This window comes from Leptodactylus fuscus, chromosome 2 (assembly GCF_031893055.1).
Source record: "Leptodactylus fuscus isolate aLepFus1 chromosome 2, aLepFus1.hap2, whole genome shotgun sequence".
NCBI lineage: Eukaryota > Metazoa > Chordata > Amphibia > Anura > Leptodactylidae > Leptodactylus > Leptodactylus fuscus.
The window spans coordinates 240,498,471-240,642,649 of NC_134266.1; the positions used below are offsets into that span (position 1 = coordinate 240,498,471).

Here is a 144,179-nt window from a genome sequence, read left to right on the forward strand (position 1 = left end):
GTTTTTAAATTTATGAATAGTACATCCAACGTACAGTAATCTGCAACTTAAACATTCCCCTATATACACCACATGTTGACTGTTACAATTCATAAACGACTCCATATTATAAATCCTAGTTTGTTCTGAATTATAGAATTCTTTTTTTTTTTTTTTTAATAAATTTACATGCATTGCAACGTGCCTGTCCACAACTATAACAACCTTTTATGGATAACCAAGTATCTGAACTGGGTTTGACTCTTTCATATAAACTGGGAGATATTCTATTGCCAATAGTGCGACCTCTTTTCGCCACAACTTGAATACCATTTTGCAAAATCTGTCTAGTAGCTAAATCCTGATTCAAAATAGGTAAATTACGGTAAATGATATTTTTAATATATTTGAACTGGTTACTGAAAGGGGTAGAAAAAAATCTTATTTTCTTTGATTTTATGATCTTTTTTATCTCTTAATAATTCATTTCTGTACATTGGATCTAATATATGCTAGCCCTATTCAGAGTCCACTCGGGATAACCCCTTTCACGCAACCATTGAACGTTTATCTCCTTTTCAATTTGGTAGAGCTCTGATGTAGAGCAATTGCGTCATGTTCGCATGATCTCTCCTACAGGAATGGATTTTCGGGTATGACCCGGGTGATGGCTGTTAGCCCTTAATAATGTATTACCCCCTGTATCCTTCCATACTTCTTGCTATAGTGAATTCTTGATAGTGATGGTTATGGGTGCTAAGGAGTTTAATGAACCTTAGTGTGGTTAGGGGTAATCTGTGGGTCTCCTTGGCTTATGGGTCAGATGGAAGCTGCAATCTCACTACTGATGTCAGTGTTTATGGGCCCCCTAAGGCTCCTGGGCCCCGGTGTGACTGCACCTCTGCACCCCCTCGAGTTACTTCCCTGAGTATTTCAATGGATGGGTGTTGATTCTAATCATGTGAACAAGGGTCGTTCCAACCCAGAAAATTGTGGTTCATCCGAATAGTGCTCATGGGAAGTAAGTATTGAAACCTTCCCTGAGGAAACCCTTTATGTTGTAATCAGAGATCTAGTTATAGCAGTCACTACGGGTCCCTGGACTCTTCAGGGTCCCCAAAGGTCTCTCACAATAAAATATACCACTATTCTAAATAACACAAGGTAGGTAGGACCCCATTACAGATTTTGCATTGATACCCAGACGCCTCAATTTACATCTCTGCTTGTAATGTTATCCTCAAGTGTCCATTTATTTTCCTATATTTTCAAAAGCAAAAATAATGCTGAGTATGAGAAAAATTAAAACCTCGTTTCTCCTCATTGAAGTCTATGGGGGTTATGTATACATCTAGCTAGAGCAAGAAAAGAGCACATGGTGTGGGCAGTCCAATGGTGGAGTCAAGTCCAGTGATTGTCTAAACCATGCGCCTAGGCAGAGAATTGAATGCTTTGTTGTATAGCTTCTTACCTTCATATTTTCATAGTTGTCACTTATATGGAAAATGACGATTTGCGCAGACATATAGGTTGCCCTAGACTGGAGCGGCTTTACGCGCGCTCCCATTGAAGTAAATGAAAAGTGTTTAGAAGCGCTCGCGTGTACGGCTCAGAATGAGCCGAGCGCTTACGCCGTGTGAAGGGGCTCTCAAACTGAAAAACACCTTAGAGACCAACATCAACAAAAACTATATGAGCATGATAAAAGTTTCTTTATGAACACGGAAAGATTAAAGGAGTTATCTGGGCAAATAATATTGATGACCTACATTTACGATAGATGAGATTGGCAGGGATCTGACCCTAAAGATCCCCACCGATCACCTGTTCTCAGCTGTCCCTATATCCAGAACAGAGGTGGACGCAGATAGCGCTGTTCTCTATGTAGTGGTCATGCTGAGTTACTGCAGCTCAACTTCTGTTCACTTGTATATGAGCTGACCTGCAGCAATGCAGCATGACCACTACACAGAGAACAACGCTTTCTGCTTCCAGCTCTGTTCTCCATATAACAACTGCTGAGAACATCTGATGGACGGTGATTCTGAATGTCCTACCCCTACCAATTTCTGAGATATCCTAAGGAAATGGTTCAGCATTGTTTGCCTGGAAAACCCAACAATACAGAAATAGATAGTTTTGTCTCAGTATATATGGCCAAACAAATTCAAGTACGCTGCATACAGTATTCCTGTTTTCCATTGATCTATTCCACTTGTGCAGCTTTTCCACAGAAGGAAGTTGGCGGAAAGAATTTTAAGCCATAACTAAGAGTTACCTGCTTCAGGCTGGAGCCCCACAACTTTTTTTGTTGCAGATTTTGCTGCGGTTTTCAGCAAAAAGATTGAGACTTTCTCATTTCTGTCTCCATCTTGCCAATTTCTTTAAAAAATGAGCTGTAGTGAGGGCTTCAGGGGCTGGGGTCATTGGCCCTACCAGATTTATTATCATTAAATGGTGTAAATGATGTGGTAAATGGATGCCAGCTATGATCTGAAATATATTTCCCCCACCGAGTGGCCATGTGTCTTATTCATGAGTAATGCCAGTCTTCATAAATGTGCCCCATTGTGTCTGTTTGTCATCTATGATCATATATCAACAAAAAGACTTGCATGATCTCATAAACTTGGACAAGTCTGAGATGCAAATACAGACAGGAATAGGATCTGCTTCATTCTATTTTGCCTATGGCTTTTTATGGCCTGAACATCGTTCCGTAGATGCTATACACATGTATACGGGCCAGTAGAAATGAATGGGTACTATCGGTGTACAATCCAGAGGTGTCCATTGCAGCCTCTCCACTGCGACACTGGAGACTTTGTGTCCATCCAAAAAAAGCAGATTCATATGGATATAATAAAAATAACGTCTCTATTTGGGACCCTGTCTATCAGTCAGAACAGAGAACCTCTAATAAGCAATAGCTGTTGCTCTGAAGGTCCTTACACCATCAATGTATTACATGACTGTCCCACTTATATGAATGTGCAAATCTGTCTCCCAAGATGTAAACAGGGAGACAGTGCTTCCTATAGAGGGCAGCATAACAGAGGCACTGTCTCCCTGTTTACATCTTGGGAGACAGATTTGCATATTCTTCCCATGTTCCCTTGCAGTGGAGCAACTATGTCTGTATAAGTCTCCACACACCTGAGAAGGTGGTCTCTCCCTAAGGATGGACGTTATCCCCATAATCTGGTCTCTCAGCCTCTCACTTCTACCAAATCAGTTCTCTCTAGGCTGCGCTGATGAAGTCCAACCAGACAGAAACGGTGCCGTCCGTAGCTGAGAAATTGATTTGGTTATAACCCCACATTATGCAGTAAAGACTTCTAGGAAAGTCGGGCATGATGTTCAGGGTGCTTCCCATAGAAGGTAGCATAATAGAGGCACGGTCTCCCTGTTTACATCTTGGGAGACAGATTTGCACATTCATATAAGTGGCTGCATGTAATACTACATTTGTCCTGTAGTGGCCACTGTAGGGGAAGTTATCAGCTGATCGCCAGAAGCTTAACCTGTGTCGATCAGCTGATTGCAATGGTGGCTTTCATATTAAAGGGAAAGTCTATGATGATATTTTATAATATGGTGCAAAATTTTACAAATTATTTACAAAGAATGTATTATTATAAAATAATGATTTTGTTTTCTTTTTTTTAGGTTTATTCAATGAATTGTGCTGGTGGTCATTAATGTATCTCTAGGTTTCTCTAGCCATATTCTTTTTTGTCCCACTTGTATAATAAGTTATGATATGTAAATATATCCTATTCTCATAAGAGCCCATATATGCATACATGCCATTGCCAAGCAAATGGGAACAAAAATGACTAAAGTTCCAAAATCTGCAAATATGCTGCAAATATTTGCAAGGAAAATGATTCATACATGAATTAGTCAGAAGTGGAGCAATGTAATATTTATTTTCCTGGAAAGGAAAAAAAAAAGTTGCACTTGGCTAGAAGTCGTGTAACTTCTTAAGTGATTTCAGCAGTGGCTGATTTCTTTGGGGGGTGGGACGTTGTCTCAGGTTGATACTCTGCTCCCCTCCCACAGAATTCCAGCCTGTATATAAACTGTGTTCAGCTCTATCACACTTGGCAGTTCTCCCTTTCCATTTACAGGGAGCATTTGGGGGACTAAACAATGAAGGTTATATTTTTATCAATCTTTGCCATTTTTGTACTGTCTGCATTTGACCGTGCAGATAGTAATGGCTACTATGACAAGATCCTGACACACAGTCGTATAAGGGCCAAAAAACAGGGGTGAGTAGAATGATTTATCCTTATGTGCTAAAACATACAGTACAGGAAGAAACTTTTTTTTTTTCATTTTGTTCCTGGGGAAGCTGTAGAAGAATTGTTAATCCCAGAATAAATTCTTATTATTAGAGAATTCTTAGAAATTGAAAATTTAGGAAACCATTTTTTTTTATTGTGATATTAAATGTATTGCTTAATTTATTAAGTGCATATAATATAAGTGGAAAGATATAAGAAAGAACAGATGGGATAAAGGATAGATAGATAGATAGATAGATAGATAATAGATAGATAGATAGATAGATAGATAGATAGATAGATAGATAATACATGGCTGGATAGATAGGAGATAGCTAGATAGATAATACATGGATGGATGGATGGATAGATAGATAGATAGATAGATAGATAGATAGATAGATAGATAGATAGATAGATAGATAGATAAAACATGGATGGATAGATAGATAGATAGATAATAGATGAATGAATAGATAGATAGATAATAGATGAATGAATAGATAGATAGATAGATAGATAGATAGATAGATAGATAGATAGATAGATAGATAATACATGGATGAATGGATAGATAGATAGATAGATAGATAATAGATGAATAGAAAGAAAGAAAGAAAGAAAGAAAGAAAGAAAGAAAGAAAGAAAGAAAGAAAGAAAGAAAGAAAGAAAGAAAGAAAGAAAGAAAGAAAGAGAAAGAAAGAAAATAGAAGGATGGATAGACAGGAAAAATATAGATGGATGGATAGATAGATAGATAGATAGATAGATAGATAGATAGATAGATAATAGATGGATGAATAGGAAAGAAAGAAAGAAAGAAAGAAAGAAAGAAAGAAAGAAAGAAAGAAAGAAAGAAAGAAAGAAAGAAAGAAAGAAAGAAAGAAAATAGACAGGATAGATAGGCAGGAAAAATATAAATAGACAATAGATGGATGGATGGATGGATGGATGGATAGATAGAATTGCAAAAGAACAGGTAACTTTTTTTAATATGGTCATTGTGCTAAATACCTGGTGTTTGCACCCATGTCTTTTTTAACTTTTCGTTAGGTGCTTTCTTTGGTGTGAAAAGTAGACAGACAGACAGATAGATATATAGAATTAAATTGGAACTTCTAAATTCTTTGAGATTAATATTAAAGTTCTTAAGTTTGTCAAAATTTTTATAAACTTCAACATTTTTTACAGCATTTTTAGGAACTGTTATATTGCATTAAGATTACATTGTATACTGATATAAACGTTATAAAACAATGACATAGCAGAGCTGAGTTTGTTTGCTTTGTGCAGTGTAATACAGTAACTGCACTCTGAGACAATGCTATAGGGTTACCAGCAGTCCTAAGTAAATTCACACTGGGATATGACTCAATCGGTGCCAAATAAGATTATTTTCAGCTGTAAATACTGAATATATCTTTATAAAGTGCCTGCAGAATACGCCCTTCTTGAAAAAGAAAGATCTATGGATTTCTATATGGGGTACGGATGTATGGAAGTAGCTAATAGATGAATTGCGATTCCCATACTACAATGGTGCAGTAAAGTGTTCCATCTGCTGAGCCCCGGTGTGCAGTGTTAGTTTACCACTATTTGGGGCTGGGGTCTTGTTTGCATAGCTGTGCTTGGTCTTCTGCAGACTGGAGATGGGTATTAGTAATACTAATTGCCTTTCATTGTGCTGAGACCCTTGTGAACAAAGAAGCAGCTTTTCACCTTCCAGAGCACATGGCGTTTTTACAAGGCTTGCCTCAGTGGTTATGGATGGGAGACCCCTCTAAAAAAAAAAAAAAAAAAGCTATAAAGCACATAGTAACATGTTCCAGGCACCTGGTGGTGACCGCTGGAAGGTTTACAGGCATAAAGCTTCCTTTGTTTCCTTATTGAAGCCCTGAGATGGGAACGTGTAGAAAGTGACCGTACAGAAATTCTAATCAGACTTCGATATTTTAATTAAATTTTCCCCCCTTTTTTTTCATTTTCAGTCCAAATGTCTGTGCCTTGCAACAAGTTATGGGAACGAAAAAGAAGTATTTCAGTACCTGCAAAAACTGGTACCAAGGCGCCATCTGTGGCAAGAAAGCGTAAGTGTCGTTAAAGTCCGCACAACTTTATAGAATTGATCGGGGTCTGTTCATACGTTGCGATCTCTAAGAGTATAGGAAGATAGAATCAAATAATGGAAAAAGTTCTATGTACCGCTGAGTGACGGTTCTACATCGCAGATTTATATTCCTTCTAAACGGTTTTCTTATAAGATTTATATTTCTGGCTTCGTTTTATAAACAATTTATAGGAAATGAGATTTTATAGTGTAAATGAGAACTTCCAGGCGGGGAATCTGTCTAAACAGTAATGTGCTGGGTAATGGCGAGAAATCATTAGTAACCTAGTATAGAAGTAGATTTAGGTTTACTAATCGTGTATTAAGATACTTCATGTGCCTCAGGTTCCAAGGGTGCAATTCAATCTGCCTTGGTCGGGGTATTATAGATACAGACCTAGATTCAGTACTTGAATCTAGAGCTCATAAGTAGTCATAGAAATACACTGTATCCTCTTTAAGGGATCAGACACTTTGTTAACTTTTCTAGGACAGAATGCGAGTATACATACTTGAATCATGTTACAAGAAAGGAGAATTTTCACCATGGATACAACACATTTGGGAGTTGGATAGTTTGATAAGATACATTTTTAGGGGTCAATGATGATGGTTAAAATTGTGCCAAATTCATCAAAATGGGTACATTTGGTGACACCCACTGGGCACATTTTTCTTCCTTATGCCACCTCATCACTGGCATATATGTACGCCCCTTATATTGTCCCCAAATAACACATCTCTAATAAATACTTGTCGGATATTATGACTTTCCAAACCCCAAAACAGTCTGGGGTCCATTCACATGGTTCGGTTGATGGCACTCTGTATTCTGTATAGAGCCATTTGCAGTAGAGCTCTCCTCCAAAAGGAAGACGACTTTCTCCGTAAAGTCATATCAAGGAGGCTATCACTTAAATTCATGTGCAACTCCTTATATAGCCTTGAACTATGACAGTTTGCTTCCTTCACTGTGCTCTTCAGACTTCTTCCCAGGGAACATTGTTTTAAGGAATATTTACTAGCTGGATCTCTGCATCAAATTACATCATGGACTGTTATTTAAAGATGTTATCCAGGATTAAGATATTGATATATCACTCAATATCAGATTCCTAGGGATCCAACATCCAATACCCTGATGATCAGCTGATCGCCTGAAGCAGACAGCGCCATACTCTGTATAGTGGCCATACCAGACTATTGCAGCTCAGATCCCATTCACTGAATATAGATCTTTCTTTAGCATGGTTGTATTTTCTTTGCTGTCTGGACAGTATAGTCAGTAGATTGTTATTGGCAGATACAGTCGTAAAGGAATAAAAACATTATATGTAGATACAGTTCTATTGGTTTTACGATTATGACTTGGACTTACTACCAATGCTGCTATAATCCAGATTTTCACATACGATTTATTGTTTAAAGAGGTAATCTGGAATAGAAATTTCCTTTAGGAAATTCTAAATTAGAGCAGGGGAGTCAATTATATTATTACTGGAGCAAAAAAAACATCTTTAACCAGGCACCTTGTAATAATGAATTTCTCCAGTGGTGGCGCTGATGAGTCATTAAGTGTTTGTTTCTAGATCCTCTTGTAGATTGTTGGTGAGAACAACCTGTGATAAAGTTTTTGCATAACCATCTTGTATTTTGCACCGAAACGTTCTGCGTTACATTTGTTCCGTGAATTCATAATCTTCCTATCAAAGTATTAAACTGTAGCTAAAGATATGTAGTGATAAAGTGCTAATAAATTACTCTGGAGACTATATGGGATTCCATCATAGCATTATCTTACATTAAGTACGAAGAGAGTAAGAACTCTTGTAGGGTATTTGTAGGATTCTTTCCAAATATCTGTATATCTGGATAAATTCAATTGTCTAAGATGATTTCCAATACCTAGAATAGTTAGTCAGTAGCCCACATAAGAGTAAAGCCGACCAACTATCTTATGTTTATGAGGATATAAAGGGCAATGTGTCTCATTAGGGTGAGATAGTACAGGGATTTATAGGACCTTGCATGGACCATGTATAGATCTATATCGAGCTACCAAATGGTGGCACAAGGAGCAAGTTCTTCTTTCTCACCAATGAAGTCTTTTTTTTTTTTTGCATATTCCTTACCCAGAATTCTTAGCAGGACATGCATGGTCTTATAAGTTCATATATTGCCTCTTCCTATTGTGTTACATTAGCCCTTTGGACCCATATCGAGACCTCTAACACAGCCATGGAGTAGCATGCTCTATAGCTGTCTTTGGATGGGATCCTCTTCTTTTGAATGAGTCATTCTGGCTTGGCCATTATTCCTAGAATATGTCTTTAATCTATAAGGAGCTAGCTTCTAAAATGAGGCGCTTGGAGCAAGTTCCAATTTTTCACCAGTGAGGTCTTATTTGCATATTCCTTACCCAGAATTCTTATGAGGATATGGTAACTCTTCTCCAACCACCAGAGCAGCTCACACCAGTCTCAACATCGAGCACACCTCCGCACTCGACCAAACTGAGCGAGTACTGATAGGGAGTAGTTACGAAGAATAGCACTGAAGGTGTATAACCTCATATTAGCTCTTAGGAAACACATGATATGATTTTGTGTAACCTATGGCTCTCCAGCTGTTGTGAATCTACAACTCCTAACATGCCCTTATGGCCATAGGCTGGGAGTTGTCATCTCACAGCTGGAGAGCCGCACATCGGAGATCACTGGTTCAAGTGATAAATATTTGCACAATTCCAAATATTCCAAAAATTCTTAACTATGTGGAAAAGTTGAATCCACTAGGGGGCATAGTGCTCTCATCATCCCATCATGCATCCCTTATGCTGATTGTGTCAATGTCACAATGTATGTCCTCGTGTCCAGTTTGCATAGATTTTATTTATTTTATATCAAAATTTTGCATTTATGCTTTTGTGAAATTTGGTGAATTTCAACGTCTTGTGAAACTGTTCATGTACAAGCTTAAAGTTATAGTTAGCAATGTAATTTTAGAGTTGGCTTTAGCAACAGAGGACAAGAGTCCCCCTTAAAAAAGCCTTCTATGGAACTGTGAACTGAGATGGTTGTCCCCAAAAATTACATTAGTGCACCCTATTATAAATTTCATAGATCAATGGTCTTAATCTCTTTATCCAAAAACACTTAAAGAAGTTCTCTAAGACTGGATATTGATGGATCATTCTTAGGATAGTCCATTAATATCAGATCAGTGGGTCCAACACTCAACACAATTCATCGACCGCTACATAGTCTTCAAGCTGTGAACGTTTTGCTCCAAACAGCTGATCGGAGGGGGGGGGGGGGGGGTCAGGTGAAATCTGATATCCTAAACAGAGGCCACCAATATCCAGTTTTGGAGAGCCCTTTGAAAATACTTTCTATGCATTATTGTTTTTGTGCATGTTGAATGCAGACTACATACTGTATTTACCCAGATTATACGGGACTCCTACTAGGCCAGTCCTATGGACTTGTGAACAATTATAGTACAGCAATGTTGGCAGCCAAATGACAGTGAGATCCATATAGGGGCCATATATGGTCCAGCTTGGTCTACTTAATCATAGCGTCTAGTTGTAGAGTAGTGGAGGAGGAATTCTCCGTCTACATCCTGGCATTGCTATACGATCCCCTACTAAATCAGCAATGGGAGTACAAGGGAGGCTTATCTCTATGTAGCCTGTGTACATGGAGGGGACATTATTCATTCTATGTCACACTGTAGGAGAAGATAAAGAAGTAGAATATATGTTACCATCTTGGATGAACTTATGATATCAAGTAAAGCTCTTAACCAATGGTCATTCCTCCTGATTCCTCACCCATGATCCTAATACACAAAGGCACACTTGGCGATCACAGGTCTTTATGGCTTTAGAAATTCCTCACATTTGGGGTTGCTCTTTTGCCAGGCAGCACTGGGGTCAGATTCAGATAGGACCAAGGGCAACATCTGCAAAGGCTTTAATGTATCGCTCATGTTGTTCATAGTAGCCCATCAAGTCCAAGTTGATCCAGAAAATGGCAAAAAAAAAAAATACTCATGCCAATTGCCCCATCAGAGGAAAAACTCCTTCCTAACTTGGAATATAACAACTGCACTCAATCCCTCGATTATCACTCTATCCCAAAGATTCTGGCTCCATTAACCGGATCTTATTTTTAACCTTAAAGAAAGTCATCCAGTCCGCCCTTGAACTTGTACAGATTACCAGCCATCCCCATATGGTATCCTCAACACTCCAAAATATTGTATTGGGGTGTAGACCTGTCCATTATAGGTCTAAGATGGGGAAATTGTGAGCACAAAGAGTGGAGTATGGTGACAATCTCTGTAGACCGCTAAAGAATATATTGGTGCCATGTAAATAAGAGGGAATAAATATGTCCTTATGCAGATGTAACATATGAGTTTCTCATTGAAATGAGCGGCATATAAGTATATTGCTGATGTCATTTTTACTTATCTTTGCAGATTTTCTGTATTACATTCATAACTTATTTCTTTCCAAAGTTTGCCTGGCAAGTCAATGGCAGCTCGCAGTGCATCCATGTGTGAGAACATGATTTTAGCTGAAGGAACCATTCATTTGTTACTATTGCTTTGACCTTTGGGGTCATGTCAATCATGTGAACTGGGAATGGACCTGTCAGCAGTCCAGCCTGGTTCCTGTTATCATAGTTATATGGATGGTTAAAGAAACTTCAGACAAAGCAGCTGCCAACTGTACATTGTATTGTGAATGGTCCTGACATGAGCGTGCTATAATGCTGGTTTAATAGTGTAAATATAAGCAAAGGTCAATAAGTCGATGTATTGTTCAGTAATGTATATTTATGGAGGCTTTCAATCATCCAAGTCATGCCATGTGTTACTGCTAAGTTAAGGTGGATCAGTGGTTAAGAAGCCTAGTGACTGAGACACTAGCATTGAAGCCCTGCAGCACTGGGGTCTTGGTTTTCCTATCTATCTATCTATCTATCTATCTATCTATCTATCTATCTCCTATCTATCTATCTCCTATCAAATCTATCTATCTATCTATCTATCTATCTATCTATCTATCTATCGTATATCTATCTCCTATCTATCTATCTATCTATCTATCTATCTATCTATCTCCTATCTATCTATCTATCTATCTATCTATCTATCTATCTATCTGTTTTCAATATAATTGTCCTTGGTATCTCTGCCTGCTATAGGAAAACTAGTTCTTGATCCCTTTGTTGGAATGGGACTGATGGGAATTGTGACCATACAGTATGTCTACACCACCACATTATATGTTGGAGCTATATAAGCAATGAGAAATAATCACATGGCTGGTTAACTATCTTTAAGAATCTTAAAGGGGTTGCCCAGTTCATTTTTATTGCTGACCTATCCTCAGGATAGGTTATCAATAGGCAATCGGTAGGGGTCCGACACCTAGAAGATGTGGCACTCGTGCGATTGTTGTGACTTCCTCACTGTTTTACATCGCACTCCATTTGTTTAATGGTGGTCATGTGATATATTTAGGGCTTCATCTAACTCACTTCTATGGGACAAGACTGTAATTACATCATATGACCACTATGAAACAGAAGGCATGCAATGTTAACAGGTCACAGTGCTCACATGGACTCTGTAGCCTCTTAAAATAGCTGATCAGCAGTGGTTCTGGGAGTCCAACCTGTGGATCTCTTATTGACAACTTATTCTTAGGATAAGTCATCAATGAAAAATGAACTGGGCAATCCAGTTGTTTGCACAACAGTCTGTATATATACTGTATATACTTTATATATATATATATATATATATATATATATATATATATATATATATACTGTAGTTTTATTTCAGTCTCGTGTTAAGTATGATACTTAAACTCTAGATTATTTTACCTGTAGCCATGTGCAATAAATCTTCCATTACGCTATGTAATGTAACCTGACCTCTACAGTGCGTCTGCAAATCTCGTGCAGTTCCTGCTGTAAAATATCCAGAGGGTAGGAAAACCCCTCACCATGAAATCATGATTTGAGATATTTCTTGAAACACTCCATCTGTTTGCTGTTAAAATCACAAGCTCAGACAAATCCTGTCTGCAAATTGTAGTACCCATCACGTATTTCGCTTTCGAAGTAAAAGTGAAGAGATGAAATGACTTTGAAGTGTGAACAATGAGAAGATTATTTCTGTTTATTTCTTGGGGTGGGAGGGATTGTCTGCCTGGCGCCATTAAGATCAATGCATATATGTAGTATTTTACATTACGGGGGTTCAAGTTACATGCCAAATATACAGTATATACAATATACAGACCATATGTTCTGCATAAAAGATAAGACATTATTACAGGGGTTGTTTTCCTGTTAACAAAATAAATCCATTGGATAGAGGATAGGTGTCTTATTACTGGTGTGCTGCTGGGATCCCCTCATGTCATAAGAATGAACCCAATATAACCATAGGGGTCTTAGTGGTTGCAGCTGGGCTCAGAAGCAAGGGGAGCCCACCAGCCTTCACCATACTAAGACCAGGTTCACACTTGTGCCATGCTCTGCGTCATTCGTATCTGCCGTGGGTCCTGAATGATCACTGAAACAGCAGATACCTGCAGAGAACCATGGACCCCATAGACTATACTAAAACCGGTGGAGAGAAGAGTTTTCTGTGCAGAGATTTTTTTCTCCACTGATTTCCACTTTGCACCTGGCCCCATGAGTTTTTATCTACACCCCTGTCCTGTGCCCTCTGTTTGATTGGAGCAATGGTCACACGTGCACACTACTGCTCTATGTAATCTCTATTGGATCCATGTTCAGTACATGGTTATCATTCTTAGCGTGAATGGGGCAACCATCGCTCCATAGCAAGAGGGCTTTTTTTTGTGGTCCGTGGAGATCCCAGTTATAACATGTCACCTACCTAGTTGGTCCGGCCTAAATGAAGGCAGCCATATTACACAGGTTCAGGTTGAACATTAATGATGTCTATGATGTGATAAGTCCCTGCGTCTCAGCAACTCTACTGTCCTGTACTGTAGTCTTGTATTCAGTATAGATGGCGATCTTCGGGGAGGGGTCAAGAATTCCTGGTATTATAGATAATGATGGAGTTCAGGTCTTTGAGTGTTCAGTCTGGATAATACGGCCAACAACTGGTCCACATTTCAAAGAAATGTGAAGCCAGTCTTGTTGTTCTTTATGAATGTGGACTGAATGATCTCAGGCCCAATTCACATCTACGTTCGAGGATTCTGTTCCCCACTCCACATGAAAAATGTGGAGAGAAAAGTCCTGCAAGCATCAGTTTTCTCTCTGCATTTTTCTAGCGGAAACCGAATGGAAACCACACAGACCCCATTTTAGTCTATGGGGTCCATGGGTTTCCTAAGGTAACTGCTTTTCTATGCGGATTAGGTTTACGTTTGGGGGGTCCCCAAGTGGAATGGAAACACATGCGCAGATGTGAATCGGGCCTTAGGACGCTTGTGTTTTATTGAGTTATAATTGATATTTGATTATTTATTTGATATATTCCTTTTGATGGTCGAAAACAATATCATTATTTTCATATGAAGGGTAGGAGGAAACAAAAGATATCTATGTTAGGAGAACGTGCAAACTCCATTCAGATGTTACCCTAGTTAATATCTAACCTTTGACCTCAGTGTCACCTGGTTTTCTAAACACTAATATACCATGCTAAGATATGTGGAAAGGAGCAGTGTGGACCATAACGGGTAGAATATGTTAGTTTTACACGCAATGCATAGAGATGTTATGTGTGATATTATAGCTGACACATATACAGGGACATTTAAAGGTGCAGCATTAAAAGTGAATATGAAAAATAATATTTCACTTATTATGAATCATCAGAATAATTGGTTAAAGGAAAGTTGAAGGTTTAATATGAAAAATTTCCATTGAGCTTAAAAGGGCAGTCACAAAGGTTTAAAAAAAAATAAAAGGTGCACTCTGTATTGATCCCCTATCTCTTACATTATGGTGCTAATCAGTTCTACCTGGACTCTACTTCCTGTTTTTATGTCTACACACAGGAAGTGACTGCTCAGCCAATCAGTAACCACTATGGTGATCTGCCTAAGCCAATGATTGGCTCATGGGCATTTATTGTAGGGCAGGATAAGAATGTAGAGAGCGGCAGGTCCTTGCTGAGACCACCAACCGTCTAATGTGCAGGCCATAGAAGGACTATATACGGATGCAGCTTCCTAATCTTTAGTGCAAAGTACTTTAAATCCAAAACTTACTGGTTCATGTACTGTTGTTAAATCCCATTGGATAAATGCAGCCCTCAGGAATTTTTCCCCTCTTGTTTAGAAAGAAATGTCAAAATTGCATATATATATATGTATATATATATATATATATATATATATATATATATATATATATATATATATGCACATATCTGTAATTTAATCCTACCTGGTTCTCTTATGTTCCACATTTAGACATGCCAGCTTATCAGAAGTGTCTAGGAAATGAATTAGAGATTCTTTAATCCTTTTACAGACTAATAGGTTGTCACCTTTGATCTGCACGTTCAGTTTGTGAGTTTTTGACCTCTTGATTCTAGATGAATACATACATGTAAGAACATGAAAGGCATTTCCCTAGGCTCATATCAATACTAAGATATGTGTAAACTTTCCCTGGGGAAATAAGCATGCTTAAACAAATGTATAACCCTATACAGATCCCCACATATATTTCTCTAAACTCTGTATGGGGGATGGAAACAAATCTGATAAAAAAAAATCTTTGCTAATGAGTAAAGCTGATAAGACCCATAAGAAAAAAAACATTGCTCTCAAGTAGAGATGAGCGAACAGTGTTCTATCGAACACATGTTCGATCGGATATCAGGGTGTTCGCCATGTTCGAATCGAATCGAACACCGCGTGGTAAAGTGCGCCAAAATTCGATTCCCCTCCCACCTTCCCTGGCGCCTTTTTTGCACCAATAACAGCGCAGGGGAGGTGGGACAGGAACTACGACACCGGGGGCATTGAAAAAAATTGGAAAAAGTCATTGGCTGCCGAAATCAGGTGACCTCCATTTTAGACGAATTGTGGATTTCAAATCCGGGTCATATGAGAATGTGAACTTTGTGACTATGAGACAGGGATAGCTGTACAGGCAGGGATAGCTAGGGATAACCTTTATTTAGGGGGGAATGTTATTAAAAATAACTTTTTGGGGCTCTATCGGGTGTGTAATTATGATTTTTGTGAGATAAACTTTTTCCCATAGGGATGCATTGGCCAGCGCTGATTGGCCGAATTCCGTACTCTGGCCAATCAGCGCTGGCCAATGCACTCTATTAGCTTGATGAAACAGAGTGTGCACAAGGGTTCAAGCGCACCCTCGGCTCTGATGTAGCAGAGCCGAGGCTGCACAAGGGTTCAAGCGCACCCTCGGCTCTGATGTAGGAGAGCCGAGGGTGCACTTGAACCCTTGTGCACCCTCGGCTCTGCTACATCAGAGCCGAGGGTGCGCTTGAACCCTTGTGCACACTCTGCTTCATCAAGCTAATAGAATGCATTGGCCAGCGCTGATTTGTCACGGGGTGACTAATGCTATACAGTCTCAGAACACTTCTCACTGACAAGTGTGTGATGTGATAATAGCAGTGGTAAAAGGAAATGTTTCTGTAATGAAAAATTCTATTGTAGTAATTCTTTTTGACCACAAGATGCCGCTGTGTTAGGTAAAGGAAAAACCAGGAAGTGACGAGTTGAGGAAGTGGACTGCTGTAGTGGGGGAGAAGAAGCTGGCTGTGAGCAGTGAGAGATCTGAGGGACAATCCATTGCCATCCGCTGCCCTGCAACGCTTGTTTCAGGCCAGGGCCAGCTCTGGAGAAGCCCGAACCTGTTGCTGGTTCCCATGTCAGGAGAGTTGGAGACGATTGCTGTGCAGACGCCGCGGAGCGGATGACAAGAAGGACCAGCCCTTGTGACACCGTGTTCCAGTTGCCTGGAGGCAAAGAAATTCCTGTTTCCTTCGGAAAGTCCATCTGAGTGTTCGCCCCCTTGCTAACCCGGGTAAGCGGAGCTCCGATTCACCTTTCATAAGGGTGAATAGTGTATACACGCAGTAAATAGTTTTTTTTTTTTTTTTTTTTTTGGCGCCAAAAACCTAGCATAGACTGGTTCCGGCCATTTTGCTTTAAAGCGAGTTCTATCCAAACGGAGATACAGCACGTGTTGTCCTGCTATTCAAAAGAGACACTATATCCTGGATTATAGTACCAGAAGTATGTCATAAGAGGAGTTATTTGTTTCACTAAGACTTGTGCAGCTAAGCACCAACTTCTGATAAAACAAAACCGGTTGCTGAAGTCTTCCCTGCAGGGTTGGGGTAGTGTGTTGAAATGTGGATATTGGGGAGTGGGTAAGTTAAATAGTAAACTGTGATATTGTTAACCCCAGTGTGACACCGCAGGTGATCTTCCTCTGCATACTTACATTGTTTTGTTAGCTTGGTATTAATAGGTAAATTGCAGCTGCTATATATATGTAGCCGCTAGTTAAAGGCATAGTTCACTAGTTCTGACATATTAGGTCACGGTGCAGTGTCACTCAGGGGTCTCAGCCCTCGGCTGAGTGTCTTGTAATTATTGATTTCATCAGGCCTGTTAGCCTGGAGTTCACCCCAAAAGGGTATAGAGTAAAATTTATATTTCTTACTTCGTGTCTGGTGTGGTTGTGCCTGTCCGTGGAACCGCTGTATCCTAAAAGTTCCTGCAAGAGCCCCGGTAGCCAGTCGGCTGCCGTGTCTTTTCCTTCCTCCTCCCCCCTTACATTTTTGGCGTAGTCGGCAGGATACGGTGCCACCATGGACATGGACAACGCATCTGGGGACGCGCCCTTGGTGGACGCGGACCGTGTGCCTAATGGCGGGGTGGCTGTAGGTGCTGTCCTCCCGCCTGTTGCACCTACCCTTGCACCGACAGCCCCAGTCAGGTGTTTACCAGCAGGTGCCATCTTAAACCAACTGACTAAATTTGACGGACATAACATGTTGCTGACCGATTGGACTGAACGACTGAGGAGTGCGATTAAACTGTGTAATCTAGCCCCCGAACTCCAACCGGAGGTAGCGATAAATGCTCTGGAAGGGAATGCCCGACGGACAATCACATTACTGCCAGAGTCCCAGAGGAGTACGGTGACAGACATAGTAAACAGGTTGGAGAAGGTTTACGGGAACCGTGCCCCGTCAGTTGATTTACTTGCCCGGTTTGTTAATCGGAGACAGAGGGAGGGGGAGACCGTCCCTGAGTATGCTAATGAACTACAGGGGTTGTTAGCTGATGTCCGGAGGGCCGAATCCCACGCCCAGCGTGCCCCTGAGGAAGATGACGAGCTGTTGAGGGACTATTTTATTCGGGGATTATGTTTGAGTACGGTGAGGCGGGAACTACAGAACCGCGTGCTGGCGGACAAGACCCTGACCTTTGTCCAGATTCTGGAGGAGACCATCGCCAGGACTCAAATGGAGGAGCCAGAGGTGGGTCAGGTCGCCATGCAGAGAGCTGGAAGGGTGATGACCAATGCTGTAGGGGGTGAGACAGAGGCCCAGATGAGAGAAATGCAGCGTACTATAGATGCGCTAACCCAACAATTGAGCCAGGTGCAGAGTAGGGTACAGACTCCTGCTGCTGGGAACCCGTTACCAACTCCCTCAGACGGGCCCCCATGTCAATGCTCAGCAAGACCCCCCATGTGGCAAACAGAGGAACCACAGGGAAGGCCATCTCCATCACGGCCGTGGTATCGCTCTCCTCCTGACCCCCAACTGCGACAAAGGCCACCACCTCGGGAGTGGGACTATAGCAATGTTCAATGTTGGCAATGTCAAGAGTTCGGGCATATCTCAAGGAACTGCCCAGGACCGAGAAGGGCCAGGCCCAGCAACTCACCGCCGTTAAACGGGAGACCTCCGCGATAAGAGGGCGCACCGCGGGGGTATCAGGGGGCCCAAGTGCTCCAAAAAGCCCACATGATTTGATCGCAAAAAGCCCCGTGCTGGAAGTGAGTTTTGAGGGAAAGAAGGTCCCCTGCCTAGTGGATACGGGTTCTGAAGTAACAACAATGCCCTTAGACTATTTTGAACGGCATCATGGCCACCTTATGCGACCAAACACCGGAATGGTTATCCGACTGAGAGCGGCAGATAATGGAACTATCCCTGTACATGGGGTAGTCTGGATGCGGCTTCGGGCCTGTGGCCAAGAATTAGGAGTCAAGGGAGTTATCCTTGTCAAGTCTACCTACTTGCCGGAGGTCCCGGTGATTCTAGGCATGAATGTGTTGCGAGACCTGAACCACGTGCTTTTCACCAAGAAAGGACCGGAGTACTGGAAGCGGACTACGGCACATAGGCCAACACAGCAAGTTTTCCGGCAAATTGTCCAGACTTGCCGAATCCAGAAGGGACTCCCTGAAAACCACCGGCTGGGGGCGGTGTATACCCCGAATGGTGCGCCCGTAAAAATACCTCCCCGGCAGGAACGGACATTGATGTTGCCTGTGGGGACCAATCTGAATGTGGACAGATTGGATGTCGAGCTGGAACCGGTAGAGCGGTGTGAAGAGATAACTGGTGTGATGTTTGGGCGAGTGGTGGCCACAGTCCGAAACGGGCGAGTGCCGGTGCGGTGCGTGAATCTACAGGATCATGAAGTGACCCTACCAAGGAGAGTCAAGGTCGCCAGAGTCTTCCTACACCAGGGTGAGACAGCCCGGAGAAGACCCTTTACTCTTAGGGAAGAGAGAGGGGACGTTTGGACCTTGGCGGTACAGATGGATCAACCTGAAAAACCCACGCCCGAGTGGAATGGGAGGAAGATCCTGGAAATGATGGGAATAAACCGTCCCTCTTTGAGTCCAGACCAAGTACGGCTAGTGGAAGAGACCCTATGGGAGTTCCAAGCTGCATTTTCTAGGCATGACGAAGACTTTGGCTGTACGTCTGCTATCGAGCACCGAATACCGACCGGGAACACGGCCCCAATCCGTGAAAGGTATCGACAGATCCCACCAAACATGTACCAAGAAGTGAAGGAGATGTTACATCAAATGTTGGATAATGGCGTGGTACAACCAAGTCAGAGTCCGTGGGCTGCCCCGGTGGTGCTGGTCCGAAAAAAAGACGGCACCTTACGCTTCTGTGTCGACTACCGGAAGCTGAACGCAAAGACAGTGAGAGACTCTTATCCCTTGCCGCGGATCGAGGAATCCTTATCCGCATTGGGAAAGGCGAAATACTTCTCATCCCTAGACCTGGCGAGCGGATACTGGCAAGTGCCAATGGCAGCAGAAGACAGACAGAAAACAGCGTTCATCTTGCCGATGGGCTTGTATGAGTTCAGAAGGATGCCCTTTGGATTGTCCAATGCCCCCGGCACGTTCCAAAGACTCATGGAGTATTGTCTTGGTGACCTAAACTTTGAGTCAGTGCTCATCTATCTGGACGATATTGTGGTCTTCGGATCGTCCTTCGAACAACATCTTCAGAGGCTGAGACAAGTCCTGAAGCGCCTGATGGAGCATGGGCTCAAGGTCAAGCCCAAGAAGTGCCAGCTGTTCCAGACACAGATTGAGTACCTGGGGCATATTGTCTCTGCTGAGGGGGTGCAACCGGCAAGCAGCAAGGTGGAAGCGGTACAACGCTGGCCTGTCCCAAGAACCCTCAGGGAACTTCGCGCATTCTTGGGCCTAGCTGGATATTACCGGCGCTTCATAAGAAATTTTTCAAAGAAGGCAGGACCGCTGAACGAATTGCTGAGGGGGACCTCCCGGGGGCCAAAGAACCAGCCCATTCCATGGGGAGAGAAACAACAACAGGCGTTCGAGGAGTTGAAGGAAGCCCTGACGAGTGCACCAATACTCGCCTATGCGCAGTTTGACAAGCCCTTCATGTTATACACAGATGGGAGTCTCCATGGCCTAGGTGCGGTGCTCGCCCAAGAACAAGATGGCCGTGAGAGGGTCATAGCCTATGGAAGCCGGTCCCTGAGGGAGACAGAGAGGAACTTTGACAACTATAGTTCATTCAAGCTGGAACTACTGGCCCTAGTGTGGGCCATGACGGAGAAATTCTCAGAATACTTGACAGGAGCGGAAGTGACTGTCATGACCGACAACAATCCCTTGGCGCACCTAGACAATGCAAAGTTGGGTGCTTTGGAGCAGCGATGGATGGCCAGGTTGTCCAGGTACAAGTACAAGATCAAGTACCGATCCGGTAGAGAAAATGCAAATGCGGATGCCCTGTCTCGAGTGACGCCGGATGACTCCGGACGAGATAAGGATGGAGAGTTGGAAGACTCAGAGGTTCCCCACTTGGGTAGAATACCCTTGTTTGTGATACTGGCACGGACAAGTGGGGTGGTGACAGACCGACCAGTGTTGCTTGGGAAAACCCATGGAGATTGGGTATATGCTCAGAATGATGACGTGACCCTAAGAAAGATCAAGCAGTGGGTGATGGCAAAGGAGTGGCCTACCCCGATGGAGCGCAAACGCTTGCCACCTATGGGGGCAAGAGTAATGCAACAGTGGGATAGACTGAAGTGTGAGAATGGCTTACTGTACCGTAAAGTATATTTAGAGACTGAGTTGGAGGTGAGATGGCAACTAGTAATACCAAGTACCAGTGCCAGGGAAGTTGCCCGTGAGGCTCATGTGAGAGGGGCCCACTTTGGTCCTGATAAAACGTTCAAGTGGCTCCAGCGATTTGTCTATTGTCCTGGTCTTGAGCAGACAGTGCAGGACGTGTGCCAAGCCTGCAGGGCCTGTGAGCTCGCTAAACCCCCAGAACAAAGGGCCCCCACTCAGACGATTAGGACCACTGCGCCGTTGGAGGTGCTGATGATTGATTATGTCCTGATAGGACACTCCAACAGCGGACATCGGTACTGTTTGGTAATGACCGATCACTTTACCAAGTTTGCAGTAGCAGTAGCTACGAAAGATCAGACTGCCGAATCTGCCGCCAGGGCTGTGTGTAAGCACTTCATCCAAGTGTATGGGTGCCCCACTCGTATTCACTCAGATCAGGGGGCATGTTTTCAGGGGCGGCTCATGTCGGAGTTGTATCGGGTGTATGGTATCCACAGATCCCGGACGACTCCTTATCACCCAGAGGGGAATGGGGCCTGTGAGCGATTCAATCGCACCCTCCTTCAGATGTTGCGAACGTTGGAGAAAGATCAAAAAGCTCGGTGGCCAGAGAGCTTAGCTGAGTTGCTCTGGGCCTATAATAATCGGGTCCATAGTACCACCGGCTACACGCCATACCTGATGCTGTTTGGGCATCCCGGACGGGAGATTGAAGAATTGAACTTGACAAATCCTGAGAGAGAGGGCGCTCGCTCGCCCGATGACTGGGTAGAACTACACCGTCGAAAACTGCAGACCATACACCGATTGGTGATTGACAAAACCCGACTGTCCAGTCACCCAGACAAGACCCCGGTTCAACATGAACCCTTCCAACCTGGGGACAGGGTGTTAGTAAGGGCCAAGAGACCCTCGGGAAAGTTGGATGATCGGTGGGAGGCAATGCCATATCGAGTAAAACGAAGGGTCATCCCTGACGGACCAGTGTATGAGATAGAGCCTGAAAGGGGTGAAGGAGTTACCCGGACTCTTCACCGTAATATGCTCAGACCTTGTAATTCAGAGACTCCCACAACGGAGACTGAGGTGCATCGGTTGAATCCGACAGCCCCAACCTTCACACCTGCTGCACAGATTGATCCCGATGAGTGGTGGGATGTACCAGTTCCCATGTCTGAAACGGTTCCAGCCGTGGTGATCTTACCTCCACGGGAGGGGACGACACTAATGGCTGCTCCTGTACAGGAACCTGAGCCGACCTGTGGGAATGAAGTGACTGATGCCCCGACTTTACGCAGAACGCCAAGGTCTAATGCTGGGGTTCCCCCACAGCGATACGCCCAGGATGAGTTTGTCTGGGGAGGTCTGTCGAGGACGCCGACCTCTAGTGGGGTGGTGTGTCACGGGGTGACTAATGCTATACAGTCTCAGAACACTTCTCACTGACAAGTGTGTGATGTGATAATAGCAGTGGTAAAAGGAGATGTTTCTGTAATGAAAAATTCTATTGTAGTAATTCTTTTTGACCACAAGATGCCGCTGTGTTAGGTAAAGGAAAAACCAGGAAGTGACGAGTTGAGGAAGTGGACTGCTGTAGTGGGGGAGAAGAAGCTGGCTGTGAGCAGTGAGAGATCTGAGGGACAATCCATTGCCATCCGCTGCCCTGCAACGCTTGTTTCAGGCCAGGGCCAGCTCTGGAGAAGCCCGAACCTGTTGCTGGTTCCCATGTCAGGAGAGTTGGAGACGATTGCTGTGCAGACGCCGCGGAGCGGATGACAAGAAGGACCAGCCCTTGTGACACCGTGTTCCAGTTGCCTGGAGGCAAAGAAATTCCTGTTTCCTTCGGAAAGTCCATCTGAGTGTTCGCCACCTTGCTAACCCGGGTAAGCGGAGCTCCGATTCACCTTTCATAAGGGTGAATAGTGTATACACGCAGTAAATAGTTTTTTTTTTTTTTTTTTTTTGGCGCCAAAAACCTAGCATAGACTGGTTCCGGCCATTTTGCTTTAAAGCGAGTTCTATCCAAACGGAGATACAGCACGTGTTGTCCTGCTATTCAAAAGAGACACTATATCCTGGATTATAGTACCAGAAGTATGTCATAAGAGGAGTTATTTGTTTCACTAAGACTTGTGCAGCTAAGCACCAACTTCTGATAAAACAAAACCGGTTGCTGAAGTCTTCCCTGCAGGGTTGGGGTAGTGTGTTGAAATGTGGATATTGGGGAGTGGGTAAGTTAAATAGTAAACTGTGATATTGTTAACCCCAGTGTGACACCGCAGGTGATCTTCCTCTGCATACTTACATTGTTTTGTTAGCTTGGTATTAATAGGTAAATTGCAGCTGCTATATATATGTAGCCGCTAGTTAAAGGCATAGTTCACTAGTTCTGACATATTAGGTCACGGTGCAGTGTCACTCAGGGGTCTCAGCCCTCGGCTGAGTGTCTTGTAATTATTGATTTCATCAGGCCTGTTAGCCTGGAGTTCACCCCAAAAGGGTATAGAGTAAAATTTATATTTCTTACTTCGTGTCTGGTGTGGTTGTGCCTGTCCGTGGAACCGCTGTATCCTAAAAGTTCCTGCAAGAGCCCCGGTAGCCAGTCGGCTGCCGTGTCTTTTCCTTCTTCCTCCCCCCTTACAGATTGGCCAATGCATTCTATTAGCCTGATGAAGTAGAGCTGAATGTGTGTGCTAAGCACACACATTCAGCTCTACTTCATCGGGCTAATAGAATGCATTGGCCAGCGCTGATTGGCCAGAGTACGGAATTCGGCCAATCAGCGCTGGCTCTGCTGGAGGAGGCGGAGTCTAAGATCGCTCCACACCAGTCTCCATTCAGGTCCGACCTTAGACTCCGCCTCCTCCAGCAGAGCCAGCGCTGATTGGCCGAATTCCGTACTCTGGCCAATCAGCACTGGCTAATGCATTGTATTGGCATGATGAAGCAGTGCTGAATGTGTGTGCTTAGCACACACATTCAGCTCTACTTCATCGGGCTAATAGAATGCATTGGCCAATCAGCGCTGGCCAATGCATTCTATTAGCGTGAACTGAGATTGCACAGGGGTTCTAGTGCACCCTCGGCTCTGCTACATCAGATTGCTACATCTGATGTAGCAGTGCCGAGTGTGCATCAGATGTGTAGTTGAGCAAAACTGACTCAGCACTGCTAAGTCTCTGCATTCGCATAGGAATGCATAGGCCAGCCTTCGGCCAATCAGCGCTGGCTCTGCGGGAGGAGGCGGAGTCTAAGGTCGGACCTGAATGGAGACTGGTGTGGAGCGATCTTAGACTCCGCCTCCTCCAGCAGAGCCAGCGCTGATTGGTCGAGTTCCGTACTCTGGCCAATCAGCACTGGCCAATGCATTTCTATGGGGAAAAGTTAGCTTGCGAAAATCGCAAACTGACAGGGATTTCCATGAAATAAAGTGACTTTTATGCCCCCAGACATGCTTCCCCTGCTGTCCCAGTGTCATTCCAGGGTGTTGGTATCATTTCCTGGGGTGTCATAGTGGACTTGGTGACCCTCCAGACACGAATTTGGGTTTCCCCCTTAACGAGTTTATGTTCCCCATAGACTATAATGGGGTTCGAAACCCATTCGAACACTCGAACAGTGAGCGGCTGTTCGAATCGAATTTCGAACCTCGAACATTTTAGTGTTCGCTCATCTCTACTCTCAAGCCTTCAGGTTCACATCAAGGTTGATTTAGTGTTCTTATAATGGATGGTTTCCAGTAGAGATGAGCGAACAGTAAAATATTCGATATTAGATATTCGTTTTGAATAGCCCCTCAATATTCGACTATTCGAACAAATATCGGACCCCATTATAGTCTATGGGGAAAAAAGCTTTGTTTCAGGGGAAACCACTCTTCGACTCAGGAGAGTCACTAAGTCCACTATGACACCTCAGCAAATGAGGACAACACCTCTCGAATGCAACTGGGACAGCAGGGGAAGCATGCCTGGGGGCATCTAACACGCCCAAGTCACTGTATTACGCCACTAATAATGCGGGAACTGACTTTTTCCCATAGAAATGCATTGACCAGCGTTGATTGGCCAAATGCCATACAGAGTACAGCATTCAGCCAATCAACGCTGGTTCTGCCGGAGGCTCGGCTGTGAGGAGGCAGTATTATAGTAGTCTTTGAGGATGCAGCAGAACTGGCCGTGCACTGAACTCTGCTACACCTGAGATGTAGCAGTGCTGTGTCAACTCTGCTATACCTGAGATATAGCAACGTAGCAGTCTCATATGAACCGAATCTGAAATCCACTCTTCATATAAAGTGGAGGTCACCTGATTTAGCCAGCCAATTACTTTTTCCGATTTTTTTTCAATGCCTACATTGTCATAGTGCCTGTCCCACCTCCCCTGAACAGTTATTGGTGCAAAAAAAGCGCCAGGGAAGGTTGGAGAGGATACAAATTTTTAATGCGTTTGCCACGTGGTATTCGATTGGAATCGAATATCCCGAGCAGCCTGATATTCAAACGAATACCAATTTGATCGAATGCTGTTCGCTCATCTCTTGTTTCCAGTTTTGTCCTTTAAATCTACAATAGTGCAAAGCTGTCAATAGTGCACATACAGTATAGATACTATGTGACCTATAGGGAAGGGATGTCCGCTCAGGTTGAGGCATCCTCTTACCTATCAACTTGAAAGAGTGAGCCACAGGTACCGGAGCCATTTCCAAGTACCCACATTCATGTACAATACTGTAAAAATGTTTTAGGCAATTATGCAAACATAATCAACATAGAAGTCTTAATAGTATTTTTTTTTTTTCATTTAACAAAGTTAAGTAAATGAATAAAATAGAAATCTAAATCCCATCAATATTTATTGTAAGAATCTTTTGGAGGAGGAGTTCTGGAAGGGATGATACGGCCCCCACAGAGCCCTGATCTCAACATCATCCAGTCTGTCTGGGATTACATGCAGAGAGAGAAGGATTTGACCAAGCCTACATCCACAGAAGATCTTTGCTTAGATCTCCAAGATGTCTGAGGCAACCTCCTTGCTGAATTTCTTTAAAACCTGTCTGCAAGTGTATCTAGATAAAATTGATAGAAGGCAAAGGGTAAAGGTTACACCAAATATTGATGGGGTTTAGATTTCCTTTTGATGATTAGGGTGATATTCTGGACAGTGTTTCCAGATTTCATCACATTACAGTGGTCACCTTATCTTGACATTAACTATAAGCAATATTGAGGGTTCAATTCCCTGCATTGGTGAATGTCTCCTGGGCTGTGTGACAATGTCATGTTAACTTAGGATGTTTTATTGGTTTTGGTTTAGTATGTTTTTGATTTTGGGCTCTATGGGATATCACAAGTTTTTAATTATTCTAAACCTTGAGTCTAGTGATTTTGAATGCATGCCAAAAGCCTCCAATAGTTCTTTAAGGGTATGTTCACACAGAGTTTTTTGTCAGGCAACTTTCTACAGACTCTGTGAACAAGAGTTGGAATGGCTGCAGGGGAGACAGGAATGAGTTCTGCCCCTCACCCACCTACTAAAGTAATGAATGGCCCTCCGGAGGATCGTGGTGTATACACTGTCTACCAATAAGTATTTGGACACCCATGCAAATGGATATCGCAATGTACGTCACATCTTCTGCCGTTAAATAAGAAACAGTATTGGTATTAGTTGCATCCAAGATGCCACGAAGTGCAGAGTTGTCCAATTACGAGAAAGGAGTGATTGTGGGGTACCACAGAAATGGTCGTTCCTTAAGGGACATAGCAAGTGAACTAAATTACCCAAAATCGACAGTGGCCTATGTGATTACGAAGTGGAAGGTGAATGGTGATTGTCAGAATGTACCCCGAGTCGGCAGACCCCCAAAACTGGGAGATAGAGACCGACGGGTGCTGGCCAGAGAAACCGCACCCAACCGATGGATCACATACCAGGAGTTTCACCAGGCATCCGGGAGTATTTGTCGATCAATCCCATCCGTAAGGAAGCATCTGCTAGTTCTACCTACTATTGAATATGAAGAAATGTTGTTTTTCTATTCTACCCCAGGCGTCCAAATACTTATTGGTAGACAGTGTATTATCAATAAAACCTGAGAAGGCACTAATAAGCTTTATGACTCCCCAAATCTCTAGCAGTCACCTTTTAGTCCGTAAGATACAGTAAATTATTCAGCAAAATTACTGATAAATTTCTATAAGTAAAGACAGCCCATGTACAATGTCATAGTCTTAGTTGCATGACTCAAGAATTCTACCGAAGAAAGAATAATATCATGCCCCTCACCCTTTGGCCCAACATTGGACACAGCATTGCGTATGTTTTTGCATAGATTGTTCCCTTTAATTTATAGCAGAGATGAAATCAGACAACAAAGATATTATCTCACAAAAATTGTGCTTACAGTATTTGGCTGGTTTCCAGATTCTGATTATATATCCTGGTCGGTTTGTTGACCCATCATGGTATTACTGTGTCTCCTTTTTAAGACTTGAAGTGAGAAAGAAAATCTATTCAGCTATAATGTTGCCACTTATTTTCCTGGAATACTAAAGCACGTTATTATGGTCTCAGAAAAAAATCCTCAGCAAATTTGAGTTTTTCCAGACCTGAATTTTGAAAACTTTCCAAAACAATTATCCACATCCACTTACTAGACTGCAATACATCTATGTAAGAATAAAACATGTGTTCGTTCTCTCTTAGGATGAGTTCACATATGTGCAAGGAGGATGTGAATGTAGCCTTACCCAGTTTTATACTAAATACGATATCATGCCTATAGATATCATAAGGATATAAAGGCTTTCATTTTATATAGAAAGTAATCGCAACAGTTTCTTCCATCTTTACCAGAATGTGGAAGGGGGCCGCTTATTGTCACAAGGACTCATGATGATTTAGCTATCAAGTCATAGACACAAGGTTGGACTGGTCCATTGGAGGACAAGAGGTTCCTCTGGGGAGGGGCAGGTTCTGACATAAAAATAAAGCATGGCAGAAACAGGCTCATAAGTTTCAACCTCAAGCGCAAATCCCATATAGATGCTTTTGGGATTTATTACCCATATTTATAGATTATTTCATATCCTCGTAGGGGCGTAACTTGAGGGGGTGCAGAAGGTGCAGTTGCACCAGGGTCCAGGAATCTTAAGGGGGCCCATAAGCACTGATCAGATTGCTGTAGCTGATCAGATTTGAGAATGTTACACGTCACAATTTTAGTGATATGAATAACTTCAGACTTTGGTTATAACTATCCCAGAAAAGAGGTGGAAAGATGATCGATTATTCCCGATTCCAGATTCATAGAGGGATACTATAGCCATCCTTCCCTAAATTCCATCTGATCTCTTTCAACATCAGCTAAGACCAACTTAAAGGGGTTGTCCAGGAAAAATTGATGTTTCTAATGTAATCTGTATTGCGAAGGTGTGACATCCCATGCCTAGATGGTTTGGATCAGAAGACAGGTAAGTATGATGCGGCAAAGGGGAGGTTGAGTTAGTTAGGAAGGGCTAGTAGTGGGGAGTCTGGCTAGGGAAACAGAGAGGGGGAGGGAGGGAGAGAAGGAGGGGGAGGGAGATCATGTGAGTCAGGTCTGAGTGAAGCCCAAGGCACCATGGTAGTTGTAGGAAAACACAAACCAGGAATATGCCTATGTAAACAAATGTAGAAGATGCCAGGAGCTCCCAGAGCAGGGGTGTAACTTGAGGGGGTGCAGAGCGTGCAGTTGCTGTAGGGATGAAGTAGGAGGCCCCGGACAAAAGATTGCACCGGGGGCACAAAAGACTTTAGTTACACCACTGTATCCTAGTGATAAGACCAGTAAATTGACACCATTTACAATTTCATAAATTGTAAATCTATGTAGAAATGTTCATCTGAGCGAGATGAAGAGACAAAGAGCGGACCACCTAGCTGTATATAGTCCATGGGAGGTCCGGAATTAACTTGTTATTTATAAGATCTCTTTCTAAGCTCATGGCTCAACATATAAATTTACTTAAATCCAATGAATCAGCAATGTTCAGCGGAAGGGTGTAGCTGGGGAGGGGGCGATCTGGGCATGTGCTAATAGCCATTTTGCACAGGTCATGGTACATACATTAGACACAGGAGTGAAGGCAATGAATCTTTGTTCTTAGTGACGGAGATCTTGGCTCCAGCTCTGGCACACAGCATGTACCGCTTATAATTTGTAGACTAGTTAGTTTTCCCATGCCAACATATTAGTCTAAGCAGAGAGGATGTATGTCTGTAGGCTGTTCTTGCTTTCCTGTCTTTATACTATGGTAAATCCTCACTTCCATGTGTCTGCGTTACATCTTGGCTTGGACTTTTGCCGAGCTTTGTAGTAATTAATGGTTTCCAGTAGTGGATTACATTAATCTGAGATTAAAAAGAAATTAAGATCATTTGTAGAAAGGAGAAAGGAACTTGGAGGAAGACGACATGTCAAATGTAAAGATGAAGAGCATTGTGTTAAAGAGTTAGCAAAATCTCCATTTATATCTGAGCATGAAACCATGCGATAAAGGCAGGAGTTTACAGAAACTCACTATAAGCGCTTTTCAGTGGTCATTGGGGTGTAGATAAGAGTTTGAGAGGTACAGTAAGAGTCACCTCTGACGCTGGTGCCATGAAAGGTTCTCCATTACTGATCTCTAAACCTGTGAATAAGTGTCTGATCACTGGAGCTTAACTACTGGAGCCAAGTGTCAACAATACCATTAGAAGGTAGTAGATGCATACATGCATGGTTATTACAGATTTTGCATTAGAACCTGATTAATTTAATGGCATTTTCCAAGCAAAAATGTTAAATGAGCTACATATCAGTGGCGGTCTGACGTCTGACAACCCACCGATCAGTAATGGTGGTGCTGTTAATACACAGTGCACAAAGGTGCAAGCATACAGCGCCATCCTCTGTGTAGTGGCAGATTGTGATTACTGCAGCACAGCTCATATTCTTTTTAATTTGACTGCTCCATACACTGCCTAGTGGCATATTGTGATTACTATGCACAGCTTCTATTCTTTTGAATTTGACTGCTCCATATACTGCCTAGTGGCTGTGCTGTGCTATTACAGCTCAGCTCTAATTTATTGGAATGAGAGCTAAGTTTCCATAGCACAGCCGGGACATTACTCAGTGTCCAAACCAATCTGCTTTTAGCTCTGTACCCTGGGCGGAGCACCTTTGATCAATGGGGATCCAGTGTGTCAGACCCCAACCAGACTCAAAGCAACGACCTATGCTAAAGAAAGATGGTTCATATATCTATATCTATATATATATATATATAGATTTTTTTTTTTTTTTTGAGCCAAGTGGAACAGTAAGGAAAGTCACAACTATATTTGTGTTTCCCAAGGGTGTAATCCAAAGAATTTATAAGAAGGATATGACGCAGCATAGACAGAGCTAGTAGCAGAGGTGGAGCTAGCATTGCAAGCAGTAGTAGCAGATAGAGGGCTTGGTCAGCACCCTGCCTTGTCCTGGCTCTACTATTAATATTATTATTAGTAGTGGTAGTATTATTATTTATTATTATTATTATTATTATTATTATTATTATTTATATAGCACCATTAATTCTATTGGTGCTGTACATTATTAGATTAATTCTATTGGTGTGGTACATTGTTATATTAATTCCATGATGCTGTACATTATTAGATTAATTCTATTGGTGCTGTACATTATTATATTCCATGGTGCTGTACATTATTATATTAATCCTATTGGTGCTGTACATTATTATATGAATTCCATTGTGCTATACATTATTATATTAATTCCATGGTGCTGTACATTAATATATTAATGCCATGGTGCTATACATAATTATATTAATGCCATGGTGCTGTACATTATTATATTAATTCCATAGTGCTGTACATTATTATATTAATTCCATGGTGCTGTATGCTATTATATTAATTCCATGGTGCTGTATATTATTAGATTAATTCCATAGTGCTGTACAATATTAGATTAATTCCATGGTGCTGCACATTATTATATTAATGCCATGGTGCTGTACATTATTATATTAATTCCATGGTGCTGTACATTATATTAATTCCATGGTGCTGTACATTTGAGGACTTACCCATGGTACACAAACTATACAAAAAAAATACAATACTAACAATGATCGACTGGCACAGTGGGATGGAGGGCCCTGTCCATAAGGGCTTACAGGCTATAAGATTGTAATATACCTCTGATCTGAGAGTAGAGCATAATAGTATGCATACACCCCAGACCCAAATTCCTCTATTATACAAATAATCTCTTGTGCGAATAATCTTCTACTGTTAAAATATGTTATAACTGTATCGGGTTACACAAAGGCACATTACACAATGAACACCACTATCATCTAAGACTTTCAGTGTCAAAGATCCCATTTCTGGCTTTTCATATTGTTCCGTGATATAAAAGGTTACTTTCTACAGACTGTTTTAATCTGCAGGAAAGTTTGCTTTATTTGGCCTGTTGCCATACTAATTGATGTAGTGCAGATGTAACAGTGGTGATATAGATTCCTCATGGCTGCTATGGGAGGTTATATAAGGTCTTCATTACATGGGCATGTTGTACACATGATCCGGGAACATACAGTACACCAGCAACAAGTACAAGCATTTGTATACAGTCCAACAAATATACTGTACAGTACAAAGAATTATCAGTATTACTATCCATTCCCACGATCCGAGCTGATTGTCGATTCACTAGAGGATACCTCTGCAGAATAATAGCGCAAATGGATTTTTTTATGTAAAGATAAAAGAACAATCTCAAAAATGTTACATCAAAGTATGAAAATACCATATGGTTATCATATATATAAGAATTGTCAGTTCAGTGATTTTCATGCTGTAACTTCAGTGGTGTTGTGGTATTACATGGCGTTCAGATGATTGACTATTCTTTAACAAAAAACAGTAGGCAGCACAAAAATTGTTAAAAATATTCAATACATTTTTTACTTAGTATTTTTATCCATAGGGCAATAGTGGATTCATGATGCAGATAGTAGTAATAGAGCAGATTCTTATTAATATCCTATTGCCATCTTTCACTTTCATACTTGATGTACCGTATCTTAGTTATAGAAGATAATAGAGGACAACTGTTATAAAATACATAGTAGTGGTAGAGTAGATCCTAATTAATATCCTATTGCTATCTTTTGCTTTCATACTTGATGTACCGCATCTTAGTAATAGAAGATAACAGAGGACAACTGTTTAATAAAATACATTTCTAGTAAAGGAATGAAAGTTTGGGTTATGTACAAGCATATACAGTAGGAAATCACATTTGTCCCTTAGCCTATGCGCCACTGTATCATTGTATCTTTTACTGGTCATTCTCTTTAGACAAAATGTCACGAAGTGTCATGTGAAAAAGTTACTTAAAGTTGTCTTACTACAAAGAACCCCTTTCTATATAGGAGCTGCTACAGCCTAGTTTCCTTCCAGGGATTAGAGAGGCCCCAAGAGAATATAATTAATTACCGATCATGGGGCTCAACTATGGTGTGAAAGCCCCATAAAAGTCAGGAATTCCTGCTGGATACAGTATTTCTTTATTAAGTCATTGAATTTAATGTCAGCACCTACTATGTATAGAATGACATACTGTATATATAAAAATTCTTTAGAATAACAATCTCACTGTGTATAAAGGTATGTAGAATACATGTGTATATGGGTCTTATATGCCCTTTCACAATTGTAGAGAATTGCTTGGTTCAATATCATTGGTACAAAAAGTATAATTGACTATGGTAAATATAATATAATATATTAATAAAAAAAACTATAGCCAGGTCATGCTCCTGCACAAGAAGATAACCAGGGTACAATAAGGAAACCATGGCTTAGTTTCTGACAAAGCACTGGACCATGGAAACATAGTAACATAGTAGATCAGGCTGGATGAAGAAACAGGTCCATCAAGTCCAACCTATAACCCTACAGTGTTAATCCAGAGGAAGGCAAAAATGGTATCCCAGTTTTCATGGTCATATCCATTGGCAAAAGACTGTTAAAAAAAATCTATAAAACTCAATTTTTTTTATTATTTATATGTACAAAATGTTTAACTGTAAGGTGGCTCAGTGGTTAGCCTTGCAGTGCTGGAGTCCTGTGTTCGAAACCTGCCTAGGAGTTTATATGCTTTCTCCATGTTTCGTGGGTTTCTTCCCACAGTTCAAAGACATACCTAGAGGGAAAAAAATGTTTAACTGTCTTTAAATATGATTATGTTCATGGGAAAATTCATTTAACTTATATATTTATTCTTCCAAACAGGACTGTCCTCTATGAATGCTGCCCTGGCTACATGAAAATGAATGGTCAGCAAGGGTGTCCTGCAGGTAAGACACATCCTTCTTATCCCCCCTGATATCATGTATCTGGGTAGAACTGGGAGAGACTCATAAATTTAAGTTAGTCCTTGGTCTCGACAAAAATGGTGACTTGGTTGTAATGTGTATGGGGGGTCTTAGGAGAGTTTTTGTGCCCAGTGAATCATCTCTTTATCCATTTTACTTTTTATTTATCGAAAGAAATATTTCCAAGCTTGTACTTCAGCTTTTATAGCTGCCCAGTCGCTATCATTTAAGTCATCATACCCTGAATGATGGAGGTCCTAGAGTTAACATTCGGACAATTCCACGGTGACTCAGTCTTTCCAGCACAGATAATTGTCTACACAATTACTGACTCATTTCTTGTTAAGTCCAATAAATGGGGACTTATGTGATTATTGTCCTTGCTAGCACCTTTTGTTTCCATGATGTGAATTGTTATAAATCAGCCTTGAAGGTAAAAAGATTTACCTTTAACTTAGCAGATGTTCCATAACAATGTTCTGACCTTAGATATTTCACGATTTTAATCATTGCTTGTCAAAATTAGCGTTCACAGAAAGTCTGATTAGAAAAAAATAGGAAGCATTAGCCCTTTTCCCTTTTTTGGGCCATGTTTTGTGGCATAAACTTTGGGATTCTCTCAGTTTTATGACGAATATGGCAAACAAATGTAATTTGACCTTAAATTGTACATGAACCCTTAGGTCTACATAAAGGTTTGCAATAAAAATGTTCAATGAGACTTCATGTTTCAGACAATTAAAGGGGTTTTCCCATCTCAGTGTTTCAGCAGTCTTCCTGCAGTCTATTCTTCTCGCTTCCTATATTTTTTTTCCTCCCTTCCCCCCCTTCCTTGATGAATGGGGCTGTGAAGTCTCACAAAACTTATTTTAGTGTTACCTGTGTGTTTACATAGAGAGGTAAAAGACTTGACTTTATCAGCAAATTGCAATTAGCTGAACTGATTGTCCTGCCGGCAGAGTAGTAAGTGACATCACTTGTGCTATAGGTCCGTGGTTATAGCAACGCTGTGTAAACCAAGAGTAGGAATAAGGTCACATAGCAGGCAAACAAAGCAGCATTTCTAAAGCAATATATTCAGGAAAAGTCTTCAATTTACATAAGGTACCAGTATAGATAGGATCATTGAATTGAGAATACACCTTTAAGTGCTGTTTTAATTTTTGCAACCATATTTTAATAAACCAATACATCTTACTGTATTGTAAATTAAGCTTTTATTCAGATGTATATGTCTCCAGGGCGACAGACTATATATAAGCCCTAAGTAGTCTCCTCCTTCAGTCATACTCTGTTTCTTACTAACGCAAATTGGGTAAGTTAGTAAGATTTAGGAGAATTACAGTGGGATCAGACTACCCAGGATTTATTATAGAGACACATTTGCTTACATAGCATCACAATTTTTATGAGAGCCTGTCAGTCTTTGAGACCTTGATCTGGTTGCAATGTAGTAACCCTTACTAATATGCCATTAAATTGCATGGAAATAAACTTTGATACATTTTTTTCCCTTAAAAAATAGTTGCACCTATTGACAATGTATATGGCACTCTTGGGATTGTGGGAGCCACATCAACACAAGACTACTCTGATCGGTCGGACCTGAGGAAGGAGATAGAAGGAGTTGGCTCCTATACCTTCTTTGCTCCCAGTAATGATGCATGGGACTTGCTGGATCCTGTAAGCAAATTTACTGGTTCTAATAGTGATACAAATAATCGTAAAAAATAATAACAATTACAATTTTTAAAAAATATATATTTTTTACTTTCTTTTTAGGAAATTCGGGCATCACTGCTCAGCAATGTGAATATTGAATTGCTTAATGCTCTGCATTACCACATGCTTGATAAGAGAATGCTGACCAAAGATCTTAAGAATGGACTGACTTTAACCTCCATGTTCAACGATCAACCTCTTCTGATAAACCACTATACTAATGGGGTGAGTGAAACTCTTTCATTCTTGTAGTATGTCAACTGCATTTACAATCTGGTTATAATTTCCACTCTAGATTCCAAGTTCTTATAATATACTAATTATATTTTTTTATTTCTGAATTACCAATATACTGTATATACCAATGTACCACTTTACAATCAGGTGAAAACTCTTTAAATGTTAATTAAAAAAAGACATTAGACTATCCATACATTCTTAAAAAATATTACAGCTTTCACAATAGGTCACTAGAACAATCACAATAGTCTGATGCTTTCTGTTCTCTTAGCTCACTTGTCAGCTTTACCGTATAGATTGAGACAGTATGATAATAGTCATCGCATTGTTATCAGAAAGTTGATGAATTTATTATAGGGTTTTTTTTTTGTATTTTTAGAGTCTTCCATAAGGTAGGCCGGTAACACTATAGATACTGATAGGTTCCCGTATGCGTCTACTCTGTCCCCCCCCCCCCCCCCCCGATTCTAATGGAGGAAAAAGACTCCACAATTTCTGTATGGTATTTCTTTATCCATTGACTCCTAGACATTTCAGTTCCCATAAAGTAAACCATGTTCCATAAAGAAAGTATAGATCTATTATATGGTATTACAATACCAAACAAAATCCACAAGATGTTTCCTTTAAGATCTCTGACCAATTTGAAAGATTTAAGATTTTTTTTTAACCTTTTTGTCTTCTTTTTGTAATTGCAGATCGTAACAGTAAACTGTGCAAGAGTTATCCATGGAAACCAGATTGCCACCAACGGGGTTGTTCATGTGATTGATCGTGTTGTGACAGCTGTGGGAAACACCATTGAGGACTTTGTTGACTCCGAAGATGAATTATCATCTTTTAGAGTAGGTTTCCGAATGTAAATATAGCGCGCTTCATGCTTAACAATCCTTAGGGCTACATCATCCACTTAGGAAATTCTTAAATGTCATTCATTGAGTTTATAGAATTCTGTGTGTGTGAGATTTGTGTGGGTGCTCAAGGTTCAGCTCAAATGCTGCAGTTCTTCATGGCCCATTAAAGAGTATGTCATGGAGTACACAATCTGTCTAGTGTCCGCCATTTTTTATTTTGTTGAATTTGTGGGTAAACAGCAAAGATCTATACAACTTGTATTCACATTTAGCATTTTTTTTTTGTATTTTTTTTCCATCAAAATTAAAATACTATTCCATTTCCTTTTTCAGGCAGCTGCTATTGCTTCCAATGTGCTGGAAAAACTCGGAAAATCTGGACATTATACCCTGTTTGCTCCAACTGATGACGCTTTCAAGAAACTTCCACGAAATGTTCTTGAGAGGATTATGTCTGACAAAAAGGCAGCTGAGGGTATGTTTTAGAAAAGATGTAACCAGGGCTGGTGCCAGTACTAAGAAACCTACACAGGTGCCAAGGCCCAATGGGAATGGCGGCAGGAAAATTGTCCTTGAAGTCAACGATAAAATGGGCCCATTGCAACTACCATCAAAGGAGCAACATACAACTAGTTCTCAATATAGCAAAGAAAATGCTACAAAACTAGACTATTCTCAAGTTAATAATGGAAAATTGTTAATGGCATTGTAAAAGGATAGGTTAGTCAGTAACATATCAGTGGTGGTTCCTTATGGAAATGTAACTTGTCTTATAAAACATCTCAGGATTTCGATGACCCTGTAACATTCTACTTTATGCTGTACACTCAAACAAAAAGCAATACTAGTAGACTTCTATGCAAAATAAGTGATATAGTATATATTATACTGAATTATTTTACATATTTTTCAGCTTTGGTGAACTTCCACATCTTGGACTCTGTCCAGTGTTCTGAGGCCATCATGGGTGGAGCAGTTTTCGATACCCTAGAAGGCAGTCCTCTTCAGATTGGATGTGATGGGGACAGTTTGACTATAAATGGCAAGAAGCTGGTGAACAGGAAGGATATTGTCACAAGCAATGGTGTCATTCACTTGATCGATGATGTTCTGATCCCTGATTCTGGTGAGTATTGAGCTTGTTCTGTAAAATGAAAACAATTGCAGGATTAAAGTCGTCTGGTGTAGAGTTCAGACTAGGCGCATGGACCCCGGAGGATACATCTAATTTATGATGAGACATGATTTGGTGAATTCTCTGCTAGCACAGGGGATGTCAAGGCTTTCATGGAAAACGTCAGTCTTGGTAGATCCCTCCTAGGTTTCATGGTTATTTGTACATATGGCCGTCTTTAAAGGAACAGTAAATCATGCATCCTTTAAAGGGACAGTAAATCATGTGTCAGGCAGAGGAGAAAGCCAGATGCCTTACAACCAGACGGAGGGAGACAAGGCAGATCTCCTTAGACACATATGGGCAGATCTATGAAACTATACATCGTAAACATAGCAAACAATCGCAGTGTAGATTTCATATTGTCAGAGTAGAACACAAAATGAAAGCTGCACTGAGATGGGATAACATAGACAAAACAGATATTTTTTTCCTCTGGACAGTTTCATATATCTATAGCTTCCAATCAGACACAATAGAACCAAGGAAAATGAGGATATGAAGAGCAGAAGAGCTTTTTTCCTTGTGTACACCACAGAGGTGTATACAAGAGAGTGATTTCATGGGTTAAAACTGACCCCTTGCTGAGCTCGGCCCACTGTTACCAAATGCAATATGATTAAAATGAAACAAAAATTAAAAACCGTAAAGAATGGAAGGAACTGACACAATTTGCATTATTTATTTCAGCAAAGCAAGTCCTGGAACTTGCCGGAAGCCAACAGACCACTTTTACTGACCTCATGGCACAAATGGGACTGGCAGCCTCCTTGAGACCAGAGGCCGAATATACTCTCCTGGCTCCTTTAAATGATGCTTTCTCTGGTAAGTATAATACACTGTCAGTCTTTAGTTCCTAAGCTTAGAATGCTGGTGCTACTGACAACTGGAGGTTAAAGGGATCCTCACGTGTGACGCCTTGTTTGCTATTTAAGGTTTTTTAATCCAATCCCAGCCATTTCTGAAGGGCAATATGTTGTATGGTAGTCATTTCTACATAACATATGAAGGTATTATTTATGCATTGTATATGGTAAGGGTATTATTTGAGTAGTAAATGGCTGCATTGTGTAGACTTTGTTTGACAGTGTTATATGGCCAAGAATGCAATACATATATATGTGTAGTGAAGGCAGTGATTCTTCACATTAAGTCAATGTGACCAAATCCAGACCAGGCAGGAACATTGCATCACTGGCTGTTCTTACTTATTGCAAGTAATCTCCCCTTGTAATGAAATATGTCCTGAGAATGTTGTTAATAATTTGCTGGTCACTCAGTTCTTGAGAACATGAACAGTCCATGGGAACATCCAATGATCATGCAAGCTCCAAGCTGGTGGAGTTCCACATTTGCATGACAATGCCGCACATTATGGTTTCATAAAGAGTTTATTTCAAGAACTTTTAGCATATAGAACTAACAGTGTATCAAAGTGCTTTGTAGTCTCCATCATGAGATCCATGAGTGGTGTATAGATGGTCATACACATTAGATTAAGGTCCACAAATGGCAAGACCTCCTAACCTTCTCATGTGTATTTGATATTTGGTTGATGTTCTTTTGGTGTGTGTCAGGAACAAAAAGATTGGGCATTTAGAATATCAATATGCCCTACTCTTTGTCCTCAACGACAATACCGCCAAAGGTATCTAAACTACATTTACCACCACCCATTGAGAAAATATACAGCAAATACAGGCATTCGTATCTATGGAGACATCGAGCTGTTTGGGCTGAATGGGTGTTTGGCCAAAAGCTCTTTTGTCTGTATGACCAGCTTAAGACTTTCCCGCTATAAGATGAATTCCATTCTGGTGTGCCTTTGAGTAAATTTTTTAGGACGTTTCCAAAATGTATGAAGGTTGACCTATGGTTTTATTGTTGCAGATGAAACACTGAGAATGGATCAACGTCTCCTTAAGCTGATTCTGCAGAATCACATTATCAAGCAAAAATTTGTTCTTAATGGCCTTTACAATGGACAAACACTTGAAACCCTTGGAGGAAAGACTCTCAGAGTGTTTGTATACCGCACTGTAAGTAGTTCCTATTATATTACATGATAACCATGACATTAGTGTCTGCTTGTGTGGTTTTACAAATGGGTCTCAAAAGACTTCTTTGACCTTTGCTTCTACCTGTAAGTCATAGATAAATGAGATTTACGTGTTAAGCAATGCATTCTTATGATATTAACATGCTATAATGCATTGGACAGGGGTACAACAGATAAATATGGGGGTGCTATTACAAAACTTTTAATAGGCCCCTGACTATCATGACCACTAATGGGTAATGGGTCTCCTTAGTTATTGGGGGCTGGGCCCCATATCAACTTCTTTATTTGCTGATGTGTTTGTTTTACTGAGGCTCAGGGATGATACTCTGTGCCTTGCTTGGGCCACATTTATAAAAATAATCTAGTAGAAAATAACCCATGTTGACCACAGCCACTAATAAGAAGCCACCATTATTTTTTATAGAGGTGATCTGGGTCACTATGGATGAAATTTTAATGAAAACAAAGGTGGTGACTATATTGGATTATACCAATATAATAAATGCCATCCAACATTCAGGGATGAAGTTTGGTATAGGTTTAGCTTTGAGGCCTAGTGGTGTCAACATACATATTCAGCGACAAGCCCAGTTTTTAAAACTGAAGACCAGTAAAGGTTTCCACTAAATTCATTGTACTATATGAAGCTAAAAATTCTTGTTTTACATAATATCGCCTTATTAACAAATTCCCAAGTATATGTAATGCCGTCATGATTTGTTGAACAATTTTGCATTTTATGTTAACTTTAGGCTGTGTGCATTGAAAACTCTTGCATGCTTCGTGGAAGCAAAGAGGGAAGAAATGGAGCCATTCACACATTCAGGGAAATAATCAAACCCGCCGAGAAGTCATTCTTTGATATCCTCAGCCTTGACAAACGTTTCAGGTAAATTCTATTACAATTTAAAGGGTCTGTTTGAGATTTTTTTTCTTAAAACAATGCCACTATTTCCTATAGGCCATGCCTGGTATTGTAGAATCTTCCCAAATGAGGCTGAAATGCAATAACAATCACACCCTATGTACTAGTGTAGCTTTGTGGCTCTTATTATTGTACGGGAATCCCTAAAAAAATGCATAAAATCTTGGGGAACCCCTAATGTTTTGGAATCAAAGTGGGTAAAGCATGAATAATTCTTGAGCAGTGCTATAATTTGGCTCATATACATTTCTACTACTTGTCAAAACATCTTTGAGCTTGCAAGAATACAGTTGGGGAACCCTTGATCAGGGCTGCAGGAACCTCCTGGAGATATGAACCAGTTGTGATACTCTGCAGCCTCTGTACTGTACACCATTGTATTTATTTAAAGAGCGCCCATCCTCTCTCATGATGTGTCTGTTTAGGGAAATTTTATAATCCCATTAAATAATAAATCTTATCTTAGAGCTCCCTTCTGCATTGTTCCTCTGTTATTAATACTAGAAAATTAATAAATTGACATATGGGTGTTACCAACTTGGGGTGTGTCCCACTGACCACTCAGTACTAAAAGACTTAGACTGTGTAAGGACACCTCTGTTAACACAGAGAATGGTAACACCCAGTTGTCAATTTAGTCATACATTTGTAGAGGGAATAATAGAGTAGTGGAATGGAGAGAAAATATGATTTAGAATTGTTATTTAATGGGAATTAGATAGCTTTACTAACATAGACACGTCAGGAGTAGTGACAGATCCCTTTAAGCCATGTAAAATGCACCCATATGGCTTTCCCCACATTTATCAAGACACTTTAGACACTTTTCAGACACTTTTACGATTTTTATAGGAAATGGGTGATTTAGCGAGGGTGTAAGTGGCCCATGTTGGGGCGCCATGCACATTTGTTATAAAATAAGCCAACTTTGATAACTCCAGCACACTATAACACTAAATCTATGACTGCATTGTCTTACATCTAGACAGTATTAGACTAGTAAATATGCCCCAATGTTTCTGATACCTATTCAGACTACAGTACATTTGGGAAATTTGGACTCCATAATATACGTAAATACTTAAAGCATGTTCAATGAAAGTAAATCCTAAGTGACTCCGGAGCCAGAGCCCGGTCTTCCTGTTACAGTATTTCTTTCAGTTAAATGAAGGTCTAGTATATGAGGTCATGTGCTGGAATAGAAACCATCTCATTTAGATTTGCCGATTGAGCAGTTTTCATTTGTAATTTCAGCGCAGGTTTATGAAATGTTTATTAAACCACAAGCCATCTGGTGAACAGCACCGAGCCATTCCAAAGGCTTACTTCATTTAGGTTTGGCATAGCTGTATTAAAGTCTTAAAGTCTAAAGTCTGTATTAAGTCTTGGTTTGTGGGTTTGTGGCTCGTACAGTAACTTCAACAAGATCTACAGAACTGAAATGCTCATTTTATAAGATAGATATATCTGAGAGATAGATAGATAGAAAGATAGCTATGAAAAGGATAGATATGAGAAATAGATAGATATGAGAGATGGATAGATATGAGCGATAGATATGAGAGAGAGAGAGAGATAGATAGATAGATAGATAGATAGATAGATAGATAGATAGATATTAGATAGATATGAGAGATGGATAGATATTAGATAGATATGTGATGGATAGATGCAAGATAGAGAGATGTGAGAGATAGATAGTGTTACGGTGCTGTGTGTATATACAAAATAATAATAAACACAAACAGAACCGCTAAGTCGCAGAGCACTGCGGCGAGGTCCACAGGCCCAGATGGGCAGCCGTATGTCTTAATTATGCACCACCAGTTGAACTGCACTGGCAGTGATGTAACACAAATGTGAACAGGCAGAAACAGAGTCTCCCCAGTTAAACGACACTGGGGGAGCGTGCTAAAGTATAGTAGTGAGCAAGTGAAGCTTTGACAGGAGCCCCTGCTATACAGCAGGAGAACCAGGCCTTAGCCTGTGCTTCACTCTACTGCAAACCCACAAGGCTGCCAGGAATTAGCTTCACTCCTGGTCAGTCACAAAACAGACTCCTAACCTTCAAGGAGATACGAAGCATTTGAGTTAGGAATGGGTAAACTGGTTTCAAAGGGCAGCTCCAAGGACTTCTAGCTGGATCCCTACTCAGCTCCTAGTTTTGACAGGAACCTGGCCCTAACCTCCTATCTCAACATATGTTAAGCAAAGTGTGAGCACCGGGCGGGCGTCGGCTCACACTTTTTAAAGGCTAATCCCCGCCCAACAGGGGCGGTGGCATAACATCACCGATCATGCTCTGTAAGGCCAAACTGGGACTTAGCCTCAGAGCAGAGCCAAAATGCCTGAGCATCCTCAGTAGGGAGAGAATGGCAGCCTCTGAGCGGCTCCAAAATGCCTGAGCATGCTCAGTGGGCCGAAAACTGGACTTAGACTCCAGACATCCTATTGCACAACGCCGAGGGCGAGGTTCGGATTGGCCCGCAGGTGTGCCGTGATGGAACCCTGCGAGACCCGATCCTAACAGATAGATAGATAGATAGATAGATAGATAGATAGATAGATAGATAGATATTATCAAAGCACCATAGAAAACAAAAAATGGGTGCAAATCCAAAAAGAGGGTGACAATTCCTCCAAATATATATAAAGAAGAACAAATGGCAGCATTTCAACAAATTTTCAAAAACCAGTGGGTTTAATCCAAAGCAGGCTACATTTCAGACCAAAAAACATTACCTGTTATGGATTAAACCCACTAGTGCGAACATTTTTTCATAGATAGATAGATAGATAGATAGATATGCATAAGATTTACAGCAGCAGTTGATGTTGAATTATATAAATCTAGAGACTTCTCTTGGTAAATTTATACCACCTATTAGTTAATTGATCTTGGGTCACAATTTTACCAAAAGTTAGGTATAATTTAGCTCTTTTTGATGCATTTCTCAAACAAGATAAGACAAACCTGCCCCATTTTACTCCAGGGTAAAGTCGTAACCACAAAACTAAATCTATCCCAATGTTTTATGTTTAATAGCATTTTCCTAGACCTGATTCAGCACGCTGATCTGAAGGCGCTTCTGACAGAGGACGGAGCTTGGACTCTCTTTGTTCCCACCAATGATGCCTTCAAGGGACTCAGCAGTGATGATATTGAGATCCTAAAACGTGAGTGTGGTTCAGCCTACGTTTCAATGGTTAAGGAGGTTTATGATATTACTTGGGCATCACAGGTGGAAGGGGGTCATTGGGCCCAATGAAGACCTAAAGATTGAGTATAACTGCAACCTCTTTGATAACTCTTCTTAGAAACTGTTCCTTCATGTTTGTGCTTCCACTTTCAGGTGACAAAGTTGCTCTTCAGAACATCCTTCTTTACCATCTGGCACCCGGAGTATTCATTGGTGGTGGATTCGAGCCTGGTGTGACCAACATTGTGAAATCTCTTCAAGGAAGCAATGTCATGATCAAACTGGTAAGAAGATGCCAATGTTTCTCTTCCATTTTGTGTGTTAATTATTTTATATTGAGAGATAGATAATTAAATCAAAGTTAATAGAATTAAATAAATCATTTCATAATCGTTTCCTGGTAATGCATCTTGCATAAATAATAAACTTCATACATTAGAAGGTAATGATAATCGTCCCTCCGAGGCAATGACTTCATCCAATGTTCTGTTTCTGTAGATTAATGATTCCGTTGCCATCAATGATGTCTTCACTAAAGAAAAAGATTCAATGGCAACCAATGGTGTGTTTCACGTTGTAGATAAGCTGCTGTTCCCTACAGGTAAGAATACTAAAAAATTGCTATCATACATCATAGACCAGAAAATGGTAAACACCCATAAACAGTGGAAAAAATTTAAAGGGAATGTGTCACCAGAAAATGATAAAGTTTTTATGTTAAACATATTTTTTAACTAGTTTTAAAATTTTCCTATAATTCAAGAATACTAAAAATCCTCACATTAACCACTAAGCCAAATATTGTGCTTATGCTTACTGTTTTGTCAGTGATTATTTTTTGCAGCAGTACCTCACTTATCAGCACACTGATGATTACAGCACAACTATCATGTATATGTAGATATGAGGCTCATGGTTGGAACCAGGAACTTACAGGGTATTTTAGGTTTAGTGGCCGCAATTCGTATTGCAGGATCTAGATTTTTTTTTTTAAATATAAAACATAGAAAATATAAAAAAGTGTCAAAAATATGTTTAACATAAAAACTTGATTTAAATAGTAGTGCAAGTAGCATTTATCTATCTGTATTTTTTTGTGCGGAAACTACATGGACCCCATTATAGTCTATGGGGTCTGCGGGTTTCTTTAGGTAACTGCTTTTTCATACAGATTAGGTTTCCATTCTGGGGGTCCAAAAGCGGACTCCCGAAACAGAAACACGAACACAGATGTGAGCTGGGCCTTAGTCCATTCCTGATATTTTGGATGGCAAAAAGTCATGGTGTCCACTTAAAACTTTGTAACATAAAGACTACAGAAAGTACTTCTCAAAGGTACTGACGTTTTTTAGGAATTCTAGGGTACTAAGAGAGAGTCCAAACAGGCGGATTAAACCACCTCTCTGTCTCCATAATAGCTCTTCGTATATGTTGTTGTCGTTGATATTGATGACATGTTAATTATTATTATTTATGTCAATTTTATTCTAATTTTACCCCAATTTGCAAAATTTGATTTCACAATGACTTACTGTAATTTTCTCTTCTTTTAGATGTGCCTGTCGGCAATGAACAACTCCTTGGAGTTCTTAATAAGATCATAAAATATTTCACAATTAAGGTGCGTTACAGTGTTATTAATATTATTATCTATAGAAACACGTGTTTAATTGATCGAGTACATATTGTTCACGGTGCAAACGTTCCATTTCACAAATATTTAGCAGGAAACAATTCTCCCATCAGATAAAAATACTCTACTGTAATGGAAGGGAGTCTTCTTTGGAGAAATTTTGGCTGGACCTGTTGATTTTGGCTGATGACTAGTTAATGTGTTTTTTGACTTCTTGGCAGATGATGTGGGGAAAAAGGATTGGGCATGTTACAGCACTATGCAAAACTTTTAGGCAGGTGTGGGAAAAATGTTGCAAAAATAGAAGTGTTGATAGTTTATTGTTAAAGGGGTTTTCCCATCTCAGTGTTTCAGCAGTTTGCCTGCTGTCTCTTCTTTTCACTTCCTGTATTTCTCTCCCACCTTGCTGAATGGGACACTATGAATTATCACAATATGTATGTAGATCAGATAATATGCCCATGCTTGTAGAGAACGGACTCCGTGTTATCTATGTGTTTACATAGAGAGATAACAGACTCGGCTTTATCAGCAAAGTGCAATTAGCTGAGCTGATTGTCCTGCCGGCAGAGCAGTGTGTGACATCATTTGTTCTATCTCATAGGTCCGGCATTATGGAAACTCTGTGTAAACAATGGGAGGAATAAGTTCACATAGCAGGCAAACAAAGCAGCATTTCTAAAACAATATATTTAGCAAAAGTCTTCAATTTACAAAAGCTACCTTTATAGATAGGATCCTTGAAATGGGAATTCTCCTTTAACAAAATGAAGTGAATGAAAAAGAGAAATCTAAATCCTATCAATATTTGGTGTGACCTTTGTCTTTAAAACAGCATCAGTTCTTCTCGGTACACTTGCAGATAGGTTTTGAAGGAATTCGGCAGGGAGGTTGCTCCAAACATTTTAGAGAACTAAACACTAAATATACTAAGTACTTCTGTGGATGTCGGTTTTCTCAAATCCTTCTGTTTCTTTACGTAATCCTAGACAGACTGGATGATATTGAGATCAGGGCTGTCTCTGGGCCTTATCATCAATTTGAGGATTCATCCAAAGAGCAGTCACATCAAATATTGATATTATTTAGGTTTCTTGATTCACTTAATTTGATTAATTAACAAAAAAAAACAAACCATTAACTCCTCTATTTCTGAAAACATTCTTACTTTGTAGGTTTTTTTTCACACCTGCCTCAAACTTTTGCACAGTACTGGATTGCATGATAAGCTGTTGCCCGGAAATAGCTTATACCCTTCTTTACATTCAGATCATGTGTTGTATGTGTATTTATTTTGGGAGGAAAATCAGTTGACGTATCCAATATGATTGTTCAACATGCTAAGTCTATACTTTCCCTGAAATCTTCTGTGAGGTCCAAATTGGGAGATTTTCATACGCATTGGAAAGTCAGCCAAGTTCAAATTGTCATCCTTTCCACATAGTCGTCTATGGTTTTTATAGTTTGTAGAGTTTTACATAATTTGTATATTACATATTTCACACATAGCTGTCTTCTAAAAAGGTCTTTTTAATATAAGGGAATTTGGCAAATTTCGTAAAATGAATCCTGGCATTGACAATAGGCCCTATTTTGAACTTGGGTCGAGAACAGTAACACATACAATATACTGCCTATATGGTGACCCTTATCCAGTAGAATACAAAGAGCCCTTCTTTATAGAATTGAATTAATGGGATGGCTGGAGTCGTGAATTCTATAGGCTTTTTGTTAATACTGTAAATTCACCAAATTAAGTAAATGGAGATTCACATAAAATATCATAAAAACGATATCACATCATAAACATAGTCAACAAAAGGAGATATTAAAAAAAATGAACCTTACAGTGAAAATATATAGTATCATGTACTGGCGAGACAGAATATTAGCAGTAATATACATTACTGTATGTTTGATACTATCGACTGTAATATTGAAATTTGGATACTGTACATTATACCTAAAAATATTCATTGTACCTAAAGTGACTAACTTATTAGTCAATTTTGTACTTTCAGTTGTATAAGTTGGTTTACTCTAAAAGGGTACAGTACTATATGTATATTCTATATATTCTTCTGTACGGCACCATATTTTGGCACAATTCCATTTCTTAACCCTCTTTTTGGATTTTTTTTTTTTTTTGTCGTGGTATATTTATAATTGTTTAGAATAATCTAATACATTACATTAACCCTATATTTAGTCAACAGAGGTAATACATTGTATATCTTCCTTTAAGATATTAACCTATGTATATCATGTTTGGTTTAGTTTTCCAGAGGATACACATTTAAGGAAATCCCTCTCACCAAATACAGTAAGTAGGGCGATCCTTTCGAATGACTTCATTCATGGCTAAAAAATTTGGGGCAAATTAATTCGCTAATTGAAAAGCAGAATTCATCAAAAGTTCATCTCTCTATTTAGGAACTGTCCTTATTCATTTACTTTTGGAAAAGGACTTACATGGTTTGGCATACACTCGCGCTCTTTGCTTGCTAAATTTTACCGCAATTTTTTTTTTTTAAATCATATTTTCATGTGATATATTTCCAATCTAATGTGGTTTGCTGAATAGTTAAGACTCATGTGGAAACAAAAATGCCTGACTGTAGCATATTCTGGACAGTGTTTAAAAATAGATGTAATTTTAATATGCTGACATTCAGTAATAGGTGAAACCGCTGGACTGTAAAGACCAGAGGATAAACTAAGTAATCTTCTTGTTTTCACTTTGCTACTTCATACATTTCTAAAGTCGAGGGAAAATGTTTAACAAATTCAGAATAAGAAATATAAAAATGAAATTTACCTACATGAATAATTCAAAGTAACAAGAAATGAAATTACAATTATACAAGTACTTTTATCCATTAAAGTTGGAACTTTTTTTATCCACAATTTAGATTTCCAAAATCTTAGATAGTTTAAAAGAAGAGATTGGGAAGTATTTAGGAATCTCTTATACCTCTTCCTTCTGGTCAAACTACCCCTGGGTTTGGCTAAGTAAAAACCCAAAAAAATCTGCAACAAAAATAGCTGTTTCCCCAACGCAGGACCTTAGCCTAATGCAGGACTACAGGTATAGCAGTAAGTTATGTGGCTCACATAACTTACTGCTTGTCATGTCTCATAACTTTGTTGAAAGGTTTATTTGTTTTTAAGGCGAAATTCAAATCTGTGCCAGAGATTTGTGTCTGTTGTAACGTCCCCGAATATCGTTGTAGGAAAAAGTCCTGTACAAAGGAAAGTTTCAGTCTTAAAATGATAGACGCCCCAAAAAAAACAATATAGTTAGTGGGGTCCATTGGGCTCCATGTGTAGTTGTCCACTTCTTCATTGTTTGGGGGTTCCAACGGACCTGAACAACACAGAGCCAGCACTAGTGTGAACTTAGAATAGGTTATTAGATGTTAAAGGTTTATTACATCTGTTAATGTAGACGATACAGTACAATGTAAGGACATTTCAGCAATCCCTTTTTGCATACTCCACTATTCTGTGATCCTTTTTTTTTTATCATAATGGTGAAAAATATAGAGAAATCCCTATGTGTCACGGGATATCAGACGTTCCCCCTTTCTGCTTTTCATAAGCACGACTTTGGCTGGAAGACAACTGGCTGTGGAAGTAGCTGTTCCATCCAGTCAGTCTGCAATAAGCTTCACATTAGCTAAGACCATCCCCGATTTTGAGAAAGTTAAAGGGGTTCTCCTGTTATTTACACCGATCTCTTATCAACAGGACAGTGGATAAGTGTCTGATCACTGGGGGGCCTGATTGTCGGTTCCTCAGTTATAAGGAGGATGGGGGGACTCCTTGCAAATGGAGTGCCAGGCACTTCTATGTAGACTACAGTCCTGGCAGCCCAATAGAAGTGAACTGGCACTACATTCACCATGAGGCCTTAAGGGGACTTTTGGTCTACTGTCTTTATGATAGCTGGAGATTGGTCCCCCCAGTGATCCGAGACCTTGCCTGTTCCTATGGATAAGGAATAAGTGTCCTCCTTGAACTACCTCTTTAACTCCTGTGTTCTTTACAAAATTTCTTAGACTGATTGCTTTAAAAACACAAATAATATCCCACAAATCACCAAACACTTGTGTCATTAATGTCTAGGTTTTAGTGTTCTATTAAGTATAATATAAGAGTAACAGATGTCTGACCTTAACACTAATGTAACCATACACAATCCGCACCAATAGAAAACAGTATTGTCATTTATTTCCCTCTGGATCTTCAGTTAGTCAAAGGAAAACAAAAACTGTTGTCCAAGGGACATGGAAAGGTCATGGATGTTGAAACAAACACCAGGACCTTCTGTTCTGGAGGGCAATTCTGAATCTCTTTGGTATGGACGTCCTTTCTCCTGTGTTCTGTATTCTATCAGTCCTCATTATGTGTCTGAGCTTTTCATTTATTTTTCAATCTTTGTTATAATTAAAAAATTTCTATAATTTTCAAGTGATATTGAAAGGAAAAATAATGTTTGTGTTTTGGGATTTTTTTCAAAGGGATTGTCCAATTTTTTTTGTTCTGACATAAGGATATATACAGGAGTTGCAATAAGACAATTTCAGTATAAACAATTACACCTGGTGCGGGGCCTAAGGTTGTGCCACTTTTTTGTGTTCTTGGAATCCCTGCACCCTCTAAGGTCTTATACGAAGCATAAAACGGACTATTACTTTTTGTTAAAATTCACCATTAGACTCCGCTTTATTACATTGATTTAAGAATAGAAATCACAATCTAACTTGAATTTTCTTAATTTTTTTTTCTTAGTCACAAAAGTTACAACTAAGATAATCAAAGGTAAGTCCCACATCAAATTCCTTATCCCCAATAACACAAATTATTTTAGTTTAGGTCAGATATTTATTTACGTAAAGGGTAAACCTTAAAGGAAACGTGTCGCCAGGAAATCATCTATTGTTTAAATCAAGTTTTTATGTTTAAGAATTTTTGGTGCAGTTGTTTTTAATTCTTCATATTGTTAGTGACATTTAGAAAAATCCTAAAAGCCTTGCAATCCCAACTCTTGCCACTAAGCCTAAATATAAGAACTGCAGGATTTAATTTTTTTTTTTAATAACATGGAAAATTTGAAACCCCCCAAAAAATATATTAAAAAATTAACATAAAATGTGATTAAAAAATAGGTTATTTTTCCCTTTAAAATACAGTTCCAGTCCAATAAAGTTTAGCTCATCTAACGGAGAACAGATATAACATCTCTACAAATCCTCTTACTAATTTTAAGAACTGATAACCTACGGCACAACTTACAGTACAGTTAAGTACATGCCATAATCAACAACTGCTGAAAAAAAAAAAAAAGCTAAAAACATTCATTACCCCAAGAAATGGAGTGACTTGTGATTTTAGGCACAGTGACCTTAGGGGGCATTCACACGGAGTAACGCCGGGCGTATATCACAGCCGTACATACCGGCATTACGGCAGACTGCCGAACACTTTCCATTCACTTTAATGGGAGCGCTCGTAACAGCGGCGTTTACAAGCGCTCCCATTGAAGTGAATGGGAAGTGTTCGGCAATCTGCCGTAACGCCGGCGTGTACGGCTGTGATACACGCCCGGCGTTACTCCGTGTGAATGCCCCTTTATGACTTATTTTTAGGATGTTTTAGGTCCATTCCATGAAATTGAATTAACAATGTATTTATTTTTTTCACATTTACCAGAGCCAGTAACAACAATCACCAAAGTAATCGGTGGTGGAACTGAGACAATTCGCAGAGTTATTCCAGGTATGCAGTACTCTGGTGTAGAGCATGTGATCCTACATACACTTAAGTGTTAGAGTCTTAGTATATAGCACAAGTACCAAGTACATACAGTACACCCAACAGACTCATAGGTGCCCAGTATACTAACAGAGGCCAAAAGAGTATTTTACATCAGGTGATATCTCCTTGGATTTTGGAAGGGAGGGGTGTTTGTTTTTTACTTTTTGGAGCACTTCCACACTCTGTGTTAGGATACGACATAGAATATCCACTTTCCTCTTCATACTCTTGATGCTACAAGTTTTAATGTCCCCTCTCTTGGTATTACCCATTATTGGGATTTTATTCTGGTCATAAGAAGTTGCCCCTATCAATGAAATAGGAGATAATTGGATGATTTGATATTTAGTTGCATTACACCAACCTTATTGATCACAAGGGGATGGGAATCAAGGGAATTTTGCAGTCACAGTCTGAATGGAGCAGTATTCGGCATTGTGTATCCTTCCTCCTTTGATTTCAAAGGACCTCCAGAGATAGCCAAAATGCAGCACTAACAGATTGGATCCCTTTGGCTTATTTCCTGAATAATAATAATAATAATAATAATAATAATAATAATAATAATAATAATGGCCCCTTAAACTTGAGTGTTCAAAGAAAATATGCACATTGGAACTATAGACAATTGAACCATTTGGAACAAACCATTTTTGACCTGTACTTGCCTTCACCTGCAACCGAAACCTTGGGGGTTCATGAACTGCGAACTGTAAATAAAATGAATATACTCTGGGGATGTGTGGAAACATAATACAGTTTTATTCACCCTCTTGTCCTGGGCATCCTCACATCATCTAGCACTCTCTTGGGATCCTCTTCCAGCTTCCTGGCTGATGTCATGCTCTTCAAGGTCACCGTTCGAGCATCCAATGTGATTGCTCTGGCCCAATCACAGTGCCCTTGTGTGACATCACCCAGGAGGTCGAGACGGGCCAGAAGAGGGTTCCAAGGATGAGCCAGACACTGCAAGGATTCCCAGGAGAGATGAGGGACGGTGAATATAACTTTATTTTATGATTCACACTTCCCTGAGATCTCCATTTATTATACTTTGTAGGCTGAGGAGACCCCAGAGTATAATAATTTAATTTCCGATTGTGACAAATTTATTCAACCTAAAATTAATCTTTGGACCATACCATTAAAGCCCAAAATGAAACAAATCTTCAGAGGTTTGCCCATTGTAGCTGGAACTAGCTAATTGTATCCATAAAATAGGATTTTCTTGATCAGTTTTGTAAAAGGACAATGGTCAGGACACAAAGACTCTTTAAAAAAGGATCTGTTAGCTGCAAAGGATTATCTATACAGAACTAGAGTTTGAGGGGGGCCTGAATATCTACATGGCATCCAGCTAAAAAGGACTTTTGGGAGGGGCAGTGTGAACCGCTGCTTATCAGCATCACGTTGCTTGATGTCTACAACACTCTTTTGCTCCTCCTCGCGTCTTTTTCAGCTAAGTGTCGTGAAGAACGTATAGGATCCCCAAACTCTTGTATCTTTAATAGGGGCAGGGGCCATCCCCCATTATGTGGGATCCCTTTAATCATCATATCAAGCAGTTATAACAACAAGCTTTATATCTATTACTTTATGAAAAAAATCAGGTGGACCTCAGGAGCAAGACGGTACATGGGATGCAGATTCAGGTATTTTAATGTTCGATATATCACGGTTTGAGACTCACTGCTTGTTGATCAAGTGTCCATACAACAAACATCCACAACACTGGATGTATTCCTGGACCTCACTATTGTGATCTGAAACTACTGATGCACCGTCACGACCATTCCGCATGCTCTACAACGCAATGATCTGTACCTTCACTATGCTTTACATACTCACTTTATGGATCACTGAAAGTCACGGTTTTATGAACATGCTAGTGTTTGATACTGTATGTTGACTGCTCTTTGCACTGCACCTCTGCTTGGCTTCTATAGTCTCACGCTTTTCCTTTGGTTTGCTCACAATAGCATCCTCACCACCGAGTATGAACTGGGCACTAATGTTATAGTTATTGTGTATGTGAAAATGTGGATGTATAATGAGAAATTTCCAGTTTGCAGGAAAAAACTTCACAGAATCATTGCATCATTATAGAAAAAAAATTTCCTTTAATCTTTTTCGAACTTTATTACGCTAAAAGAAAAAAAATAAGCAAATGTCATTCATAAATTTTAATATGTATTATCATTATTTAAGCCTATTATTTTAGTTAGTACAAGCAGAATACACTGTAGTCTTTGTTGTTGTGGTACTGTGCCTGTACGGGGGTACTAGATGTGACCGCCAGCACAGGTCATTTTAAGATGCAGTGGTATTGTATTGTGGTGACACTGGTGACACTCATTTCAAGAAGTTGCCAAGTGGGTTTATACAGTTTAATCAAAATGTGTCCTCAGAGGCCTAGCAAATAGCCATGGGGCATCATGACAAAACTTGGAATGGGGCCTCACACTGCCATATAATCATAAGCAGCAAGTTCAGGGCTTGAAAAATGCATCATTATTTGTGTTTCCTTTACACACAGATAATGCAAAGTGATTATACACTACTAATAATGCACACAGTGATGTCACAGTACAGAGATAATACACACAGTAATGTCACAGTATAGGGATAATACACACAGTGATGTCACAGTACAGAGATAATACACACAGTAATGTCACAGTATAGGGATAATACACACAGTGATGTCACAGTACAGAGATAATACACACAGTGATGTCACAGTACAGAGATAATACACACAGTGATGTCACAGTACAGGGATAATACACACAATGATGTCAAGTACAGGAATAATACACACAATGATGTCACAGTACAAGGATAATACACACAGTGATGTCACAGTACAGAGATAATACACAGTGATGTCACAGTACAGGGATAATACACACAGTGATGTCACAGTACAGGGATAATACACACAGTGATGTCACAGTACCGGGATAATGCACACAGTGATGTCACAGTACAGGGATAATACACAGTGATGTCACAGTACAGAGATAATACACACAGTGATGTCACAGTACAGGGATAATACACACAGTGATGTCACAGTACAGGGATAATACACACAGTGATATCACAGTACAGGGATAATACACACAGTGATGTCACAGTACAGAGATAATACACACAGTGGTGTCACAGTACAGGGATAATACACACAGTGATGTCACAGTACAGAAATAATACACACAGTGATGTCACAGTACAGGGATAATACACACAGTGATGTCACAGTACAGGAATAATACACACAGTGATGTCACAGTACAGGGATAATACACACAGTGATGTCACAGTACAGGGATAATACACACAGTGATGTCACAGTACAGGAATAATAGATAGTGATGTCACAGTACAGGGATAATACACAGAGTGATGTCACAGTACAGGGATAATACACAGAGTGATGTCACAGTACAGGAATAATAGATAGTGATATCACAGTACAGGGATAATACACAGAGTGATGTCACAGTACAGGGATAATACACAGAGTGATGTCACAGTACAGGGATAATACACACAGTGATGTCACAGTACATGGATAATACACACAGTGATGTCACAGTACAGAGATAATACACAGAGTGATGTCACAGTACATGGATAATACACACAGTGATGTCACAGTACAGGGATAATGTACACAGTGATGTCACAGTACAGGTATAATGCACACAGTGATGTCACAGTACAGAGATAATACATACAGTGATGTCACAGTACAGGGATAATACACACAGTGATGTCACAGTACAGGGATAATGTACACAGTGATGTCACAGTACAGTAATAATACACACAGTGATGTCATAGTACAGGAATAATACACACAGTGATGTCATAGTACAGGAATAATACACACAGTGATGTCATAGTACAGGAATAATACACACAGTGATGTCACAGTACAGGAATAATACACACAGTGATGTCACAGTACAGAGATAATACACACAGTGATGTCACAGTACAGGAATAATACACACAGTGATGTCATAGTACAGGAATAATACACACAGTGATGTGACAGTACAGAGATAATACACACAGTGATGTCACAGTACAGGAATAATACACACAGTGATGTGACAGTACAGAGATAATACACACAGTGATGTCACAGTACAGGGATAATACACACAGTGATGTCACAGTACAGGGATAATGGGGACAGTGATGTCACAGTACAGGGATAATACACACAGTGATGTCATAGTACAGGAATAATACACACAGTGATGTCACAGTACAGGGATAATAAACACAATTATGTCACAGTACAGGAATAATACACACAGTGATGTCATAGTACAGGAATAATACACACACTGATGTCACAGTACAGGGATAATAAACACAATTATGTCACAGTACAGGGATATCACACATTGGGTATAATAAAATAGAGATAATTAACACAGAAAAAGACCACTATGTACCCATCACGGCAAAGCATATGTAGAAAATAATTGCAATAGTGTCACATGGAGGTGTTATCATATTGCAGTGGAAATGGACCCACTTAGTTGTCGGGCCCTATAGCATTTGCTCTGTTTACTGCCCTGATAATGTACTATAAACATCATTTATAGAAAAAAACAATTTTTATCAGGACGAGATGTGGAAAATTTCTGCAAAAGCCAAGTTATTCTGAAAGGTGTCTGTGTCTTTTGGATCTAACTCGACAATCACTTTAAATTGTACAAACCATCCCAAGAAGTGTGAGGTTATTGTTTAGCTTGGAAAAACATAAGCACTGGCATGTGATACAAGCCCAACATGTTCTGACTAATAATGAACTAACAAGGTCATGTAGTCCACAAACCAGAAATTGCTAGTATTTAATAGGTTCGCTGTATCTAAACCTCTACTATAGGCAGCGCTCAAATAACTCAACTTTCTTTTATCATTTTAGAAACATCCATTACTAGAGTGACTAAAGTCATTGAAGGACAACCAGAGGTCAGAGTAATCCCAGGAGGTGAAACCCGAGTGACTAAAATTATCCAAGGAGGTAAGCGAGTGCATATAGAAAACTGAATACCTTTTAAATTCAGTACTCACTCGATGAAGCTAAGGGACGCTATACCTAAAAATAAGATATAATTTAACAAGCCCATGAACAACCTGGTCAAAATTAGTGGACAATAGTGAGGGGTCCCGACTTCCTCCCATTTAGAAATATTGTATCTTTTCATTTAAAAGGGATCTAAGTTGCAGTGACTTGGTACAACCACTAGACATAGAATAGAGCTGTCTGCTTCCTGCTCCATTCTCTGCTTCCTGCTCCATTCTCTGTCTGCTTCCTGCTCCATTTTCTGTCTGCTTCCTACTCCATTTTCTGTCTATCAGACCCCATTATTTGGTATTAATAACCTATCCTTAGATACATCATCAATATTTTTAGCTTAGAAAACTCCTTTAAATACATTCTAAGCTTTGCAGATGAACTGAAGTTAGGCTTAAAAGCCAAATTATATGTTATTTTATTTCCATTATATAGAGTGTACGGTTTAGAGGTTACAACAATGATCTCAATTACTATCTGGCTAGGGGTCATGGCCCTATAGTTTTCTTACAGTCCATATCAAGTCACTTTATACCAATAGGATTGGATATAACAAAATCCAGATGACTTTCTGTAGTCTTATGGCTCTACTGCAGCGCTTCCTTATTTTTGTACAACCAAGTAAATGAAATGAAAATCAAATTTTACCGTATATACTAGAGTATAAGCTGACCTGAATATAAGCTGAGACCCCTAATTTTACCACAAAAAAACTGGGAAAACGTATTGTCTCGAGTATAAGCCGAGGGGGGGAAATCCACCATTGCAGAAAAAAAGTCTGGTCGTGTGCATTGCAGCTTAGTAACTCCATGGGGATCACAGTAATAGCAGTTAACCCCATCATGTCCCTACATTAACCCCCTGTGTGCCTCACATAAGAGTTACTGATATGTGTGACATATGGAAGTAATAATTAGGTATCTTCATAATTAAGATCCTTCATTAGTCCCTCATGTGTCTCACATATCAGTAACCCTTATATGGGACACACAGGGGTTAATATGAGGGACATGATGGGGTTAACTGTTATTAATGTGAGGCGCATGGAGTTACTGAAACTAAATTAATAACCCCAAATGCCTGACATTACTAGGCAGAGTAACTAAAGGAAGGTCCCTGTGTGTCACGTTACTGTAGTGTCCTCTCCTCCATACAACAGACATCTTCCATAAGACACAATGAATCCTGGCCACTTATCTGCAGGGTAGATGCTAAATCCTAGTGTGCTAAAGGACCTCTGATGACGTCATGACCATGTGATCGGACTCTGGTGTGGGCAGAGCTACTAGGATTTAGACTCAACCTTATCTGCAGATGTTACATACCAGTGGCTACAGGACCTTTGATGACATCACAGTCACGTGACCTCATGACAAGCCATTCACAGAGCAGTAGCACTAAAGGACCTCCCCCTTACAGGTCCTTCCAGTTTTCTGTGCTCCGTGGACCCTGACTCGTGTATAAGTCGAGGAGAGCTTTTTCAGCATGAAAAATGTGCTGAAAAAGTCGGCTTATACTCGAGTATATACGGTAGTTTGAATCTGGTTTTGAAATTAAAAAAATGTATTCCAGAAAATTCTCCTAATTTAGAGCAAAATAAATATTTTCAGGGCTCCTAGAAAAGATAGGAAGAGTTCTGATTACTCCGCCCATTCAGGATGATTGACAGCCTTGTCTGATTGACAGTCTTCTCTCTACCTTCACTAATACAATGAAAGCTACCAATCTATCATATGCTGTTCCCATTTTGGGCAGCATATAGTATTTCACCATAACAGAGTCCTTTATGTGAATCCTTATTTATATCTACCAATCATTCCAGATCCCTCTTTCACCAAAGTCACCAAAGTCATCGAAGGCAGCCCAGAGTTCAGCCTGGTTAAAGAAGGAGAGACAAGACTAACCAAAGTCATTCAAGGTGATAATTCTATTTATTTGGGAACAGTTAATGTGCTTTATGGGACTTGAGTTATTGTTTCAATGATTTTATATGTAAAAAAAAAGCCCATCTGTTTCTCATAAATTTGACTTTTAATATAGTCAACAAATTTTTAGGTCTATGCAAAATTCAATCCCTAAATATTACGATTGGCCAAAACAATCATCATTATATCAATCCCTGTTAACATCATCTAGAATATATATTACAAATACCTTTCTAGAATGACAAGGACTGGACAGCGTTCACTTCTACTTAATGTGAGGTTTCATCCCACAGGTTCTCTTGTTGCATGAACTTTAGATAACATTTCACTTTGGCAACTTTTCCAAGGAGTAGAGTATATTATCCTGTGATAATTATAATGTATAATTCATCTGTATTTGCCAGTGGCCTAACATAAACATTTCGGGCTTTAGGATTAAACATCCAACAGGACATACAAGAAGCCAAGTATAACATGTGAGGCCCCGGGGGAGGCCATATTGAATTGGCTTAGTACTGTATATAGGAATCAAATGAAGCAGCCCTGAAGGCGAACTGTACAACAGTCATATCTGTTATAGTAATAAAATATTCAGATATATCTAACATTCTAATCGTCACTACTGGAAAAAATATTAGTATTACAGAGTATGGGTGGATACTGTGTTTTGTGGGCCCATAATTTTTTGGGATCTATAAGGATTAAATAGACAAAAGGCCCACTGTGACTCTGAACCACTACTACTTGGAATGAGCAACATCTATACAAAATGATGTGCAAAAGTTTTAGACATGTGCAAATAAAAATGTTTTCAATAATAGAAGTGTTCATAGTAGATTTTTATCAATGAAGAAAATGAAGTGAATGAGCATGAGAGAAAGGGCCTGGATGCCTTTCTTGAAGAGAACAATATTATGGGTTATAGACATGTTGATCCAGGGTTTTATACTGACTGCCAGATTGGAGTCGGGAAGGAATTTTTCCCCTGAAATGGGGCAGTTGGCATGAGCCTCATGGTTTTTTTTGCCTTCCTCTGGGTCAACACTGTAGGGATTGTAGGGTTATAGGTTGGACTTGATGGGCTGATGTCTTCATCCAACTTCATCTTCTTTGTAACTGGATGAAAATCGGTATACCGTTTGACAACCTTTTGGAGGAAGAGTCCTGGAAGTGATGATGTCACCCTCACAGAGTCCCACTTCAACATCATCCACTCTGTCTTGGATTATATGAAGAGACAGAAGGATTTTAGAAAAAAATACATCTACAAAAGATCCGTGCTTAGTTCTCCAAGATGTTTGGAACAACCTTCTTCAAAAACTATGTGCAAGTGTACGTAGAAGAATTGATGGAAGGTGAAGGGCAGAGATCACACCAAATATTGATATAATTTAGACACATAGTATAATAGTATAATTTAGTACAGAAGGTCAAATACTACAATTATGTACAATCAAATTTTACAACTGCCTATTACTTTAGTATTTTTTGTTTTATATTCCTGATATGTAATATCTAGGGGAACAAATGTACTTACCTTATTAATTGACTTTGTTAGAGCCCACCATTACTAAGATCACTAAAGTGATTGCAGGTCAGCCAGATTTTAAGCTGGTAAAGGAAGGTGACTAAAGTGATCCAAGGAGGTAAAGTTGAACAGAAATGACTTTTGCCTTTCTTTATTTTTACCGAGTGATCTATTTTTCATTTCAGTTTCTAAATTTAATAATAATTTAATTGATCTGGGAAATATTTAGTCATTTTTGCAATTAAATTATGGGCATGATGATCCCAGAATTTTTGTCTTTTTATCATGGACATCTGCCAAATGAAGATTGAATAGCTACTTTGTAATCATTTCTAAATAACATATTGTATTTCATTTTTATTTCCAACTTACAATTATATTTTTATCAAAGCGCACAACATTTCATATACAATTTTCTTCTTGTTTTTCTTATAATTAAATTTGTTAGAACCTAGAATTACTAAGATCACTAAAGTGATTGAAGGTGAGCCAGAGTTTAGACTGGTAAAGGAAGGCGAAACTCAAGTGACTAAAGTGGTCGGAGGAGGTAAAGTGAAAAGATGAGATCTCAAAAATTCTCTTCCCTTCCCTTTGTACAATATCTCGATAGTCTAATACACTACCAGCTACCTATGAGATCTGAAAGTCTTTCCGATTCGCAGGTCGAAGAATTGTATATCACCAAGGAAGTGGTGAGCCATATACCGTATTTTTCGGACTATAAGATGCACTTTTTTTCCCCCAAATTTGGGGGGAAAAGAAGGGTGCGTCTTATAGTCCGAATGTGGCGCCTGGCATCCGCTGTACTAGAGAGACGGATGCCGGCAAGGGATAGATGCAGGTGCCGGGGCCTGAGACATCGCTGCGCTCCTCTGTCCTGCATGAAGCCAGCAGCGGCAGGAGTGATGCTATTCCGCTCCTCCGTCCCCCCGCCACTGGCTTCATGCAGGGCAGTGGAGCGCAGCGATGTCTCAGGCCCGGCACCTGTGCCAGCGTCTATCCCTCCCCGGCATCCGCCTCTCTAGTACAGCGGATGCCGGGTCAGTATCGGTGGCCGACGGGTTTTTTTTCAATACAAGGTGATCTAAGCAATAGATATTCCCCAAAATGGTATAACTAAAAAGTACAGCTGGCCCCGCAAAAAAAAAAAACACTCTATGCATCCCCGTACAGCTGCAGGGTCACCTGTCAATGTGGCCTTGCAGCTGTTGCAAAACTACAACTCCCATATATTAAATATTTTACCATTTTTTGCTTCAAATTTTTTTTTCCCTATTTTCCTCCTCTAAAACCTAGTGCGTCTAGGTGCGAAAAATACAGTAATTCATTCTGCCTTGGTTTCCTCTTAATTACTATTCAATCTTCTAAACGTTAATCGTTCTTTTGTTGCCAGGGTTCTGGAGAAAATGGTATGAGCCAAATGTTTTATTTGCAATTTTTTATTTTTACATTTTTTTATATTTATTTCACAGGCCCTGAAATTAAATACACCCGCGTTTCCACCGGCATTGGAGCTGACTTGGATGATGCTGAACTCACAAGAAGGCTAGAAGAAGGTGGGTTTTAGTGAAGTACTTGGACATATCTTGGAGGGTGTAAAAAGAAGTAAAACAAGATTAGGCCATTTTCACTAAAACATGACCTTATTGTCCATTTTAAGGGATTAATTTTTACAAAGTAGTTAAAAGGGTTTTCTAAGACTGGAAACATTTAGGTAGGAAATTGTATAAAATAATAAGTTAACTATTATTCCCTTGTGGTCCCCAGTGGCCTTTGTTGACTGCTCAGCCAGTGCAGCCAACCATTATGCTGCTATAATGTATGGCATGGGACTACTGAGGTTAGTGATCGGCCGCACAGGTCATGCAGGTGTATGTCATGTCACCATTGCAAGATAGTCAACAAAAACGGGTGGTGACCATTCCCATCAGCCATTTTTTGTGATCCTAGAACGCCCCTTTACATTGCGGCTCCACGTTCAGGAAACGCAGCTTTATTTTTTTTTTATTTTTTTTTTTTTGCTGTGGTTTTTTTTTAGCCAAAGTTAAAAATGGCTACAAAAGGAATGGGAAATATATAGGAAGTTCTTATACTTCTCCCTTCTGCTCAATCCACTCCCGGCTTTGGCTCAAAAAGTCATTTCCACAACGTGTGGCCTCAGTCTTAAGCAATAAAGAGGGTAATATTTGTGTTATTTCTCTGGGCAACAGGAAATGTTTTATCAAGAGTTCGAAATAGAATCCTGTGTATGTGGAGAAAGGAAAATTCAAAGCACATCTGACTGTAGTCCGAATGATAGACATTGTTTAATTTAGGCAAGAGTCTCAGTGGGTAATCTTGTAATAAAATAGCTAGAATGAAATTATATCTCAAGCTCAACAATTATTGTATGGTATGTATGGTGAATGTGCACATACTATTTATTACAATAAATGGGTTGTGGGGGCTCTTTTCTATACTTTGCACCCATTTTCGGGGGACTGTCTAAAAATGACACCTCTTCAGATGAATGGATGTACTGGTTCAATCTGAGCAAAGCAAACGCAATGTATATGTCTAGTTTTATTAAAAATATTATTTTAAGGCTGTGTTCACATCTGTGTTTGGTCAGCACTCGGGGATTCCCATACAGGACTTTTATCTCTACATTTTTCGTGCGGGAAAGCTAGTGAACCCCATAATATTGTATGGAGTCCATGGGTAACTGCTTTTTAAGCGGATTGCATTTCAGTTTTTTTGGTCCCTGAGCGGACTTGAAGAACGGAAACCCGAACACAAGTGTGAACTTAGCGTCAGAATGTTATTTAGTCACTGTACAATCTGGAAAATGTACTGCACAGGTCTCATGCCTAACAAATAAATTAGTATCTGCAACCCATTAGAATCAAGTAATACTGTAGTTGTCTATGGCAGAATTCCTATATATATATTGCAAGTAAAAAAAAAAATCAAAACAGAACAAAAACTAATTAAAAAAAATTTTCCGCATTTTAACATGTGAAATGTAAATAAAAAGTTGATCAGTTTAGTAAATATTTTTTTATTACTTTTATGGGAACTTTCAGTTGTTTATTGGTGTCCTCCGTTCTTTTATGAGCTGCTGCTTTCAAAACGTATAGGTTTTATTTATTTATATGAGCAGGCAAGTATATTGATAAGATCCCGCAAAGCATTGCTCTGGTAACAGATGTGTAGGAGGAGTCTAAAATTCTGTGCCGATGAAACACAACATAATGAAAGAGCCGTAAAATCTGAGTAAAGAAAATTATTTACAAAATTTGTCAACGTTTTATGTAGTATTCCACTGAGGAATATTGCGGAATGATTGCTGATTTTAATGATTATTATAATGAGCTTTTTCCAAAGGTTTATAATATTTTTATTTAGGATTAGCAGTTGCAAGTGTAAATGATGTCAACTGTTAAAGGCTATGGATATCTTTGAAATGGAAAATTCTTTATACATATTAGTCAATGTAATGAGCAACCCCCTCCTCCAAAAAAATCCCCATTACATCATTTGTTTCCAGATCCACTCATATGCAGTTTTCATCTGTTCCCTCTTTTTCTACTGCTTCAACCTTCTATAGCCCACTTCTCGTCTTTTCTAGTCGACAATGACCTGGGCAGTATATGATTTCCCTTCCCTTCCCCTTGCAGAGTTTGCTGTCTATCTCTCTACACAGATATACAGGGTGTATGATTTACCCCCTTCCCCTGCAGATTGAAGGCTATGCTCTCCTTCCTACCGCGTCCATACAATGTATGCAGTATTCCCTCCTGCATACTCTTATCTGCTTTTTTACAACCCCCTCTCCTCCATGCTGATATCTCCAGCTCTGGGCTTCTGTGAGAAGAGAGAGGCACAGTCTGTAGCCTTGTGGTGTTTGATCTACATCTGAAGCAGCAGCAGCAGCACAGCCAGCTATGTGTAGCCATTGCACAGACTTTACAGACTTTAATTAATTGAATTGCTACAACATTTTATATACAGATAATGTAAAAAGTTGCTTCGTTCTCCATTTAGAAAGCAAGTGGATGATAAATAAATCATTGCAAAGATTCCCATAGCCTTTAATTTAATAGTTGTGTATGAAAATGTCGATCTACTGATATTCCATTGCATTTTGCTCTCGTAGAAGGAGGTGCAGAACACACTAAGAGTTTCAATATATGTTGAGAAATACAATTATTACATATTGGCTTTTTACCATAACAAATTATTGAACTTGGGTAAAGACTAGGGTTGAGCCGATCTTGAGATTTCAGGATCGATTTTAAAATCCAATTTCCGATCATTTTCCAGCCTATCCCAATCGCAATCGTGAAATTTGTTCGATTGCCGATCGGGATCCAATCTTTTCTGATCCCAATCACTCAACCCTATTTATGATATATACATGAATAGGGTTGAGCCGATCTTGAGATAATCTCCGACCTCAATCCCGCTGGAAAAGATCGGGATCGGAATTCCGATCGTGAAATTTACTCGATCGCCGATCGGAATCCGATCTTTTCTGATCCCGATCGCTCAACCCTAGTAAAGACATAACATAGTGCTCTTAACAATATTCTATCATCATGGTAAGAAGCCTATATGTAAACCCTACATGTGTTCCATATATTTAATTGGAGACTCCTCACCCAGTGGTGACATGAGCCCCATACATAACATTTTTTTTCTTTGGCCCAAAATATCTGACTTTTTGGGCTTATTGACGTGTCTGGTTGGTAAATACATTCCTGACAATTGATGCCATAAACATGTATCCTATTAGAAGTCACCAGGGTATCCAAGTTCATTGAAGGTGATTCACAATTACTGGACGATGAAGAGCTGAAAAGGCTTCTCCAGGGAGGTTAGTGAGTGCCGCTGGGCAACTAATATCACTTAACAAGGATTTGTTGGTGATGGTAAGCTATCTGGTGCAAACACTTCTTTTTAAGGACTAAATTCATTCCATACAAATTATCTGTATTTTTCTTAAAAATAATCAGGTCAAAATCCAAATTCAAGCTCAAATGATGATTTAGTCTTTAAAAAATAACTAACAAAGGGGACAATGAAGATTTGTTTGAATTCTTGGAAGGTAGATAATACTTATGGGGTGGACACAAAAATGGAAAAAAAAAAACATTGTAACAAAAAAAGAAACAAATATTCATTCCTCCCCTTAAATCTCTTTTCGGCATGTGTTTGGTATAATGGTAAGAAATTTAACTCATTTATAAATCATATAAATCTAACATTTAACATTTTATTTTAAGCTTTGTAACACAATGAAAAAAAGCAAAATTTACTAATAAATTGTTGAAAATGTATATGAAAAATTCTTTTTAAAAGATTGAATTGTATTCGTCATTGATAAAAGCAGTGAGAGCTTTACTTTCTGAAGATACCAATACATAAGGGTTTGTATGGTTATGTTAAATGAGGACATTGATCTTATAAGATTGATTGAATAACATTGATCTTATAAGAAACTGTATGTGCCATGAGAATGGTAGCACCAATGTCTGCACAATTTCAGCTATAATTGATAGTGTTGGTATAATTCTTGTTAACTCATGGAATGACAAAAATGTTACATTTCGGCAAATGATACTGATAACGCAAAGACGGAACAAGATAAAGTTAACTGTCGGCTCTTCTGTTGTTCTTGGAAATGTATAAATACATTGACAATTAGGTATTACCATTAGAGATGAGCGAACAGTGTTCTATCGAACACATGTTCGATCGGATATCAGGGTGTTCGCCATGTTCGAATCGAATCGAACACCACGTGGTAAAGTGCGCCAAAATTCGATTCCCCTCCCACCTTCCCTGGCGCCTTTTTTGCACCAATAACAGCGCAGGGGAGGTAGGACAGGAACTACGACACTGGGGGCATTGAAAAAAATTGGAAAAAGTCATTGGCTGCCGAAATCAGGTGACCTCCATTTTAGACGAATAGTGGATTTCAAATCCGGGTCATATGAGAATGTGAACTTTGTGACTATGAGACAGGGATAGCTGTACAGGCAGGGATAGCTAGGGATAACCTTTATTTAGGGGGGAATGTTATTAAAAATAACTTTTTGGGGCTCTATCGGGTAATTGTGATTTTTGTGAGATAAACTTTTTCCCATAGGGATGCATTGGCCAGCGCTGATTGGCCGAATTCCGTACTCTGGCCAATCAGTGCTGGCCAATGCATTCTATTAGCTTGATGAAGCAGAGTGTGCACAAGGGTTCAAGCGCACCCTCGGCTCTGATGTAGGAGAGCCGAGGGTGCACTTGAACCCTTGTGCACCCTCAGCTCTGCTACATCAGAGCCGAGGGTGCGCTTGAACCCTTGTGCACACTCTGCTTCATCAAGCTAATAGAATGCATTGGCCAGCGCTGATTGGCCAATGTATTCTATTAGCCTGATGAAGTAGAGCTGAATGTGTGTGCTAAGCACACACATTCAGCTCTACTTCATCGGGCTAATAGAATGCATTGGCCAGCGCTGATTGGCCAGAGTACGGAACTCGACCAATCAGCGCTGGCTCTGCTGGAGGAGGCGGAGTCTAAGATCGCTCCACACCAGTCTCCATTCAGGTCCGACCTTAGACTCCGCCTCCTCCGGCAGAGCCAGCGCTGATTGGCCGAAGGCTGGCCAATGCATTCCTATGCGAATGCAGAGACTTAGCAGTGCTGAGTCAGTTTTGCTCAACTACACATCTGATGCACACTCGGCACTGCTACATCAGATGTAGCAATCTGATGTAGCAGAGCCGAGGGTGCACTAGAACCCCTGTGCAAACTCAGTTCACGCTAATAGAATGCATTGGCCAGCGCTGATTGGCCAATGCATTCTATTAGCCCGATGAAGTAGAGCTGAATGTGTGTGCTAAGCACACACATTCAGCACTGCTTCACCACGCCAATACAATGCATTAGCCAGTGCTGATTGGCCAGAGTACGGAATTCGGCCAATCAGCGCTGGCTCTGCTGGAGGAGGCGGAGTCTAAGATCGCTCCACACCAGTCTCCATTCAGGTCCGACCTTAGACTCCGCCTCCTCCAGCAGAGCCAGCGCTGATTGGCCGAATTCCGTACTCTGGCCAATCAGCACTGGCTAATGCATTGTATTGGCTTGATGAAGCAGTGCTGAATGTGTGTGCTTAGCACACACATTCAGCTCTACTTCATCGGGCTAATAGAATGCATTGGCCAGCGCTGATTGGCCGAATTCCGTACTCTGGCCAATCAGCACTGGCTAATGCATTGTATTGGCTTGATGAAGCAGTGCTGAATGTGTGTGCTTAGCACACACATTCAGCTCTACTTCATCGGGCTAATAGAATGCATTGGCCAATCAGCGCTGGCCAATGCATTCTATTAGCGTGAACTGAGTTTGCACAGGGGTTCTAGTGCACCCTCGGCTCTGCTACATCAGATTGCTACATCTGATGTAGCAGTGCCGAGTGTGCATCAGATGTGTAGTTGAGCAAAACTGACTCAGCACTGCTAAGTCTGCATTCGCATAGGAATGCATTGGCCAGCCTTCGGCCAATCAGCGCTGGCTCTGCCGGAGGAGGCGGAGTCTAAGGTCGGACCTGAATGGAGACTGGTGTGGAGCGATCTTAGACTCCGCCTCCTCCAGCAGAGCCAGCGCTGATTGGCCGAATTCCGTACTCTGGCCAATCAGCACTGGCTAATGCATTGTATTGGCTTGATGAAGCAGTGTTGAATGTGTGTGCTTAGCACACACATTCAGCTCTACTTCATCGGGCTAATAGAATGCATTGGCCAGCGCTGATTGGCCGAATTCCGTACTCTGGCCAATCAGCACTGGCTAATGCATTGTATTGGCTTGATGAAGCAGTGCTGAATGTGTGTGCTTAGCACACACATTCAGCTCTACTTCATCGGGCTAATAGAATGCATTGGCCAATCAGCGCTGGCCAATGCATTCTATTAGCGTGAACTGAGTTTGCACAGGGGTTCTAGTGCACCCTCGGCTCTGCTACATCAGATTGCTACATCTGATGTAGCAGTGCCGAGTGTGCATCAGATGTGTAGTTGAGCAAAACTGACTCAGCACTGCTAAGTCTGCATTCGCATAGGAATGCATTGGCCAGCCTTCGGCCAATCAGCGCTGGCTCTGCCGGAGGAGGCGGAGTCTAAGGTCGGACCTGAATGGAGACTGGTGTGGAGCTATCTTAGACTCCGCCTCCTCCAGCAGAGCCAGCGCTGATTGGTCGAGTTCCGTACTCTGGCCAATCAGCACTGGCCAATGCATTTCTATGGGGAAAAGTTAGCTTGCGAAAATCGCAAACTGACAGGGATTTCCATGAAATAAAGTGACTTTTATGCCCCCAGACATGCTTCCCCTGCTGTCCCAGTGTCATTCCAGGGTGTTGGTATCATTTCCTGGGGTGTCATAGTGGACTTGGTGACCCTCCAGACACGAATTTGGGTTTCCCCCTTAACGAGTTTATGTTCCCCATAGACTATAATGGGGTTCGAAACCCATTCGAACACTCGAACAGTGAGCGGCTGTTCGAATCGAATTTCGAACCTCGAACATTTTAGTGTTCGCTCATCTCTAATTACCATTCCAGGTTTCACTGTGTCCCTACATAGTTAAATGGATGTCCCGGCTCCTAGTTTTAGTCCCTGCAGAGGCTTAAAATAACAAACACTGCATACTTACCTCTTAGGCCTGGTTCAGATCTGCATTCGGTATTCCATTCAAGGAGGCTGGGGACCCCCCGGAATGGAATACCGAGCACATTGAAAAACTATAATAAGGTCCATGTGTTTTCCACGCAGTATCCACACAAGTCATGTGGAGAGGAAAGTAGTTCATGAACTACTTTTCTCTCCGCATGTTCCGTGCAGACACCACGCGGAAAACACATAGACCTCTTTTCAGTCTATGGAGTCCGTTTGCTTTCGTAAGCTCACCGCTTGTCAATACGTTTGGTATTCTGTTCTGGGGATCGCATGTGGATTCCTCGAATGGAATACCAAACGCATATGTGAACCGGGCCTTACCTTTTCGGCCAGGGATCCAGCACATCACCACTAGCATTATTGCTCGCCTACTGGTTGGCTGTGTTGCCAAAGATCAGGAACATGTAGGACCTATGGATATAGTATAAGCAGCAATCACTACTAGGTCCATTGGTGACACAAAGACCTTTCTACAACATAAGAAGACACAGTAATATAGATGGCATATGGTAAGACGACACCCCATTGCAGATTTTGTTTTGGGCCCAGGAGCTTCAAGTTATGTACATGAACCTGTGCATGAACTTACTCTTGGATCCTTGAAGAGATAAGTTTACAGTGTACTGGATTATACCGGAGCACCCCTTTTAATACAGTAAAACTAGCTAAACACATGAGATACCTGTTAGTTACACTCATTTGACAGCAGTTTCTCCCAATCCATCCCATAGTCATACATCCTTGACTCAACTGAGCATTCATGTGTTCTGATGAGGAGAGGGGACATCTCGGAACCTCTAATGGCAGCTCATCTTCTAAAGAGCAAAAGCACCAGGCATATGAAAATCCAACGTGATCAATACTTCTCTTTCCAAAAATCTGCTGTTGAAAGACACCTGGGAGATCCCATGCACAATAAATGGTTGACTGGTCTTGCTGATATTGGCAGGTTCAGTTGACACACGTAATGTGCATGACCTCCCTAAACACAAATTCAACAAAGTTGGAGTGTACAGGGATCCACACCAGGGGAAATGTTAACATCCAATTGTCAATTAAATTGCACATTTCCAGAAAGATGAACATGAGTAACACAACTTACATGTTAAATCAGGCATTTCAAGGAACAGACAGATCCTACTTAATGAAGAGCACAAATAACATTGAAGCGTCTTGTATGCGTCATTTACTTACGTTCCAGGTTCTCCAATTTCTTTCTTAATTAAAAGCCAGCCAGAAAAACCTTCTCAATTGCAATGACTAATAAATGTTTCTGAAACGTCTTGTTCCAACAACCACGATTGTATATAGTTACAGTGACTCTTTTCCTTGTTTGCATTTAGAGCCCCAGGTCAGAAGAATACAGACTGGAACCAGAAGGGTACAAGGTATAAGCCATATTTATTTCTTGGTTCAGTAATTATTAAGAAGCCATATTCCTCGTGTTGTTATTCATAGCATCTGCAAGGAGCAAAAGTGTCCTACATTGTGGTCAAGTTGTGAGCAAGTGTTACCATGAATTGCCACCCACTGAAAACCTTTCTCTTTTCCCAATCTGTGGGCTCTACTCCAGATTATTGTTCTTACCATAATATGGAGTAAGAGGTTGGTAGATGTGTAGGCCATAGAGAGCTGTAATACACCGGAGAATGAAGAACATATGAGACTCCGTCCTATTATGATACTACGTAGGCTTTACGAGTTTGATTAATTGACCGTAGGGTTTTATTGCATTTGCCAAAATGAAAACTGGCCATATGCATTAAATACTGGTCAATCGAGAGCTTAGCCAACACATATCTCTCCCGACTTGTATCCCAATCTATACACATGCAGGCTCAGCCCGACCAAGTGAGAAAGTGTTCTCATAAACAGGAGATAAAGCTGATTATTCTCAGCGTACAACTCTCCACCCAATCCTTATCTCAGTCAACATCTGTCATTGGGGACGAATCCAGAGGGCTCTATTACATTACGCTAGGTTCACAACTGCGTTTGGGTTTCCGTCCTTCGTGTCCACTTGGGAAAATGAAGAACGGAAACCCACCCTGCTTAAAAATCCTTTACCCGTAGAAACCTGCGAACCCCGAAGACGAAGACTAGAGGAAGATAGATAACTATTCTATAATACAGAATAAAATGATATTATTTCGTATAAACCATTGCATGGATGTTCTTCATAATATCAGATCATATCTGTATGCTTCAATTATTGCAATACTCTAGCTGCTTATTGTAGAGTGAGTGAGTTATGGAATAAAAGGGGAAGATGATGAATAATGATGTGAGGACACATTAGAACAGACAAGTCGGTGGAATCTGTCTCCTCCGGGCAAGATATACTGGAACGTAGAAGCACTTTATTATAAAGTGATCATTATTAGTCACCGATTCCTAAATGCATCTTTGTGTTTTTAATCAACTGCAATTTTATATTCCTGGAGACCGTAATGTTGTATTTCCATTAGAACGTAAAGTTTATGAATATAATGAGCTTAGTTAATATTTATTTCATGTGTATTCAGTGATTTTATTGGCAGAGATATTCACACATAAATACACCGTAAGTCCTTTAGTTGACCTCTTCTGTAAACTTAATGGAAAGTCTATTCAGCCATTGCTCAGTAATATTAAAATGTGCTATGTGACCACCAATCATGGCTTCCATTAGCATTCCTATATATTTTGGCTACTTATATACTTGTACATCACCCTGCCCATATTATTTCATAACTCATAGTATAGTTATTAGGACTAGTAGGATTGTACTCAATGTGGTATGATGTTGGCCATTTTGGTTGACCCACAATTTTTCTAGGAACAGAAATCTGAAAGATCATTTTACAATGGATTGGTGATTTCTTCTTCTATACTTTCATGATTTAGAAAGAAATTTTCCTTAAATTTTACGGTTTACATCTATAATTTTTTTGCATGGGTCCATAACTTGGTGGACTTAATAGCATTTTGCTTTGCATAACAATTTTGCTGTTTAGTGTTTTCAGGGTGCTTATATGCATTTTAAAAGGAGTCTGTCTGCAGGAGATTTCTCATTGCTTCAAATCAGTCATTAAATTTCTATTGTAAAAAAAAAAAATTCTTGCTTTTTGACAACTAGTATTTATTGTAGACCAACACTTCCTGTTGTGTAGAGATCAATTTTCAGCAGTCATCTGATTATCATCATAGGAAATGAAGCTGGAGGCAAATAATACAGGATTACACAACTGCTATTAGATTCAGCGCCCCTCCTCCTGTACATTGACCTCTACACAGAGCATGCCCACAGCAATCTTCTATAAATAATGTCCCATAAATAATCTTTGCTGATTAAGGTATTTACCAGTATGTCCACATAGCTCAGGCAACCTTTCACCAACCATCAAGGCCAGCTATTTGCCTCATTTAATAGGCACTGCTCCACAGGTTCTGGCACAGCCTAATTTATCCTCCATTGAATGCAGTTAGTCTTGGTGCCTAATATGCTATATAGACTCTCTGCTTTCAGGAGGGCTGTGTTAAGCAGGAGCAGGCAAAGTTGAATATTCTGAGCTCTGACACTGTCCACCTCTGATTGGAGCTCTGAGTTACACGCCCCTTGGCTGCTCCTGCCTGACACCACCCAGTTGACAGTACAGAGCCTAAATAGATATCTGAAACTAAAACAAACTACATTGATAGCTCAGGAACTGTTAGAGCTATTGAGAAAATCGCAACTGTGCTGGAATCAGAGAAGTGGTGTTTATTGAATGCTAAGAAATGGAGTTGTTGGAGGTGGTAGAATGTCCTCTTTAAGATGAATGATCTGGGTGTTTTTTTTATATAACTTTAAAAAATAAACTCCTCCTTATTAAATTACTTCCTGGGCGCTAAGTGCCTGAGCGGAAACAAAATCGCACACGTAGGAAAACATCAGTCTTATAAACACAGTGGCACATAGTCCTGTTTTAGAGCTTGCATCGGGGTCGAGGAGCTTCAGTTTATGCCTCTGCTTACGTTGAATTCTCGGGGACGTTGAGACGATTGGTTGTTGAACTATTGCTTTTCTGTTTTAGGCTAATTTGCGCTCACTTGAAATTGCTGCAGTAAGGTAGAGCTTTACTAATGCTGTGCTCACGCTATAACTTACTGTCTGTTTGTGCTGTGATGTCTTCTATAATGTGTGATATTTTTTACTTAAAATGTGTGATTTTTTTTCATCTAACCAATTTACAAAAATATCCTGTAAAACACTGAATAAATGAGAGATCCAAGTATATTCAAGACAATTGCTACAATCATATTGGACAACCATGGAACATTCAGTGTTATTCTAGGTTCACACCTGCATTTGGGTTTCCAAGCGGACCACGCTGACCGGAGACCTAATCCACTTAAAAAAGTGATTACCTTTAGAAACCCACGGACTCCATAGCCTATAATAGGGGCCACTAGGTTTCTGCCTGATTCCTGCCCAAAAAGGGCAGAAACTGTGGAATGCAAAGCACTGTTTGCAGGACTTTTCTCACATCATTTTTAAAGTAGAATGGGGAGCACAATCCCCAGGCATAGACCAGATGCAGGTGTGAACCTAGCCTTACATGTCAAGATCTGTAATATAGTCACAATACCAGTATCCAACAGTAATCTACTAGACAGACACAGGACTCTATGGTGAACTAAATAGGTTTAACAAAACCTCTTGACCAAGAAAATTCAAATTTTTTTGTTAGGTAGAAATACTTTTACAAATTTTTGAGATTTCCCAGAAAATATATAGAATTACTCTGGCCCACGTTTCGAGTAACACAAAAGTTTAGTTTTTTTTTAAGTCTTTGATCTTGCATCACTTATCTTGGGATATCTTGTAAAAGATGAAAAGATAAGGATAAACATCTGTATTGTGACATGGATTTTCCATATAGGATTGAGAAACCTCATCAGATCCACGAGATTTATTTAATGAATGCAGGCCCTACTTTTATACTTGGTATCTTTCACTTACTCGCTATATAACTGAATTCCTTTTAGAATGTTGTGTTATATTAAATGAAGATCATTAAAGGGGTTTTCCAGAACTATGATATCAATGACCGCAGCCTCTGCACTATGTCCCAAGCTCTTCACCATACGTACATTGTATAGCTGCTGTGCTTGGCATTGCAACTTTTCCCCATTCGGTCAAAAGGGACTGAACTGCTTTATGGTAATGTGACCAATGAACATGATGACTTGAGAAGAAGTGGAGCTCAATATCATAATTCCAGAAAACCCCTATAAGGTTATAACTCAAGTGTATTAACATTTTATGTGTGAACTTATATGGATACATTTTGGAATTCCTGAGTTTTCTTTAGCTACAGAGGTAACAAACTCTAACTTGACTCTTGTCAAGCTTTAAAATGACACTTTACATAGAAAATGTTGACATTGTTTAAACTTTTGAGTACTTTACTGTATCAGTGTACTTAATGGGTTAAGTGCCAAGTGAAAGTTTCCTAAAAATATAGCCCTCCCGACAACAGTATATGTTGCTCACTTTTATTGAACCAGCATTTTAGCTACTAGTGGTTAAGGGCTATATTGGCTACTAGTTGATTTCTAATTAATATTTTCTTTTATTGGGTCAACACTTTCCATCTTTTGTGATAGTCCTTGAGGTAGTAAACAATATATTTTGACCAAAAGTTGACCATACGCATAAGATTAAGGTCACTCAAACCTACCAGACTTGGTGGGGCCCGTTGACCATCTAATGTGTATTTGATGTTCAGTCAACATCCTTTCTTCCTATGGCAAGGGGAAAAAGATCAGATATTTAGAATTTCAACATTCCAGATACGTTCTTCTCAGGAGAGATGCAGTAAGCCATTGAATCACATACAATGTGTATGGGGAGATGGGGAGGAGTAACTTGTATTAGAGAGTCCTAAGCAATCTACTGTATAAGTCCAACATGACCAACTCACAAACCCAAATGTGAAGCTCTTAAGAAGAATGCATTTGGTAATGTCAAACAGACTATTCTGCTAAACCGCTCTGCCTCCATGACAGCTGAAACATGGTTTTGATATTGTGATAAAATGTAGACTATAGACTTATGCAGAAAGTAATATCTTCACAACCATGAGCTGACCTGAGCTCCGCGGGCAAGCTAGACTTACTTTCATTATTGAATAAAACAGATGAAAAGGGTACACACATATAGTATACTGAATGGCCCATCTTTTGGCCCCTTTGCATTGAAATAGATAAAGAACACTGTAGGTGCCCTTCTAACGAAATGCTCATCACTTCTTTGAAGAAGACAAGGGAATTTTTGGCAATGCAATATGATACATTGACACACTATTAAATTGTCCCTGGCATTCATTTATGAAATTATGAACATTCCACCACCCATAAGAATATAATAAGTCTAAGGTTTGATTCACGTCTTCGTTCAGGTTTCCAATTGGGAAGGTTCGCTTGGAGATCTTAAGAGACCCATGGACCCCGTAGAGTATAATGGGGTCTGTGTGGTTTCCGCACGAAAAAAAGCTGAGAAAAAAGTGCTGCTTGCTGCACTTTTCTTTCCACATTTTTCATGCGGAGAGGGGAACCGAATCCCCAAACCCAGACGTGAACCAGGCCTTAAGGTGCTTGAAGTAGTCATTGCCGAAAACCATAATTATTTATATAGAGCCAGCCTTTCTAGGTTAATTTTTGGTGTTACATTGGTATCATTCATCATAAAGACAAAGAATTTTAGTTCTAATCTTCAACTAAACTTTTCTCTTTGACAGCTCAACCATTAAGAAGAAAGCTTAAAAGAAGAAGTCATCAAGCCTAAACTCAATCCCAGCGACTAGTCACTAAGGAATTACAAAGGATCTACTCTGGGAATGTGATAAAGAGTATGCTACGTCGAAACAGAAGTCATCTGGACTATCTCACATCTTGCACAAATTGTTTTCAAGCAAGCAAATACATTCTTATTGTTCTAAGTTTTCTTAAAAGAGGGGAATTTGTACAAACTTTTTGAAATGTAAAACAAAAAAAAAGCTGAATGTATCAAAGAAAAGGATTGTTTATAGGATGTTGCCCTCTGTTATATGCGGTAGGTTGTGATGTGCTGTACACTCATTTTACAGAACGATTCTATACCACTTCATGAATGGAGAACCACCAGACCTTAGAGGAGCCTTGAATTGTTGGTGTTCTGGACACTTTATAAAAAAAAAAAAATTGGTGCTTTGTTTTTTATCAGAAACTTTTTTTTTTTATTTTTAATCAAAACCTGCACGGCTAGTCTTTGGTACTAACTCCTATGGGTTTATTTGTAAATTATGCCAATTTATAACTGGTTTTGTATGCAGAAAATGATAGAGTCATTTGCTTCCATGTTTATTGTTACTCAGATGTTGCAATGCAACTACGTTTGCTAGGGAAGAAGTGTTTACCTACAGTCCTGTGCCTTATTCTTTAAAGCGAAACTGAATTAAATTAAATATGGTTTTAGAATGTGAAAGACACCCCGGATATAGTCAGGGACGTATTATATCCTAGGGAATCTCATATGTGATGTCTTTCTGCTTTTGTAGCTATGAGATGACCCTCCATGTGCCGGGATATTGGATCTAAATCCAAGTTGTTCATATACTTATTTGGTGATGGACGGAGGGGCTATTTGATAGGTCTACAATAGGAGAAGTACAAAATGGGGACTGTTTAAAAGTGAAATCAAATCTCTTTCACATCCTAAAGCTTTGTTTTAGAACATTGGTTTCTATTTAAAGGCTCTAAAAGCTATTGGGTGTGCCTGTATACCTCTGTTTCTTAAACAAATACTCAATAAAGAATGTGGTTGAAAAATGCATTTGTTTCTGCTATTCAATGTTATGTTCTCAAATTTTATTCTCATTGCTTATATTGCACCAACATACTATACAATCCTGTACATTGACCTCACTTACCCCACTCTTTGTCCCCAAATGGTCTCCAAATCTGATTTTGCTGGCTCCAAAAAACTTGACCAAGGTAGGAAGCCAAAATATATTTTAGGGGCATCGGAGTGTTAATTTAGCTTCTAAGTACTTCATCCACTCCAACTCTACCTTTGGTTTAGCCTTGAAGAAGGTCTCGGAACTGCCTAAGGTCCCCATGAGACATATGTACAACACACCTTGTGGAAAGTTGTAGTCTACACAGCTCTAAATGTTTAGGGTACATCATTTTAGGCTTCTTCCTGGTTTCTGATCATCTTTGCCCTCAAAAGGGTGAAATGATAAGGATGCCCATTCCTCATTGTGGTTGTCTAGTAATGGAAAATGGGCTCTTATAAAGAGAGAATGCAGGGCAGCAGTTGTCTCTACCCCCGGGCAATTGAAGTCCACGTGTATATGTCAAAGTATGACTTTTCACGCAGTGTATATAGGTGAGTTCTTTGTTCTACAGACAACCATAAAAGTTTCATTACAATCATTTTTGAGAGACCAATTGGAGCTTCAAGAATATTTATAATTGTAACTGAACAATTGGTCTAGATATGGGTTGGAATTCTAGATACTGAGACGCTTGGAAGTGTATTGTAGTTGTCATGTATTGTAGTTCTAATATCTTCTAGTTGTAATGTATTGTGCTTGTAATTGTCTCCCGATTAGTCATGGTAACTAAGAATACTAGATAGCTAAACATGGTCTGACATATATATATGATAATACTCATGATAGACACGGGTTGACATACATGTGATTGATAATTTTGCTTGGTTGCAGTTCCAGTGTATATTGTATATATGAAAGGACAGACAAGTGTATCTAGTCTATGTCTGTCTGTATTGTTACATGCTATATGTTCACTTTGAACAGCTGTAAGACACTTGACGAAAAAGAAGCCATCACATGGCCATCCCATAGGTGGTGACAAGTAATGTAGAGAGGTAGGTGGAGAAAGTGGGCATGAAAGGGAAGCCTATATTATACAACAGCCCTTTACAGCCACATGTCACCCTTCATGAATTCACTGTAATAGGTGAATATACAGTATATGTGATATAAGTGTATATGTGAATACACTTGACATACCACGTATACTTATTCAGTTTGTGGGTGTTTGTGTGTATCAAATATATCATATTTTCTTTACATTTGCTAATATTAAGGCTAGGTTCACACCCTGGCACCTGTTCTACGTTTGGGGTTTCCATGAATCCGCTTAAAAATCTGGAGAGAAAGGTTCTACGGGTCTTTTCTCCACATTTTTTGGGCAGGAACTGGACAGAAACCCGACATTATAGTCTGTGGGGTCTGCTTTTTAAGTGGAATAGGTTTCTGTTCTCTGGTCCCTAAGCAGACCTGAAGAGCCGAACCCCATGCACATGAGTGAACCTAGTGTAAGTTGGTTTGGGTTGGTTTTAAATTACCAAATGGTATTAGGTTTAATAGAAATATCACATAGAAAGGGTATTCTAGTTTATGTTCATATATATGACATTGAGAGTGGATAAACATAACTTGGAAGGAATGGTTGAACAAATATTGCTTATGGGCTTACACAGAAAATGTATCCATACCGACAACTAGTGGGTATCTGTTTTATGGGAAAACTTTATTGGATAGATGCCAATGCAGACTCTTATTCAAGCTCTACTTTTGATATGTGGCAGGTTGTATAAAAATAACTGGAAATAACAAATGTGGTTATATACAGCATAAGGATAAGATTAGTACTAAATTACCAGTAATACAATTTGCACATGTGTATTCACCATTCGCTGAAACCCTATTTATTGGACTAACAAAGTTAATGTGTGATTTTGTTCTAACATTATGTTAGAACCCTGGGACGGGACACAAGAGACAGTGAGCCCTAAGCTGAAGCCCCCAACTGTCCCTTCCTATTGCCAGGCCCTATCCTACGTAATAGGCGGCAACCACGAAGATGGTCCCTTCCTGTATAGGTGAGACACAAAACGCAGACAAGATGGACAACAACAAAGAGAGGTCAGCTAGCCAAGGGTCAGTAACAGTCGAGCGATGCAGTGCCAAATCGGAGTCCAAAGAATAGTCAGTAGGGAAAGCCAAAGGTCAAGGATAAGAAATGAAAGCAAAATAGTGACAGTACGGAGCGAGTATGCACACGGCAATAGCAAGCATAGGTGTGAATGAGAGCCAAGACTAAATAGAGAGGAAGAACCTGCCCATGGAGTTGACAGGAAGGCAGCTGTCAATCACAGGGCAAGGCCAGATTAACCATTAGAGGAGCAGAGACAAACAAGAGCAGAAGAGGTGTGGTGCAAATACAATCACAGCACTAGAGCCGTGTTCACCAACCAAAAACTTTAAGCCATGAACCAAACTGCATATGCCTCCTGCGCTGCAGTACGCGAGCAGAGGGTGGTGCAGAGACCCGAACAGGCAGAGATGTTACACATTATCTTTACTAAGTGAAGAATACATATGTCCAACACAGCCCAAAGACCAGTGTTTCCAATGCTCCAGCCAACTAGAAGACTCCAACATCAGCAACATATTCCTTAATAATAATAATAATAATAATAATACATTTTATTTATATAGCGCCAACATATTCCGCAGCACTGTAGAATTTATAGGGTTCAGATACAGACATACATAACAAAGAACGTCATTTCACACAATGGGACTGAGGGCCCTGCTCAAAAGAGCTTACAATCTATGAGGTAGAGGGGGTGACACAAGAGGTAGCAGGGGCGGCATTGCTTATACAGTGTTCAGACAATTTTGTGCATTAGGAATTGTGATAGGCTTGTCTGAAAAGATGCGTCTTTAGTTTGCGCTTGAAACTGTAGAAGTTGGGAGTTAATCTTATTGTCCGGGGTAGAGCATTCCAGAGAAGTGGTGCAGCTCGGGAGAAGTCTTGTATACGAGCGTGGGAGGTTCTGATAATAGAGGATGTAAGTGTTAGATCATTGAGTAAGCGGAGAACACGGGTTGGGCGGTAGACAGAGATGAGGGAAGAAATGTATGGAGGTGCGGCATTATGGAGAGCCTTGTGGATAAGAGTAATAACTATATTTTATTCTATAATGAATAGGCAGCCAATGCAGTGACTGGCACAGACCAGAGGCATCGCTGTAGCGTCTAGCCTGATAGATGAGCCTGGCCGCTGCATTCAGAATAGATTGTAGAGGGGAGAGTTTAGTGAGGGGAAGACCGATTAGTAAGGAGTTACAGTAGTCAAGGCGAGAATGAATCAGAGAGACAATAAGCGTCTTTAGTGTATCTCTGGTAAGGAAAGGGTGAATTCTGGAGATGCTTTTATTACTGACATAATAAAAGAAATTGATAACCAATAATAGTTAGCAATAGGATAATAGGAGAATGAGCACTTTAAAGGCAATATTGTCCAAAAATGTAAAAAAAACTCTTAGTATTTGTTGAAAAACTTGGACAGATCTGCAGCCCTTGGTACTTCCCCCTACACATTCACGTAGATGCTGGACTTTGATACATCACGACTACAAGTATAAAACCGGACTCTCTTCTTGGCACTGCCTCAAGATTTACACAAAAAACTCTTTCTTAGTGAGAACATTTCTTTATTAATCAACAATTCATTTTGGATCTGAGTTTTGAGATTCTAAAGGATCTGGAGCTGATGCGAAACGCATTATTTATTAGAAAATTATCTTAAGGGTAAAGTGTTTCTGTAAATCCTTGGGACAGGTCTAAGAAAAGGGTACAATTTTGAGTTTGAATTGAATTTCCTTCACACCCATCTCCTGCACCTTGTTTCCCTCTATCCATCAAATAGTTAATCTGGTCTTGCCTGTGTGATTGACAGACTGTTTGCCAATCAAGTTGTCGTGGGTCCTTGGCTGCCTATATAAAGGTCATCTGCCAAGACAGGTTTACTGGCTATTTTGTCTCTTTCTTGTGACTTTGTCCTTGTTAGCTTCCTACTTCTCTTACTATTGTATTACTGACCTTGGACCTTTGGCTTCCCTTGTGACTACTCTTTTGGATTACGATTTTGTATTGTCTTGTCTCTCTGGTCTTGACTCTTGGCTTGCTGACTCCTCTTCTGTGTTGTTTGACTTGTCTTGTTCTGAGAACACTTATATAGAGAAGGGAACGTCACCCAGTTGCTCCTGTCATTAGGAAATCTCAGGCAATTAGGTAGGGAGAGGGGCTGGGTCAGGTTTAGGGCTCTCTGCCTTCTCCTTCTTCCATTGTTCCAGCAGCACTAGGGAATTGCACAACTAGCAATCCCCTTACATATCATCTGTATACTGTAGGACTTATAGGAAATACTCCAATAGCCCCATTCCATATCCATGACTCTAGTAAATTTCCAGTTCCTGATTTGCAAACCTGGTAGCACATTGGAAAACATAACTCTGTGTAAGTTCTTACAGTCCACTGAAATGTGGGCGCAAAACTAATCTGGAGCAGACCCTAACATGGACTCTCTCTATAATAGAATATTGCATCGACAATGCAAGAGCTTGTTCTGAATTACTAGTTACTCTTCACGATGGTATTGGATAAATTGAATAAATTTGCCTGGTTTAGAAACAATTGTCAAATACATTGAGTTAGGAAATTAAATGTATAACACAAGGACCTACAGTAATAACAATGTAGACTGGGGTACTTGTTTTTTAAACCGTTGATACAACGCTCCTTTACAAGTCTAACAATATATATGGAAACAAATACTCTCTCTCTCTCTCTCTCTCTCTCTCTCTCTCTCTCTCTCTCTCTCTCTATATATATATATATATATATATATATATATATTTCTTTTTCCTTGTAGAGAAAAAAATAAAAAGTACAGCTGATATACAGCTAAAATGACTTATGGCTTCTAAATAATGCTATACAGTTTGTGAACAGATGGGGATTAGTCTTGGATGAACTAAAATGGTTGCCATGACATGGATTGCGGTAAATTATTATACTCTTCAGACCCCAGAGTATAATAGGTGGAGGCCCAGAAGAGATGAAAAAATTATCAAAAACAGTTATACTCACCTTCCTTCAAATCTGTTGGGCCTCAGGGACCCACGACATTGGACATTTGGCCTGGTGCCTATATATCTTACAGAGAACCACTTTCAACTGTCTCCACACCCTCAATTCTTTAACAACAGAATTAGGGATGGGGCCCTATTATTAATTTATTCACTTCTGTATGATTCCATTATGTGTCCGTCATGTAACAGATCTTTCCCCAGCTTGCATGCATTTTGTTGTGGACCTACGCTGAAATAGAAAAACAGATTGTCCAACAGTGAGTGTGACCTAATCCTCCAAAAATACTATAAGAACCCCCCCTTCCCAATATTACCTCCCCCTTAGGCTCCCTCCCTAAAAATGAGCTATAAAGATATTTTCCCTTATCCATTACATTTATAGCCAAACCTCCTCCACATAGTTATAGAGAATTCACCCCACCACAAAAAGGATCTATGGAGATGACCTCACATTCTGAGCATGAAGATTAATCCCCTCCTCACATTGCAGAAAAATGTTTGCATCAGAAATGTTGTGATATAGTATAAAGGTATAATTGAGGAAGAAAGTCTGCAGAGAAATATTCTGCTGACTTTCTGTGAAAACCGCTGCAGAAATAAAAACGGGATGCATTTCCGCCATGTTTTTTTCCGAATTGCTTTTTGGTTGCTATGTGGGGTCTTAGCCTTAGGGTCCATTCACATGGAGTAACGTGCCGCGTGACCTGGCACGTATACGCCGTGTGAGATTTTGAGCACCGTATACGCTCCCATTGATTTCAATTGGAGCCTGGATCGTATACGCCGCGTTATTTTGCGGCCGTGATTTTGCGGCCACAAAATCACGGCCGCAAAATAATGCGGCATATACGAGACTAACTCCCATTGAAATCAATGGGAGCATATATGGCACTCAAAATCTCACACGGCGTATACGTGCCAGGTCACACGGCACGTTACTACGTGTGAATGCACCCTTAAAGAGGACCTTTCACCATATCTGGGCACATGCAGTGTTATATACTGCCAGAAAGCTGACGGTGCGCTGAGTTCAGCACACTGTCGGCTTTCCCGATCTGTGCCCGGTGTGAAGAGCTTACGGCCCGGTACTGTAGCTCTTCTATGGTCAGAAGGGAGTTTCTGACCATTAGCCAGAGACGTCCTTCTGCCTCGCGGCGCCTATCACGCTGTGCTGTGAGAGCCGGGAGGAACTCCCCCTCCCCTCCTGATAATACTCGTCTATAGACGAGCACTACGAGCAGAGGGAGGGGGCGTTCCTCCCGGCTCCACAGCACAGCGTGATAGGCGCCGCGAGGCAGAAGGACGTCTCTGGCTAATGGTCAGAAACGCCCTTCTGACCATAGAAGAGCTACGGTACCGGGCTGTAAGCTCTTCACACCGGGCACAGATCGGGAAAGCCGACAGTGTGCTGAATTCAGCGCACTGTCAGCTTTCTGGCAGTATATAACACTGCATGTGCCCAGATATGGTGAAAGGTCCTCTTTAAATGGTTATTTACATCTTTGCAGCATTTTACTGCTTTAATGCATCTACATGCGTCTCCATGGTAACAGACTACTGACAACGCCTGTGCAGTCTAATCCTGCAGTAATTCTCCCTTCCGTGTAGCCTTTACTTCTTGTGAAAATCTGTTTTTTACATTTTTTTTTTAGATGAATGTGAAATGTGACCTGAAAAGTGAATGCAGATTTATGTGTCCCATCGAAATGTAATATTCATACCATTTTCACTACATTAACACCACAGCAAATCATTACTCTCAAGGGCAAAGTAAAACATAGTAGATGCAATGTATCCATGGAGGCCGGAATATGGGAGAGATAAAATTAGAATGGGTCATGCTTCATTAGCAATGATTGAAATAAGTCAGTTTCGAAATAGAACAATATTCACACCACCAGCCCTGAAGTTTTTCCTGTATTGTTTAATAAAATTGAATCACATTGGATTGAAAGCATTCGGCCCAGAGTCAAAGATTGAGGGCTGTATACTGTCATCTAACTGAGAAAAACATTTGGTAGTGATTGTAGTATGACTGCACTTATATACAACAGATCATACTGCTTAGATCTGGTTTCTGGCAACGTGACACCTTGAAAATGAAGAGAATCCAAACAAATGTGATAAAAGATTGGCTAAAGAAATACCAATTCAGATGAATTTAATAAGGGTATAAGCCTAACTGTGGCAGCAGCGTCTGCATGTGACCACTGCAACACAGGACCATGTACATCCACTCATTGGAGGCGATTTGGAGGATGGAGTAGTAGTGGTTGTCCATGATGGCCAAAACCCTCAACCGTCTCCTCTAGCCCACCTCCTAGGTTGGTGCAGTGCTGAGGGGGCCTGTAGGTTGCCTGATAGTAGTGGTTGTAGTTCTCCTGGGGCTCTTCCAGTTAAGGTAGTCTTCAGCCTTACTGAGTCAGGTGATGGTGGTCAAAAGGGCTGAAGGTAGGTGGTCAAAAGGGTGATGGTAGGTGCAGGAATTGACTTAGGACACAGAGGTTGAACACCCGATAAAACTTCACTGAAAATGAAGAAACAGCAAACCAAACCATTTCCACAATAGTGCAGAGCACAATGGGAGTATCACTGTAAGATGGGGGCAAGCCAGGTGATGGTCCTCAGCTAGAACCCATTATATATGGATATGTAGTAGTGCCAGATAACTCCAACCTCAGTATTCTTGTCTCTCTCTGTATAGAGCAGAATAGAGAGATAGATAGATAGATAGATAGATAGATAGATAGATAGATAGATAGATAGATACAGTAGATAGATAGATAGATAGATAGATAGATAGATAGATAGATAGATAGATAGATAGATAGATAGATAGGAGATAGATAGATAGATAGATAGATAGATAGATAGATAGATAGATAGATAGGAGATAGATAGATAGATAGATAGATAGATAGATAGATATGAGATAGATAGATAGATAGATAGATAGATAGGAGATAGATAGATAGATAGATAGATAGATAGATAGATAGGAGATAGATAGATAGATAGATAGATAGATAGATAGGAGATAGATAGATAGATAGATGATAGATAGATAGATAGATAGATAGGAGATAGATAGATAGATAGATAGATAGATAGATAGATATGAGATAGATAGATAGATAGATAGATAGATAGATAGGAGATAGATAGATAGATAGATAGATAGATAGATAGATAGATAGGAGATAGATAGATAGATAGATATGAGATAGATAGATAGATAGATAGATAGATAGGAGATAGATAGATAGATAGATAGATAGATAGATAGATAGATAGATAGATATGAGATAGATAGATAGATAGATAGATATGAGATAGATAAATAGATAGATAGATAGATAGATAGATAGATAGGAGATAGATAGATAGATAGATAGATAGATAGATATGAGATAGATAGATAGATAGATAGATAGATAGATAGATAGATAGGAGATAGATAGATAGATAGATAGATAGATAGATAGATAGGAGATAGATGTATTTATATGTCCCAGGTTTATCCTGTCTAACCTGTGGGATGTAAGGTCTTGTCTCATAACCTCATTTTCACAACTTTTTAGATTTTTTTTGTCATAGCTATGTTCTGTACCCCCAAACTCTATTTTAAAGAAAATGTCACTTGAGATATGAAGCCAGGGTAGAATAGTTATATGGAGACTTCATGTCTTCTTTATAGGATTAGGATAGTGAGTTTTAGCAACTATTGGGATCCCAGCTGCTGTTATGGTAACAGACTACAGACTACTGTAGCACTATGGATAACGTGGTAATCTGAGAGACCCAGAGAGCACAGTCAAGTAAATGGCGCAGATAAGCACAGCTAATGTTACTCAGCAGCCTCTGCCCCCCTACTCTAATTTTGACAGAAAGTGTACTGATGGGGGAGACTAAGTAAATAGAATTTTTTAACCCATTATTTTATGTAACCCCTTTACAGTCCCTCTTCCCTGTGTTTCACACACTCACACAAAAAAGCACTTTTTTGCACAATGAAAACCATGAGTGGATTTTTTACATGGACAATTTTTTTTTTTTATTCATTCAGATATTTTTGTGAAATCTTTGTCACTGTAAATTCTTCAGTCAGTTCTCTAATATGGCCACCAATCCGCTCTTTTCTTTTTAAAGAGGACCACCAACTCTGCATAATTCGATAGGTGCACAGATTCCAGGGCAATTGGAATTTTTTCACTAGCTTCCACTATTTCCAAGCAAACAGTAGAGAGCCTAATGTCTGTATTGGGTCCTGGGAATGGTGGGGGCTACAGAAGATGGTGCAAGGTTTTCTTTAAGGTCAGGTTTCTAGAAGTACTAATTGGTTGCTTTGGACAGCATTGATTCGGTGGGACAAGTGCACCACTGTCCAGTACAGTGGTGCAAAGTCAGGACCGTCCAACTGGATCTGGGACTGTTGGAAGCTATGAGAAGGGAGCAGGTGTAAAGACAGAAGTGAGACTGAGTGGTGGTAACAAACTGGACATACCCACCAGATGAGGTGACATGCTGGTAGGTGCAGACCACCAGCACAAGTGGCACATGATTTATTCTTTCTAAGACCTCACACTCATCACATGTAGAGGTACGGTAATTTAGACATCTACAAAGGAAATGGTTCTTTTTAGTTAGAAAAGTCAGACTATGGAATGTTCCACCCAAAAATCTTATAATGGCAGATATGTCAGCTTTATAAAATATATACTAGATGCCTAACACTGTCATTTGCTGTGACTTTACTAGGAAGCCATTTGTAACTGTGACTAACTCAAAGAAAGTAATCAATGAACTCAAAAGCTGCAAGTGTCTGCAGCCACATCTCTCTAGGAAGCACCTAGGGTAAGAGGGGCGCTGGCTACCATGACCTGCACCATCGGTTTAGTTGGCGTACTGTCTTTTCCCTGCTGGTCTCCATTACAATTGCAAAGATTTTGTAACCTAGAGCAAATTAACTGTGAAAATCCAAAGAAAGAATTGAAATATTGCAAATTTTAAATCAATTTTTTGCATTCTCCACCAAACCTGGACACAAAAATCATCAGCATACCCAAAGTCCTATATATTTATATGTAACCGTTTCCAGCCAGGAAGAAGAACCTTTCCTACAAAATTTCTGGTTTAGTGTCAGGAAGGAAATTTGATATTATCTCTAGTTGCAATGCACAAAATATGACAATATTGCATGATATTAGAAAGTGTGGGAGTTGGATGAGAGATTGTATAATATGTCTTTGTTCTGCCGTAAATAAACATGTCTTCCCGTTTACTGAGCTTTGATGAAGAACTATTCCATGACATCACGCAGACAACAAGACAGAACACGACGACAGCTTCACCTTCTATTGTACGACTGCCTAAACAAGCCGTATCATTAGAAATTGTTCAGGAAGGAAAACTCTGTGTGCTTAATGGTAAATGGTCTATCAGGCTCCCCAGGCAGCTCAACTTCTAAAGTAGAAATTGTCTGTCATTATTTTGTTAGAATGCATGTGGTATTGACCAGCAGAAAGAAGAATAAAAGATAAAGAATAGAGGTGTATCTGCTATAGATAGCTGCCCGCTAGGAAAATACGCAGAGCTCAGATACAATGACACAAGAGATAATGGGACAAAAAGAAACAGAAAAACATCCAGTTACGGGTAGGGAACTGCCAGGAGAGTCTTCCAAATATAAAAGCAGAACTGTCACCATGATGTGCTGCCTTATATAAGGGTAGGATGTTGTAATGTAAGTGAGTGGCTTTAGTAGGCTTTAGTATTGTGCAAATGTTTAAGCAGGCATAAAAAAAATAGAACGCTTTCAGAAATAGAAGGGTTAATAGATTAATTTTGTCTATGTACAAAATGAAGTGAAATGTAAATCCCATCAATATTTTGATCATCAATAATTTTTCTAGATAGACTTGCAGATAGTTTTTGAAAGAACTCAGCAGGGAGGTTGTTTCCACCATCTTGGAGAACTAAGCACAGATCTTATGTAGATGTAGGCTGCTCCAATCCTTCTGTCTCTTCATGTCATCCCAGACAGACTGGATGATGTTGAGATCAGGGCTCTCTGGAGGCCGTATCAGTCACACATTGCTATTGGGTTAGATTTCCCATTTTTGCCCATTCACTCATTCACTATAACGGTGCAGGAACGCAGCTTTTTTTGGTACAGATTTTGCTGTTATTTGAGCCAAAGCCAAAAATGACTACAAAAGAAATGGGAAATATATGTGATATAAATATATATGTGTGTTGTTCTTATAGTTCTACCTTCTGCTTATTCCCCTCCTGACTTTGGCTCAAAGATGTATCAAATTCTATAATTAAAAAAATAATTAAAAATTGCATTTCCGCAACATGGGGTCTTATCCAAACACTTCTATATTTGTAAGAATTCTTACATTACAACATTTTTCTACACCTGATTACCACATTAGTAAAAACGACCACAAAATATAGTACTATTTGTTTAATAATAGCCTTGTCACCTCGACACACCTACTCCCGTCCCCTTCACCAGTGACTGACAGCCTGATATTTCAATCTTTGATCCTATTTATAAATCATTGCATTACCCTCAATTATGTGCAATTGACATTCAACCCTTAGGCCCTAAGCTGCCATAACAACAGATCTGATTGTTTCCTCCAAATCTTTGCAGCTTGTGATCACGGAAGTTAGTGTTAGGTTTATGGTACCATCCCTGGGGTGAGGAAGAGATGAATGTCTGAAGCCAGTCACCAAGTCAGTAATGGGGTTAATATCTACAATTCCAGTGGTCCATGGCAATGAAGTGGTAAGTGTCAGTATGCATACCTGGTGTCCAGTGGTTATTTACCATGACAGACTCCTGCCCATGTAGAAGGAAGACTGAGCCTACTATAGACAGCGAACCCTTTTCAGGTAGATTGCTATGGCTCTGAGTTGCTCCCATGCCCCATTTCTTAAACAGATTGCTCTTCTGGCCCCCTCACACTGGCTACTTACTATGGTCCACCCTTTGTTTGGTCCACCCACCGATTATCCCATATGTCCTACACTTTCACGTAGATTGCTTTTCATAAACTTCTTTCTAATGCTAGGTTCACACTAGGTTACCATCCTTTGGGTCTGCTTGGAGACCTGAAAGATGGAATCAGATCTACTTAAAAAATTGGTTATATGGGGAAACACTCAGACCCCATAGGAGAGAAAAGTCATCCTTGCAGGCATAGAGGTATAACAATGCTGTGCTGGTCTTTGACAGTTCAGAGCTCTGCATGGGAGTAGACCTTCTCTGAGCAGGAGAGGTTCCTAGGGTGCACGGCCATGCTACCATGCAGGCTGAAGGGAATACTGCACACAGAGGGAACTCTTCCATCATAATAGCCAAGTACACAAGGGGCAATTTTATAGTTAAAACAGTCCCCTTGCTGATGCTGACCAACACTGCTCCTCTCAACAATAAGGAGAGGGGTGGCCTGGTAGCCAATGAACACTACCATCAGTAGTAATGGAAGCACCCATTGGTTGCAGTATGTCCTGCCAGTTAGTAGTGAGTATGGCTCTCAGTAATCGCTCCCAGAACTCCCTTCTAAGAAGTATGAAGTCTTAAAAGAAAAAAAATTGAATATTTTTTTTTTTAAAAAAAACACCAAAATACACAAAAGTTAAAATCCATCCCCCTTCCCCTAGATCACATATAAAAATAAACAAACAATAATAAACACAAACCCTTTAGGTCTCCGGCACTCAAACGGTATTTTCACATGGCGGAAAATGGATTCCGCGTGTGAACATACCACATGGCTAGCTGCGACAGAATTCCAATGCATCCCGTCACATATAGATATCAGAGGAACCGCACACTTAGATATAAGGATATGGGTGCTAGCAAACAAGAGAGTCCTGCGACTCATACATAATGTAAAGAAATGTTGCTGCACACCGTAATTAGGTGAAAGGATGAAACAAGATATTTATTTTGAGTACATAAACTTCAGGTACATTAATGCCACGAATAGATTTTGACAAGCATAAGAAGAGTACTAGATCAATAAATCAGCATAACGTTTCGGTCATGGTCGACCTTCATCAGATCAGATCTAGGAAAAGAAATGACGAAGATATCAGTAAAGAAATGCAGTACACAATATGGCATGTAACTGGGCGTAATAACAAAGTTGAAGGAAAAAAGGAAGAGAATAAGAAAGAGAAAGATTGGGAAATAAGAAGGCCAGAGTAAAGTGAATAAAAAGGAGCAATGTATCAAACGACTAAAACAGCCAAATTATAACGGGAAGGTGGAAGGAAAAGAACTAGTACAGCTGTCCCAATAGAGATGCAAGGAGAAGAATGCAGTAATATAGGATGGCAAATGGAATGGTAGATCCTACCAGGAATAAGATGAAGCTGGAACCTGGTAACAGGAGAGGACACAGGAAGGAACCACATACCTAGTATCAGTAAAGCAGAGTACGCAGCGGGGTCATGGCGTGCTGTAGAGTGGAGCCAAAGGGGTTTAAATAAGTCAGGATGGCGAGCGGAGCCAGTCAGAGCGGCGCTAAGAAGGCCGCGCCGCCCTCCGGCCCGTCGGCGCGCTAGTGCCGCAGAACCGGAAGTGACGCGGCCGGAAATGCCCATGCGTGTCACCGATGCGTTCCACCGGCGACGCGCATGCGCGCCACGACCGTGCGCGTAACGATGTAAGCAAGGTAAGGGAAAGCTGCAAGAAGAAGAAAGAAGTGAAGAATGAGGAGAAATAAAAGCATGAGAAGATAAGAGGAACTAAAAGATCAGAAGAAGAGAGGTGTTCTAAATGAAAAGAAGAAAAGAAGAAAAAATAAATAAAGATATGGGTACAAATCATGAGTAGAAGGAAATGTACATGGAGCAAGGGAAATGAAAGTCATAAAGAGGGTGAATATAAAAAAGGGATGAATGTAAAAAAGGGGGGAAGGGGAAGAGCAAAAAAAGGGGGGGGGGGGAAGAAGTGGTACTGGAAAATAGTCAAAGGTATCCCAAAGATCGGGACAATAAAAAAAGAAAAAGAAACAAGGGGAGGAGGGTGGAGGAAAGGAGGAGAAGGGGGGAGAGTAAAAAGTAAGGTACAATGAGATGCCAGGGGAAAAGAATAACTTATGCTACTGTATATCTATACTATACCAAAGGTGACTTGTGGGCATTCATTTCATCTGTAAGGAAATGGAGAAAATATGCATTAGAGAAACGTAACCATGAAAACATACTAAAGATACATCAGCAGGTGAGTAACCTAAAAAAGAAAAATGATGTGATGAAAGCCAAATATAAGAGAGAACAATAACAATTGAAAAATAAAAAATTGAGAAATAAAAAATTGTAAAATAAAAAATAACAAATAAAGAGCATTACAATCTTCTTGAGACGTTAGTATACAAATGTCCATTAGTCCTGATAGTAGTTCAACAGGCTGTAGCGGAGTAGTGTCATCCGTGTTAGAACGAATATGTCCTATCATAGGCCCGATTGAGCCCCAGGGGTTCAATGGTATTCAAAGTGTGAATCCAGAAGGATTCTCTTTGCTTCAATTTAGCTATACGATTACCTCCCCTTCTTAACTCAGGAACATGTTCGATTACTTGAAATCTAAGTTGTGACACGTTGTGTCTAGCTTTGCTGAAGTGCGATGGGACTGGTAGGGCGTCAACATGATTTCGTATTGTTGATTTGTGTTTGGAGAAACGATCTCGAATATGTTGGGTGGTTTCCCCCACATATAATAGTCCGCAAGGGCATTTAAGTAAATACACCACAAATGATGAATCACAGGTAAAGAAATCGTGGATAGGGAAGCAATGTCCTGTGTGGGGATGAAAAAAATGATCTCCACGGATGACAGCAGAGCACTGGATGCAGTGCAGACATGGAAAAGTGCCCCGTTTGGGAGTAGCCAGAAAAGATTGTCTGGATAATTTGTTGATGCTCCCAAAGTCCGCCTTGACCAAAGTGTCTCTCAGGTTTTTCTCCCTCTTGTAACTCATAAGAGGGGGATGTGAGAATTCTTCTATAGAGGGAAAGGCCCTATGTAGAATGGACCAATGTTTCCGTACTATACCATTGATTTTATTGGACAACGGGTGATATTTTTGGACAAACGGAATTTGTTTAGGTCTTGATGATCCAGGATTGCGCATTGGCCTATGGGACTCGTGTGTAAGGGCTTTGCGGAGGACAGGGCTGGGGTATCCCCTCTCCCTGAATCGTAGTGTCATATCATCAAGACGTGTCTTCTGGATAACAGGATCAGTAACGATCCGTCGTACTCTCTTATATTGTGAAATGGGTAGTGAATTCCTAGTGTTGGGTGGGTGATTGCTAGAATAAGCCAACAGGCTATTTCTATCCGTAGGTTTAGTGTATAAATCGAAGCTGATCAGTCCCTGTTCGTCTTTCAACACCCAAGTATCCAGGAAATTTAATTTAGACGGATCGTGATGAATAGTGAATTGGAGTTCAGGATGAATGTTGTTGAGTATATTATGAAAAGAAAGCAGAGATGTAAGAGATCCATTCCAGACACAGAAGATATCATCGATATAGCGACGCCAGTATATGGCGTGCTCTTTGAATAAAGTGTGGGGATAAACGTGATCAGTCTCAAACATGTGCATGTATATGTTAGCATATGGGGGCGCTACGTTCGACCCCATTGCGGTGCCACGGATTTGCAGAAACATGTCGTCAGTAAACATAAAGAAGTTGTTATGTAGAATTATGTGGAGAAGGTCAAGACAGAAATTAAGTTCCTCACCAGAGATGTTGTTAGCCAAAAGAAATCGTTTAGTGGCTGAAAGACCCTTGTCGTGTTGAATGGACGTATAGAGACTAGTGACATCCCAGGAAACCAGGATGGTATGGCTCGGGCAGGGAGAAATAGCGGTAATTGTATCCATGAAATGGGAGGTGTCCAATAAAAAGGAAGTGGTGTTACGAACCAGCGGAGTAAAGATTCTGTCCAGTAGTTTGGAGAGTGGAGAGAGAATGGAGTCAGTACTCGCCACGATGGGACGCCCAGGTGGTTTATGTAGATTCTTATGTACCTTTGGAAGTATGTAGAAGACAGGAGTAATAGGATGGTGATTAGTCAGGTACTCCATGGTTTTACTGTCAATGATCCCTAACTGTAGATAATGTTCCAACTGTGTATGTATCAAGGCAGAGACTTGTGAAGTAGGGTTATGTGACAGTGGACGATACGTGTTAGTATCGTCCACTGTCACATAACCCTACTTCACAAGTCTCTGCCTTGATACATACACAGTTGGAACATTATCTACATACTTCCAAAGGTACATAAGAATCTACATAAACCACCTGGGCGTCCCATCGTGGCGAGTACTGACTCCATTCTCTCTCCACTCTCCAAACTACTGGACAGAATCTTTACTCCGCTGGTTCGTAACACCACTTCCTTTTTATTGGACACCTCCCATTTCATGGATACAATTACCGCTATTTCTCCCTGCCCGAGCCATACCATCCTGGTTTCCTGGGATGTCACTAGTCTCTATACGTCCATTCAACACGACAAGGGTCTTTCAGCCACTAAACGATTTCTTTTGGCTAACAACATCTCTGGTGAGGAACTTAATTTCTGTCTTGACCTTCTCCACATAATTCTACATAACAACTTCTTTATGTTTACTGACGACATGTTTCTGCAAATCCGTGGCACCGCAATGGGGTCGAACGTAGCGCCCCCATATGCTAACATATACATGCACATGTTTGAGACTGATCACGTTTATCCCCACACTTTATTCAAAGAGCACGCCATATACTGGCGTCGCTATATCGATGATATCTTCTGTGTCTGGAATGGATCTCTTACATCTCTGCTTTCTTTTCATAATATACTCAACAACATTCATCCTGAACTCCAATTCACTATTCATCACGATCCGTCTAAATTAAATTTCCTGGATACTTGGGTGTTGAAAGACGAACAGGGACTGATCAGCTTCGATTTATACACTAAACCTACAGATAGAAATAGCCTGTTGGCTTATTCTAGCAATCACCCACCCAACACTAGGAATTCACTACCCATTTCACAATATAAGAGAGTACGACGGATCGTTACTGATCCTGTTATCCAGAAGACACGTCTTGATGATATGACACTACGATTCAGGGAGAGGGGATACCCCAGCCCTGTCCTCCGCAAAGCCCTTACACACGAGTCCCATAGGCCAATGCGCAATCCTGGATCATCAAGACCTAAACAAATTCCGTTTGTCCAAAAATATCACCCGTTGTCCAATAAAATCAATGGTATAGTACGGAAACATTGGTCCATTCTACATAGGGCCTTTCCCTCTATAGAAGAATTCTCACATCCCCCTCTTATGAGTTACAAGAGGGAGAAAAACCTGAGAGACACTTTGGTCAAGGCGGACTTTGGGAGCATCAACAAATTATCCAGACAATCTTTTCTGGCTACTCCCAAACGGGGCACTTTTCCATGTCTGCACTGCATCCAGTGCTCTGCTGTCATCCGTGGAGATCATTTTTTTCATCCCCACACAGGACATTGCTTCCCTATCCACGATTTCTTTACCTGTGATTCATCATTTGTGGTGTATTTACTTAAATGCCCTTGCGGACTATTATATGTGGGGGAAACCACCCAACATATTCGAGATCGTTTCTCCAAACACAAATCAACAATACGAAATCATGTTGACGCCCTACCAGTCCCATCGCACTTCAGCAAAGCTAGACACAACGTGTCACAACTTAGATTTCAAGTAATCGAACATGTTCCTGAGTTAAGAAGGGGAGGTAATCGTATAGCTAAATTGAAGCAAAGAGAATCCTTCTGGATTCACACTTTGAATACCATTGAACCCCTGGGGCTCAATCGGGCCTATGATAGGACATATTCGTTCTAACACGGATGACACTACTCCGCTACAGCCTGTTGAACTACTATCAGGACTAATGGACATTTGTATACTAACGTCTCAAGAAGATTGTAATGCTCTTTATTTGTTATTTTTTATTTTACAATTTTTTATTTCTCAATTTTTTATTTTTCAATTGTTATTGTTCTCTCTTATATTTGGCTTTCATCACATCATTTTTCTTTTTTAGGTTACTCACCTGCTGATGTATCTTTAGTATGTTTTCATGGTTACGTTTCTCTAATGCATATTTTCTCCATTTCCTTACAGATGAAATGAATGCCCACAAGTCACCTTTGGTATAGTATAGATATACAGTAGCATAAGTTAGTCTTTTCCCCTGGCATCTCATTGTACCTTACTTTTTACTCTCCCCCCTTCTCCTCCTTTCCTCCACCCTCCTCCCCTTGTTTCTTTTTCTTTTTTTATTGTCCCGATCTTTGGGATACCTTTGACTATTTTCCAGTACCACTTCTTCCCCCCCCCCCCTTTTTTTGCTCTTCCCCTTCCCCCCTTTTTTACATTCATCCTCTTTTTTATATTCACCCTCTTTATGACTTTCATTTCCCTTGCTCCATGTACATTTCCTTCTACTCATGATTTGTACCCATATCTTTATTTATTTTTTCTTCTTTTCTTCTTTTCATTTAGAACACCTCTCTTCTTCTGATCTTTTAGTTCCTCTTATCTTCTCATGCTTTTATTTCTCCTCATTCTTCACTTCTTTCTTCTTCTTGCAGCTTTCCCTTACCTTGCTTACATCGTTACGCGCACGGTCGTGGCGCGCATGCGCGTCGCCGGTGGAACGCATCGGTGACACGCATGGGCATTTCCGGCCGCGTCACTTCCGGTTCCGCGGCACTAGCGCGCCGACGGGCCGGAGGGCGGCGCGGCCTTCTTAGCGCCGCTCTGACTGGCTCCGCTCGCCATCCTGACTTATTTAAACCCCTTTGGCTCCACTCTACAGCACGCCATGACCCCGCTGCGTACTCTGCTTTACTGATACTAGGTATGTGGTTCCTTCCTGTGTCCTCTCCTGTTACCAGGTTCCAGCTTCATCTTATTCCTGGTAGGATCTACCATTCCATTTGCCATCCTATATTACTGCATTCTTCTCCTTGCATCTCTATTGGGACAGCTGTACTAGTTCTTTTCCTTCCACCTTCCCGTTATAATTTGGCTGTTTTAGTCGTTTGATACATTGCTCCTTTTTATTCACTTTACTCTGGCCTTCTTATTTCCCAATCTTTCTCTTTCTTATTCTCTTCCTTTTTTCCTTCAACTTTGTTATTACGCCCAGTTACATGCCATATTGTGTACTGCATTTCTTTACTGATATCTTCGTCATTTCTTTTCCTAAATCTGATCTGACGAAGGTCGACCATGACCGAAACGTTATGCTGATTTATTGATCTAGTACTCTTCTTATGCTTGTCAAAATCTATTTGTGGCATTAATGTACCTGAAGTTTATGTACTCAAAATAAATATCTTGTTTCATCCTTTCACCTAATTACGGTGTGCAGCAACATTTCTTTACATAATGCATCCCGTCACGGCATTCCGCTCCGGATTAGGCCTGATTGAATGGGCCTAATTGGGAGGGAGTCTCATGCCATGGATGCCATGACTGATTTAGCCAGGGAATCGGCAGAAAGATAGTGCAGCTCGCTTCTTTTTTCCGGTACTAGCTAGTAGAAAAAAGAAGCAAGCGGCTCCCAGCGGACTCAATGGGAGATGTTTTGGCAGGCGGATTTTGAAGCGGATTCCTTGTCAAAATCCGCTGCCAAAAAACTCTGTGTGAACAGACCCAAAAATGTCCAAACTATTAAAATATAAAAATATTTATCCTAATTGGTGAACAGTGTAGTGGGGAAAAAAAGCTAAAGATTTTTTAAATCTCTTTGCTCCCTTAAATTTTTTTTATAAAAAGTGATCAAACTTCCCCCAAATGGAATCAATAAAAACGACATCTTGTCCTGCATAAAAACATGCCTTATCCAGCTCCATACTTGTAAATATTAGAAATGAGCGAACACTAAAATGTCCGAGGTTCGAAATCTGATTCGAACAGCCGCACACTGTTCGGCTGTTTGAACGGATTTTGAACCCCATTATAGTCTATAGGGGGAAATGCTCGTTTCAGGGGTACGCAAAATTCGATAAAATTATACTTAACAAGTCCACAAGTGACGGTCGGGCTGGATTCCCCTTGAAGTCTTCTCCCGGCGCAGCGCCCCCCGCGGCGTCTTCCGGCTGGAATTCACACTGCCTAGGCATCGGGGCCTAGGCAGAGCCGACTACGCATGCTACTCGCTCATCTCTAGTAAATATGAAAAAGTATCAGAACATGGCGGCACAATTTTTTTTTTTTTTCCTGTTTTGCAATGTTTCACATATTCTAAAAGGTATCAAAACATTACAAATACTATATATATATATATATATATATATATATATATATATATATATATATATATATATATATTTGGTATCACCGGGATCATACTGACCCACCAAATACTGGTAACATTTCATTTTTACAACATAGTGAATGCCGAAAAAAAAAAAATTCCAATTCCAATTCCACCTCATTCAGAATTTTTTTTCCAGTTCCCTGTACATCGTACAGGGTATTGAATGATGTCATTACAAAGCACAATTTGTCCTGCAAACAATAAGACACCAGTCACTTTGAACCAGAAAAAAAATTATGGCTTTTGGAAGGTAAGGAGGAAAAACAAATATGCAAAAATGAAAATTGGCTCATTTAATGTCTGCTACAGTATTCAAAGATGACACCAACTTAATACTAGAGATGAGCGAACACTAAAATGTTCGAGGTTCGAAATTCGATTCGAACAGCCGCTCACTGTTCGAGTGTTCGAATGGGTTTCGAACCCCATTATAGTCTATGGGGAACATAAACTCGTTAAGGGGGAAACCCAAATTCGTGTCTGGAGGGTCACCAAGTCCACTATGACACCCCAGGAAATGATACCAACACCCTGGAATGACACTGGGACAGCAGGGGAAGCATGTCTGGGGGCATAAAAGTCACTTTATTTCATGGAAATCCCTGTCAGTTTGCGATTTTCGCAAGCTAACTTTTCCCCATAGAAATGCATTGGCCAGTGCTGATTGGCCAGAGTACGGAACTCGACCAATCAGCGCTGGCTCTGCTGGAGGAGGCGGAGTCTAAGATCGCTCCACACCAGTCTCCATTCAGGTCCGACCTTAGACTCCGCCTCCTCCGGCAGAGCCAGCGCTGATTGGCCGAAGGCTGGCCAATGCATTCCTATGCGAATGCAGACTTAGCAGTGCTGAGTCAGTTTTGCTCAACTACACATCTGATGCACACTCGGCACTGCTACATCAGATGTAGCAATCTGATGTAGCAGAGCCGAGGGTGCACTAGAACCCCTGTGCAAACTCAGTTCACGCTAATAGAATGCATTGGCCAGCGCTGATTGGCCAATGCATTCTATTAGCCCGATGAAGTAGAGCTGAATGTGTGTGCTAAGCACACACATTCAGCACTGCTTCATCATGCCAATACAATGCATTAGCCAGTGCTGATTGGCCAGAGTACGGAATTCGGCCAATCAGCGCTGGCCAATGCATTCTATTAGCCCGATGAAGTAGAGCTGAATGTGTGTGCTAAGCACACACATTCAGCACTGCTTCATCACGCCAATACAATGCATTAACCAGTGCTGATTGGCCAGAGTACGGAATTCGGCCAATCAGCGCTGGCTCTGCTGGAGGAGGCGGAGTCTAAGGTCGGACCTGAATGGAGACTGGTGTGGAGCGATCTTAGACTCCGCCTCCTCCAGCAGAGCCAGCGCTGATTGGCCGAATTCCGTACTCTGGCCAATCAGCGCTGGCCAATGCATTCTATTAGCCCGATGAAGTAGAGCTGAATGTGTGTGCTAAGCACACACATTCAGCACTGCTTCATCACGCCAATACAATGCATTAGCCAGTGCTGATTGGCCAGAGTACGGAATTCGGCCAATCAGCGCTGGCTCTGCTGGAGGAGGCGGAGTCTAAGATCGCTCCACACCAGTCTCCATTCAGGTCCGACCTTAGACTCCGCCTCCTCCGGCAGAGCCAGCGCTGATTGGCCGAAGGCTGGCCAATGCATTCCTATGCGAATGCAGACTTAGCAGTGCTGAGTCAGTTTTGCTCAACTACACATCTGATGCACACTCGGCACTGCTACATCAGATGTAGCAATCTGATGTAGCAGAGCCGAGGGTGCACTAGAACCCCTGTGCAAACTCAGTTCACGCTAATAGAATGCATTGGCCAGCGCTGATTGGCCAATGCATTCTATTAGCCCGATGAAGTAGAGCTGAATGTGTGTGCTAAGCACACTCATTCAGCACTGCTTCATCACGCCAATACAATGCATTAGCCAGTGCTGATTGGCCAGAGTACGGAATTCGGCCAATCAGCGCTGGCCAATGCATTCTATTAGCCCGATGAAGTAGAGCTGAATGTGTGTGCTAAGCACACACATTCAGCACTGCTTCATCACGCCAATACAATGCATTAGCCAGTGCTGATTGGCCAGAGTACGGAATTCGGCCAATCAGCGCTGGCTCTGCTGGAGGAGGTGGAGTCTAAGGTCGGACCTGAATGGAGACTGGTGTGGAGCGATCTTAGACTCCGCCTCCTCCAGCAGAGCCAGCGCTGATTGGCCGAATTCCGTACTCTGGCCAATCAGCACTGGCTAATGCATTGTATTGGCGTGATGAAGCAGTGCTGAATGTGTGTGCTTAGCACACACATTCAGCTCTACTTCATCGGGCTAATAGAATGCATTGGCCAGCGCTGATTGGCCGAATTCCGTACTCTGGCCAATCAGTGCTGGCCAATGCATTCTATTAGCTTGATGAAGCAGAGTGTGCACAAGGGTTCAAGCGCACCCTCGGCTCTGATGTAGCAGAGCCGAGGCTGCACAAGGGTTCAAGCGCACCCTCGGCTCTGATGTAGGAGAGCCGAGGGTGCACTTGAACCCTTGTGCACCCTCAGCTCTGCTACATCAGAGCCGAGGGTGCGCTTGAACCCTTGTGCACACTCTGCTTCATCAAGCTAATAGAATGCATTGGCCAGCGCTGATTGGCCAATGTATTCTATTAGCCTGATGAAGTAGAGCTGAATGTGTGTGCTAAGCACACACATTCAGCTCTACTTCATCGGGCTAATAGAATGCATTGGCCAGCGCTGATTGGCCAGAGTACGGAACTCGACCAATCAGCGCTGGCTCTGCTGGAGGAGGCGGAGTCTAAGATCGCTCCACACCAGTCTCCATTCAGGTCCGACCTTAGACTCCGCCTCCTCCAGCAGAGCCAGCGCTGATTGGCCGAATTCCGTACTCTGGCCAATCAGCACTGGCTAATGCATTGTATTGGCGTGATGAAGCAGTGCTGAATGTGTGTGCTTAGCACACACATTCAGCTCTACTTCATCGGGCTAATAGAATGCATTGGCCAATCAGCGCTGGCCAATGCATTCTATTAGCGTGAACTGAGTTTGCACAGGGGTTCTAGTGCACCCTCGGCTCTGCTACATCAGATTGCTACATCTGATGTAGCAGTGCCGAGTGTGCATCAGATGTGTAGTTGAGCAAAACTGACTCAGCACTGCTAAGTCTCTGCATTCGCATAGGAATGCATTGGCCAGCCTTCGGCCAATCAGCGCTGGCTCTGCCGGAGGAGGCGGAGTCTAAGGTCGGACCTGAATGGAGACTGGTGTGGAGCGATCTTAGACTCCGCCTCCTCCAGCAGAGCCAGCGCTGATTGGTCGAGTTCCGTACTCTGGCCAATCAGCGCTGGCCAATGCATTCTATTAGCCCGATGAAGTAGAGCTGAATGTGTGTGCTTAGCACACACATTCAGCTCTACTTCATCAGGCTAATAGAATACATTGGCCAATCAGCGCTGGCCAATGCATTCTATTAGCTTGATGAAGCAGAGTGTGCACAAGGGTTCAAGCGCACCCTCGGCTCTGATGTAGCAGAGCTGAGGGTGCACAAGGGTTCAAGTGCACCCTCGGCTCTCCTACATCAGAGCCGAGGGTGCGCTTGAACCCTTGTGCAGCCTCGGCTCTGCTACATCAGAGCCGAGGGTGCGCTTGAACCCTTGTGCACACTCTGCTTCATCAAGCTAATAGAATGCATTGGCCAGCACTGATTGGCCAGAGTACGGAATTCGGCCAATCAGCGCTGGCCAATGCATCCCTATGGGAAAAAGTTTATCTCACAAAAATCACAATTACACACCCGATAGAGCCCCAAAAAGTTATTTTTAATAACATTCCCCCCTAAATAAAGGTTATCCCTAGCTATCCCTGCCTGTACAGCTATCCCTGTCTCATAGTCACAAAGTTCACATTCTCATATGACCCGGATTTGAAATCCACTATTCGTCTAAAATGGAGGTCACCTGTTTTCGGCAGCCAATGACTTTTTCCAATTTTTTTCAATGCCCCCGGTGTCGTAGTTCCTGTCCCACCTCCCCTGCGCTGTTATTGGTGCAAAAAAGGCGCCAGGGAAGGTGGGAGGGGAATCGAATTTTGGCGCACTTTACCACGTGGTGTTCGATTCGATTCGAACATGGCGAACACCCTGATATCCGATCGAACATGTGTTCGATAGAACACTGTTCGCTCATCTCTACTTAATACCTGTACAAGTCAGTTTTGTAAATTCTAATGTATTTATCAAATTGTATATCTGTATTTTTTTTACTTATTTTTCAAAATTGGCAGACTCCCTTTCGTTGTGAATACCTGTATGTGACATTTTCCATGTCCTGGCCATTGAACCCCTGGTTCTCATCTGCGTTCGGTTTGGGAAGTCTGCATAGGGACCCCTGAACATAATACCGAATGCATTGACTAGTGGTGAGCACTGAAAGCACACAGACCCATAGACTATAATGGGATCCATGTGTTTTCCACACGTTGTCCACACGAGTCATGCAGAGAAGAAAGTAGTTCATGAAGTACTTTTGTCTCCGCATGTTTCGTATGGACAGCGGGCGGAAAACACCCAGACTCCATTATAGTCTATGTGGTCCGTGTGCTCTCATAAGCTCTCCGCTTGCCAATGCATTTGGTATTCCGTTCACGGGGGTCCCAATGCGGACTCCCCGAATGAATTACCAAATGCAGATGTGAACCAGGGGTTACAGACACCATCGCCTTCTTTTCACAAAACAACAGTAAACTGATCTGATCTTCATGAACTTTATTTAACTTTGGGTATTTTTGGTTCCAGATCTGAACTTTAGAAATGCCAGTGCAATACTCACTGTATGCCCGAACCCTCAGGGAAACTAATGAACTTGGTTTAATGACCAGAATAATCGATTTCATGTGGGCTAATATAACTAGAAAGGTTTCTACTGTAACTTGTAGGGAAAATTAGTTAAAGCTCTTGTGCTATAACAAAAAATTACAATTCTCTTGGCTGCAGTATATAAGGCAAAAAATATGTTATGTATGACATTTAACAATGCACCCCCTTCCCCCCAAGGGCTTGAACCTGCAAGCATTGCAGTTCTATAGACTGCAATACACCTTATCTGCAGTCTAGGAGAGATTCTGTACATTACTATAGTAGTTTTCCTATGACAGACCTGGGGGCCTTCAGTAAGCTCCCGGCAGTCATAGAAAGAGGTCAGCTCCTACAAACTCGCCACGTGGGAGCAGGTCTGTAACTTGAAAGGGGGCTATTTTTACACTTTAGAGGGGGCTTTGAAGTAGTAATGCCTGTGATCAGAGTGGACTCTCGTGGGCATTAGCTCCAGGTGTCCACTGTATATTACCAGTTATATTACCAGTTCTGCTGGTAGCTATGGTAAGCAGAGCAGCCACAATCATCTTTACCGACTTGGCATCCACTGTAATAGCACGATGGATGCCATTACGGGTTTGTTGGGATACCCTGTCCTTGTAGCCCAGGGCCCACTCATCGTCCCACTCCTGCCGCTGCAGGAAGCCAGTGGTGGCAGGAGTGGGGCAATGCCACTTTAAAAATGCGCCCTATTGTCTTTGAAAGCTGTTAATCTTGAGACTACGATATCTAAATGTTGCTAAAATGTATAAAAGAAATGTGGCTGATGGTTCAAAAATTGCACATGGGGGCCAAGCTGAGCTTTTGCAATATGGCCTGTGAACCTTTACTTGTACCCATTGCGTATCCAGAGCAACTGGGGTTGAGTAAAGAGGTTGTCTGGGCAAAAAATAAATATTTTTAAATAGGTCGGGGAAGGTGAAAAAAAAAAATTCATGCTCACCTGTCCCTGGTGCTCTGGAGTCCTCCCTGCTGCTTAAGAGTCTTCTTTAAATGAAATTCCTCGCCGGCTGTGACGTCTGGGATCCCTTCCGCTGAAGCTGCCAATTTGCCTCAGCGGCTGCGTGACTTTCACCTGGAGACAAAAACAGATCTTCAGGACCATTCTAGGAGTCACCAAAGCACCAAGGAAAGGTGAGTATTATTCATTAAAAAAAAAATTCACCACCCCTATTTAAAAAATATAGATTTTGCCCAGACACCCCTTTTAATGTTCTAAGCTTGGGATATTATAATATATAACTCACACCGGATTTACTTTTTATCTTACTTTTTCTGTAATAAGAAACAGAAAAGGTGGTTTTGACTAGAGATGAGCGAGTAGTTAAATACTCGATATTCGATATTCGTTTCGAGTAGCCCCTCAATATTCGACTACTTGAATCGAATATTGAATCCTATTATACTCTATTGGGGAAAATGCCCGTTTCAGGGGTAGGCAACATTTGATCAAATTGAACTTACCAAGTCCACGAGTGAGGGTCGGGCTTGATTCTCCGAGAAGTCTTCTCCGTGCAGCGCCCACGCGGCGTCTTCCGGCTCTGAATTCACTCTGCTAGGCTTGGGCAGAGCCGACTGTGCATGCCCGCACTACAAGAAAATGACCGCTTACAGTCAAAGCAGACATTTTCTTGAAGCGCGGGCATGCGCAGTCGGCTCTGCCCAGGCCCGATGCCTGGCAGAGTGAATTCAGTGAAGACGCCGCGGGCACGCTGCGCGGAGAAGACTTCTAAAGGTAGGAGAAGAACCAGCATTGATTGGCCGACTGTATAGCATTCGGCCAATCAATGCTGGTTCTGCATCGAATTTTTCCATTCGAATAGCGAGTGGTACTCGATCGAGTACGAGTATTTCGAATACCGTAGTATTCGATCGAATACCTACTCGATCGAGTACTACTCGCTCATCTCTAGTTTTGACTATATAATAGGAGAAAGGGCAAGACTTTATATACCACAGAGGCAGACCACATGACTTTGGCTACTGGGTGACCAGAACGTGTACCCCCTTCTTCTCCAGAACTGTATTATTAGAAAGCGAGAGGTGGAATTTTTTCAAAGGTCCTTGGATCAAATTTATTATAAAATATACAACATGTTGACTCTTCTTTGTACAGGGGCAGGGGAACCCCCTACCAGATTTATTCTAATTTACCCCAGAAATTTTGCTGAAAATCTACCCCAGCTGTGACATAGATCTTGGTGCAGGCCCATGGCTATCCCAGGTGCTGAACAAATAACACCAGGATACGGAGTTAATTTTTGGTATGGCGCTTCTATATTGTTTATGTCATTAGGGAGGGGCGAGTTTAGATTTTTATACCTGTTCTATTTTAAAGCGTACGTCATATAGACAAGAGTCTGGATTGACTCACACTACACATAAACAATTACTAGGCCTATACTGTATGCCTTGTCTGTTTTATATCCTTTACATGAAAGTGCGAGCAGTGCGGTTTTTTTTAGTCATTATAACGTCTCCTTCTAGATTGTTATAAATCCTTATGTTGATTGCTAATTCTTGGTGGTTTTCGTTGCTTAAGGAGATTTTACTTTTTCCTTTCGTTGGGCAGAACTTTACATAGATTGCTGAAGTTAAGACTTAAGATAGAGCCAAGTAAATCAGCATAATAACAGAGACGAGCTGAGATTTATGGTGTTTCTGTTCTCATCGGATAAACCTCCCTGCCTCAGGACGTTCACATGTCTATTGTTGATCTTGTCTGCATCCTTGCTTCTTGCAGAGAGGTGTGGACGTATTTGGAAAGTAAAGGGCCATTTATTTCAGTGAGAGGCTTATTACATTAAATTTACTTCATTTATAAACATTCATTTTACTGTATGACCAAAGGGGAGGGAAGTTCACATTAACCCACATACTGTATCTACACATTTAATATGATTTATAAGTGCACTTTGATCGAACATATAAATCTTTTCGTTATTTTGTTTACCGTGCACATACTTAAATATCATATGGCCGTGACTCTTAATTGTCTGGAAACTATCCAGGCAGGAGGGGTCTATGGAGGTGCAATGCAGACAACAACAATCACCAAAGAACGAGGCTCTACTTCCTATAGGTGCTGTTCTAGTAGTGTGGGATGGGGACTCAGCTGGCTCTGCTTATTGGCTAGCCATGAAGTCTTTAAAGAGTAAGGGTATGTTCATTGTGGACCCATAAGGACATAGCGAACCTTTGAGGGCATCTGAATGCTATTTTTTTTTTCTTATGGTGGGGCAGGCTGATTTCCTCTATAACTGGGGCTGATACCTATGGCCCCAATTACAAGAGGAATGCAGCCTCCTCTTCATTACTACTGAGCTGATCTGGGTCCTCTAGGACCCAGTAACTCTAACAATCTCTTACCCCCAGTTTATCATGTGCCACATCATGGCGGCTCCTATACTTGTGTATAAAGTGGTCCTTCAGCGCTGTGTACACACAGATCGGGAAGGCAATGATGGTAATAAATTCTTTAGAGGAGCTCTAGCTGTAGTTGCAGCCAGCTCCCCACTTCTTCAGCTGTACAATTTTGTGCAGCTGCTTAAAACTGCAAGGACATACAGCCAGGGGCGTAACTACTGGGGTAGCAGCAATAGAGCCTGCTTTTCAGACCCCAAGTATATTGATCGGAGACCCAGGAGAGGTGAAGAAACATAAAAACTGCTGTTACTTGCCTCTCCTATGCTCTGGTAGTGTTTTTATGATTGTATCCTCCCTAGAGTATAATAATTGTACATGGGTGGTCCACAATGGGATATAATACTGTGTGCAGGGGCCACTATGGGGGATAATACTATGTGTAGAAGCCACTATGGGTCATAATAGAGTGTGCAGGGCCACTATGGGGCATAATATTGTGCAGTGGCCACTATGGGGCATAATACTGTACAGAGGCCACTATGGGGCATAATACTGTGTGCAGGAATGCGGGGTGGGGGAGAGGCAGTCAGGGGGCTCCATGACAAAAGTGCCACCAAGCCCTGCCATTCCTAGTTGTGCCACTGTATACAGGTACTTCCTTGCTGAACAAGAGAGCCACTACCTGGACGTATATACCCAATGGGTGGTCCGGGAGTGGTTAATCTTGTGCCAAAATATATCTAAATGCAGATTAGGAGGAAATGCACAATCTAGGGCCAGAAAACTGATCAGCGCCTGGATTAAAGGCTCGATTGAAAAATGTATATAAGAATAAGCAAAACCGTTCATGGCTGGTTTTCATGTGTGTGGTTTTTGGCTAAATAAATATTTGTGGTTGTTTCTATTAACTGATCAAATAATAGTTCAATATGGTCATTTTTTTTTCTCAAACTGAACAAAAGAGGAAATAATTGAAAGTAGATTTTTTCCCATTCGTATTGAATTATGAAAAGCTGGGTCTGTCTTTGAAATTGTTAATAAAATTCCATTCTATAGACTATTTCAGAATATTTTCAGAATATTTCAAGATGTAGAATCATCTACCACAATACTTTAGAGGACCACTAAAGTATTAGCCCTGTTTTATGTTTTACAAATTTGTGTTGTTGTTTTTGAGGTTTTTTATTTAGCTGCTACTGGGGCAATGTATCTTATATAATGTATGAATGGCCATTTATGTTATATAGTTACATAGTAGATGAGGTTGGATGAAGACATCAGTCCATCAAGTCCAACCTATAACCCTACAATCCCTACAGTTTTGATCCGGGGGAAGACAAAAACAAACAAACCATGAGAATCATGCCAATTTCCCCATACATGGATGACTTGGCCCAAAAGAATTGTAGGCACTCTTATATTAACCATTGGAGCACACGGAAATTTGACTTTGGTATTGCCTAAGCTGCCTGCTGTTGCCACCGTCTTCCAGTCCATCAAGGTCTGGCAGATTTACTGTCCATTTCTGTACAGCTCCAGCACTGGTATCTACTATGTGTCCTCCTCATCTTATGTAATAAGATATGAAGGCTAAGACTCTGTATCCTTGTATTCATACATTTTGCTGACGTCGCAAAATGACAAGGTGTCATATCAGCAAAACATCTTCGGGAATGGAAGAAACATATAAGTCGCCTCAGTGAAACATATGATTGGCAGGGGAGTCATCAAATCCCAGACAAGACCACAATATAACCTCAGGTTAGACCCTTAAACAAAATCAGACCTCACTAACCAAATATACTGTAGAACTAAGACTCCCAAATTACTTAAGACTAGAGATGAGCGAACAGTGTTCTATCGAACACATGTTCGATCGGATATCAGGGTGTTCGCTATGTTCGAATCGAATCGAACACCGCGTGGTAAAGTGCGCCAAAATTCGATTCCCCTCCCACCTTCCCTGGCGCCTTTTTTGCACCAATAACAGTGCAGGGGAGGTGGGACAGGAACTACGACACCGGGGGCATTGAAAAAAATTGGAAAAAGTCATTGGCTGCCGAAATCAGGTGACCTCCATTTTAGACGAATAGTGGATTTCAAATCCGGGTCATATGAGAATGTGAACTTTGTGACTATGAGACAGGGATAGCTGTACAGGCAGGGATAGCTAGGGATAACCTTTATTTAGGGGGGAATGTTATTAAAAATAACTTTTTGGGGCTCTATCGGGTGTGTAATTGTGATTTTTGTGAGATAAACTTTTTCCCATAGGGATGCATTGGCCAGCGCTGATTGGCCAGAGTACGGAACTCGACCAATCAGCGCTGGCTCTGCTGGAGGAGGCGGAGTCTAAGATCGCTCCACACCAGTCTCCATTCAGGTCCGACCTTAGACTCCGCCTCCTCCAGCAGAGCCAGCGCTGATTGGCCGAATTCCGTACTCTGGCCAATCAGCACTGGCTAATGCATTGTATTGGCGTGATGAAGCAGTGCTGAATGTGTGTGCTTAGCACACACATTCAGCTCTACTTCATCGGGCTAATAGAATGCATTGGCCAATCAGCGCTGGCCAATGCATTCTATTAGCTTGATGAAGCATAGTGTGCACAAGGGTTCAAGCGCACCCTCGGCTCTGATGTAGCAGAGCCGAGGCTGCACAAGGGTTCAAGCGCACCCTCGGCTCTGATGTAGCAGAGCTGAGGCTGCACAAGGGTTCAAGCGCACCCTCGGCTCTGATGTAGGAGAGCCGAGGGTGCACTTGAACCCTTGTGCACCCTCGGCTCTGCTACATCAGAGCCGAGGGTGCGCTTGAACCCTTGTGCACACTCTGCTTCATCAAGCTAATAGAATGCATTGGCCAGCGCTGATTGGCCAATGCATTCTATTAGCCCGATGAAGTAGAGCTGAATGTGTGTGCTAAGCACACACATTCAGCACTGCTTCATCACGCCAATACAATGCATTAGCCAGTGCTGATTGGCCAGAGTACGGAATTCGGATTTCGAACCTCGAACATTTTAGTGTTCGCTCATCTCTACTTAAGACCCTACTATAGACCAGACAAAATGAATTTAAACTCCAGACCTGACCCAAACTTACTCCAGACCTCAGACCAGACTCCTTAAGAAATTCGGACCTAAGACCAAACCCTTAAATTAATTCAGACCTCAGAACAGACTGCTGAATGAACTCAAACCTTGGGCCAATACTACTAATATGTTCAGATATCGGACAGGTCTTACCAATTACAGACTTCAGACTGAAAATTAACTCAGGAACTGTAGTGTCCCAGTACACTCCTATCTGCCATTATAATAGTTGTATGCTATGTAATGTAATGTTTCTCACAATGCACTAACATACCTCCCAACCACCCCGATTTCCGCGGGACACTCACGATTTCGGTGTCCTGTCCTGCAGTCCTGGTCGGCGGGAGGTATGTCCCGATTTCAACTCATGAATACATAGGCAAAGAGGTCCTTTCATGGTCCGGGGCACAGGCAGTTCTATATACTGCTGAAAAGCCGACTGCGCTGAATTCAGCGCACTGTCGTCTTTCCCGATCTGCGCCCCAGGTAAAGAGCTAGCGGTCCTGATACCGTAGCTCTTTACAGTCAGATGGGCATTCCTGACAGTCAGTCAGGAACGTCCTTCTTCACAGCAGCGCCTATCGCGCTGTACTGTGTGAGCAGGGAGGAACGTCCCCTCCCTCTGCTCACAGTGCTCGTCCATAGACCAGCATTATCAGGAGGGGGCGTTCCTCCCCACTCACACAGTACAGCGCGATAGTCAGTAGAGTTTTTACTCAGTGGGACAAAAAATATTTGGCAAATGAAAGGGATCAGGAAATGAACAGAAAAGCCAAACATTTCAAACTACTTGTTGCAGCCTCTATAGGAGAGAATGTCTCTTTCAGTTCTCCATTTCTTGCAGACCTCTTCTACTAAGTCTATGTTGGTTGACCCAACGTTCTTCTCCCCTGGCCCCTTCTGCTCTGCCTATACACCAATTACTATGTTTGATATTTCTGTGGACAACTTGTCCTCCAAGATCCCTATGCAACATCTTTTCTTCCAGAGCTGGTGTGGCTGGCGCATCTCTAGAGATAGTTGACTACATTTGCAAGCAGGAACAAAGTCATGGAACAAGCTGAGGTCAAACACAGATATCCAGCATCATATACTCAGAAGACATAGATGAGGTCAGGTAACAAGCTTTGGTCAGAAACGTCCACGCTACAAGCCATCCCACCTGAGGTCTACACTTATGTCTACACTTGTTGGTCATACCTGCTGGGACGTTAGAACTTCTTCATTTCTTTTAATCCATTCTTAGTTTTGGCTTTGAAATCTGAATCAAAACAACACATGTGAAAACTCTGAACTGCCAAGGTCTGCTCCGCTATACAATGACCATGGTCTGCTACACATGAATCTAATAACCCAGCATACCAACAAGGAAAGTGTCTGACAGAGAAGTACAATGCAGAATTCCACAGATGGACCACAGGCTCAGCTCTAGGAAGCCAGCAAATATTTAGTGCACACAAAAGTTAACAAATCCCTTACTGATTTTGCATAAGACTGTTTGCAATCTGGCTGTTGATGACACCCTTCCGTCCCAAAAAATATAGAGTTTCTAACTACTGAAATTATGCTTGCCGTAGGCTCACTGCATGCTGAAAAATATTTTTATTAGGCCCATGTCTACAGCTGTTGTGTTGAAAGCATTTGGGCGTACTTCAGTTTTGCTGGTTGATTATGGTCCATAATTTAGTTGTATGATAATGAGAGGTCATTTTGCCAGAATTTGTTACCTGTGCCAAGTATGGTAAATATTATATTGTAATCCAGGCCCAGATATGTCAACCGGGTAACACCGGGTTGGGTATTGTGTCTATTCATAAGGTTTTCCATTTACTCCAAGATGCTTTAAGGACTGGTCCTCCTCATTCAGTGTCAGAACTTTCTATGTGGATAGAGCTAATACTGTGTACAGAGTCAGTCTCCTCAGGATACTACTGACTGTCTCTCCCGTATTTTGCCATTGCTGCTGTTGCAAAGAGTAGTAGCTCTTCCTTGAACTTGACCTCACTTGACCACCACTACAACAGGAGATTCCCAAGCAAGACTCTCAGTATTTCATTGACTCCTACTACAAGTCGCATCCTTGTATACTGGGTGGTGGATAAATGGTTGATGTACAGAGGGGTAATTCTAGGGACTAAAGGGTTGCTGTTTGCATTGTATGGGTGTAGGGCGGTGGAGGGGTAGCAGCTTCCAGACTTTGGTGAGATCCTTTGGACCTTCTATACATACAATCTTCATCTGAATGTGGCCTCCACTCCTGGCATCTCAAACATATATGGAATAAACTGTAGATGCCATTAGCATATTTGCAAGGAAAACTATTATATTTTATACTGTTTTTGTATATATGGACAACTTTCAACTTTCACCAACTATCATTTGGAAACCCGACACGTTTCTGCAAGACAACTGGACCATCTGTGATATTTGGTCTAGGGGGTTGTATCAAAAGTTATGTTTTATTATATATTGTGTGGGACTGGGATCTTCTTTGTGACAAAATATGATGTAATGTCAAGAAAAGGAAAAAAAAAAGATAGTGCAGAGCGATGTATGATCTATCCAAGCGGTTACATTATGGTTTCTGCTAAATGAACTCAGCGCCAATCCATCTGAACCGGTAAAATATAATATGTGGAAATGAGCTTCTTAGGAGCTAAAAACCAAGATCCTAAGTCAATGTTAATACATTATAGCTAGAATATTTAGTATTTTTTTATTTTTTAAAATACACGGAAAATTACTATATTATTCATTTGTAGGTATTATATCAGCAAAGCTAACACCTCTGTAGCTCCCTCTCAGTCTAACCCAACATAACCTCTATCTCCAGTAGCTTCTCCTCCTATCCCACTGCTCTGCTCTGCCTTCTACTAGCAAAGTGAAATCTGTAGCCATATGTAGGAATCCAATCCCATGTATTCCCGATTGATGTCATAGGCCCAGTTCACATCTGCATCCAGGCCATTCCGTTCCCCTTTCCGCATGAAAAATGCAGAGAGAAAAGTCAAGCAATAGAGATGAGCTAGTAGTACTCAATGGAGTAGGTATTCGATCAAATACTATGGTATTCGAAATACTCGTACTCGATCGAGTACTACTAGCTGTTTGAAGTTAAGATTCGATGCAGAACCAGAGTTGATTGGCAGAATGCTATACAGTCGGCCAATCAACACTGGTTCTTCTCTTAACTTTAGAAGTCTTCTCCATGCAGCTTCCCTGCGGCGTCTTCCGGCTCTGAATTCACTCTGCCAGGCATCAGGCCTGGGCAGAGCCGACTGCGCATGTCCGCTTGTAGTGCGGGCATGCGCAGTCGGCTCTGCCCAGGCCCGATACCTAGCAGAGTGAATTCAAGGCCGGAAGAGGATGCGGGGACGCTGTGCAGGGAGAAGAATCCAGCCCAACCCTCACTCATGGACTTGGTAAGTAGAATTTGATTGAATGTTGCCTACCCCTGAAACGAGCATTTCCCCCCATAGACTATAATGGGGTTCAAAACCTGTTCGAACAGTGTGTGGCTGTTCGAATTGGATTTCGAACCCCGAACATTTTAGTGTTCGCTCATCTCTATCCTGCAAGCAACCTAGCTAAACTACACGGACCCCATTATAGTCTATGGGGTACGCCGGTTTCCTAAGGTAACTGCTTTTTTATGCAGGTTAGGTGTCTGTTCAGGGGGTCCCCAAGCAGAAACCCATGCGCAGATGTGAATCGGGCCATGCAATGGCAGAGTGATTTTTCTACGGCAGATGTATCAGTAATGTACATGATATCACCATCACAGGGAAAGGAAGCGCCGTGTCAACTTTAGGACTGTATTACATAACTAGGCAGAAGGAAACAAAATAATTGGAAGTCACCTTTAACCTGCACATTAAAGAAAAGATTCATATTAATTGTCCAAATTACTTTCTCATAAGGAATATTGAAGGGCAAATTAATTTTTACCCACAGGTATTTTGCTAGAATGGAAACACACCACAAGTTATTGTGGGAAGGAGAAGAACATCTGGGACTAATTCCACTGACGGTTCCTTAAATAGTAACATAATGGCCCTAGTGTTTGGACCAGATGCTCGTGGCGATGAACTATTGTCTCCGCCGTGTATCTGAGCATAAAACTGCTTTCCTCATTACAATTGCTAGATTTAGGTTTTTCTTTTCCATGACACATTTTTCTCTATTACCATTGCTGACCCAATTCTCGGGAATAAAGAATAGTCTCGTATTACTCATTTATCATGAATTCAGGACAGGAGTCACAGTTCACTATCTGCCGCCATGGCTTCCAGTCTCTTCCTGAATAAGTTCCTTGTGGAAGGCGTTTGTCCCAGCTGTTGCGTGTCAGCAGATAAATAATAATTTATAATCTGGCAATAGAAATCCCCATTCATCCCAATTCTTCCCTTACCTCACTTTCCTATGGATAAAAATCCACTATAGGAAAGATCAAGTTGAAATGACTTACTGTAACTGGCAATGAAGTCATCCTTTGTTCTGAGTTACTAGACGCTATAAAGCATCGTATGAATTGGAACAATTTGCCAATTTGCATGTATGCTATGCCCATTAAATATAATTTAGATAATGATGTAGAATGGATAGAATAGAAAGTTCTACTCGGTCATAAAAATCTTGGAGGAAAATCGTACTCGTATCTCATGTGATGGAAATCAGCCACAAAGTGAGCACCAAATACGTTTCATTGGTACGTTGTGGCTTAGACATATCATCGAACCCTTCCAAAAGCCGCTCTTGGGATACCATGCGGTGGAGTTAAACTCAATGCCGTCTACATTGTGGGAGTCTTAATAGAAGTAGCTGATGTCAGTTAATGTGTATGTCTCTGTAATTGTATAACATATTTATATAACCCCAGAAGAAGACGAAAGCAGAGGCAGGGGAATTGGGCAGAACATGTGCCTTTAGCATAATGAACAAAAAAATGTTATTGTAGCCTCTTAGTAATGTTCTAAGGCTTAGAAATAACATAAAAGGGGAAAAATGTATCCGAACTACTGGAGGATACATCAGATAGCCAGACACAGCAAAAAGTGTACACAGTGGGGCAGATTTATTACTCCTGTCTAATATATACAGAGTAAACTTAGACCAGTCAGTCTAAAGATGTGGCAAATTTATCACAATGGCTCTCAAAGTTTGATTAATTTGATTTGCACTTTGTTTTAATTAACATTTTATAGGCTACCTGAGTTTTCATAAAAAGTTGGAATTTCCGAAGGGTCTTGCTGGGCAGTGTGTTTTATGACTGTATAAGCTTTCATACATGATCTCACTTTTTCCTTTGATAATAATCACATTATGGCTGCAGCATATTTTACATTTGTCTCTGAGGCAGGGGGCATGTATAGTAAGGAGAAGTCTGCCCTCCTCCCCTCGCCATTATAACTAGTTTGTGTTGTTTACCTATAATTCTGGCAGGAGTAATTGTACGATACCAAGAGAATAACCCAAGCAGGGCCGCACCTAATGGGGGAGGGTGAGGTGGCAGCCTCGGGCGGCACTCCGGAGGGGGCGGCAGCCATGCCAATTAGATTTTTTTTTTTTGCTTCTTTTTTCTAAACTAGCGCAGGAGAGGGCCGCTCTGAAAACAACCTGAGCAGCCCTCTCCTGCGCTGTTTTAGACCTCTGCGTCTCAGCGCAGGGTGAACGGAGGAAGCGGCGGTAGCAGGAGCAGCAACGAAGTCGGTAAGTAACATACTTTTTTTTGTTTTATAATAGGCCGCTACCTGCTGGAGTATCCCCAGCAGGTAGCAGCCTATTTACCTACCTCCCCAGGTCTACTCATAGCCGCACCTCTCTTCCCCTTCTACTATAGGACGCGGAGGGCAGCTGTGAGCAGGCCGTGATCCCACTACTGCTATTACTATACTCGGGGGTCTTTTAAGACCCCAAGCATAATAATTGGAGCCCCAGGGGAGGTGAGGGAACATAATAAACTCTGTTACTCACCTTTCCAGGATCCGATGTTAATCCTAGCAGGCTTTGGGCCTGTATGTTAATGTCACAGACGTCACGTGGTCTGGGACATTACCATACAGGCCCGAAGCCTGTGCTAGTAGGACCATACAGGCCCGAAGCCTGTGCTAGTAGCAACAGCCTGTTACTGCTAGCACAGGCTTTGGGCCTGAATGGTAATGTTCCAGATGTGACAGGCCCGAAGCCTGCTAGGATACTGCTAGCACAATTACTCTCATAATATTCATGCTTAACATACAAATAGTAGCAGTTCCATGGGTAGTGTCCCATGAACTCTACATTACCTTCCCTGGAACTTATGGGTACAGATAAAGGAAAAGCTCTATAATCAACTCCTTCTCTTTTCTGACAATACTGCAGTCCTTACTTTAAGAGCTTGCATGGTACTTTTTCCAATTCAGACCCATTCCCATGTAAATCACAGACTCCCTCCTATGATCGATCAAGTTGGAATAGCTAAAGTGGCCCATGCCATCACAATGCTGTATATGTACATTATTCTGCAATAAGTCATTTTAGTTTTAAAAACTGTTAAGAAAACTGTTACTGATACTGCATTCCTAGCTCTCTATCTAAGTACACTGGCCAAGGACTTCAAGATCTTGGAATCCTTCACTGGCATAAGCTACTGAAATTGGGGGAATAAAGGCATTGTGCAAAAACTCAACTTTGTATCTTCAAAAGAAAATTTTTAACAGCGGGAACCCCATTAATCATTCAAGTGCAATCTGGAAAAAAAAATCAGTATTAAGAGTTCAATTCCCCTGCATTGCCATCCCTTGAAAATAAACATCTCACAATATGTATATAATTCAATGGGCAGGACAGGTCCTCCATGACACTCTTTGCAAATGCTTTTTACTCTGGCCTAAAGATCAGGCTCCAGAACAGAGGACTCCACTCTATTAAATGTATTACCAGGATATATAAAATACATTTTGTAAACTATCCACCAATATTATTGGGATTGAACAGGAATACCAAAACACATCTGCTTTCTTCCAAAAACAGGACCACGTTGGTGTATGGATTGTGTCTGGTATTGTAGCTCAGTTCCAACGAAGGGAAGATGGTTGAGCTCCAATATTACTTACACATTTTAGACATCTGAGACGTAGTTTTTGGAAGAAAGCGGCCAAGATTTACTATTCCTGGACTTCCTCTTTAATGACAAACAGTACTGCATGGTCGTGTAAGTATGTGGCCCCTTAAGCACTAAATTCTATATTTTATATTCCATTTCTTGTAAGAAAATCTACCATTCGGAATCATTTAATATACTGTACATGACAGGAATACTAACATAATAAATCCTCAAATTGGACAACCTGGCAGGGCGCGTAGTCCCAAGGCAACTTCAGTATGACTAATATAATTACTATAATAAATTATTCAATTGGAACATTTTATTTAATTTAAGTCAAATTTAGGACCCCAAAAATGTTGTTCCGATACGGTTGCTCAAATTAAAAACATTAGCTGTAAAATGGGGTAACATTGGGTGCAGAAGTCTTAACATGCTTAATATTTTTCCATTGTATTAAAATTTTTTGTTCAGTTCAATATTTGTTTTTTATTTTCCCGGTTTACATATTTGTTATTGTGACTGCTTACGAGTTTGGTGGTCTCAGAGTAACACAGAATTTCGGGGGAAGTAAAATCTTGCACATAGCATCTCCTGATAGCTCGATCCCCGGGGATTTTCTTTTGGCCCTGGTGAACTTTCCTTGCTCTTACTCCAACTTTCACTGAACAGAAGGAGGGGGCACAACCCAGACAGACCGTGGCTGGATGCAGTTGCTTTTGCATCCCCCATGTCCCCTCTGAACTTTTCCTGCTCTCGCATTCTGAGCTCACTGAATAGACTCCCTGTGATAAGGTCCATAGAGAGTTGTTAATCTTGCTGTCCAAGAGAAAGAATTCATCGTCCTCACAGCTGTACATAGTTCTGTATTTTACTTCTTTATTTCCTGTTGAATTACATATATTCTCTGCAGGTATTTGGTTCTGAAACACAAAATATGGACAGTTGTGTGTATTAATATTTACTCACGTTATAAGAACTGGTTATATTGTTTTAGTCAAGGGTTGTGCAATGACACCTTGTATCCTGCACCACATGACCTGGAATGGTTTGCCCTTATGGATTAGGAAATATATCAATGCTCTCTTTACATAAATTGCCTAAATTCAAGTTCATACATACCATGGAGGCAGTGAAGCCTACAGGAATTTTCTTCACTTATATCACAATATTAGAAAATAATTGCAATTCGAGAGAATCTTCTCTTAGAAATAGGAACCGACAGCTTGATGTACTTTGACTCCACCTTTGTCAAGTGAAGTTTCCTGACACTGTCCGATCAATGTTCAGGAGGCTGAGGGCCTTTGCAGTCCAGGGTACACTTCTTAGGGCATTTTTCAACTCTGTAGTAGCATCAGGCATCTTCTTCAGAGTGGCCTGCTGGGGGCGTAGTATACCAGCCAGGGACAGAAATAGACTTGACAGGCTGATCAGAAGGGCCAGCTGTGTCCTAGGGAGCCCCCTGGACCCAGTACAGGTGGTGGGTGACAGAAGGATACTGTCCGTGGTGAGCTCCATGTGGGAGAACAACTCCCATCCCATGTATGAGACCGTGATAGCGCTGGGCAGTACTGTTAGTGACCGACTGCTTCACCCCAAGTGTCAGAAGGAGCGAGATCCTTCTTCCCAACTGTGGTCAGGCTGTATAATCTACATCAGGCAAAGCAAAGATCACTCTGCACAGAGAATTAAATGATCCTGAGTCTTTCTTTTTTTCTTAGTTGCTATGGCTCCTAGTATATTTTTCTATCTGCTATGAGCTTGTATGTGTTCTTTCTTGTAATATATTACTGTATTATAGGGTTGAGCTGATCTTGAGATTTCAGGATCGTTTTTAAAATCCAATTTCCAATCATTTTGCATTCGAACCCGATCCCAATTCCGATCCTAATGCAAGTCAATGGGATTTTTTTATCGAAGATTGGATTTTAAAAACAATTTTATTCACTACACAGCATGGAGTCTAAGAATTGAACGTTCTAATTTTTAGACTCCACGCTGTGTAGTGATTAAAAAATCCCCGGCTACTTAAGTCCCCCCTGCTGTCCACTTACCTGCACAGAAGCGCTGCCCCTGCTGCTCCACGCTGTTCTCGCTCTTCTTCTTTTTACTTCGCATGTCTGCAGAGCACCGTATGTGCCCCCGCCTCCGAGGCTAGTGTTACTGATGCTGGGAGTAGGCAGGGCTTGTTGTGCCTTAGGAGAGTGTGGGCGGGTACAGGGCGTGGAGACATGAGTGCATCACTCACGTCTCCTCTCCCAGTACCCGCCCACACTTTATGGGGAATGAATGGATGCAGCCAGCACGCAGCCGGGGCCGGCGTCCTGCCACTTAACCCCCTGCGCGCCGGCCGCTCCCATTCATTCCTATGGGAGCATAACTATTCAAAACTGCCATTTTGAATAATACTCGCTCATTTCTATAGATAATGTCATTTCTATAGAGTAGAATTGAAATATGGAGATGGAGAACCCAAAAAAAGCTGTGTGTGAACTGCGGTTTCGAATAGTACTCGCTCATCTCTAATTGTGTGCTGAAGTATCAGTCATCTTTCCTATCATTACTCTATATTTGCTCTTCCTTTATCTTAGCACTTTAATACTGTATAACATAAAGTTCTGGCTGAGACATTTGGTGAGATTAAATCCTTTCCAGATCCCTTCTAGATAATAAGTCATTTATATTCCACTTTGTATAGCGTGCCAGACAACAATTTATTAAGATATTTACATCATAACTTCTTAATGTAAAATGTGGAGTGCCTCTTACGGAAACTTAACACTAGTTCCACAGCTTTACATGCTACAGTAATATAGCCAAACTTATGCCTGTTTCTTTGACAGCCAAGGAGTTTGGAAAGCAAGCCAAAATGTATTCATACATTAATATTCTCCTATCAAAGGATTGCTCTTAGCAAACTACCGTCCTATTGTGAAACCCGTCATACAGCAAGCAAGCACAGATCTGTATAATAAAAGTTCAGAGAACCCTGGATATACCCGAAATTAGGAATAACTAATGATATGACCTGATACAGACAGCACTCTAGGTTGACAATGACATAAAGTGTCAAAAGCTGGTCTATGGATTCATAACATTGCTAATTATTGGTTGGCAACTCCATCCAGTAGTAGAAAGATAGATTAATAAAGTATATTACAATAATGTCCACCAAAACATGACTCTATATACAGATTTATAAACTAGCAGATTATCAAAGATTATCAAACACCAGACGCAAAGGAAAATGATTCTTAGAAAATGGTCACTTTGAAGGGAAAATGTGATAAAAAGAATTATAATGTAAATTTACAAGAGAATACACAAGACGGGGGACATATAACCGCAATTCCGATAAAGTGAGGACACTGTAAAATGTAACGAGAACAAGAATGCAATGACTTGGAAATCTCATATAACCATATGTTATTCATGGCAGAACTTAGAACACATATCAGAAGTTGGAAGTTAGACATTGTTCCATCTCATTAAGAAAAATAAAATAACTAATTTAAAAAATTGTGGAAACAACACATCATAAAATGCCCATGTCTACCATTGTAAAGCATCCCCTCTTCTGTTTACAACAGTAAACATCTCTGCTGTGAGGGAGGGACCAATTGGAGTTTTGGGAGAGGAACGTTGTCCCATCCTTGCCTGATTCTAGCTGCTCAACAATCCTGGGTCTTTGCTGATTTTTTTGTTTTATAATGTTCCAAGAGTCTGGACAATAGACAGGCCAGTTCAGCAGTCGGACTCTTCTGTGAAGCAATGCTGCGCTGATGGAAGCAGTATCTCCTTCCCTAAAGGAAACGTTATCTGGATGGAAGAAAATGTTGTTTACTGCTCAGCATTGATAGTTCCTTTCAAGATGTGTAAGCTGCCTATGCTATGCCACTAATACAGGTTAGGTTCACACTAATATTCCAACTACGATCAGGGTTTCCATCCCTTAATCCACTTGAAAAATGTGGAGAGAAAAGTCCTTCAAGCATTTTTCAGGCAGAAACCTAGTAGACTACATTGGGGTTTCTGCAAGTAACCACTTTTTAAAGAGGACCTTTCACCGATTTGGGCACAGGCAGTTCTATATACTGCTGGAAAGCTGACAGTGCGCTGAATTCAGTGCACTGTCAGCTTTCCCGATCTGTGCCCTGGGTAAAGAGCTATCGGTCTCGGTGCTGTAGCTCTTTACAGTCAGAAGGGCGTTCCTGACAGTCAGTCAGGAACGTCCTTCTCCACAGCAGCACCTATCGCGCTGTACAGTGTGAGCGAGGAGGAACGTCCCCTCCCTCTGCTCACAGTGCTCATCCATAGACGCGTATTATCAGGGAGGGACGGGGCGTTCCTCCCCGCTCACACAGCACAGCATGATAGGCGCTGCTATGAAGAAGGACATTCCTGACTGACTGTCAGGAATGCCCTTCTAACTGTAAAGAGGTACGGTACCAATAGCTCTTTACCTGGGGAACAGATTGGGAAAGTCGACAGTGCGCTGAATTCAGCACAATGTCAGCTTTCCAGCAGTATATAGAACTGCCTGTGCCCAAATCGGTGAAAGGTCCTCTTTAAGAGGATTAGGTTTCTGTTCTTCAGGTCCCCAAGAGGACCCGAAGAACGGAAAGCCGAACACTAGTCCCATACCATCAGAAATGTAGTTTCTTTTAACTCTGCTCTAATAACAAGCAGGATGGCCCCTTTCCTCTTGGGTCCAAGGGACACTATGTCCATGGTATCCATAGGGCATTTCAAATTTCTATTCATTTGACCACAGAGCAATTTTCCATTTCCAGTCAATTCATTTTAAATGAGCTTTGGCCCAAACAATATGGCAGTTGTGTTGATATATGGCTTCTTCCTGAAATAATAAAGCTTTAACTTGCTTTTGTGGATTCCTGATACATTACACCCATGTCTATTTTTAATGCAGTGCTGTCTGAAGACAAACAAGTATGTTCAGCTTTACTATTTAGTATGCCAACTAACATTTTACAAGTAATACACACTGAATATCATGAAGAGGGAAGAGGTGGATCAACTGTAAGCAGATGTTATCTGAAGTCTTAAATCTGGATTCTAGCAGGAGATGCACCAGAATTAATAAGGTTCTGACCTTTTAATAGTGTTACTCTTACTCACACATCCGCTTCAAATGGTGGAAAGAAAAGCAGGACTTTTCTCTCAATTTCAGTCTAAAATCGTTGGAAACCGGACAGACCCCATTAAAGTCTATAGTTTCTGTGGGTAACTGCTTTTTAGGTGGACAGGGTTTCCGTCCTTCAAGTCCGCATGCTACTGAACACTAGTGTGAACGTAGCCTTAATCTGTTGATTTGCTGAGACGTCACCACCCTGTTCCGTCTTGATACCCACCAAACTCTGTCCACTTTTTGCATACATGGTAAGCAGAGTGCAAAAGGCATAAAGTTGCAATTTTTGTGTGAAACCCCAGTGTGCGACAAAAGCAGCAACTTTTTTTCATGCATTGTCTGCCAGAAAATAGGGCCATAACTTGAAGCTAATGAACTTCAATGCAAATTCTGTAATGGAGCCTTCGTTTACCAGGTGCTATGTATAATACTGGTGCCTTCTTATGTTGTAGAGAGACCTTTGAGTACTCCTCCAGTTACAGGAATTGGTAGTAATTGCTACCCCTGCACCTCCTAGAGCTACACCCCTTCTAGAAAGTGCATATAAGACTTGAAAAATCAGCCCCTTAATACCTTATCGTTTATGTCATACATACAGTTCTGGAATTCCTGAATGGTCCCGCATACAAATAATGGTTAACCCTAGAACGCGTACCCATAGAAATCTACACATTCACGCACCTGGGGCCTTTTAGACCTGTTTACAATTATCATGGAATAACTAAAAAAAAATACTTTTCAAAGTTAATTGCAAAGTAAGGATGTATTCCCACTAGTGCTGGGGTCCGCCAGGATGGGATTCCGTAATGGATCTGACCTCCTGGTGACCCCAGCTAAGGCTGGCGGACGCATACCTGGGGCCTCGCAGGCCTGCCAGGTTACTTGTTTTCTATTTTCTGTAAAATTACTTTACTTAGATGTTTGAAACTCTAGGTATTCCTCAGGTATATAGTTGTTAGTAATTTCCAGTTGTTCATATATTTTTATGTTACAGGCATTTCGGTATAACAACCTTTTTTTGAGACTACCCCATATTCACGCACCAGGGGCCTTTTAGGCCTGTACTAGGTTTACATGTGATACTCAGTCTTTTTGTCTGTATTGTTGCTGGGGAAGAACTTTTATGACTCTGCTATTGCTGGGAAGAGTGGGGGGGGAGGGGGAGGGTGAAGGGGGGGAGGGGGCACCAGGGGCCTTTTAGGCCCCTCCCCTCCACCCCTCCCCTCCCCCCACACTCTTCCCAACAATAGCACAGTCATAAAAGTTCTTCCCCAGCAACAATACAGACAAAAAGACTGAGTATCACAAAAAGACTGAGTATCTAAGTAAAGTAATTTTACAGAAAATAGAAAACAAGTAACCTGGCAGGCCTGTGAGGCCCCAGGTATGCGTCCGCCAGCCTTAGCTGGGGTCACCAGGAGGTCAGATCCATTACGGAATCCCATCCTGGCGGACCCCAGCACTAGTGGGAATACATCCTTACTTTGCAATAAACTTTGAAAAGTATTTTTTTTTTAGTTATTCCATGATAATTGTAAACAGGCCTAAAAGGCCCCAGGTGCGTGAATATGGGGTAGTCTCAAAAAAAGGTTGTTATACCGAAATGTCTGTAACATAAAAATATATGAATAACTGGAAATTACTAACAACTATATACCTGAGGATTACCTAGAGTTTCAAAATTCAAACTAAAGTACTTTTACAGAAAATAGAAAACAAGTAACCTGGCAGGCCTGCGAGGACCCACGTATGCGTTCTAGGGTTAATAGAGATGAGCGAGTAGTATTCGATCAAGTAGGTATTCGATCGAATACTAAGGTATTCAAAATACTCGTACTCGATCGAGTACCACTCGCTATTCCAATGGAAAAGTGCGATGCAGAACCAGCATTGATTGGCCGAATGCTATACAGCTGGCCAATCAACGCTGGTTCTTCTCCTACCTTTAGAAGTCTTCTCCGTGCAGCTTCCCCGCGGCGTCTTCCAGTTCTTCATTCACTCTGCCAGGCATCGGGCCTGGGCAGAGCTGACTGCGCATGTCCACTTGTAGCGCGGGCATGCGCTTTCGGCTCTGCCTAGGCCCGATGCCTGGCAGAGTGAATTCAGAGCCGGAAGATGCCGCGGGGACGCTGCACGGAGAAGACTTCTCGGAGGATCCAGCCGACCCTCACTCGTGGACTTGGTAAGTATAATTTGATCGAATGTTGCCTACCCCTGAAGCGAGCATTTTCCCCCCATAGACTATAATAGGGTTCGATATTCAATTCGAGTAGTCGAATATTGAGGGGCTACTCAAAACGAATATCGAACCTCGAACATTTTACTGTTTGCTCATCTCTAATGGTGACCAATTGGTAATATGCTACTGCCCAAAAAAGTGACGCTCAAAAAGGCCAATTCAACCCTTGTAGCAATAGCAAAAAAAAGCTTGGACCAATTTCATTTCTAAAGCTATGGACACAGGTAGGTATACTTTTATTTTCAAGTGTTTCTTTAAATACAGTATAGGATAGAACCATCCAAGGATCCGGCAAACGCCTAAGAAACCAAATTAGTTCTACAGTACCAGTAATGACAATAATTGAAAGACAATTTCACAGCAGGGGAATTCAGAGAAAATCTTGACTAAACACAGGAGATTCTTAGAAGGGATAAACCTCTTCAAGATGTGAGAAAGAGGTTTTTAATTGCACACAGCACAGGAAGAATCTGTACAGAAAGAAGGAAAGATATTACATAAAATAAGTAACCACAAAAAAAAGAAAATTTACGCAATTCGTATACAAAATGAATTTGTGGAAGGAAACTTACAATATACTGTATTTGATAATTGAAATTGAAACTATTGTTCATCGAGGGTGTTCATTTGAGAGGTTATTTACAGTTTTGGTTTATTTTAGGCACCGAAAGGTTCCCCTGTTGGATTGTGGAAACCTGTTTGGTTGTCATGGCAGACTAGAGCATAGTAAACAATTCCAGGCTTGCCAATGCTACGATCCTGTTGAGCTTTGCATATGGTAAGGATTAATAGTATGTGGGGAAGGTAGCTCGGTAGAATCAGTGGCGCGGACCCAACCAGTCAGAGACAGGGACACAAAATATCTAGGAAAAAGGTTCATTTATAAAAAAAAAAATATAGGAAAATAAATAAACCTTAAGGCACAAAATGAGCAAAATAAAATACAGTCTTAACTTCAGGCAAAACAAAGCAAAATCCTGCTCGTCTGAGCAACTAATTATACAACAATCATATACTAACTATACATGTTGCTTACTAACAGCGTGAATCAACTCTTTTCTTTTTTTCTAATTCCATTCCATTTCAATTTCTTTTCTGGTTTCCCATTGGACCGAAACAATTGATTGGGGCTATTAGAAAGTACAATTAGTTGTGCAAAAGTCAAACCCTTATATGTCAACAAAATAAAAAAAAATTCAAAAATTAGACCATAAAGGGTGAAAATTCGCTTGGTCTTGAAAGAGTTATATAGCACTTTATTGTCCATATTTTTTGTGTGGAACCATGCAGACCCCATTATAGTTCAGAGGGTCCGCAGGTTTCCTAAGGTAACCGCTTTATTATGCGGATTAGGTTTCCATTCGGGGGTGGGGGGGTCCCCAGGCAGATCCCTGTACCGAAACCCATATGCAGAAGTGAACCAGGCCATAGTCTGATGAGAAAACCATACCTGCCACCAGAAACAAACTATTACCTTCAGCTCTTTGAAAACAAAAAATGGAAATTGTGACGTTCAAAATTTACAAGTGGGGTAAATCCAATGCTCAAATTCTCACTCTTCGGTCAAGGGCAATGGAGTACAGCAAAAAAAGGAAAAAAACGGAGATCCAGCAGTCCAGGATTGTCCAAAAAATTAAAACTTAACTTTTATTAAATCCATAGTCAAACGAGTATACAAAATGCTATAGGTTGGAAGGAAGCATAACACTGGCTTACGCGTTTCTGAACCAAAGTTCTTTACTCATAGCATACTGTAGGCAAGAACTACAGAGTCTAAGGCTGGTCTTACATGACAGTAAGTTTAGTCCACAAATGGTCCAAAATTGTGGGTTCTCAATTGCAGACCATTTGCGGACGCATTTTATTTAGTTGGCCTCTTACACCACCGGATATTTTATCTGTGGTGTGTCGTGCCGTGACCATGGTCCGCATTGAATACCGCAGGTCTGCAAAGTCACAGACATCACGGCACGGCGCGGACTGTCCCATAGATCTCTATGGGCGCGTGTCAATGGAAACGGACGTCTGCGGAATGACTTCTTGAAATGAAATTTAGTGTTGCTGATCAGCAAATTGCGGACCGCAAAAACCACTACGGTCATGTAAGACCAGCCTAATGGGAAGGTTTATGACACATGATATTAAAGAACAGTGAACAGACAATCCTTAGGTCATGCACCGCTCCTACAGGTACTGTACCAGGCCTAGCAATGTATATAGGGTTTGGATTTTTTGTTTATTGTTACTAGGAACTAGGTAAGGCTCAGTTCACATCCCTGTCGAGATTACCGATTTTCTGTTCAGTTATAAGAATAGGGAAATGGAAATCCTGTTTTGAACGTATCTATTATATGATGGACCTGATAGACTATACTGGGCTTCATTGGGTATTGGTTACAACTAGAGATGAGCTAACAGTAAAATGTTCGAGGTTCGATATTCGTTTCGAGTAGCCCCTCAATATTCGACTACTCGAATCGAATATCGAACCCTATTGTAGTCTATGGGGGGAAAATGCTCGTTTCAGGGGTAGGCAACATTCGATCAAATTATACTTACCAAGTCCACGAGTGAGGGTTGGGCTGGATCCTCCGAGAAGTCTTCTCCTTGCAGCGTCCCCGCGGCATCTTCCGGCTCTGAATTCACTCTGCCAAGCATTGGGCCTGGGCAGAGCCGACTGCGCATGCCCGCACTACAAGAAGACATGCGCAGTCGGCTCTGCCCAGGCCCGATGCCTGGCAGAGTGAATTCAGAGCCGGAAGATGCCGCGGGGAAGCTGCACGGAGAAGACTTCTAAAGGTAGGAGAAGAACCAGCGTTGATTGGCCGACTGTATAGCATTTTGCCAATCAATGCTGGTTCTGCATCGAACTTTTACATTCGAATAGCGAGTGGTACTCGATCGAGTACGAGTATTTTGAATACCGTAGTATTCCATCGAATACCTACTCGATCGAGTACTACTCACTCATCTCTAGTTACAACCTCTTTGAAAAAGTTCTGGACACTTGATGGAACCTCTGACATAGATGTGAACATGGCCTAAGTATGAAAAGGATTTCTATACATTGTGGTTTGATACTCCAGTAAGCATACAGAGCATTGTGTGAGTAAGACATGCTCTCTATATTAGGAAAGCTTTCCTCTTGAGCTGGATTTGGAATATGTTGGACTATTAGTACTGTATTACATAACTGAAGCACATGACTTTGTCTAAACATTCATCTTACTAGAACAACCACTTGAGTCTAAGGCGCAATAATCTAAAACAGTATTTCTGAAACAGTTTTGATTACTTTAAAAAGTCAACGTAATTGTTTTGCTTGGCTTGTGCTTGACTTGCGGTTTGGAATTGCTTCCTGTATAATGTGTGATATTTTCATCCTTTTGCTATTAAAATGAGCTTGTGACTTTCGGTCACTTATGTTGAGCAGAATTACCTAGGTCTACACATCTGGATACATCTGGTTACCACATGCCACATACCTCCAGTGCAAATTAGCCCATGTACCATTGGCATATCTGCCTGGAAAAGTCATATTTGTGAATATTACATATATTAGGCTAGTGGTACCAGGATAGTTATATAAGTATTATAAGGGATCTGTTGGCTTAAAATGCAGTTCTATGTAAGGGGAGTTTATAAAAATACAGGTCCATTCTAATGTAAGAGAAATTAAACAAAAAATTGTGCTATTTGACTACAAGGAGATCTCAAAGGCTACACTGGATACATTGTTTGTGAGTCCGGTGTATTCATGTGCGAAGCACTTCCACTATCTCCCTCTTCCCCTCAATGTAGTGACTGACAGACCACCATGTACTAGTGCATCTCAATAAATTAGAATATAATCAAAAAGGTTTTTTTTTTTTCAATTGAAAAAGTGACCCCCATATATTATATTGAGTCATTACAGAGTGAATTTTTGCAAGTGTTTCTTTCGGTTAATGTTGATGACTATGGCTTACAGCCAAAGAAAACCCAAAAGTCATTATCTCAGAAAATTAGAATATTGTATAAGACCAACTGTGAAAAAAATTATTTAATACAGAAATGTTGGCCAAATGAAAAGTATGTCCAGTAAATACCCTCAATACTTGGTGGGCACTCCATGAATGGCGGCATCAATGTGGTAATGTGGCATAGAGGGATCAGTCTGTGGCACTGCAGAGATGTTATGGAAGCCCAGGTTGTATGATAGCAGCCTTCAGTTTGTCTGCGTTGTTGAGTCTGGGGTCTCTCATCTTCCTCTTGACAATACCCCATAGATTTTCTATGGGGCTAAGGTCAGGCCAGTTTGCTGGCCAATCAAGCACAGTGTTACTGTGGTCTTGGTACTTTTGGCAGTGTGGACAGGTGCTAAGTCCTGTTGGGAAATGAAAATCGCATCTCCAAAAAGCTTGTGGAAACTTCACACTAGACCTCAAGCAGCTTGGATTGTGTACAGTGGCCTCTCCGCTCTTCCTCCAGACTCTGGGACCTTCTAAATGAAATGCAAAATTTGCTTTCATCTGAAAACACTTTTGACCACTGAGCAACAGTCCAGAACTTTCTGATGTTATTCTAATTTATTGAGATGCACTAATATCTGTACACATAGAGCAGGTTCTCAACCACCACCCTGGGAAGGCGGGAGGGCTCAGTTCTCATGGATACACCGGACTCATGAACTATGTATCCACTGAATTCTTTCAATAGTTCCTCTTAGAATGACACCATTGTGGTAATACAGACATATTTGTTGTATTGTTGGAATTGTGCCCGAAGAAAAGCATTGACTTTGGCTTTTTAGTTGGGCAGTCATTACCACATGGACGTTGTTACATCACCCATTAGCATCACCCACCATTACCTCTATGTTGTGATGTATCAGCATCAGTAGGGAGTATAGAAAGTAATAACTTCATATGCACTTTTGATATTACCGTATTTTTCGGACTATAAGACACACTTTTTTTCCCCAAAATTTGGGGGGAAAAGAAGGGTGCGTCTTATAGGCCGAATGTGGCGCCTGGCATCCGCTGTAATAGAGAGGCAGAAGCCGGCAAGTGATAGACGCCATTACAGGTGCCGGGGCCTGAGACATTGCTGCCCTGCCCTGCATGAAGCCAGCAGCAGGAGGAGTGATGCTATTCCGCTCCTCCCCCCGCCGCTGGCTTCATGCAGGGCAGGGCAGCGATGTCTCAGGCCCCAGCGTCTATCCCTCCCCGGCATCCGCCTCTCTAGTACAGCGGATGCCGGGTCAGTATCCGTGGCCCCTTCTCCCCCGGGGCCGGTCCCCACCGGCCCCGTACCTGTAAAGTTGCAGGCCGGCTCCTGCGCGGCGATATCGCAGGAGCCGACCTGTTTGGGTGACAGCCGGGAGCCTAATGAGGCTCCCAGGCCTGTCACTGCTGTATTAGTATTGCGGCTGGTCTCTATGACCAGCCGTAATACTAATAGACAGAATGTCCCATAGACGGCAATACAGTTGTATTGCCATCTATGGGACTTGCGATCAAGTGACCGCAGGCTCAAGCCCCGGGGGGGGGGGGGGGGGGGAATAAAATAGTAAAAAAAAAAAAAAAAAAAAAAGCTTTAAAAATATATAATAAAAATATGAAATAAATAAAAGTTCTAAATCACCTCCTGTCCCTAGAATATATATATAAAAGTAGAAAATCATATATCATAAACCACCGGGTTTTTTTTTCAATAAAAGGTGATCTAAGCAATAGATATTCCCCAAAATGGTATAACTAAAAAGTACTTCTGGCCCCGCAAAAAAAAACATTCTATGCGTCCCCGTACAGCTGCAGGGTCACCTGTCAATGTGGCCTTGCAGCTGTTGCAAAACTACAACTCCCATATATTAAATATTTTACCAGTTTTTGCTTCAAAATTTTTTTCCCTATTTTCCTCCTCTAAAACCTAAAATAAGGTGCGTCTTATAGTCCGAAAAATACGGTACTTGCAGATTGGTGGACCCTACCATGTCAGCATATTAAGGCCAACAGGAAATGTGAAAAGCTAGTTCACGGATTTGATGTAGGAACAAGAGAGTGGAGTCTAGAACTTTGAGCTCTCCACCCTTAACCTTCTCAAAGAGACATGTCTTTCGTACAGGGTTGCTATCTCCAGACAAGTCTCTGTGAGCACTGGCTGGAGTATTATTGAACTAAAGTCTCCAGGGTGCAGCACTGTAGAAGTAGGCAGGACTAGTTAGGTACAATACAGGTCGTGGCTGGCTACTTTAAGTTGTCAGTGGCACATAGAGGTCAGGACAGGCAGCAGATGGGTAGATGTGGTTGAATAATCAGGTGGGGTCAGTAAAAGAAAAACCAAAGAGCAAACACTGTTGCAGACATCAGGAATAAAATAGACCTTTTTGCCCAGGCCTAAAGAGATGGGTAAATAGAGAGACAGGATCTCTTCCAAAGACTGGAGTACATTGGCCATGGCAGAAGTCAGTGGTGTATAGACCACACTGTCTCTTTTAAGAAGAATGTCACCCAACCAAAGGGGCAGGATACAACAACAGACTTGTGATCCGGGGACTACGTGGAACACTACTGAGGTTTAGTGATCACATTGAGACAGCTAGTTCATCAGAGTCATCCTGCATTTCTAACTATAATATTAAAAGATTACACATAATCCATATACAGTAAAAAATCAACAAAAACTGTACATTTTAGAGGTGCGATGAATAATTTCTTGCACAGATTATCCACAGCAGTGAGTCTTAGTCATCGAGTACAAGTTTCAACATCAGATCAGTACAAAAATAGCTCCATGTACATTTAATAAGTAACGTTGAAAAGTTTTTTCATTACAACCATCACTTCAGGTTTACACAAACCACAAGTTATAGCACGTCCAGCTATATATTTAATTAAAGTAGACTGAAGGGAGATTTACAACTGGCGCTTACAGAGAAATAAGCTATATTTTATTGTACCACCCAAGGCCCTCAGTAATATTACTAGGTCATGGGCATGGGTCCAAATTCTGGGTCCTCAATTCCCAACACAATAAAATGAATTTGCTCTTCTTTAGGTTCCAGGCTGAAAAAAAACAACTAGTTAGATTTATTTTTTATTTACTCTGCTGAATGATGAATCTCTAAATGGTAATCCAGATATGTATGATATGTATAGTTTTACAGACCACAGCGCTCTACAGGAGTGACGGCAATAAGCAGTGGTCCACAAAGATACAAATCACATCAATCATCTCTGGAATATGGTAGACCTTCATGTATAAGGATGGTTGAACCTCAGGAGATTCCCTTCTTAAATATTAGAGAGGTTCATCCAATAGGTTCAGTATCATTATACGCTACAGATTATATTATAAAGTATTTTCTACAGAGTATAATATTATCTACAGGGTATAATTCCAAGAGGACCAGGGGAAGTGAGGAAAATATTCCACCATAGCATTTGACGCAAGCATCATGATAAAGGCATTCCCTTTGTGACTGCTGAGACCTGGGGCCAATGATGTCATCCAGGAGAACCCAAAGATGTCCATAGAGACATAAAAAACAGCCCCGCATGATTTGTAATGTAATACCGCCAAATAGACGTATAGGTAGGTATACAGTAAAATTACCGCTCACCTTGTGGGGTTGTAAATAAGTCACAACTCCCTGAAGTGCTGAAAAATATGAAGACACAAGCGTGATGCATGGGTAGCCACTGGCTCACCTTCACTGCGACGACTTAGCAATGAGGACCAAAGCCAAAACCAAATCCAAATGGAGGTATTAAAAGAAAAGATCTGCGCTTACCAAGATGTCATCAGAAGATTCATTTATTTATACCAGAACCAGTATTGGTAAGAATAATGGAATCTTCTGACGACATCTTGGTAATTTTGGATCTTTTCTTTCCGTACCTTCATTTGGAATTGGTTGTGGCTTTGGTCCTCACTGTAACAAACCGAAGATGCTCATGACCAAGAATGGGATGTGATGAGGGAACTCAGGAAAGGTGAAGATAAGTGTTTATTATTAGAGATGAGCGAGTAGTACTCGATCGAGTAGGTATTTGATCGAATACTACGGTGTTCGAAATACTCGTACTCGATCGAGTACCACCCGCTGTTCAAATGTAAAAGTTCGATGCAGAACCAGCATTGATTGGCCAAATGCTATACAGTTGGCCAATCAACGTTGGTTCTTCTCCTACCTTTAGAAGTCTTCTCCATGCAGCTTCCCCGCGGCGTCTTCCGGCTCTTCATTCACTCTGCCAGGCATCGGGCCTGGGCAGAGCCGACTGCGCATGTCCGCTTGTAGTGCGGGCCCGATGCCTGGCAGAGTGAATGAAGAGCCGGAAGATGCCGCGGGGATGCTGCATGGAGAAGACTTCTCAGAGGATCCAGCCCGACCCTCACTCGTGGACTTGGTAAGTATAATTTGATCTAACGTTGCCTACCCCTGAAACGAGCATTTTCCCCCATAGACTATAATGGGGTTCGATATTCGATTCGAGTAGTCAAATATTGAGGGGCTACACGAAACGAATATTGAACCTCGAACATTTTACTGTTCGCTCATCTCTATTTATTATATTTTTGCACCTCCCCTGGTTCTCTGATTATTATACTTTGGGGTCTGAAGATATCCCAGAGTATTAAAATAATTTGTGAGTGGCGAACCTCAAAAATTTTGGAAAATTTGGAAGAAACCCAACTAAAATAGGTAATCGTATAAAAAAACATTATATTATGTGCTAAGCTGATTTCTTTTGTGATCGTACAGGGGGCATAACTTACTCACTGTTGAAGGGGGGTTGCATAATTTGCACCTGCTTACCCCACCCATGGAGAAGTCGCTGTACATTGTGCAGATACAGTCCCTTATTTATTGATTAGACAGTGTTAGGTTATGTTCCCATAATGATATTCTCACCCAGTTTTGGCATCAAACCCATACCCTATTGATTTTTAATAAGAAATATGCTATAATTTATATGGCTCTGATTTTTTCCACATGGCTGTGAAATCTACATCAATAATTCACATTGCTTGGATTCCATGCAGAAATCACAGAGGATAACGCAATGCATTTACCCCTATTCAATTGGGATCCACGTTATGTCAAACTGCAAACATGGAAAAGAAAAATGGTGGTTGAAATCAAGTCAATTTCTTTTAGCGAAAATCTGTTATGTCTTATATGGCAAATTGACAGTGTTACAGTAAATTCTCTCCAAAAAGAGACATCTCTTTGATCGGCGGACCTCTTTTTAACCAAATTAGATTTTCTGTAACAGATTTTAATTTCCATCATATTTTCCTAAAAGTTTCTTCTAGATGAAACTTTTTAGTTGTAATTGTAAGTAATGTCATTGAATTTAGGAACTGTATAATTAAAGTAAGCTCACCGGACAACAAAATTAGTCACCCTAGTGCTCAGGCACAGATGGATCATTAACCCTGTACAGATGGGGCAGCGGTTGAGTCACGTGCTCTACTGCGAATGTGCACTGCCTCTATGTGATCATAAGGCAGTAGCGAGCAGTTAGACATTTTGTTTCCAGCGGTAATTGTATTTAAACATGGGTAAATGTAAAGATGTGACACAGTGGCCAAAAGGGGCAATCGTGTTTGACCATGCCCATAGCCATACGGTGAGTGAAGTTGCTGGATTTGTTGGTGTTTCGCAGTGGACTGTTCAATGTATCTACAAACAGAGGTGAAAATACACATGGCCACGAAACACGGCTCAGAATTGTGGTCGGAAAAAGATTCTAAGTGAGAGGGACCAGAGACAGGTTTCATGGCTTGTGGATCAAAATCCAGTTCCAAACCTTATAGGAAATGCTGCAGTCAGTGAATGAAGGTCCTTCCCTACCTGTTAGTGGACGAAAATTGCGACAGGAACTGCATGCAATGAACATGGAGTTGTTCACCTCACAAGAGGTCATTGCTCACACAGGCACATAAGTCTTCAATGGGCTAGAAATCACCAACCGTGGACAATAGCTGACTAACGGACTGTAATGTGGTCTGACCAATTACGTTTTTGCCTTTATCCCAATGACGCACGTTGTCGAGTGCACCGAAGGCCAAATGAAGCCTTTCATTCTGAATGTTTGCAAGGTCAGGTTCAAGCCAAAGGTGGGTCTGTGATTTGGTGGATTTGTGCGATCATCGCATCAGCGAGTGGCTTAAATTGGATGCGACGTACCTGCAAAACCTTGTGGACTCACTTCCTAACCGAATCCAGGTGGTTATCAAGGCCAGAGGTGCAGTTACACAATATTAAATGGTGATTTTCATGATTTCTTTAAGGGCGACTAATTTTTTTGTCTGGTGAGCTTATTTAGGTTCTATATAAGATCTACAAGGATAGAGGGTATCAGTAGATGTTAATGCAAAGGGTGGTAAACAATGTACGGTCAACCTTGCCTTCGAGAGTTTATCTATGAGGAAGCAGAGAAGCCCTATATGAGTCCTTCCTTAGGGCTCGTTCACACGGGGGGCGGTGGGGCGGATTATGACCACATTTTGACTCCGGGAGCCAAGTCAAAATATGGTCAAAACCCGCCTGCCATGATGTCGCGGTTGCGGCTTCCCCCACCCCGGAGTCGGCTCAACTGAATGGGCCGACGCTGGAGGTTGCAGCTGCCAGGCGGAAGCCACGGTTCAGCGAGCCGCGGAATCCGCCTGAAGAAAGGGCAGCTCGCTTCTTTTTTTCCACTATCGGCACTTGTGGAAAAAAGAATGCTAGTGGTCTCCATAGACCACCATTGTAAAGGGGCAGATTATGACAAGGATTCTGCTGTCAAAATCCGCTCCTTTGGCCCTGTGTGAACTAGCCCTTACATTTCCTTTAGGTTTAACATATCCTATGAAATGATGTTAAATGACAAGTTTAAAAAAATAAAAATGACTTCATGCCATGCCACCATATTATGAGATATCTACCCTATACTTGACTATATATGGGCACCCAATGATTGTCTTGTGTGCATTGTAGCTGTTAAGGTTTTCCTAGTATATCACAATATTGTATTGAAATTGTACTCCTTGACCAAATTCAAGCAACGGTTAGTAAATGGTTAACAATAGTGTAATATAACAATAGTGGTCTTCAGATATCTTCAGTTTCCTCTTTCTCTTGCATTCAGTTGAACACAGTACTGAAATCCCGATCCAGATAGTGCAAGAACATGGCAGTATCTTGCCAGCTCTGGGGCATAGATTGTAGATTAAGATATGGCAAGCACCCTACTTGTTTGTTGGCACAGACGTATATCTCTAGGCTTCAGAACATGTGTCTGAATCTCTATGCAACGTGTAATATGGAGTATTTTCTAATGAAAACGCCCTAAAATCACAGTGTGCCAAGCAGTCGAAACCCTAAAGGTTCAACAAATATGGCAAAGTGCTAACGCATTAGAGCAAGAGTAACAAGCAGAAATGTGGAGACCCTCAGGCCAAGCTTTGGAATCTATGCCCAAGTTCTAGCCTTCAATACCAGGAAACTGAACTTGTAAATGGATTCCAAATGGTTTTAATTTATTTCGAAATTTATTTTCTACTCGGGCAATAAAACGTTGCATCAGGACTCTCAATAAATGGCTTGTTTTACTGCTGTTTTATTACTCAGCATCCAGTAGAATAAAAAAGGTTGCAAACTAGTGCGATAGCAGTCGGACATGTATCACTCGCCCATATATAAATACGCCCTAAGCTAAGGAGAACTTGGTGTCCTCCTACACTTGTTAGTAGATTTCTGTGTCAAATGTGACTTTCCACACCAGTGAATGGGCAGACAGATCTGTGTCTTGTGGTTTCGGAGCATTTTCTTGACCTATTACAAATGAAGGTCTCTTTGAAATAAAATATCATTTGACTATGGCATTGCTGGCTGGATTGCCAAGTTATTAAGTTATGTCTATAGCCAAGTACAATGTGACCATTGTCCAATGTGAAAGCTATCGTTTCTTCATTGATGTCATCTTTACATGAGTAAGCAGATGCAAATCAGAAAATAAAGTTATGCCAGGAAAGTCCCAGGGAGTGAGATATATTCTGTCCGGAGCATCTGCTATTAGATATCAATTAAATTACAGGGGTTTTTTTTATTGAATTTAGAAATGTTCTATTAAAATGTATTGAAAATTAAGAAATTCAAGTTTATAGTAGATGGTTTAGTTAACCAAATCCTTTTTCAAACCCTATATGAGGTTATAAAGGTTGACGCAATTGTGACGATCATCTATTAGCCAGAGCAAATAATGGTTACAAAAAGTGTCTCTCACTCTAGAGGACCTGGCACTGCTCCATGGTATCCTTAATCCTGATTCCCAAATTTCACCTATAGCACAGTTCAATACTTGATATAATTCCATCCACCCATTGTTACTGTGGATGCCACCATATTCCTAGCCTTGCTACTAGTTCCTGGTACTTGTATTCTATGCCTGGTCCTAACTCCTGGCTGTTCTTGGCTATGTTCCTGTTTTGACCACTATATACTAAGTCTAGTTCTGTTAATGTTCACCTCGTGTTGGCCCTTTGCTCTCTTCTAGACTATATAACTGTACATTATATTTCAACATAACAATAAAGTACCTGTCAGGATTCTCAATCTGGCTGCTTAACCTTTAAGGTGACCGTGTCAAACTGGGAAGCTCCTGAAGTTTGAGAAGTTTTCTGGGTTGATCCAATTAGTAGCTAAGGATACCTATATAAGACCCCTCCCTCTTGACGTAGGTGCCATCTAATTGTTCTACTTCCTAGTTTGGCTTCTGTATCTTGTTTGTATTCACATTTGCATCATTCTGACCTTTGGCTTACTTTTTTGGGTACTCTATTGCCTGCTAATTTTGCCTTTGACATACCTGTTTGGATTTGACCCTTGGCTTGCTACTGGATAACACTTTTGTCTTCTGGTTTAGCCTCTTATGTCCTCTCCTGTTTTCGACCTGTGCTTGCATGATTAATCTCAGTTTTACCAGTGAGGAAAAAATATGTCTCAAATCACGTATATCCACTCCATATTGAGTGTAATCATCACATGAAAAACACTGCCACACAAACATCAAATAACATGAAAAAAGCAACCACAATGAAAAGCAGTACTCACATGAGTGCAGTCTCCTGCCGCGTGACATCCTGGTAGGTGACTGCATTCATGTGAGTACTGCTTTTCATTTTGGTTGCTTTTTTCATATTACTTGATGTTTGGCAGTGTTTTTCTCCCATGTGATGACTACACTCAATATGGGGTGGATATATGTGATTTGAGACATATATTTTTCTCACTTACGGTGAATTTTTATACACTATATACAGTGGGGCAAAAAAGTATTTAGTCAGTCACCAATAGTGCAAGTTCCACCACTTAAAAAGATGAGAGGCGTCTGTAATTTACATCATAGGTAGACCTCAACTATGAGAGACAAAATGAGAAAACAAATCCAGAAAATCACATTATCTGATTTTGTAAGAATTTATTTGCAAATTATGGTGGAAAATAAGTATTTGGTCACCTCCAAACAATCAAGATTTCTGGCTCTCACAGACCTGTAACTTCTTCTTTAAGAGTCTCCTCTTTCCTCCACTCATTACCTGTAGTAATGGCACCTGTTTAAACTTGTTATCACTATAAAAAAGACACCTGTGCACACCCTCAAACAGTCAGACTCCAAACTCCACTATGGTGAAGACCAAAGAGCTGTCAAAGGACACCAGAAACAAAATTGTAGCCCTGCACCAGGCTGGGAAGACTGAATCTGCAATAGGCAACCAGCTTGGATGAAGAAATCAACTGTGGGAGCAATAATTAGAAAATGGAAGACATACAAGACCACTGATAATCTCCCTCGATCTGGGGCTCCACGCAAAATCTCACCCTGTGGGGTCAAAATGATCACAAGAACGGTGAGCAAAAATGCCAGAACCACGTGGGGGGACCTAGTGAATGAACTGCAGAGAGCTGGGACCAATGTAACAAAGCCTACCATCAGTAACACACTACGCCGCCAGGGACTCAGATCCTGCAGTGCCAGACGTGTCCTACTGCTTAAGCCAGTACATGTACGGGCCTGTCTGAAGTTTGCTAGAGAGCATTTGGATGATCCAGAAGAGTATTGGGAGAATGTCCTATGGTCTGATGAAACCAAACTGGAACTGTTTGGTAGAAACACAACTTTACGTGTTTGGAGGAAAAAGAATACTGAGTTGCATCCATCAAACACCATACCTACTGTAAAGCATGGGGGTGGAAACATCATGCTTTGGGGCTGTTTCTCTGCAAAGGGGCCAGGACGACTGATCCGGGTACATGAAAGAATGAATGGGGCCATGTATCGTGAGATTTTGAGTGCAAACCTCCTTCCATCAGCAAGGGCATTGAAGATGAAACGTGGCTGGGTCTTTCAACATGACAATGATCCAAAGCACACACCAAGGCAACAGAGTGGCTTTGTAAGAAGCATTTCAAGGTCCTGGAGTGGCCTAGCCAGTCTCCAGATCTCAACCCTATCGAAAACCTTTGGAGGGAGTTGAAAGTCCGTGTTGCCAAGCGACAGCCCCAAAACATCACTGCTCTAGAGGAGATCTCCATGGAGGAATGGGCCAACATACCAACAACAGTGTGTGCCAACCTTGTGAAGACTTACAGAAAACGTTTGACCTCTGTCATTGCCAACAAAGGATATATAACAAAGTATTGAGATGAAATTTTGTTACTGACCAAATACTTATTTTCCACCATAATTTGCAAATAAATTCTTACAAAATCATACAATGTGATTTTCTGGATTTGTTTTCTCATTTTGTCTCTCATAGTTGAGGTCTACCTATGATGTAAATTACAGACGCCTCTCATCTTTTTAAGTGGTGGAACTTGCACTATTGGTGACTGACTAAATACTTTTTTGCCCCACTGTAGATTGTACCTATATATTCACATATCCATGCTAAACAATTCATTATCTGCTACTTTAAAGAAGACCTTTCATCACTTGGGGCACAGGTGGTTTTATATATTGCTAGAAAGCCGATACTGTTGGCTTTCACGATCTGTGCCCCAGGTGAAGAGCTATCGGTGCCAGAACCGTAGCTCTTCACCGTAAGAAGGGCATTCCTGACAGTCAGTCAGGAACGCCCTTCCTTATAGCAGCGGCTATAAGATAAGATAAGATAATCCTTTAATAGTCCCACAGTGGGGAAATTTCAGTATGTTACAGCAGCATAGTAATACGGATACAGGATAATACACAGTAATATATTACAGGACACACATAAGCTGAGAAGAGAAGATATACTAGGAGTCCATAGCAGCTAAGGAACAGAAGAAGAAAGAAGGAAAATAATCATAATCATTAGTTCTCTGTGCGGAGTGATCTTCGCTTGGTCTGATGTAGATTATACAGCCTGGTCGCGGTTGGAAGGAAGGACCTGCGATAGTGCTCCTTCTCACACTTGGGGTGAAGCAGACGGTCACTTACAGTGCTGCCAAGTCCCATCAAGGTCCCATACATGGGGTGGGAGTTGTTCTCCCGCATGGAGCTCACCACAGACAGTATCCTTCGGTCACCCACCACCTGTACTGGGTCCAAGGGGCTCCCCAGGACAGAGCTGGCCCTTCTGATCAGCCTACAGCTATAGCGTTGTACTGTGAGAGTGGGGAGGAATGCCTCCCCAGTACTCGTCTATGGATGAGTACTGTGAGCAGAGGCAGGCAGCGTTCCTCCCCGCTCTCATAGTACAACGTTATAGACACTGCTGTGAGGAAGGGCGTTCGTGACTGACTGTCAGGAACGCATTTCTGACAGTTAAGAGCTACGGTATCGGCACTGATAGCTCTTCACCTGGGGCACAGATTGTGTGGCTATGCTTTGTTTTTTGTTATTTCTTCCCCTTCTATTTTTTGTCTGATAGTTTACATTTTTATTGGAGTTTATAATAAATTATGATCTATTTTATTATATGTATGGATTTTTTTGTTCAGTGGTCTAGTATTTTCAGATTTCCACTATTTTGTTGGTACTAGTCCCTTTCTGTGTTTCTGCTAGGGTCCTTTGACACCTGCGCTTGTTGTCCAGTTTGTACATTCCACCGAGTTTCCATATTCACTTTGTGTGTGTGTCTTCTTCTTGTCCGCGGCTAAACTGTTTTTTTTTTTAGCCGGACACAAAGACGGACATGCAGCACTTTGTGTCCGGCTAAAAAAAAACGGTCTCCCCGCGGACAAGCAGAAGACACATACGTGCGGTCACCTTTGCAAACCCATTCAAGCAAATGGGTTTTAAAACTGACCGCTGGGTTTCCGCCCCTGTCCAGTTTCGCCAAGGCAGAAGATGGAAACAAAATGTACAAACTGGACAACAAGCGCAGGACCCTAACTGTTAAGGGTTAATTCAGAATCTCAGATTTGGCCAAATCCAACTGACCTCGCGGTTAGCGCTGGTGAAGGCGTCTGGGGGTCTGTTTTGGCTCGCAGTGCTGTGCTGATTTGGATGTTGTCGGATGCGGTGATCCTTTTTGTATGTAAAAAAAAAAAGTGGATCTCTCAGTTTTTCCAGTGCTGAGGCTAAGAGCTTCCATGTATACATTTACTACGTGTAATGCTGAATTATAAAAATGGGAATAAATTTGTACAAGAAATGTATGTAGTCTTATTCTTGCTGATGTTTATGACTTGTATGAACTTGTAATCTATGTTCAATCCATGATATTAATTGCCTTCGAAAAGACATATTCTCTTCTTCTTACAGCAGATATGCCTTTAAGGAAAATATAAGACAACATCTCTACTTAAAAACATGCACCGTACATTAGGAACGTGAACAGTGTGTGAAATTCTCAGTGCCCTGAAGAATAATGTGGTGAACATTTTGTTTCAGACATCTGTACAAGGTTTTTTTTGAAAATTCCTGTCAATTACAGAACTAACTCGGAGCAAATGTGTGGTCTTTTAGTTGCTCTGCCCTTGAGAGTAGTTAATTATTAAAAAAAACATTATAAAAATGGAATCTGAATGTTGTCGTTTCTCATGGTAGCAAGAGATCATGAAGCTCAGCACATCGAGACAACTAAGCAAGATGACCTGTGGCCGAGCTCTAGCCTTGAGTCGAATGCAAAAGATGTCAGAGATTAATAACAGTCTGTTCTCGATAAACCTTACTGACTACCTTCCCTGTCGTAAATAAAAAAAACCTTTGTATGTTTTGACTAACCACATTTTTTCATGCATTACATATTGTGGTCAACACGTCCAGGACTCGTAGCTCCTTGGGGGGGCTCACTGAAGGCCCATAATGAATATTTCCATCAATACAGGTACTCATTGCCTTGGTAATGCCTGGGGGATGTGCAGTGCCACAGATTACATTATAACCTATGTCTCTAACTTCACTGGCCTTTACTTGCTTTGGCACTGACAATGATATGCCGCAGCAATAACATACAATACTGCCGCTAAAGTCGTTGCACTACAAAGGGGCCAACTAAGACGCACAAACCTGGAGCTGGACCTGGGGCAATATGGTGGCTGCTGTCAAAATGGGTCAGGGTTCAAGTCTGATATTGATCAGGAGAAGCTGTTTCCTACCCCTAGGTTTAGAGTTCTTTGAGCTGATGACCAAAAATCTCATGATACTTGCTGGATAGGAACTGTCAGTCAGGGGGCCACGCGGTGGCTCAGTGGTTAGCACTGCAGCCTTGCAGCGCTGGAGTCCTGGTGTTCAAATCCCACCAAGGGCAAAAAACCATCTGCAAGGAGTTTGTATGTTCTCCCCGTGTTTGCATGGATTTCCATCCCATATTCCAAAGACATACTGATAGGAAAAAATGTACATTGTGAGCTCTATGTGGGGCTCGCAATCTACATTTAAAAAAAAAAAAAAAAAAAAAAAAAAAAGGAACTGTCAGTCATTACTATCTTTCATCAGGTATCTTCCATGAAGGAAAGCAGTGATTGACTGTAGCTATCCAATACAAAGGGCCGGATGGGACAAAGCTCTGATCTTAGTTATTTTTGCATTGTATTCAGTGCTAATCCTTATGCTGACTACCACTTTCCTCTTTAATAAGATATATTAATAAATACATCCTATTTCTCCATTTATTTGCCTCCATCTGTCTCTGATCTAATCTGTACAACAGACGTCTATGGAGAGGGATGGGGAGGCAGAAGAAAACTCAACGAGGCAGAAAGACAACAGAGAGACAAATATATATATATATATATATATATATATATATATATATATATCCTGAGTTCTAAGGAATTACTATCCAGCCTTGTCCTGTCAGAAATGTCTCATTTAATGCTGTAGATGGCCTCTTTACAGATACATGGCTGTCTCTTTCCTTTCTCGTCCCCCTCCCCTCTCCATAGCCTGCATTGCTAACTCCCACTGCTTGTCTATGGAGTATGGACTAAAATCACTCTCATAAGAAGTAAAGACACAAATAATAATTAAAGACACAGGTACTTTTCTTTAGTAGAGTAAATAGCAAAGTTGTTTCCTTTCCCTTCTTTTGTGTTCAATATTGTGTCTGAACTGGCAACTCAGTCCCACCTTTCCTTCTCCTTTATTTATTGTGTTTCTGATGTTTCCAGGAGAAATTCGTAAAATAGTTTCTAGGTATTTAGTGTGTGGACTGTGTTGTCTGGGGCTGTGGACGGGGCATAGTCTGCATAATTTTTACATAGGACACTCAAGGAGCAAAAACTGAGACTATAGGGGAAAATTTGAAGGGTTCTATCTCAGAATCTGTAGAACCTAGAGCAGGTATCCTGGTGCCATTTAAAAGCTGAGCATCTAGTACAAACTTTTGCATGGGGTCCCCTACCCCCTCCCTACAAGATAATTGATAGTGATGATTTTGGGGCCCCACACAGTATAATATGCTCCAGAGAGACATCCAGATAGTATTATATGCTTAACAATAGCCCCCACACAAGTTATAATATTCTCCCCACAGTGTCCCCCACACAAGTTATAATATGCTCCTCACAATGGGCCCCACACAGTATTATATGCTCCCCACAGTGGGCCCCACCTAGTATTATAGTTTCCCACAGTGGCCCGCATGCAGAATTATATGCTCCAAAGTGGCCCCAACACAGTATTTTATGATCCCAACAGCCCGCCTCTCCTTTGGTGCTATTATTATATTCTGGGGTCTCCTCAGATCCCAAAGTATAATAACTGGATGCCCACGGAAGGTGATTAAAAGTAACAAACATTTATACTCACCTTGCCTCAACTTTCCTTGGCATCCCTACTCCATCCTGCTGTCTTCAGCATCTTCGGCCCTCTTCAGACATCAAAGCTGACGCCTGTGATTGGGCCTCAGCAGTCACATGGGGCGCACTGAAGTCATTATGCTGCCACGCCCCATGTGACCACTGGGAACTAATCACAGGCCTCAGTCACATAACACAAGAGTGCTGGAGAGGACACTGAGCCCAGGGGAGGTGAGTATATGTATTTACTATCTATAGTCACCTCCCCTGGGCTAAGACCTATTGGAAAAGGGTCCTGGCAATATGCCAGGGCCCCTTTCCAATAACAGTATGTATAGCAGTCGGACCAAGCTTTCCCCGACCGCTATCATAGAGGTTAGAAGCCATCTCCAGGTGGTCATGGGCACCCACTGCGACAGCAATTGTTACGCCACTGTGCACAACCATTATTTTATTCAATGCCTAATGGAAATAGCTGAATACAACACTCCTTCCATCCTGTAGAAATGAATAGAGTTGTGGTCATGAATGAGCACTACATGCAACTTGCATTGCAAAGGTTGAAGACGGTGGGAGAACTGCAGGTTCTGATTTCAGGTGTTTTTTTTCCATTTTGGTTTACAGGGAAACACAAAGATTCACCAGCATATTTTCACCATGTATTCCCAGTTTAAGGGGTTAAACATTCTTGCAAAGTGTATTTAATATTGTCTTTTCTGTATCCTTATATACTTCTTGGATCAACATCAATTATTAATGATAATAAACACTGCGATCCTCCATGTTCACATGACTGTACCACAAGTTCCCTTGTTTTCTTCATTCTTTCTTTCATCTTTACACAGGCTAAGCAGTTGTAGCGTTCGTCTGTCTTTGTGTCTGGTGTATTCATAATCTCCATACACATCTATTCCTGTACTAAGAATGCAGAAATGTGTTTTTACATATAATGAGTCCTGTTTGCCAAGATCAGCTTATGTTACAAATTATCTTAATTAGTCTTTGATGAATCTCAGTACGGAACATTTCTCGGTTCACATTACCTCACTTACTAATAATGTTTTAATTAAGAACTGAATAAATGTTATTTTGTAACTGTTCTATGAGAGAAAAGGCCTCAAAATAACTCATAAATAGGCGCTATCGCTTCAGCGTACTTTGTGTAAATGAATAGTGTTGGCGATTGTAAGAAACTTTCATTTATCAGAGAGTATCCCTCTTTCTTAGCTAAACTGAGTTTTACTGTGAAAACCGCTGCTCTATTGAGATTAGAATTGAGTAACCCTCACAAGATTCCTTTCAAATTTGGACATTCCGATTTGTTTCAGGTTAGACTTATATGGCACAAACTGAAGGTGTCATTATTATACTCTGGGGTCTAGAATCCATGTCGTGATCTGTAATCCGTCTCCCTTAGGGCTGATGAAGCAGTCAGGATCGAGATGGATTTTCCAAAAATTTTGGGCTTGACCCTAACCCAAAACTTTTGGGGTTCATCACCCACAAAACGCTATTATACTCTGAGATCTCTTGTCAAGTGATTACCCAGCTCCCCCTCCCTCTGCTAAACTGCATTTACTCTGAAAACCACTGCTCTATTGAGGCTAGAGGTGAGTGAAACTCACAAGATTCGTTTCAATATTGGTTTTCTTAAGCTTGGATGTTCCAGTTTGTCAGAGTTATCTAGCACAAACTGAAGGTGCCATTATTATACTCTGGGGTCTAGAATCTAAGTCATGTGATCTGTAATCCGTCTCCCTTAGGGCTGATGAAGAAGTCAGGATCGAAATAGATTTTCCAAAAATTTTGGGCTCGACCCAAACTCAAAACTTTTGGGGTTCATCACCCACAAAACGCTATTATACTCTGGGATTTATTGTTACTCCAGAGTATAATAAGTGGAGGCCCAGGGGAGGTGAGTGAATAGAACAAACACTGATACTCCTCGAGATGCTGTGAGGATGCCCAGGAAAGGTGAGGTGAGTATAACTGGATGTTATGCTTACTCACCTCCCCTAGCCCTCCACTTAGGGTTATGTTCACATGGAGTTTTTTGCAGGCGGATTGTGATGCAGAATCTGTCTCAAAATTCACCTGCAAAAAAGGCTCCCATTCACTTCATTGGGAGCCGCTCACTTTTTTTCACGGCCGCAAAATAACGCCGCGTATACGATCCAGGCTTCCATTGAAATCAATGCGAGCTTTTACGGAGCGCAAAGTATCTCACGCCGTATACGTGCCACATCACGTGGCACATTACTCTGTGTGAATGGACCCTAAAAGAAAGTAGAAGGTAAGATATAAATACCTAAGTCATTTTTCTATGTGACTGTATGAGGAGTTTACACGAAACCTCCATGTGACATTACATAAGGACTTGGATGACTTTCTTCTTGAAGTGAGTTCATCTGTCTT

At 41.1% G+C, this 144,179-nt stretch overlaps 1 protein-coding gene across 3 annotated transcripts; it reads left to right on the top strand.

The window, feature by feature from the left end:
* Nucleotides 1-4,084: 4,084 nt before the first annotated feature.
* Nucleotides 4,085-76,188, top strand: POSTN (periostin). Of its 3 annotated transcripts, XM_075265911.1 has the most exons (25): nucleotides 4,085-4,256; nucleotides 6,260-6,358; nucleotides 33,384-33,448; nucleotides 34,992-35,149; nucleotides 35,249-35,413; nucleotides 36,127-36,273; nucleotides 36,616-36,757; nucleotides 37,196-37,408; nucleotides 38,147-38,281; nucleotides 39,347-39,495; nucleotides 40,271-40,407; nucleotides 43,490-43,620; nucleotides 43,797-43,927; nucleotides 44,142-44,244; nucleotides 45,197-45,264; nucleotides 47,554-47,599; nucleotides 50,071-50,100; nucleotides 50,992-51,057; nucleotides 52,707-52,748; nucleotides 56,048-56,146; nucleotides 58,023-58,118; nucleotides 61,126-61,209; nucleotides 64,431-64,511; nucleotides 69,705-69,749; nucleotides 75,126-76,188. In XM_075265911.1, the coding sequence occupies exons 1-25, from the start codon at nucleotides 4,135-4,137 to the stop codon at nucleotides 75,170-75,172; spliced, it is 2,601 nt and encodes an 866-aa protein (XP_075122012.1). In that variant the 5' UTR covers nucleotides 4,085-4,134; the 3' UTR covers nucleotides 75,173-76,188. The 3 variants fall into 3 exon arrangements, with proteins under 3 accessions (XP_075122012.1, XP_075122014.1, XP_075122013.1); XM_075265913.1 differs by lacking the exon at nucleotides 64,431-64,511; XM_075265912.1 differs by lacking the exon at nucleotides 52,707-52,748.
* Nucleotides 76,189-144,179: the final 67,991 nt, after the last annotated feature.

What these genes read in the sequence shown, in the direction of transcription:
- POSTN (XM_075265911.1), top strand. Translation starts at nt 4,135, where the DNA reads ATGAAGGTTATATTTTTATCAATCTTTGCCATTTTTGTACTGTCTGCA. An exon ending in TCAGCAAGGGTGTCCTGCAG is followed by an intron (nt 33,449 to 34,991) that starts GTAAGACACATC and finishes CTTAAAAAATAG; the next exon opens with TTGCACCTATTGACAATGTA. An exon ending in TTTAAATGATGCTTTCTCTG is followed by an intron (nt 38,282 to 39,346) that starts GTAAGTATAATA and finishes TTATTGTTGCAG; the next exon opens with ATGAAACACTGAGAATGGAT.